The 131,752-nt window shown below is 44.5% G+C and overlaps 5 protein-coding genes and 1 pseudogene across 7 annotated transcripts; 3 read left to right on the plus strand and 3 right to left on the minus strand.

The window, feature by feature from the left end:
• The first annotated feature begins 4,047 nt into the window (after positions 1–4,047).
• Positions 4,048–36,391, plus strand: RNF10 (ring finger protein 10). Its single transcript, XM_063088232.1, has 17 exons — positions 4,048–4,296; positions 12,622–12,821; positions 18,137–18,336; positions 20,662–20,752; positions 22,044–22,228; positions 22,308–22,444; positions 24,507–24,667; positions 26,037–26,162; positions 26,434–26,710; positions 26,929–27,062; positions 28,075–28,192; positions 28,438–28,539; positions 29,580–29,735; positions 31,751–31,854; positions 34,357–34,414; positions 34,509–34,667; positions 35,360–36,391. Exons 1-17 carry the CDS (start codon positions 4,140–4,142, stop codon positions 35,434–35,436), a joined length of 2,442 nt encoding a protein of 813 aa, XP_062944302.1. The 5' UTR covers positions 4,048–4,139; the 3' UTR covers positions 35,437–36,391.
• Positions 19,581–20,556, minus strand: LOC134369501 (ATP synthase F(0) complex subunit C2, mitochondrial-like; annotated as a pseudogene).
• Positions 36,392–37,248: 857 nt separating the features above from the next.
• On the minus strand, positions 37,249–39,543 carry POP5 (POP5 homolog, ribonuclease P/MRP subunit). The gene is made up of 5 exons (XM_063088233.1): positions 39,481–39,543; positions 39,253–39,395; positions 38,021–38,170; positions 37,754–37,837; positions 37,249–37,654 (listed from the first exon to the last, which is right to left on the minus strand). Exons 1-5 carry the CDS (start codon positions 39,498–39,500, stop codon positions 37,536–37,538), a joined length of 516 nt encoding a protein of 171 aa, XP_062944303.1. The 5' UTR covers positions 39,501–39,543; the 3' UTR covers positions 37,249–37,535.
• A 2,275-nt stretch (positions 39,544–41,818) lies between these two features.
• CABP1 (calcium binding protein 1) lies at positions 41,819–96,948 on the plus strand. 2 transcript variants are annotated; one of them, XM_063086700.1, is made up of 7 exons: positions 41,819–42,159; positions 86,434–86,613; positions 90,436–90,466; positions 90,751–90,894; positions 91,920–92,029; positions 92,256–92,403; positions 96,485–96,948. In XM_063086700.1, the coding sequence occupies exons 1-7, from the start codon at positions 41,914–41,916 to the stop codon at positions 96,508–96,510; spliced, it is 885 nt and encodes a 294-aa protein (XP_062942770.1). In that variant the 5' UTR covers positions 41,819–41,913; the 3' UTR covers positions 96,511–96,948. The 2 variants fall into 2 exon arrangements, with proteins under 2 accessions (XP_062942770.1, XP_062942769.1); XM_063086699.1 differs by lacking the exons at positions 41,819–42,159; positions 86,434–86,613 and adding an exon at positions 73,595–74,245.
• Positions 96,949–105,674: 8,726 nt separating this feature from the next.
• On the minus strand, positions 105,675–106,060 carry LOC134370735 (elongin-C-like). The gene has a single exon (XM_063087735.1). It carries the CDS (start codon positions 106,011–106,013, stop codon positions 105,675–105,677), a length of 339 nt encoding a protein of 112 aa, XP_062943805.1. The 5' UTR covers positions 106,014–106,060.
• A 7,991-nt stretch (positions 106,061–114,051) lies between these two features.
• On the plus strand, positions 114,052–128,035 carry MLEC (malectin). 2 transcript variants are annotated; one of them, XM_063086497.1, is made up of 5 exons: positions 114,052–114,451; positions 120,297–120,475; positions 121,068–121,244; positions 121,363–121,420; positions 122,560–128,035. In XM_063086497.1, exons 1-5 carry the CDS (start codon positions 114,226–114,228, stop codon positions 122,787–122,789), a joined length of 870 nt encoding a protein of 289 aa, XP_062942567.1. In that variant the 5' UTR covers positions 114,052–114,225; the 3' UTR covers positions 122,790–128,035. The 2 variants fall into 2 exon arrangements, with proteins under 2 accessions (XP_062942567.1, XP_062942568.1); XM_063086498.1 differs by lacking the exons at positions 121,068–121,244; positions 121,363–121,420.
• The last annotated feature ends 3,717 nt before the right edge of the window (positions 128,036–131,752 follow it).

The raw sequence follows: 131,752 nt of genomic DNA on the forward strand, positions 1-131,752 counted from the left end.
GGAAACTGAGGCATGGTATGGTTAAAAAGGCTAAGATTCCTGACTATTCCTGCAAACTTTGGTATGCATAGGAATCATTTGGTTTGATCTTTAAAATGCAGATTCCCATTTGCAGTAGACTTCAGAGCATTTCGCTGACTCTGTTGGATGGTGTTTCCAGGGGGCGATCCTTACATTTGACTCTCAATAAACTTTACAAAATTAAATAAATAAAAATTTTTAAAAAGCAGATTCCTGGGTCCCAACTACCAGAGATTTTAAATCAGCAAATCTGGTATGTGTCCCTTGAATCTTTATTTGAACAAGCTTCTCTGGTGATTCCTGTGCAAGAGATTTGCAGACCCATTCTTAAGAAACATATGCTAGACTACTCTGAAAAATAAACATAGGAAAGACTATTCTCTGGTATGTCCACTTTATGAACCTAGGAAATTCATAAATAGGAACGAAAGCTCTGGTATCCATTTAGCAAGCCAGAACTAAACACACTTACACTTGTCTCCTGCTGACACAAAGCTATATTTCTAACTTCAACTGGCATATTATGGATGTTTTACTTCAACCCCAGATTTTCAGTCTTTTTTTATGGAAAGAGTAATGTAGACCATCTTGTGCAAAAAAGTGGATGGAGGTTGTTGAGTTTTGCTTTGATTTCTGTATTTTTCTGCTTTAATTTCCTTTTTAATTGTATGCTTCCTGTAAATATTTCACAGGGAGAAAATGCCAAGGATCCAAAACTATTTTTAAATGAAAAGTCTTTTTCTGGTTTAACATAGCCTGACAGATGGACACCTACTGCTCTCATTTGGGAAGTACTGCACTGGGATTTCTCCTTCTCTCTCTTTTATTTTTAAGAACGATAGGAGGAAGAAATGATTCATCTATATACTTAGAGATCTTGTGTCTTTGTTAAAGGAAATAAAGTTTCATCAAGGAATCTTAATATATCTTCCACATCTAGTTATATATAAGAATGGACCTCAGCTTTGGGGGCTGCTCCTTCTGGTCATCAAATTCGGTTTCCAGACCAACAATATGTAGCTGTTCTCTATTTCAATATGATTAGTGGGGGAAAAAGCTATGAAAGGTAAAGCAGGACAAGGACTGTTGGAGGCATTTTAAGGCAACTTAAAAATATGAGTTTACGGCCAGCCTGCGGCTCACTCGGTAGAGTGCGGTGCTAATAACACCAAGGCCACGGGTTCGGATCCCATATAGGGATGGCCGGTTTGCTCACTGGCTGAGCGTGGTGCTGACAACACCAAGCCAAGGGTTGAGATCCCCTTATCGGTCATCTTTAAAAAAATAAAAAAATATATGAGTTTAGTATCTAACTTCCTTTATCCCAGTTTAAACTGTTACTTCCAAGAAAGTGATCTATTTATATACACGTATTAATGTCTTGTATACCATGTGATGATTAATAAGGAGCCAAGAAGGGCCCTATTAGACATTCATTCATTCATTCATTCTTAAATGACTGCTAAAATTCCACTGATCTTTCTGTGTTCCACTCAAGTGACAGTACCTCTAGAAAGTCCTCCTTTACCCCTCTTAGCTATTTGAACTTCTCTCTTGGAGTCTCTGCTCTGGTCAGCATTTTGTAGTTAACTATATTATAGCCCTTACCATGTTCTTGCATTGTAGTTTCTTATTTGCTTAACTGTACAACTTAGGACACTATGAGTATATTAAAGGCCTCAATCTTTCTTTTTTTCCCCCCAGTCTTCAAATATTTTTTATTGGAAAGCCACGCTTTGCCTTCATTTATTTTATTTCAAATCACTGTACATGCAGTTTTTGTGAAAACACTGCCTGCATTTTCTAGTACAAAAAAATCTCTAAACATTGTTTCAGGAATGTAGAGAAATATCCAACTTAAATAGCGAAAAAGTGCACCATAATTACTGCTGCACTACAGTCATTTCTGCATTTTCCGTGTGTCTTAAATAACTATCTTGTCTGATAACACACAATATAAAGAGGAATTATGAAAAATAGACATTTACATATACTTCCAAAGTCTTATTGAGAATATCCTGTTGGCATAGGATAACCAATCATAGGTGCAGCTGCAGTAGCAGGGTATGTATATGCCTGTTGGTTCATACCATTGTGCGTATTTGGAACATTACTACCATATTTCTGAGTGCTGTCATAACCATTCTGGTAAGTCCCTGTTGGATTACCAGTCCTAAAACTGGTCTGTACACCAGCAGACACAAAATTACTTCTATAGCTCCAATTGGTGTAATTTGCAGCCCTGTAAATACCATTCTGAGTTTGTGAAAGGCCTCAGTCTTCATGTATTTGGCATTCCTTGTGCCCAGCACAGTGCCTGGACCTAACAGAATTCTAACTAAAGTTATTCTGATTGAGAAGCATTATTTGTTCATCTCTTTAACAGTGTGTATATGTCATCCTTTGAATCTCAAACTACTATGGTTGGAAGGGAATTACTTATAATTTTTCAAAGTACAGATGGATGTGATATGATTTCCAAAGTACATATGTGATTTTTAAGTCTCAGTGTTCACATCTGTAAAATGGGGAACTGCTTGTCTCACAGGTAGTTCAGAACATCACTTACTAGCTATATAATCATGGGTAAGTTATCTAAACTTTTTAAGCCCATTTTCTCATCTTCAAAATTTAGTTATTGTACCAGCCAGCCGCCAAAAAATAAAAATAAAAAAAATAAAAAATAAATTAATTAATTAAAATTTAGTTATTGTGAGGATTAAATGTGATAATCCATGTTAACAGCTGTTAAATACAATTTACAGAAGACCATTTGTTTGGACAGACCAAGCCAAAATGGAATTACTCATGCTGAAAGTAAGCCTAAACTAGAAAAGAGAGAGAGAGAGAGAACCAAACTAGCCAGTTTTAGTCAGCGTAATAAAGAAGTCCTTTACAACAAAAGTAATTTTGAAACGACGAGAGAGAGAGAGTCTGGTATAAAACCAAACTCCTGCTTAGCTCATTGGAACACTCATTCTATTTTGTGGAATGAGGTGTTGCCAAATTCTAGAATTGAAAATAAAAGCCAATTAAGATATTTATTAGCTCACTTGATTAGAGCACGGTCAAGGGTTCAGATCCCTGTACCGGCCAGCTGCCCCCGTCCCCGCAAAAATATATTTAAATGAAATTTGTTGTAATTTTGTCTTTTGACACAGCACAGTGACTGCTAATGATAAGCACTAAATGATTATTACAAGAAAATTAAATATTAACAACGGTTTATGTCAATAAATGACTTATTAATAACAAGATAAAGTATTGTATGAAGAAGTGCAGTAAAGTGATATTAAATGAAGGTATTGTCATTATTAACGCTATTATAATTATTACTAACACAAGACAGAATGAGCCACAAGTCAATTGGTATTAATACTAGAATAAGAACCAAAAATAAATCAACGAGTCCATAAAGGAATTCCACAGGTATTCCGGTGTTTGGCTGCATCATTATTAGTATACATAATTATTACATATATTATTAGTGCGCTAAGACAAAAACCTGGACTTGGTGGGAACTACAAGTCCCACTACCCATGCATCGGGGGCGGGGTAGGAGAAAGGGAGGTAATCACAGGACCCGGATGTGGGCGAAACTACATTCCCCAGAGTGCGTCACTCTCGCCCCCTCCACTATATATACTCCATCCGGGTTCTTTCAGATGCTGTTTGGCGACTCGTCGCCATTCCCGGAGCAGCTCGGCCTCGGCCTAGAGGCGAGTGTCCGTCGTTGTGTCGGAGACACCAGTCCCCGACACCAAGAGAGCCAACCCTCTCCCCTGCCCCGCGGCGGGAGAGCGTGTCCGGCCGGCCGGCGGGGCTCGCGCACTCTCCCTCGCCTCCCTGTCCCCCGTAGCCTCCGCCCCGCCAGGCCCGGCCCGGACCCCGCGCCCCGGCCTCTTCCTCTTTCTCGGTCACTGCCGCTGCTGGGCTCGACAGCCCCGCCCGTCGCTTCTCCTCCCAGTTTGAGAAGCTGAGGAAGGAAACAGGGAAAAATGTCGCCATGAAGGCCGAGAACCGCTGTCGCCGCCGACCCCCGCCGGCCCCGAACGCCATGAGCCTGGGTCCCCGCCGCGCCCGCTCCGCTCCGACCGCCGTCGCCGAGGCCCCCGTTGATGCCGCAGAGCTCCCCCAACGCCGCCGCCACCGCCTCCGACATGGACAAGAACAGCGGCTCCACCAGTTCATCCGCCTCTTCGGGCAGCAGCAAAGGGCAACAGCCGCCCCGCTGTGCGTCGGCGGGGCCAGCCGGCGAATCTAAACCTAAGAGCGGTAAGGGCTGGCCTCCGGCAGTGGGGTGGGGGGCGACTGCCCCTTCGGCTTGGGAGAGATCCTTGCTCTGTAGTCCGCTGGGTCACCCAGAGACGAACAACGCTTTCTATTATAGTTCCTACCTCCACTTTTCCGTGGCTCCCATTATTTTACGGTAAAGTTAATGAGCACTCTACTGAGTGGTTTACGCGGATCCTTGCATTAATACTCAGAACAACTCGGTGAAGTAGATGCTATTCTTATCCCCATTTTGCAGATGAGGAAACAGGTTCGGAAAGGGTAAGGTCGTCCAAGCTAGTATGTGCCTCACAGCAGGCCTCAAGACCTGGTTTGTCTGACTCATCAGTCCACGCTCCTAAAACCACTAAGTTGTTCTACCTTTTAATGTTGGATTAGCATTGGATAGTGTTCAAGTTTAAATAGGGGAGGGTGGGGCCCGAAGATTTTTCAAACTCAGATCACATGTTTAATAACCTGGCCCCAGATCTATTCCTCTGTTGAAGAGGATTTATCCTTGAATGGCTTTGTTCAGCGTGGTGTAGTGGTTAAGAGTGCAGACTCTGGATTCAATTTTTTTTTTAGATCCCACAGTTTGCTAGGCCTTTTTTTTTTTTTTTTAAAGATGACCGGTAATGGGATCTTTTTTTTTTTTTTTTTTTTTTTTTAAAAAGATGACCGGTAATGGGATCTTAACCCTTGACTTGGTGTGGTCAGCACCACGCTCACCCAGTGAGTGAACCAGCCATCCCTATATGGATCCGAACCCGTGGCCTTGGTGTTATCAGCACCACACTCTCCCGAGTGAGCCACGCCGGCCCTTGCTAGGCCTTAAATGTCTGAATTTCCTTACCTGTAAAGGTGGAGCTAATACAATTAAATCAATAAACCTAAAAAACAAATGAGCTAGAGATTTATAAGTGTACCTGACATCTGTTATGCACCAAATACACATTATGTCTGTTTTTGTGTGTTAGGCTATGTCCTTTAGCAGGGAAGATTATGCCATTTCCGAAGTCATGTCTTTCAGTATTAAATTATGACAGAAATGATGATAATAGCTACCCTTAATTGAGGGCTTATCATGCACCAAGTATTGGGCTAGACTTTCACTTCTATTATCACTACTCTATGCTCTAACCTGTCTAGCAAGGCAGAATTGTTCATATTGAAAGAAAGAATCTGAGAGGGTATGATGTTACAAATTGGCAGAGTCTGGAGCCCAGCATTCTCCATTTTACTTCAAAGCCTGTGTACTAATCTCTGCCTCTTTTGTATTTCAATTATATTAGCAGTAATAGGAAGGTGTTTTTGTTGAGAGTTGGGGTGTGTGCTAGAGAGGGAAACATTTGTAGTCCCTAAATATGGAGATCTTCTTTAAAACTTTAAGATTAAAAAACTGTAAGGCTTACTGACATGAGTTCAGAGTTTAGCTGTTTGGTATGGCAAACTTGTTTACCTAGTGTGTAAAGACTTCTGGAGATTGCTTATGGAATTCAGGTGGAGACCAGTTGTCTCATAATAAACGAATGCTTTAAGTATCTAAGCAGGGATTAGAATGGACTCTCAGGCGACGTCAGGAAGTAGTATGTAGACTAATTTTGAGGTTCTGCACTTGTGCAGCTTTATCATAGATTCCTCTAAAGATAGAGGGTAGCCATTCCTTTTGGTCAGTGTTGGAACAGGTTTAGAGTGGTCAATATTTCTCAAGGTAGTTGATAAATTACTTTTGCGCTGTGTTCCCAGATGTTCCCAGATGTTGAGGATTTGGTTTTCCAACTGCCTGAATTCTCAACTAATTTTTCTGGGGCTCCTTTTTAAGCCGCTAACAAACGTTCATGAGTCAGCTACAAAAAATGCCTAAAGTTTGTTCCCTAGCAGTAGGTGAAAGCTTGCAACAACACAGACAGAACAACAAAGAACCAAAGTATTTATGGCATTTCACTCCTGCATCCTTGACTTTGAATATGTTGATTAGTGGAACTAACTGGTTACCTGAAAGGATGATACAGAATTCTGTTGTAGTTTGACCAGAGCAAATATTTGTCACTATTAGCATTTCAAACAGACTTGTATAGAATAAATGTTAATTTCTGGGTTTATTCTGACTTCTTAAAGTGATTTTTTAAAAATGCAGTTAAATACTGTAAAATGCACCTAGAACACTTGTTCACTTTAATTGAAAACTTTGGAGTAAAGAAATGAAAACTCATGTAAAGGACCTTTTGTTAGGTTTTATGAAATACATAAGTGTGCCCTCAGGTAGCATTAGTTTTTGTTTAATGTGTTTGTTAGAAAACTTAACCATGTTTGCCCTTGCCAGTGCCTGCTTCTGGCTTCTGCTATGTATATTCCCTTAGGAAGGAAGGATGGGCTTGTAGCTAAATTCATATTTCCTCACCAAGCATAATCCACTGCTTGCATTTGGGAACAAATTAAAAGGTAGAGTAGGTAGGGCTTAAAAGATTGGGAAGCTCTAGATGTTGGGTAATTTTTTAAGTTGAACTGAATGGTAGCAGATGCTGCCTTAACATTACAGCTAAGACCTGTGCTCCTACAACAGATATTAAGGACCTCTGATACAGTGACTTTGAGATGGTTGCTCTAGCAAAAACGCAGATTCAGGTTCTGCATATTTCCATAAAAAGGTTTCTGCAGTGTTTCAAAAGCTGACTCAACACTTGATATACTTGATTTCGCTGGAAATTGTTGAAAAGATCTCTTGAATTTTAGAGTAATGAGTTGAAGGAAGAACAGGAAGAGTAAGGTGAAAAGACATAGCTTGCCTTTCTTTTGCCAAGGTAAAAAGAACGAGAGTTCTTCAATATTTAAATATTTAACTTCCTTTTTTTCCTCTCCCATTCCTACCTCATAGAAAAAAGCTGGTTTCTAGTCTCTAAACTGTGTAAGTCATAAATGGTTGTTTGTTTCCTGGCTACGTGACTGGTATATTTGAGTCTATGTTCCTGTGTCTGGCTTAATTCAGTTTGCCCTTTATTTGTACACAGGAAATAAGTAAATTTGGCTACTGGATTTTTTTTTTGGGGGGGGGGGTGGCTGGCTGGTACAGGGATCCGAACTCTTTTTTTTTTTTTTTTTCGTGACCGGCGCTCAGCCAGGGAGTGCACTGGCCATTCCTATATAGGATCCGAACCCGCGGCGGGAGCGTCGCCGCGCTCCCAGCGCAGCACTCTCCCGAGTGCGCCACGGGCTCAGCCCAGGGATCCGAACTCTTAACCTTGGTGTTATAAGGCTGTGCTCTAATCAACTGAGCTAACTGGCCAGCCCTTACAGGGATTTTCTTAATCTTTCCTGCCAGGGTGGCATATCACAGTTTCTTTGCTCTGACTAATTGCTTCAGACATTCACATAACATTCCTTTTCTTGGGTATATTCCTATAGCTGCATTCCGGCAGGGCTAAGGTGCCATTCTAAGAATGTTGAACAGTGAATATCCCATGAACATAGCCCAGAGGAGAGAGGTGGGGGAGGGGGTGGGGTAGTTACGGACAAACAGTTGACTCTGGCCAAGAACCAGGCTCTTACCCCATCCTCCTGGGCAGATGGTATTGCTTTGGGGGTTAAAGGAAGGTCAGGTATTATAAAGCAGTTATTTTGAGGTTGGTGGTATGAAGCACTGTTCTGACACTTGTGTTATTCCGGTACCAGAAGCCAGGTTAGTGGTACTGCCTTGAAGATGCCTCTAAATGGACCTGGAGGTTTTAATGGCTTTGAAAATTGAGGTGATTTGAAACCTTCAGCAAAACCACTCAGAGAAGTTAAAAGAATTTCAGGGCCTGTTGGCTGGAGTCCTTGGTTTATATGGATTTGTTGGAAGTCTAGTGGGTGCTCTTGACAGGAATGATTTGGGTTTATTGATAATAAGGCTTTCAAATCATAGCAGCTATGTGCCAGCCACTATAGTAGGCATTTTACAGACCTTTTCTCTTTTAATCTGCATGATTCTGTGAGGAAGGGACAGTATAGCGTTAGCCGTAGTCTACAGACAAGAAAACCGAGGCTTAGAGGTGTTAGAGTGATTTCTCCAAGTAAATTCTCATGAAGTCCTAGGTGGTATTTAGAAGTATACTTTGTATAATAAACTTACTTAGCAAGAAGGTAACTTACTGGCATGTGCATCGTTCCTGATATCGCCTCTCTCTTCTTTTCATTCAGTATTACTAATTCAGCTGGATTCAATTTGTTGTCAGTAGATTCTGTAGTGAGGCCATATGTTGCCTCTCTGGAAGTGCTTGTCAACCACTCTGGACGATGGGTAAGCAACTTGCTTGTGATTACAGCATGAATCAGCAGCAGAAACTTTCTGGCTGGTATTCTGATCTCAAGGCTGTGTCACTTGTCAGAACTACAGCTAGAAATGTTGATGATGGCAAATAACTTAACTGTGAAAAACTTAATGGCCTTTAATTTGGTAATGGGAAGAGACTGAGATATGCCTCCTGGTACTTGTAGTGACCTTTCCATTAGGGAAATGTGTAACAAATGAGATGTTGAATTAAGTTTTTGTCTCTTATTTGTTGACTCTAGGATCCTGAGTTCTGGATTTGAGCCATTTAACTAATCTTGTCTATTTTGGAATGTGTCTTGATAGCAGTTCTTGGCAGTTCTCAGCTCTGGCTGTGCATAAGAATCTCCCGAGGACCTTTTTTTTTTTTTTTTTTAAATAGGAATGTGTGGGGCCTTTTCATAGCCACTTTTTCTGATTCATTTAAGTCTGGATTGGGCCCTTGGGTCCTGGGTATCCATAATTTTAAAAGTCTGTGCAAGTGATTCTGGTGTGTAGTCAGAATTGAGAACCACCATTCTGAGATTTAAAATATGGAATATGTTTCTCATAGGAACTTGACATTTTTGTCTGTTTTCCAAAATCTAAAGTACATTATGCTATCAGAAAAAGGAGGATGGGGTCATGGGTTCAGATCCCCATACAAGCCAGCTACCCAAAAGAAAAAAAAAAGAGGACGAATTCTACCCCTTATTCACATATATATTCTGGCAGTTTGTCTGTGAAACACCTCAAAAATAGTGCTCTGAATTTTATCTCCAGGTCCCAGGCCTGATAGTACCTTCAATCTTGAGCTGCCTATTGCCTGGGCCTAGAGATAAGAGACACTTTCTCACTTTAAGATGTCTGATTGCATACCCTTAGTAGGTGGAAGACAAGAGAAGGGAGTTGACTTTAGCAACTAAAACATGAATCCTTGTGTAAGTACAGTTGTAATTTGTTTTAGAAATGAGCAGTTCACTGTCCATGAGAGAGCAGTTCTGTAAGCATTATGAAATTGTTTTCCTTGCCAGTGTGGTAATAAGTGAAGAAATGAAAACAGCCCTTTTGCTGAGTGCCAACGTACTTTCTTATGCTCTTGCAGTGTAGAATCTGGCTTTACCTAAATCTTTGCAAACCATGAGGTGCCTGTCTTGAAAGCAACAGTCAGGGTTGAAACCAGGGTCATCTGAAGCAGTCTTGGGTAATGAGGTTTGGGGAATATGTGTTTTCTTTATGTACCTATCCTTATAAGACTTCATTAATTCTTACTAGGTGATGAGGAATAGGGTTAGGGAAGCAAAGCAGGAAAATGTGACAGGTTATTCTTCACTGGTGAAGAGTTAGCTGGGATTCTGTGTCCCCTGAATTTTAAATTTATTTGAAATCTTATTATAAATTAATTCCATGGGTTGAGGGCGAGGCAAAATTTTATAAGATCTGAAACTTCACTTTGTAATTAACACTGGTACTATGTTTGACACTAACTGTTGCTAACTGAAGTAGTAGGTAAAATTCTAGTTTTTAAATTTTAACTTCAGATTAAACTGTGGTCACTGTGCCTAACTGGGATTTAAGGATAACTGGCAGGAGTGAACCTAGCCTGGCTGTGTCTGTCAGGTTTGGAGAGGGTGGCATATCTCTCATTCATCCCATGAGGTTGACAAGCTATGAATGTGAATGGTTGCTTTTGAAATTTGGATTCTGCTTTATTAACTCATTTTTCCTTTTCTCTTTGCTTCACCTTGAATTTATTTAGTCTGCTGTAAGATAAGCTGGTGATCTTACTTGTCTGGAAATAATTTCTTCTAAGTTTTTAAAATTACTCAGGTAATTCTCTGTACTTAAGTCAGAATCTTAAAGGGTGAGGCCTGAGCACAGGAATCCCTTAAAAACTCATTTGAGTAATTCTTATGAAGTGGTAGGATTGAGAACTACTATATGTGATAAAAGTGAACAGCTCTGTTTCCCAAAGGTAACTTTCATTGACAGCCTGGTGTTATTTCCTTTCCAAACATATTTCTTTTATATATTTTTGACATAAACAAGATTAAGCTATATTTGGGGGGGGGAATCCAATTTTGTAGTTTCTGAGGCTCATGCTGGAATCCCTTAAATTTGTAAACCATCACTACCATCCCCATAAAGTTTGAAGGGTAACCCTAATAGATTTCTTCATTAAAATCCCCCATCTTTCTTTCTAAGTTTTTGCTTTTAAAGCCATTAAATTAATATGCAGACTTGGTCAGATTTCCATATTGTAATAGGACAACATGGAGTGAGCAAAGGGACAAGCAAGATAAATGAGTCTCTTTTTCGGTCAAAGACTATTTGGGGGGACCTCTTTTTCTTCTAAGTAATAGACTTTAAGCAGTTTTAGGTTTATAGAGAAATTGAACAAAAAGTACAGATAGTTCACACTCTCGCATACTCACCTTTGTGGATCTCTTTTATTTATTTATTTTAAGCTGACAAACTTTGGCATGAGTTAAATGTGTTTGGTCAGGGTTCTGTGTTAAATTTGGGACAAAAAGAAATCCATGCGGTTCAGCTCCCCAGTAGAAAAAATGGGGCAAAGAATACAAGCAATCTCTTTACACAAAATACAAGTGGTCAGCAGACTGAACCAAGTTATTTGTTGCTAGTTATCAAAGAAATCAAAGAAATGAAGATTTGAAATGAGAAACCATTTTGACCTTTCAGTTGAGCGAAGTTTATTCAACTCAGTATTAGGAAGAGTGTGGTGAACTCTAGACATTATCTCTTATAATGTTGTTGGAATACAAATATATTGGCATAACAGTTCTAGAAAGCAACTTGAGAATGTGGAAAAGGCTTTAATGATTATACTTTATCTGCTAACTCCACTTTGAGAATTTGACATAATTAATCATACAGGCCTCTATGTGAAGAGGCTCCCAAAACTATTATATTAAACTAGAAGAAAATTAGAAGCTACCTGCGTGTAAAACAGTTGATTTGTAATATTATGTTATAAGTATATGGTGGACAACAGTATAGCCATTAATCATGCTTTTGAAGACTAGGGATGTATGAAAATGCTTATGGAGTTATAAGTAGAAAACAGTATATTTTGTATGCTTTTCATTTTATATAAGACATGTGGCAAGTGTATAAAATGAAGAATAAAAGGAAATTAAACATTATTATTATTATTTTTTTTTTAAAGATGACTGGTAAGGGGATCTCAACCCTTGGCTTGGTGTTGTCAGCACCACGCTCAGCCAGTGAGCAAACCGGCCATCTGTATATAGGATCCGAACCCGTGGCCTTGGTGTTATCAGCACCGCACTCTACCGAGTGAGCCACGGGCCGGCCTAAAAACACTATTAATAGGTTGATGTTCTGTGGATATTGGCAACTTTAAACTATCCCATATTTTCAAAATTGAGCATGTACTCTTAACATTGGAGGAAAAATAAGAAACATTTTTTAAAAAGATATAATTCAAGCTGATCTAATATGCTCTTAGAGTTCAACTTTTGTTCTGTCAATTTAGTATCTTCTTAGTTTGGCCTCTAGAATATATGTAAACATTGTTTTGCTTTTATGCTTCTTGAATATATATGCTAAGGCCTGGGCCAACACCTTGTAGTATAGAATCTGGCTATGCTATAGTAATTTAAAAGGGAATAATATCTTCTGCCCTGCCTCCAGATAAAATACTTTTCCCTAACAAAGAATGGCTGTTCCCTTTCCTGTTACTTTTCCTAGATTGACTTTGACAAGAGCAGTGGTTAAAAGCTCTGTAAAAAAGAGAGATTGTGAACTGAGAATCTGTGTGGTTTGATCTATACTCTTATTTGTCCTGAGGGAAGAACCCCTTAGTTTTCAACATTTCCCAAAAAACCCCATTTTACTGTCTATTATCTCGCTCAAAGCACTAATACTCTGGCCCAAATCCAGATTTCTTGGAGGTGGTGGAAGTCATTTACCCTTGTTTAAACCCAATATTGATGGGAGGTGGAGAGCAATTGGCCAAGTTTATGTATTAGTAATTCTTTTGTGTTTCTTGCTTTCAGATGGAAAGAACTCAAGTGGATCCAAGCGTTATAATCGCAAACGTGAACCTTCCTACCCCAAAAATGAAAATTTTAGCAACCAGTCCCGTCGCTCCAATTCACAGAAAAGCAAAACTTTTAATAAGATGCCTCCTCAAAGGGGTGGCGGCAGCAGCAGCAAACTCTTTAGCTCCTCTTTTAATGGTGGAAGACGAGATGAGGTATGTAAGTTGAGACTGTCCTTTCTAAAACTAAGAAGCATGAGATCTGATTCCCCCCCTCCCCAGTCTATCAGTAGTTGAGGAAGGGATCAAGAGGTAGGAGAATAGATAACCAAAGGAGTCTTGAGTAATTGAGTATTAACTAGGTTTGGAACTTTGCCTCCTTTCTTCCTCTGAAGGCTTGAAAATTTCCTTGGAGGAAGAAGACATTGTAATTATGGATTGTGAGAAATTATGGCAAATTTGGGGTGCCTTAATTTGTATAGTCCTTTTATTATCACTCTTGAGTTATAGGTACACTTTGGAATATTTAGGTAATAAAATGACATTAATGATTTTTGTCCTATCAAGTGGCCGGCAGAATATCAAGTGCAAAGTTATCCTTACTCTCAGATATTCCACTTTTAGAAGTTTTTTAGATATGCTTCTATAAGTGCATTAAGACTTATTTACGTCCAAGGGTGTTCACTGCCATGTTTGTAGTTGCAAAATTTAGGATATAACCTAAACACCCATCAGTAAAAGACTGGCTAAATAAATTATCCTGCCATTTGAATGTTCCATGCTATGTAACCATTATAGAAAAAGACGGATTTAATGGTTATACTCATGGAAGGATTCATTCATTCGCCAAAAATTTACTTTTCACTATGCACCAAATACCATTTAGGAGTTTGGAGTACAACACATTGAATCAAACATTGTTCTTCAGGAGCTTATATTCTAGTTTAGAGAGACAAACTAATATATAATAAGTCTGATAAGAGCTTATTGAATTAAAAGAAATGTAGACTGAGGGAGGTAGAGAGTAAAAAGGAGTACAGTTTTAGAAGACGGATAAAGAAAGCTTAAACTTTGAAGAGGTGGATTTTGAGAGAGACCTGGATGAAGCAAGGGAGCATATGGTTTGGAGAAAGAGTGTATTAGCTAGAAGGCGTAGCAGGTATGAGGGACTGGAGGTGGTAGTGTGCTTTTTATATTTGAGGTAAAGCAAGTAGGCTGCCATGGGTGGAGGAGAGATAGGAAATAAATGCAAAGACTTGGAAAGAGAGATCAGATTATGTGGGGCCTTGAAGGACTTTGGCTGTTGTTAACAGAGATGGGAAGCCATTGAAGATTTTAAGAAAGAGAAGTACAGTAGAATCTGACTTGGAGTTTTAAAGGGGAGAGTGGAAGGAAGCAGGGGGCTGGTTAGAAGGTCATAAAGATATTCTTGGTGAGGGTAGTGAGAGGTGGTCAGATTTGGATTATTATTTGAGGGTAGAGCCAGCAAGATGTTTTGACTTGTTAGGTGTGGGGTCTGAGCAAAGAAAAGAATGAGTAATATTTTTGACATGAGCCCAATTCACATTCCTTTTGCTGGAATGGGGAAGATTTCAAGAGGAGTACAGGGTTTTTGGAGGGGAGGGGAGGGGCTGGGGTTAGAGATAACTTCATTTTGGAAATGTTATATTTGCATTTAGGCGATTAACTATGAATCTGTAGTTCAAGGAGGAGACTCAGGCTAGAGAGTTGTAAGCATACAGTTGGTGTTTAAGGCTATGGAACTAATTGAGATAGATCATTAAGGAGTGAGGGTTGCAAAAAGGGACAAGGTTCAAAGACTGAGCCCTGAGTCAGGGTGCCAGGGAACCAGCAAAAGAGCCAGAGCAGGAATGGTTGGTGAGGGAAGAAGAGAACTGAAAGCAAATTGGAGAAAGTGATCAGTTTTGTCAAGTGCTGCTGACAGGCTGAGTAAGAATAGGACTGAAAATTAACCATTAGATTTGAAAATACGATGGTAAGTCACTGGTCTTGAGTTGCTTTGATAGAGTGGTGAGAGCAAAAACCTGGGCGACATAGATTCAAGAGAGAATAGGAGGTTTGGGTGGAAGAAACAGTATGTATAGATGGTGCTTTCTAGTGGCTTTCTCTAAAGGGGAGCAGAGAGGTAAGGCAATAGCTTGAGGAGAATGTCAGGTGAAGAGGGATTTTAAGATTAGGGAAATGTGTCTCTCCTAATGGGATGGGTCTGGTGACAGAAAAAGTGATGCCAGGGAAAGGGAGAGAATTGCTGAATAGTGTCCTTGAGTTCTTGAGATCTAGTGCAGAAGTGGAGGAGTTGGCTTAGATAGGAGTTTTGCCAGTTCATCCATAGTAACAAGAGGAAGACTTGGTAAGATATTGGAGTTTTTTTCTTTATCGCTTTTTCTTTATCGTGGAGTTTTTTCTGATTGTCCTTATTTTCTCAGTGAAATATATAAGCTGAGCTGAGAGAAGAAGTTTGGAAGCTTGAGGAACAAAGGAGTTGTCTGGGAGAGTGAAGGAGTGAAAGGACTGTAGAAGCATAATGGGATTGTAGTATGACAGTCATAAGGGTCATAAAGTATGAAGGTCTACTTCAGTGAGACTGGTTGGGTGTGGTTGTGTTCTTCAACCATGTTTAACTGCTCTGGGGCTGGTGTGGAATAGACAAAAGGTTTTTCCAGGTGACTGTAGCAGACAGAAGGGGACAATGGATCACAGGATCCAAGCCAAATAAGGAAAGGAAATTTGGGGGATGTTGGATTACTGGTTTGGAGATCCTAGTGGGGGTAAAGAATTGTTGGCATCAGGACTAAACCTGGGAAAAGAGTCAATTCCTGGTTGGACAGGAGGATGTTCAGAATTAAGATGGTGGGAAGAGGTGCGGTGGTTAACCAGCATGGTCTAGACCATAGAGCAGTGCTGCGTAATAGAAAAGCAGGCCACATCACATTGTTTTATTATTTTGTTGGTGGCTGGCTGGTATAGGGATCAAACTCTGGACTTTAGTGTTATCAGTACCACACACTAACCAACTGAGCTAACTGGCCCACATATGTAATTTAAAGTTTTCTTGTTCCCATGTTAAAAAGTAAAAAAGAAACAAGCAAAATTAATTTTAACATATTTAACACAATATATATAAAATATAATTTTACCATGTGGCACAGGCCACATTTCAAGTGCTCAGTGGCCACATGTAGCTAGTGGTTGCTGTATTGGACAGCACAGCTCTAGAAGGTACACCCATAGGAGTGGGTGGCTGAGATAGAGTGGGGGACAAGCTAATTGGAAGAGGAGAGGTCAAGGGACTGAGAGGTCAGCCTGTGGGAAGGATAATCAGGAATTATGGGAGGTGTCGTAGAGAGTGGCAGTGGGCCAGCTAGGACAACAAGATGAAGATAGAAGGCCGAGAATGTGGGGGATTCTGTTGACTGAGCACAAACTCTTAGATCTAAGTTTAAAGAACTGGGGTTGGAAGACTATCTTGATTGGGGGAGATCAGAGCCATACAGAGATGAGAGTCTAGGAAATGAGAGATAAGGGATGGCCTGGAAGTCTTGGGCTTCTTGTGACTTACATAAATAGAATGTGGGGTTATCTGCAAGATAAAAGGAAGTTATCTAACTGTATGGTATGCCACTGGTATTTATTTTTAAAGTTCGTATACCATGATTCTATATGCATAGAATATCTCAGAGGGTATATGCATTGCCTCTGGAATAGGAGGTACATTTTACTATATCCCTTTTTGTATTCTTTAGATTCTTCACTTTGTGTATTAGTCCGTTTATGTTGCTTACAACAAAAAACTTGGAACTGGGTAATTTATAAAGAAAATGGAATTTATTGCTTACAGTTTCTGAGGCTGGGAAGTCCAAAGTCCATCTGGTGGTGGTGACAGTGACTCGGGTCTCACATTGCAAGAGGGTGGAAGCAGAGAGAGAGAGAGACCCAGACAGACAGACTGAGATTGACTGACTCTCTTCTTCTTTTAAAGCTCTCAGAACCACATCCCTGACCACCATTTTTGATACTGCACGGTCCTACAATCCAATTACCTCTTCAAGGCTCCACCTTTCAATTATCATAATAGGATTTCCCACCCTCTTATCAGTCACAGTGGGGGCTAAGTTTCTAATAGATAAAACTTGGGGAATACAATTCAAACTTCAGGGAGTTTTGGGGGAACAATTCAATCGCTACATCATGTGAGGATACTTCAGAAAGCTTGTGGAAAAATATAATTTAAAGATAATGAGTCTTGCCATGAACTTTTGGAAGTACCTTTGTATGTGCAACTGCTGCTTACTAAAAATCTCTAAATTTTTTTTTTTTTTTTTTTTTTCAAAAGATGACCGGTAAGGGGATCTTAACCCTTGACTTGGTGTTGTCGGCACCACGCTCAGCCAGTGAGCGAACCGGCCATCCGTATATGGGATCCGAACCCGGGGCCTTGGCGCTATCAGCACCGCACTCTACCGAGTGAGCCACGGGCCGGCCCCAAAATCTCTAAATTTGACTAAACAATAAAGGCCTTAAATTTGCATTTCGTTTGACCCAATAATTTTTCCTATATTTGCAAAAGAAATAATTATAGGTGCCTACATATTTGTACACAAAGATCTATCCCAAAATGTGTTTATCACAACATTATTTTGTTACAGTGGAAAAGCTATGAATAATCTGTTCCATACAATAGAGCATTAAAATATGGTACACCCATGTGATGTAATGATATGTAGCCATTTAAAGTGACTGTATACTAATATTTAGTGACATGGCAAAGTGTTTATAACATTAATAGAGAAAGTGGGGTTGGGAAATGCCGCTAGCTGACTTATAGCACGTATGTGTACCGCTTAAATTTGGGAATGTTAAGAGGACTGAAATATACCCTGATGTGATTTCTTCCATCTTTGTGTGCAGTGGTATTTCTCATATGGTTTCTTGCCACTTTCTAAACTGTTTCTGAATCTGCTGACTGGATTTATTTCTGGACACAGAGCTAGTCTGCCTACATGTTCTAATTCTGTCTGCTTTAACAACAAATAGCAGTGTGTCTTAGACAGGAGGTCTCTGGCAGGATCCAGAAGTCTATGGCAGTTAGCAGCTACCTGCAAGCCACCTCTGGAGTGTGGCTCCACAGACTCACTTTGCCAGAAACAAACGAAAGAACAGGTAACTAACAAGAGCAAAGGTGTAGGAGCCCTGTGGGACTGTCAAAAGGTTAATCCAATCAATAAATCTGTGCTTCAAGATAGCTAGAAGAGTTCATGCTGGGTTTTGTCATTTGATGGTTAATTGCCACTAAACATTTTACGTAGTGGTATGTTAAAGGATCTTTTTCCCCTCTTTACTGTCATCCAGGTCTTGGGTAGACTTTTGCATTACCATCTTCTAGGAAGATTGTTTGCTTTAGGCCTGTGTTTTATTAATATTTTAAACTGTGTAAAAGGAGAGGTTGTGCTGGTGTGTGTTTCTGCTGTAAATCAGTAGGTGTCATCCTGATTCTCTCTTATTTTCTCTAGGTAGCAGAGGCTCAACGGGCAGAGTTTAGCCCTGCCCAATTCTCTGGTCCTAAGAAGATCAACCTGAACCACTTGTTGAATTTTACTTTTGAACCCCGTGGCCAGGCGGGTCACTTTGAAGGCAGTGGACATGGTAGCTGGGGAAAAAGGAACAAGTGGGGGCATAAGCCTTTTAATAAGGAACTCTTTTTACAGGCCAAGTAAGTACTACTGCTCCTAAGAGGAAAGTGAAATTGAGTCTGTCTGGGTAGTTGTGGTGCCGTGAGGAGGCTTCCTTGAAACTACCATGGGATAGAGGTAGAAAGGGAATTGATCTGGTTCTTTTTCTCTTTTCCTTCTCTTCTCTTTCCTCAGCACTAAAGGCTATCACATCTCTAATCTTTCTTTCACCCACTTTCCAAGTGGATGTTCTTGGTACTTTAAAGAGTATACAGTCATCATCCCTTGGTATCCACAGGGGATTGTTTTCAGGACCGTTGCAGACACCAAAATCCACAGATGCTCAAATCCCTCATATAAAATAACAGTGCATTTAGCCCTCTATATCCATGGGTTCCGTATTTGTGGATTCGACCAACTGCAGATGGAAGATATTCAGGGGAAGAAAATCACGTTTCTATGGAGCATTTACAGACTTTTTTTTTTCTTGTTATTTCCTAAAAAAAAAAAAAAAAAAAAAAACAGTATAACAGCTGTTTACATAGCTTTTACGTTGTACTAGGTATTTTAAGTAATTTAGAGATTAAAGTATACATGAAGATATGCGTAGATTATATGCAAAATACTGGACTACTTTATTTTGTTTTCATCCCCCCCCTCCACCTACCAGTACTGGACTATTTTATATCAGGGACTTGAGCATCCATGAATTTTAGTACTCAAGGGAGGTCCTGGAACCAATTCCCCAAGTGGATACCAAGGGACAACTGTATTTGCATATGACCTACGCACATCCTCCTGTATACTTTAATCTCTAAATTACTTGTAATACCTAATGCAGTGTAAATGCTATTTAAATAGTTGTTATACTTGTTTAATTTGTATTTTTAGTATTTTTTTTTTGAATATTTCTCATCTATAGTTGGTTGAATCCATGGATGTGCCAACTTCAATGCTTAAATAAATGTCTTTAGTATTGATGATGTAGAAAGTGTTTAGAATTGGACCCAGATTTAAATCTTGTTTTGGCCTTTGACCTTGGATAATTTACTTAACCACTTTGATTTTTTTTTTTTCCTTAACCACTTTGAGATTCACCTCCGCTATAAAAAAGAAATTTCTTTTTCTTTTTTTTTTTTTTTTTTTTTTTTTTCTTGTTAATACAGTACTTTTCTTCCCTCTGTCGAGCCGTGAGCCAACACTTTTCCCATGGGGAGGTATAAAAGGAACATACAGGGCAGACAAGATACGGGAGAAAGAACTATGGGAAGTGTAGACAGCTCCTTTACATGGTGAAAAGGATGAGAAAGGCCACTATTAGCCAAAAGAGTTTCATTGCTTCCAAAAGGACAAAGCCCAGAATGGTGTAGAAAAAGAGCTGTTGCTTCAGAGAATGTTTCCTGACATAACCAATGATGAGACTCCCAAGCATAGTCCCAATTCTAGCTCCAGAGCCAGCCACCCCAACTGTGGCAGCCCCATCGAACTTGGCTGTTGCGTTGATGTCCCTTGAAATGGCACTGGTTTGGAGCTATGACTAGGGACAGGTGAAGTCAGGGGACAAGGGACTGCCAAGCTGCTGAAGCTCTCATCTGTCAGTGTCTTGGTCGTTTCAGCACCACTGTAGACAGTGGGTCAGCTCAGCAGTGGAGACAAACTTGGAGCAGGCATGCACTTTCAGGGGGTGAGTGGCTTTGGCAGGAGAGCTGTTCCCAGTGCAGAGAATACAGAAGAATTTTTTTTTTTTTTTTGGCAGCCAGCCAGTTCAGTGATCTGAACCGTTGACCTTGGTGTTACAAGGCGGTGCTGTAACCACCTGAACTAATTGGCCAGCCAGAAATTGAATGACAATTTGAAGTGCTTGGCATACATTTGTTCAAGTACTGATTCCCTTTTGTTTCCTTTTGTTTGGCATTTGTCATAATGTAAGATTTGACCTTGGATCTAGACTGAAGTAACCATTTTGTACTTTATATAAACTGGTCTGTAAATGATCAACAACATCTTTTCTGCTGTCATGAAGACTTGCCATTTTCTGAGATTCTGAGGGGTGAGGGAGGAAATCTGGCCTACTGTGGTTGATGGAGCCACTGTTTGGGTTCGTTTTAGTTCAAGGGAGGCTTATAGGGAACTTGACTGAGCCTGGAAGCAGAAGAAACAGTTCATGGATTTAGACTTCTACCCACGGAGTCCTTGGATTCCTTCTAAAGCCAGGGCTCAGAACTGAGGCTGAAGTCCTGGTACAGTGTTTCACAAACCATGGCTAGTGGCTTGCATTTGATCTGTGTGAAGAGATGATGACTGCTGAGGGCTTGTTGGTGGATTCTGATAGTCTGTCTTTTACCTGTCTTCCTCCCCGTTTCTAGCTGCCAATTTGTGGTGTCTGAAGACCAAGACTACACAGCTCATTTTGCTGATCCTGATACCTTAGTCAATTGGGACTTTGTGGAACAAGTGGTGAGTAAATGGCTCAGCCAAACCTATAAGCCGTTAGTAGGAGAGAGAACTAAAGAAATGGGTCAGAGTTATAAACCTTATTTTAAGATCTTTTTATGAAAATTATGTTTACTGCTGATGCGCTTTTCTGCCTGGCCTTATTGTAGACATTTCCCAAAGGTCAGTCCCTGGTGTCTCCTGGAGTTCATTTTGTGACTAATTGGCATTGGTCTGCAGGGATGGGATGTAGAAAGCTCTGATCTGAAGGTATATAAGAGGTTCTATCTACCAGCTCCTCACCTGTGAAGTAGTAGCTAGGGGCTCTGAGGGACTCTGCTTACCCATCTCATCTGGGGCGGGCTCATTACATGTACCTTGCTTCATTGCCAATCATTTATAGTGATCAGTATCAAATTAGGCCTCAGCCTTGTGGCAGGTGAATGAGCTACACAGCTGTACCTTCTGTCGAAGCTATAGCTGCATTTGTTTTCTACTGAAGTTATGAATTCTAGGTATCCCTTTGCTGATCTTAATAGGGTGTCTGATACAGAATACTTTAAAAATGACAGGCACTTTTCTTTTTGACGAACAGGGGTTTTTGACCCCAAAGCTTGGGTTCCCATTACTGTGAAAATTCATAAAAGCATCTGAGAATGACATAGAAGGCTTATAAAACTTAATTTTATGTACATTGGTTAAAAAAACATAGGGAGCTGACCAGTTGGCTGAGTTGGTTAGAGCGCAGCCTTATAACACCAAAGTTACGGGTTCAGATCCATATACCAGCCAGTTGCCAAAAAAAAAAAAAAAAAAAAATTCATGGAAGGGCTGTCTAGTTAGCTTAGTTGGTTAGAGCATGGCCTTTGTAATACCAAGGTCAGGGGTTCAGCTCCCAGTGCTGGCCAGCTGCCCCCCCACGTCCCCCCAAAAACATAAAGCAAAAGTCTCATTAACTCCTGTGTTGGAAATTACTGCGAGATTACTTCTAGACCCTTTTTATGCCTTTATGTATGCTTACATGTTAAATCTTTTTTGTAAAGAGGATCATATAGTGATTCTCATTCCTTTAATGTAGAAACGCCCGAAATACCTGTTATATATTTGTTTTCTTATGTTAAATCATTATTATGGTTTTCTTAATGATTTGCTTAAAATGCTATGTCATATGGATACTTGCATTGTTAAACGATTTTATGAAAATGTGTTGAGTAGAGAGGTACAGGGATGGGGATGGGAGAGGAGAAGCTTTAACTTTGACAATCTCTAGGTCAATACTGAAAGCAGTAAAACTTGTGGTGGCATTTTGTTTCAGCGCATTTGTAGCCATGAAGTGCCATCTTGCCCTATATGCCTCTATCCACCTACTGCAGCCAAGATAACCCGTTGTGGACACATCTTCTGCTGGGCATGCATCCTGCACTATCTTTCACTGAGTGAGAAAACCTGGAGTAAATGTCCCATCTGTTACAGTTCTGTGCATAAGAAGGATCTCAAGAGGTGAGATTGAGACAATTTCTAGATTAGACCCCAGTGTGCTAACTCCTTGCTCTGCTACATCTAAACGTCCATGTTACAGTGTTGTTGCCACAGAGTCACATCAGTATGTTGTTGGGGATACCATTACTATGCAGCTGATGAAGAGGGAGAAAGGGGTGTTGGTGGCCTTGCCCAAATCCAAATGGATGAATGTAAACCATCCCATTCAGCTAGGAGGTGAGTTCTGTTAATTTTGGTGACATATAATTCTGGGTGTACCCTATAAGGCTATTGAATATATCTTTTTAGTGTCAGAAATTTAGCCTTTGGGCAAACCACTTCTAGCATGTCCAGATAAGTCATAGGATTCCAGTAGGTTAGCGTGGAGTTTGCAGAGAGTGGTTTAACTCTTGGTTTCATGTTTGGTTCAATTATTTATATGTAGATGCAGATAATATCTTTATAAATCCTCAGGTATGAGTGGATTTTTGAACCAGGCTGAAACCATAGATGCTATAAAAGAAGAGATTGATAAATTTGATTTTATAAGAAAGAAACTTATGTCTGGGCTGGCCCGTGGCTCACTCGGGAGAGTGCGGTGCTGATAACACCAAGGCCCCGGGTTCGGATCCCATATACGGATGGCCGGTTCGCTCACTGGCTGAGCGTGGTGCTCACAACACCAAGTCAAGGGTTAAGATCCCCTTACCGGTCATCTTTAAAAAAAAAAAAAAAAAAGAAAAACTTATGTCTGACAAAATTCCTTAAAGTTGACAGGTGGTAAACCACGGGAAGATTTACACATTTAAAACTAAAGATTAATGTCCAGAACATTTAGATGTTCTATAAATTGGATTAACTACCTAGTGGAAGAATGGGCTAATAAGCACATGACAAAACATTTCCTAGTAAAGGAAATCAGAATAACCTCCAAATATCTACAGAGATTTAACTTGGCTGAGAGTTATGCAAATACAAATCAAAATGCCCATCAAATTGGCACTCCGCCTTACAAAAGACATTGGGAACACTGAGTTTTGGCAGGAGTTGAGCAAATGAGTACCCTTGTTCTTGGTGGGAGTGTAAATCGATACAGCCTTTTGGGAGGGTATTTTGGCGGTATTTAAAATATGAACAGCCTTTATATTTAAATATAAAAACATAATTTCTACTTAAATATAAAAAATTTCTACCGAGGCACATGAATAAGGATTTTTTGTTACAATATGTAAGGAGTGAGAAATTGTCAATAACCTAAATGTCATACAAGGCAAGGGACTTAGTTATTACAGTACATCATACTGTAGAACACTATACAGAAAGTAAGAATGGAGTAGATGTATCTGTGTTAACGTTTTGAAAGATTAAAACACACTGAATGGAAAAAAAGCTGCAGAACAAGATGTGCAGTTCATCATTTATGGAAAAACCTTTATTTCTTTATGAACTTGGGCATATAAATGTATAGAAAAAGGTTTGAAGGATATGTATTCAAATTTGTAAATGGTCTGATTCTGATGTTTTTTACAAATTGAATTTCTACATTCCAATTTTTTGAAATTTCTTCTTTTACTCTACATTATATAATTGGGTATCAATTTAATTATAAAGACTACTGTGGAAAAAAAACCCCAATTTGTAAATGGTTCTCTCTGAGCAGGGACAAGAATGGGAGGATGGGAAAACATATAGGGCATTTCAGGGGAGGTCTCAAGATAACGTTTTCAACTTTTTTTGTTTTGTTTTGAACTTTTTAAAAAGTACAGAAAATATGGGGGAGGGAAGGAAAGGAAATAAACCATTGATAATCCTTTTACACAAAAGTGCTCCAAAATGTTAACTGTAGATTTTTTTTCTATCCATGTGTGAGATTGGGATTAGATTTGCTAGACTGGCATCTGCTTTGTTCATGGTACATAGGTATTTCTCCATGTCACTAATTGCCCCTTTCTTAGAAAACCGTTTAGTGTCCACAAAATTCTCTTTAATGAATATACCACCATGTAGTTAAACATTTCTTTATTGTTGGACTTAATGTTTGGTTTAAGCTTTTCTGATGTTACATACTGTAGTTAAACACTGTGACTAAATTTTTGACTGCATCTCTGATTTTCTTAGATTTCTTGTATTATTGGGTCAGAGTTATAAACCTTATTTTAAGATTTTTTTTTAATGAAAATTATGCTAAATTACCCCATCTTCACTCTGGACAAAAGGCTGTGTATGAAGGTTTCTATTTAGCCACACCATCACAGGCTTTGAGTATTACATTTTTGTGATCTTGCTGGCTTTCTCGTAGATGAACAGCACAGCCAGTACTCCAAGTTGCTGCTGGCCTCTAAGGAGCAGGTGCTGCACCGGGTAGTTCTGGAAGAGAAAGTAGCACTAGAGCAGCAACTGGCAGAGGAAAAGCACACTCCCGAGTCCTGCTTTATTGAGGCAGCTATCCAGGAGCTCAAGGTGAGAGGATGCATTGGAAACTTAAAACCAGAGATGCTAAACCTGTGTCAGGGTGAGTAGATGGATGGATGGAGGTGATAAGTTAATTCAAATTCACATTTAAGATGATAGCAGGGAATGGCTAAAAAAGCCAATTTGCTCTGGGCTTTGATAGTGGGAGGGAAGGGCTGACCTAGAGACTTTTAAAGCTCTTTCTAGAGCTGAAAGGATCAAGTCAAAATGATTTTATAACTAATTGTGACAGTGGAGTTTCTTAGGCTAGTTATGTCCTTAGTTAAGCAAGTTAGGATTTTTTTTATCTGGAATAATTTTTTTTTGGGTGGCTGGCCAATACAAGGATGAAACCCTGGACCTTGGTGTTATCAACACCACACTCTTACCAACCTAGCTAACTGGCCAGCCCTACTGGAACAATTCTTAGATTTGTTTTTAGAGGTGTTTTATTTGAGAGATATTGTGGAGAAAGTATTATGGCCTACCCAGCAGGCCTTAGCAGTATCTTCTGAAGATTTTGGAACAGCAAGAATTACCCAAAGATAGAATTCCCTAGGTCATGTGTCCTCCACAACAGGGATTCTTAAACTTTAAGCAGCAGAATCACTGGTTGTTGGGCTCTACCCTCAGAGATTGATTCAGTAGGCTCAGTAATATGCATTGTAACAAGTGCTAGGGTGATTCTGATGCTGCTCATCCCTACCATCCTTTGAGAACCACTGCTCTAGATTAGAACAATAAAAGCCTTCATTAATTGAGTGATTAGCATGTGACAAGCCCAGTGTTGTACTTACATTTATTTCACTTAAGCTTCGTATACTGGTGTGGTAGATACAGCTATCCCCTTTCAAGAGTAAGGAAGTAGAATCATGGGTTAGGTAAGTTGCTTAGGAACACATAACTAATAAGAGGTGAAACTGATATTTGAATTCCTATCTCACTCCGAAGTCCTCCTTTGGCAGAGTCTTGCATATTTAATTTTTATCTTCTTTCTGTATTGCAGCAGGATATCAAATGCCGTTTCAGGTAAAAGGCTACATACAATTAGAGCAATTCAGGTTGAGGTGTGGGGTTAGTCAACCCCTGCCTCCTATCGTACTTTGGGCTTCTCTCTGAGCATAGTTTGTGAAAACTAGACTAGTTTTATGTTCTTGGATTTCTGTTCAGGAACCTTTTGCTGTCATTCCGGTACAAGATGCTTTTTGCTTTGTGTTTCCCTCGAAGATTGAGGATTTTATGTACCTAGCTAAACTAAACCCTTCCTGTTCAGTCTTGTGTTTTAACTTTTGTTCATCTTGAAAGAGGCCATTCTAACCCCTTGCCCTTCTGTGTTTCTGGAAACAACTTTCTCTGGTCTTCTCTCTGATGTCCTTAGATTCGGGAAGAGGCTCTGTCAGGATTGGCTGAAAGCAGAGGAGAGGTCACTGGTGTCGTGGCTGCTCTGGAACAACTGGTGCTGATGGCTCCCTTGGCAAAGGAGTCCGTTTTTCAACCCACGGAGGTTAGTGTGTCCCTATTACAGACGAAATAGCTGCCATTTCTCAAATGCTGCTATTGAGCTGGTAGGCACTGTTGTGAGATCCCAACTTTTTTGGGCAAAGAGGGGTCTGTTATTTCCTGTGTACTTATTTGTTCTTTCCCCAGGGGTGTTGAATCAGTGAACAGGACAGCTAAGAAACATCTAGGGAGCTTGTTCTTATGCCTACTTTTGCCACATTACTTCTTGAAAGCAGATCATATATTTTCTGTTGACCTAGAGTTTGTTCCAGCAGGGCATGCTAGAGTATCTGTCTGCTTTTGATGAAGAAACCATGGAAGTTTGTTCTCTGGATGCTCCTTCCCATCCTCTTGCTCTCCCTCTGGTAGAGGAAGAGGAAGCTGTGTTGGGACTGGAGCCTGAGGGGTCATCAGAGGTCTGTGATGACTCGGAGTTAGCAGATGACAATCTTGGGGAGGGGACCATTTGTATTGACTCCAACCAGCAGGAACCCATCACAAGGCCAGGCTTCACACATCTGAACAGCTCTCCTTGTTACTACTTTTACCAAGGTGAGGGTCCCTGGGGAGGATGGCCAGGTTGCCACAGAGATGTTTCAGAGAGATGACTTGCTACTCTCTAAGCAGAGGGTGGTGTCTCCATTAGATACTGGGAACTTGCATGGCTTGTGCTTTTGGTGTGGGGAAGGAGAGGTAGGCCTAGCTATGAGGGGGACCCCCATCTTGAGGGCTGGCCAAGACACTGGTGTGATAGAGCCCCTTGATTTTAGCGGAGGATGGGCAGCACATGTTCCTGCACCCTGTGAATGTACGCTGCCTCGTGCGGGAGTATGGCAGCCTGGAGCAGAGCCCGGAGAAGATCTCAGCAACTGTGGTGGAGATCTCTGGGTATTCCATGTCTGAGGTAAGGTCCCTTCTCTAGAAGTAGAGGGTCAGAAACCTGCACTAACCTAATCTCTCTGAGGTAGGCCTCATCAGCCTAAGTTCACAAACCTTTAAGGCCTTTAGTTTTTGTATTTTTGAGTTTATTTTGGTGATGGTGCTGTGAATTTTTTAAAAAGTTAGATGGTGCTCTCCTACTGTACCAGGATTCTGTGAAGTCAGTTACCACTGCTCTCTGCTTCTCTGGTTCATTTATTGTAGTTTGGGGATATAGATTCCAGATGGAGTTTTTGTGTCTCTTATTGCTTGGGAGAAGTGTTTAAAAAAAAAAAAAAAAAAAAAGTCCTTGGAGGTTTTTAGCTAGGTTATATAGGTTTGAAGTGCATTTTTTTTCTTGAAGTGCATTTTTAGCTTAGCAGATACCTGTGAATTATTGTTTGGTAATTTATATATGTGAATTTTTGCTCTCTGGGAATTATCCCTGTATTGATCACAAATTTATTATAAGCCTCAAAATTAGAGACTCTTGGAGTACTGTAAACTTTCTGTCAAACATATGCAGAAAAAGAATAGAAAGGAAAATTTAAATAGATGGACTTCATTTTTTACTGTTTCAGGTCAAGCTCCATTCATTAGGAAAATCTGTATCTAACTAATGATAACTAGTTACCGTTAATTTTGTCAGTGGTTCCCAGGGGTTTTTAGGCCAACAAATACGCCTTTATCTTCTCTGTTCTCTCCCCTCAATTGTGGACCTTAGAAAATCAGAAATAGTTGATTAACTTTAGATTATTTTTTACCAGGCTCAGTTCACTCATTTGCAGCACAAACCAAAAAACTGGATTTGGTTGCCTTCTTATAGGTTAATTGACAGTTTCTATTTGGCTTTTCAAAGTGGTGATAATTTGAGCACTACTCTTTTGAGCCCCAGTGCTATCTCTGAGTAAATAGTGTTACTGTATTGGATATCCGGGTTTAGACTGTCTGCTGTTAGGCCTGGTCTTAGTTGAATATTGGTTCTTTCTCCAATGTAGGATGTTCGACAGCGTCATAGATATCTCTCTCACTTGCCACTCACCTGTGAGTTCAGTATCTGTGAACTGGCTCTGCAGCCTCCTGTGGTCTCTAAGGAAACCCTAGAGATGTTCTCAGGTGAGAATGCCCCTGCTGTGCTTCTCTTCATAGTGTGGATCAGGGATCCTACTGGCTAGAAACCCAGTGTGGGAGGAAACTTCAGGCGTTGTATCATGCGTCTTAGTATCTCCTGAAACACTGTGTGTTCATCTAGTCCAGCTGGGCCTATTGGTGTGGGCTTAGCTACTTAACTAAGTCAGCAGGGAGGAGTTAATGGCCGTGTCGTCCTGGGTCTGCCTTCTCACAACCTGACCAATATGTAGATGACATTGAGAAGAGGAAGAGACAGCGCCAGAAGAAGGCTCGGGAGGAACGCCGCCGAGAGCGCAGGATTGAGATGGAGGAGAATAAGAAACAGGGCAAGTGTAAGTTCAAGAACTCTTCATTTTTGCCTAGTACTGCTATGCGTTATTGTATAGAGGCTCCTTGCCCTGGTCTAGGAGTCAGACTGCTTAGGTTCACGTCTCAGCTTTGTCACTTGTTTTCTTTAGCTCTTTAATGTGAATCATAAGAGTACCTCCTTCATAGGCTTGTTTGAATTAATACAGTTCAAAGTGCATAACACCCAGTAATGATCAAGATGAAGTTCATCCTTGGCATGGTGGGGTGACAAAAACCTGTTCCAGGGAGGAGAATTGGAGTTCTGCCGAGAAAGCTGGGGACACTTGTTCCCCTTGCCTTCTGAATCATTGACCTCACCTCTAATTCTCTTTTTTTAGAGTGGGGGGCCCACTGGCCAGCATGGGGGACCTAACCCTTGAACTCAGTGTTACAAGAGGGTGCTCTAACCAATTGAGCTAACCAGCCAGCCCCTCTAATTCTCTATTAAAGGGCACAGTGCTATACAGCGAGTTTGCTTTTTGATCTGGTTCTCCAACATAAGCTTCATTGAGTCTAGGGGATTAGTGTGACATGAGGGCCCTAAGTATCCACTGGAAAATAAGGCATTGAGTCTTTTGGCTAGGGAAAGGACTTCGCTATTTTGACTCCGTATGGTATAGAAATGTCATAAATTTTATTTCTCTAACTGGAGTAAGTATATACCTGGAATCCCAGCACTTATGTAGCTATTTGGCACATGTCCTAAACTTTGAGAAAACTGATGTTCCAAGGGATAGGATTTTTTTGTTTTAACTTTTATTATTAGAAATATTCAGACAAGTAGAATGGTATAATTAGCCCTCATGTTTACCATCCAGCTTCAGTTATGAATAGTTAGAACAAGGCTAACTACAGTGAAAAACAAAGATATATTATAGAATGACAATTGTTATCAATTTGGGTTTTAAAGCTTTATTTTGCATCTTCCAGGCCCTTGGGGGTATGCATATTGGCATCCTTAGCTGTTGGAAAAAGTTTGAGGGATTCTGTAAATTGGCCTAACAGTATTGTCTTTCCTTTGCAGACCCAGAAGTCCACATTCCCCTAGAGAATCTACAGCAGTTTCCTGCCTTCAATACCTATACCTGCTCCTCCAATTCTGCTTCGGTTCCTACCAGCACTGAGGGCCATGGGGCCCTTTCCCTTTTGCCTCTTAGCAGAAGTCCAGGTTCACATGCAGGTAAATAGAGTAGGGATTTAATGAATTCAGCTATTGGCTACACCTTAAGCAAAGCTCTGATGTCTCAGTTTGTAACCCTGACTTGCTTGACGTGGTGTGATCTTTAGGCAGGTAACCTTACTTTGGGTAGTCCTGAGGTATATCAGATTCTCGCCATTTGATTAACCTTTCTCAGTGGCTGTACTGACTGCTTATATACCCTGCCAGCTTCTAAAAACCTCAAGGAAGCTCATTAGGCAGGGTAGTTAATCCTAGATTGTTCTCTGTGACCCAGCTGTTTTGTTTCTAGCTTTTTTTTTTTTTTTTTTTTAAAAAGATGACCAGTAAAGGGGATCTTAACCCTTGACTTGGTGTTGTCAGCACCACGCTCAGCCAGTGAGCGAACCGGCCATCCGTATATGGGATCCGAACCCGGGGCCTTGGTGTTATCAGCACCGCACTCTCCCGAGTGAGCCACAGGCCGGCCCTTGTTTCTAGCTTTTATGTTTGAGATACTCGACTGTATGCCTGAGCATCTTTGTGCGCGTCTCTTTATTGTAGCATTGTTTGTGATAGTAAAAAGCCAATCAAACAAACCCAAAAGCATACAAAGCCAACCAGTAGGGAAATAGCTATATTATAGCAATTATACTATGAAATACTTCACACTTGTCGAAGAAGGAAATAGTGCTCTTCATGGACTAATGGAAAGATAAAAGGAAGTTGTAGAACAAGAATAAACATATCATTTTGGGGTTAAACAAAAACAACCACCATAAAACAAAGCATTTTGTCATGGGCTTATACATTTAAATGGATAGAAAAGTATTGGGACAGGTTTGTTCCAAACTGGTAATACTGTTCACTCTAGGAAGTAAGATGAGAATTGAGAGGTTGTTCAAAGGCCTTTAGATTTTTTTTTTCATACTTATAAAGAGAAAATGTATTAAAGTGTTATAAAATCAAACACTTAAGGAGTTATTGACTAATTTCAGAGAGCTATCTTTTCTTCATCTGTCTGGCAGATAGTTTTTGATACTTAAGACTTTTTTCTCTGTCAGGCATTTTTAACAAAATGTTCAAGATCAGAATATTTAAAACTCTTGGTGATCAAAGATCTATTACTTCGCAGATTAGGAACCTGAAGCTAAGGCAGGGACTTAGTGGCAGGAACAGGGACTAGAACCTGGTTCTCTAGGACTGCATGACCATGATGATCTGGTTAACTGTTAAAAGAGAACTGCTGTATGAAGGAATATGGCAGATCACTGGATGCATAATTTGTGGTATAAAGATTGTTTTCACATACTAGCTTTTCTGAAAGTATGGGCTTTTAATGTATTTAGGCAAGTGCAGTTGGATGCTTCTAGAAATAATAAACAGTCCTGGATGACTATGGAAGGGTCTGCTACTGGGAGAGAGAATAGGCCTTGTGCCCAGCAGTGATCAGGGTAGTGGATAAACTGATCTGTGGGAAATGTTCAACTCTAGGTAAGAGTGGATAGAGAAGAGTATTACCTAGAGAGTATCAGGGAAAAGTTTGCATCTTCATGCTGGATCTTGTTGATGTTTGTCTCAGATTCTAACTGAATACTCCCAAGTCATAGACTTCTACTGGTTGGAACTTAAAGGCTGACCTGATTCAATTTTATCTCTTTCTTGGAGCTTTTCTATCCATATAAAACCAGTCCATGACAGAATGCTTAGGCCTTGAGAGCCAGCCTTTGTGGAAAGTTTAGCATTTTATAAGAAAAGGGTTTTTCTTACTGTGGGAATAGATTCCACCATGACTCCTAGTGTTGTAATAACCATGAAGCTTTTTATCTCCCTATATTATCACTGATGTGAGTAATAGATGATGTTCATGGCTTTATAAGAACACAGCAGAGTTGAAGGTTGGATCAAGATTTGCTTTTTGGGGATGGGGTGGGGGGTGGTAATTATCCAGACCTAATTCAGGGTTCCTCTCCCTTGTCAGGAGGACAGTAGCTCTTTGGAACATGACTCATATAATCAGGTCTCTGGTTTCCTTTCAGACTTTCTGCTGACCCCTCTGTCACCCACTGCTACCAGTCAGGGCAGTCCCTCCTTCTGCGTTGGGAGTTTGGAAGAAGATTCTCCCTTCCCTTCCTTTGCCCAGGTAAACCCTTTGCTTGTGAAGCAACCCAAGGGGGCTTAACATGAACTCTTCTGCTTGTTCTTATGGGAACCTCATCCAGCGATTGTTGCCTTTCATTCTCATACAGCTGGACAACTGAGTCATCTGATGGGTGTGAGGAGAATTTACTGCCAATCAGAGCTTGAGGCAGTAGGGAGTTGGCAAGAGCAGATGATATGGACATCCCTCAATTGGAAGAGGAGAGAATTATAGGCTCATGTTGCACTGACTGTCATAATTATGGGAGGCTTTCTTAAGAGGGAAGCTCATAGATTTAGTCTCAGATTACTATAGACTTACCCAGGAAAAAAGGCCAAGAATAGCTGAGGGAGAATCAGAGTTTTAATTATTTAAAAAATCATTAGGTGTTGTGTACTGGGCACTGTTCTAGGGGCTGGGATATTTTGGTCCTTTTTAACTGGTCCCTGGTTCTAGGACATCTGATTCAGGTGGTATTTATATGTTACCTGGACTAAACCATTCCTCTTCACTTTGGGAAGGGAAGGATTGTCTTGGTTATCCTGTAACTAGCCAAAACAGTTTCCTTAGGGAACGAGGTTGGGGGGAAGCACTAGGTTCGTGAGACTTGATGTCAAATCAGTTTATTAATCTTGAAAACAACAATCACTCAGCATTCCTGCATTCAGATAACTGAGAAATATGGTGGACAAGTGCCCCTGTGAGAAGTCAGTATTCACTTCTTTGGAACTAATTTGGAATCATAACCTTAACAGTTCTTGAAGCAGTTGATATGGATGTTTCTCACATAAAATGGCAGTTTGTGTTGAGAAATAAGCAGGAATTGAACTTTGGTTAGGAGGGTCCTGAGTCAAGGAGGGTGAAATAATTTGAGGACAACCCTGAAAATTAACTGCCAGACTTCAGAGGTGATAAGTAAGTGCCTCCCAGGGATTACAGCAAATGCTTAAGTTTTTTTAAACTAGGTTTTATTGCCATTGCTTTTTTCCTTTCAGCTTTATTTTGAAAAACCTTAAATTTAGAGTTGGAAAAATAACGTTATAAACCATTCACCTAGATTCACCAATTACGACCGTTTTGCTGTTTGCTTTTTTTTTTTCCCTGTGTTGAAAATAAGTTGCAGACTTCATGAATGACACTTCATCACTGAATGCTTAGAAGATACATGCCAAAGAAAATGATATTCTCCTATATAATCATAATTATTATCACATCCAAGAAATTCAACTGCTGTAATATCTAATATAATATGTATATCTGTTTTCCCATTTGTCTCAGATTCCTTTATTGTTTTCAATTCAGGGTCCAATCAGAGATTACTCATTGCATTAGTTGTCAAGTCTCTTTAGTCTCCTTTGATCCATAACAGTTCCTGTGGCCTCTCTCTCTCTCTCTCTCTTTTTTTTCCTTTCCGTGGCATGAATATTTTTGAAGCATCCAGGCCAGTTGTTTTATAGAATGTCTTACAGCTTGGATTTGTCTGATTGTTTCCTCATGAGTGGATTCAGGGTAAACATTTTTGGTAAGAATAAAACATGATACATATTTTAATTACATTTTTAAGCATAAGATGATGAAGATGTCATACTATGAGAATATTAGGACCCAAACTCTTACGGACCAAGGGAGAAGATCACCAGAGTGATACAAGATGCAGAAAGTTATTCATTGAAATCAACATCTGCCAGCCCAACTCATCTTCAATAATATGTGTCCTTCACCTTGGGATACATCCTTTAGGACAAGGCATTCCTGCTTGAATCCCTTGGGACTTGCCTTGATATTTTTCTAGTAATAAAATTCACCCTGCTTTGAGTTATATGGCATATTTGGCAGATGGAACTTGTAGTGGCCCTCACTAATTACATAGCTGGCCTTGGCCAAGTGAGATGGAAAAAATTTCTCAGGGGCAGGAGGATTATTCTGATTTTACTATACTTGTAGGAATTTTACTGATTTATGGCTGGATCTAAAAGTTAATGATTATAGAACTATTGGAAAAGCAAAGATTAAAAGGTAGTGGGGGCTGTTGGAGCAATTTCAGGATAAAGTTTAATTAGTTTTCATGGCCTTAAGTAACTGAAGTTTGATTGCCACATAGTTTGTTGTAAGATTGGAAGGCACTACATACTGCTTGTTCCAACAAGTTGATATTTTTAGGGGTCCCAAGAAGGGCAGGAAAATTTATCAGAAAAAGTCAGGACTCCCACCTTGAGAGCCTGAATAAGAATCTCTCATGCCTTCTGTGCAGTGTTCTTTACCTATTTCCTAAGAACAAAATAGCTTGTGGTTTACCACCTTGTGGTTTCACTGCCATTTGCACTGGTCAGGATATAGAGGATATGGCTGAAATAGTGTGTTAAAGAGATAAGTACCTGGAAAATCTTTTCAAAGGTGATAGTTTGTTCTGTGCCCTCCTAACCAGTTTAATGTCTAGGTAGGAGTCTGGAAAAGAAGTTAGACCGGTTACTTAAATTCTTTTCTCTCCTTTTCCCACTCTGGCAGATGCTGAGGGTTGGAAAAGCAAAAGCAGATGTTTGGCCCAAAACTGCTCCAAAGAAAGGTGAGGATGGCCTGCTGGTGAAGGGGGAGTTTGGCCCCTTTCAGTAGAAAGCTCTAGAATTACTTCTGTAATTATAACACTGGTGTTTTTTTAGACGAGAACAGCTTAGTTCCTCCTGCCCCTGTGGACAGCGATGGGGAGAGTGATAACTCAGACCGTGTTCCTGTGCCCAGTTTCCAAAATTCCTTCAGCCAAGCTATTGAAGCAGCTTTCATGAAACTGGACACACCTGCTATTTCAGATCCCCTCTCTGGTAAGAGCAGAAAACTGGAGTGCTGAGCCACAGGGTTGTCAAACATACTACACCTGTATGCCATTCTCGCCTGGATCCCCAGCAGCAGGTATCACTAATTGGTTAGGCACTTTTCCCTCTGAGCTTCTACGCCTCAGTCTTCAACACATTCTGGTGTCAACTAATGCTCCATTTGGTATGTCAGGTAGGACCTATTTGCCAACCCAGATTAGTTCTTGAAGCCTGGCGTGAAATTCTGAAGAACTGTCTTTTTTCTCCTTCTAAGACAGAGTGGAGAGTTGATCTTGCCTACACTTTAGAATCTTGAATTGGTAAAGAGTGGCTCTTAGGTAGAACGTCATGCCCAAAGCCCACCCCCGTTCTGTGGTTTTCATGATTAGATAACAACACATTTATCACGTTTATGGTATGTGCTTTATGTGCATGCCTAGCATTGTGTTAATTTTATTTTCCTAATAATCATTGAGTATAACTGTCATGTTACAGATGGGGAAACTGAGGTCTAGGGATGTAAAGTGACTTGCCCAAAGACAAACACATAGTGTATATTAGGACTGGTATTTGAGTCCAAGCAGTCTGGTTCCAGAGCCTGCACTCTTAGCTCCCACTCTGTGACTCTCAGTAATGAAAATTGGCCAGGGGACAAAGGGGTGGCATTCTAAGCTAAGCAAGCTTTCTGTGTTTTCCTTTAGAAGAGAAAGGAGGAAAGAAAAGAAAAAAACAGAAACAGAAGCTCCTCTTCAGTACTTCAGTCGTCCACACTAAGTGATACTACTGGCCCAGGCTACCTTCTCCATCTGTTTTTTTTCCCCCCTGTGCTTTTGTTTTGCTGCTGTAATTTTTAAGTATTTGAGTTTGAACAGATTAGCTCTGGGCGGGGGGAGGGGGTTTCCACAGTGTGAGGGGGAACCAAGAAAAATTTTAAATACAGTGTATTCTCCAGCTTCCCGTCTTTACACCAAAATAAAGTATTGACACTCAACGAGAAATTTCTTCCTGCCAAGGCTTAGTTTATTGCTAGGTTAGTCTTTCTGACTTATGTGTAATTAGTTTTTCTCCACCCAAAATAAGTTCAAGTCCCTTCAGCATCCCTTGGAATCATCCAAATCAGAGTGGCACAGCACTGCTCTGCTATGCCATCATGTGTCAAGGCTTTAGGGTTTCAGCACATCTATCAGTCTGTCTTTTAAAAATAGTTGAATCTTTCCTACCTGTTGAGTTCTCCTTGTTAAAGAAATAGAGGGATGGCAATAAAATGGATTTAGGACACCCAGATTGAATTGCAGTTTTTTGTTTTTTTTTTTCCTGACAAATGGCCAGGCTGTGGTGCCAGACCTGGGTTGGCAGCATTTAATAGGGTAGCTTGTCCTTGGCACTTGCACATGTGAAGGGAGGGTTTTGCCTCTTGAACAGAGTTTTGTTTGGTAAGGAAAGTTGTAACTCACTAAGGAAGCCCTGGGACATGCCACCCTTTAGATCAAGCTTGTTTTAAGTGACAGTGGGCCTGAGTTGTATGAACAGAGGAGTCTGGCACACCTGGAGGAGAGCAAGGCAGTTTGAAAGCAGTAGGGTTGCCCACTGCCTCTGTCTTGTCTAGAGTTTTCTTAGGCCTTGGTTTGAACTGAATTTGAGTGATGTGAATTCTTTTGCTGCTTAATAAAGTGATCTCTAGGTGTAATAGAATGTGAAGGCAAATAGTTGCAATAAATCACCTGCACAAGTAATGTGAGCTTTTTGATTTTTTTAAATTTTATTACAGGTCAGCTACACATGTTATTCCTTACAGCTACTATGAGCTTGAGCAATTCTGCTGTCATGGACTAATTTCTTTTCTGGTGTCAGGCCTAAAAGATTGTTGAGCTGGGCTTAGCTTTAGCCTACCATTTTAAAAAATCTTGGGCCAGGAATTCTCCTGAGTGAATGAGCATGTTCTAGCCCTGAGATAAGAGAGCACATTGAAGCAAAAATCACATATCTTTGTTAAATGTGTAAAGGACTTTTAGAGACATCTATTTTATTATGGAGACAACACATCCTTAGGAATGTCATTGGTAGGTAGCAGACCAAACCTGATCACAAGTCTCTTGCCCCTCCTAATTCCTGTGAGTGTGGCAGTTCACCTTCAGGTGGAAGGCAATGGAGAAGAGTGGAACTGCAGAAAACTGCTTGAAGTTGGTAGCTGCTGCGTGGCCGTGTAACAGTGAGATCAGGTGAGGCCATTCCCCTGTGTACCTCTCAAGTGCAAAAGCTGCATTTTTTTGGTCAAGTCACCTGATTAAGTACTGGAAGGAGTCTGGTATTTGTAGGGCCCTGTAGATCAGTAATGAGACTGGGTGTAGATCTGTACTAAGTTTAGTTGCTATGTCTCACTGATATTTCTACTGCAAATGATTTGGTTTGCTTAGGGTCCATCCTGGGGTTGGGGGTACAAAACCTCAAGTGGAAGGCTAAAGATTCAAAATTCATCTAGTACCACATAGGGAGCCAGTTTTCCCACCAAGGCCAGGGGTAGAGGAGGGAAAGAGACTTGGCCTAGCATGAACTCCATAAGCTTTTTAAAAAAATTTAATATGCTAAATGCTAAAGAAGATAAATATATTTATTAAACCTATTCTCATCCAAGCAATTAGATACAAAGATGTCTATAACTACAGAGCATTCACAACCTGTAGAGCCACTTCAACAGGGAACACCAGGTAAAGGTGATTTCGGTTTGTTTTAAGTCAGTCCTCCATTTCAAGTTGGTAATTTGTTGGTGGTCATCCAGTTTGGAGAACTGTAGAAGATCCTCCTGCCTCTCAGAATGTCCTGTTCCAAGTGGGCCTGAGGCTTGGGCACACTGCAGCCTGCTGTGTGGTACGCAGAAGTTCACTCCATTGCTTCAGCAGCCTCCTCACCACCGCTATCTGAAAGCTCCTCCTCCTCACCTGATTCCTCCTCTAGTAAGCCGCTTCTCATTACAGACTTCTGGATAGCTTCTCGCTCTCCTGGAGAAAGGCAGAGCAGGGATGAAGACGTCTTTGGGAATGATCTCTTACTCAGCTGAAAGTCAGTCGCTGAGTGGGCACTAGGCTAGTATTGCTTACCTTCATCAGTGCAGTTCTGCAACAAGATCAACAGCTGTCTCCTGTTGTACTGAATCAGGAACTTCTGACATGTTCTAATTGTACCTGGCACATGAAATAGTTTCTGTAGTCAACAGCTTGTGAAAGGCCTCTACCTTACAGGCTTTTAGAGCTAGGCGAAAATACTTTGTTCTCAGCAGGACAGCAGGAAGACCCACTCACCAGTCAAGACTGAGTTCTGAACCTGTCACCTACTGAAAAATCAGCCAGATCACATGCCACCCCTACCTCCCACATGTAATGTGTTGAAAAAACAAGGGTAACGGTGTCCTTTGATCTCCAAGTATGTGATGAAGGGAAGAGCTGACCACACAAGCTGGTAGAATTCTTTTCGGCATCGAAGTAGCACTATTCCGGTATAGGCATTGAGGTATCGAACTAGAGCAGGAAAAACAAAAAATCACTTTGGAAAACTCTGGATTCACAGAAGCATGTTAAGAACCTTAGGGTAATAGAGAGCCTACTATGTATCAGAGACTGTTCCAGGCAAGTGACACTTGGATGCATCAGTGAGTAAAAACAAAGATTGCTCAAGGAAAAAAAACTAGTACAGACCTTCATTTATGGAAGGGAGATAACCACTTTAGAATTGGTGAATGAATTTAGAATTTAAAATGTTTTTCTAATTCACTGACAAGTTAATTCAATAAATGGGGGTGCGGGAGGATCCATCTTTACTTAGAAAAAACCCTTTCCTAAAAAACAGGTTGTTTTACTGCAGTTAGGCTCTAGTAGGTTCTTGTAGCAGCCAGCTGAGTCTCACCTGATGTAGGGGAGTTATGCCTATATGCACTTAATTCTCCAGGATTCAGTTTTGAGGTAGGTTCAGATTTTAAAAGAGGTAACTAATTTAAATAGTATGGCAGGAGGAAGAAGGGCCCCTCCTTGCTTCAGTTCATCCTGCATTTATATTTACACAATCATGTGTTCTGTGCTTTACCGACTCCATTAAGGGCTTTTCAGGGAGGTAATTCTGACATGCTCCATGTGATGTCAATGTAATCAGTCAAATAATAGCTTTTAGTAGGAACTATGCACTGTTTCCCTCGTTTAAATCTCTATGCTATTAAGTTCCATCACAACCCCCAACATACGTCAGACTGGTACAAAGAGGATTCTTGGTCTAAGTCCCACTGCACTTGGGCCCCTGCTCTTAGCTCTCCCTTTAATTTCAGAGAGCGTGATGCTGGTAACACCAAGGTCGAAGGTTCGGATCCCCTTACCAAGCAGCCGCAAAACAAAACAAAACCCAACAACCAAAAAACATGTTGGTCTAAATCGGATTCGTCCGGACCTCCTGCTCGGGTTCCTTGACGCCTAAAGAGGCAGATACCCTACAAAGGGTGGTGCACAGGCGTGGCCTCTCCATCAATCGCTCGTGCCCCTTCTTTTTCCCTCCTCCGGCGTCTGCCACCTTTTAAATCCCGCCGTCTGCCCGACTTCCCGCCGCGCTCTCGCACCTGCAAAACCGATCGAGCAGGCGGCCGCGCCGAAAGTCCCGTGCACCCGGGCGATCGTGTCCCGTACGAGGCCGCTCAGCACTCGGTCCTCCAGACTCAGGCGGCAGCGCGGGTCGTCAGACACCAGTTCGCAGAGCAGGTACCTGAGGCAAGCGAGAGGGAAGTGAGCGCGAGCCGGGGCCGCGAAGACTAGGCAGAGAACTGGGGGGTCTGGAAGGGGCTGCTTACCTATGCTTGAACCGCACCATGGCTGCCTTTGCGCCAGCAGGCCTGACACGCAAACCGGATGTCGATCCCGCCCTCAGCCAATAGGAAGTTTGCTTTGTCAGCCTTCCGCTACTCAGGAGAAGGAGGCAGGATAGGAGGGTGGAGCTAGAAGGTTGAGAGGTCGAGCCCTTTGTCAGTTTACTTCAAGCCCCACCTCCCTCTGCGTTTGTAAGGGCGCATGCGTCCGGTGAGATCCACTCTGACTTTAGTTGTTTGCTGGCTGTATGTGGCAATTGAGCGTCGTGACTGTGATGGGAGTCAGTACTGTGTAGGATGCAGTTGTTGCATTTGGGGCCCTCAGGACCTTGCAATACAGTTTGTATGCACTTATATTCTCTCCCCAAGATGGACGGTGGCACTTTTGAGGGCAAGACTCTGCACTCAGCCCAAGGATTGACACACGGGAAATCGGACCCTTCCAGGTTAGAGCTCCGTTTAATTCTTCCACAGCCAAATATGCTATTATTGTTTGGTCCTTTCAATTATGGAGACGGACGTATTGTCTCTTTTGTTTGCAAAAACAATCCGTGTTCATTGTATTTTTTATTTTTTACAGAAAAGTACAAAGAAGAAATAAAAATAAATTATAATCCCAGCACCGAGAGAGTAATTTAATCATATAGTGTGTTTTCTTCCGTCATTCATCCCCTGTGCCAGCGGTTCTCAAAGTGTGATACAGGGACCGCCGAGAAGTCCCGGGCTCACTTAGTAAGTTCCTGAAGTCAAAATTACTTGCATAGTAATACTAAGATGTTATTTGCCTTTTTCACTCTCTGAGTGGACAGTGAAGTTTTTCAGAGGCTACATGACGTGGTGACATCATTGTTCTGACGGCTAATGGAATTGTGCTTTGCGTTTTCTACATTTCTCAATTTTAATGTCCATGGCATATATCAATAGCACTTTGGGATCCTCAATTTAAGAGTGTAAAGGGATTCTGAGACAAAACAGTCTGAGAACTGTGCCTTATGTTAAATTATGTTTTTAAGAATAGAGGATCGTACTGTTTAGTATCCTATTTTTTCCTCTTCACTTGAATATCTTTTTTTAAAAAAAAAATATTGAAGTATAACATACATAAAGTGTATATTCTCAAGTGTACAACTCAATGAATTTTTATGTATGTATAGACTTGTGGAACCACTGCCCAGATTAGGTATAGAAAGCATTTCCAGTACCCTTGAGCCCTCTTCCCAGTCAAAACCCTTACCGAAAGTAGCCCCTATTCTGACTGTATCACGTAGATTAGTTTTGCCTGTTCTTGAACATTTTATAAATTTTTTAAAGCATGCTTTCTTTTGTGTCTGGCTTCTTTAACTCAACATAATTGTAAGTTTCATTCTTGTCAACTATTCTGCAACAATATTATTTTTCAGCTGTGCAGTGTTGCATACTTTGGATGTACCACTGTTGAGTTCGTCAATATCGCCTTGATGGATGTTTAAATTATTTCCAGATTTTCTGGTTATACCCAATGTTTTGATGCCTTGTAGCCAGTATCCCTATTTGTAGAATTGCCATGGCCTTGGCCATGTTAGGTCCACGAAGGGAGGCAGCTTTCTCAACCGATCGTTTGCAAGATCTGGAATGAATTCGCAATATTCCCATCTCCCATTCTTCGTCACCTTAAAGGAGGGATGCTGAGGAAGGGAGGGGAAGAAGGGTAGCAGGGTGCGCAGTGGCCCTGCTGAAGGACCAACTGCTCCTTCTCGTCCAAGAACCTTATTATCCAGAAAGTGTCGCTTGAGTCCTCCTTTGGCCAGCAGGGGGAGGCAGAGGCCCGCAGTGCGCGGGGAGAGCAAGACCCGGCCTTAGAGCGCGCCACCCCTCCTAAAAATTTTTCCAACGCTCACTAGCCGCCATCTCACTTAATCTTGACGTCGCGCCCACTTTATAGATGCAGTTGGGGCTCGGACCAGGCTTACGTATCCAGGATTAGAATTCGAACCCAAAGCCACTCGACTCCAGAGTCTTTGCTCCGGTCTGCACGGCTGATGTCTTCCTGTGCTTGGTTTCCTGTTCACTTAGTGTAATAAGACGGAGAGACGACCGACGTAGGTTTGAATTCCGCCTCCGTCGCTTACCAGCCATCTTCATCTTTGCAATAGGATAATAATGGTTATTATTCCTATTATTAGGAATTATTGGGATATGAATTTTAAGCGAGTCAAAATGCGGGCATAGTGAGTGCGCAGTAAACACTGTTTTGAATGATTTACGCCTCCCCTTCTCCGACCGGTCCGGCTCCCTCCTGCCCCCTCGAGGGTGCAGACTCCCGGCGGTAGCCAGGCGGGCCCGGCGGCCGGGGCGGGCGGCGTCGGCGGCGCAGCCTCCTCCCGCGGTAATTAGCCCGCGCCGGCTCGGCTCCGCCAGCTACTAATTACACGTCTCTTAATGAGGCCGGCGGCTGTTTGCAATCACCGGGGTCCCCGCCGCGCGGCGCGGGAGGCCCCGAGGGAATCCGCCCGCGGAGGCGTGGAGGGACGGCGGCCTCCTCCGGAGCCCGAGATCCGCTGGCCGGCGGCGTGGGGGCGGGGGCAGATCTCATCGTCTATCTCCTGCTCGGTGCTCTCCCTGGCCGCGCCACAGAGCCATTATCATCCCTGCCTTACACGCGAGAGGGGACACAGGCTCAGAGAGGTGAGTCTCCCAGGCACGAAATGATCGCGCTGGGATAGAATCTAATCCCGGTCTGACCCCGAGCCTGTGTCCTCAACCGATTCCGGTGCCGCCTGGATCAATGGGGTAGTCGCTGTTGTTATTGCTGGTCTTTCTTTCCGGGGCTTCTCAGAGGAGATCCTAGACCGGAACAGATGAGCAGATAATGGAGGGAGGGGGTGGGGGCTGGGGCTCGAGAAAACTCCCTAGGGTTCCTCCCCTCTTTCCCGTCTGAGTGTTCCCCACTCTCTATTGCCCCTTTGGGTTTTGGGGGGTTTTTTGGCGGTTGTCCTGTACGGGGATGGGAACCCTTCACCTTGGTGTTACAACACCGCACTCTAACCAACTGACTAACAGGCCAGCCCCTGCCCTTTTGGATCATAGCTCCTGCGAGGCCTTTCCAACTTACTGGGAAACATAACTCACACAACCCATCTCACAAACGAAACAGGGAAATGAGGAGGTGGTTGGGACACCTGCTGAAATGCTCCCGTTAGAAGTGGGGGGTGAGAGACTACAAGTGTGTATCTTGCTCCCAGGGCCTTCGGGGTGGGATCCAGAGTAGCTGCCTTTCTTCTTCATCCTTATCTCCTGGGACTACCATTTGTTAGACTCTCACTATGTGCCAGGAACTGCACTGAACACTCTGTTTGACTTCATTAAATCACAACAACCCCGTAAGAGTAGGTCTCATTATTCTCTGCGGCTCAGGGAGGGAAATGACTTGCTCAAGGTCACACAGTAATTTGGGCCAACTTCTGTCTTACCCCAAAACCTTTGCTCTTAACCCCTTACTCTCTACTTCCTATTCTGGAATGTCTGGGACCTAGAAGGATGTTCAAGGAAGGAGAACCCAACTGGGGTGCCCTTCTGAGGTGCCTTTGGCATCCAGGGAGTCCCCATTAGAGCCTGGATGCTGCCATGTAGATGGTGGCAAAGGAAAATTTTATCTGCTTCAGCATTTTGTTAAGCAGCCGCTGCTAATTAGGGGCTCCTGCTCCTCTAATCCTATCAACCAATTCCCTGTAAAACCTTTATGGGGACAATCGAGATAAAATTAAACCCTCCATCTGCTTGGCCAGCGGCCTGGCAAGCTGCTGCATCCTCCAGGTTGCTGGGGCAGATGCAACCCTCTCTGGACCTCAGAGGCAGAACACCACATCTCGCTTCTCCTTTGTCCTTACCACCATCTCTCTTCCTGTCCCTGCCTACTGTGACAATTTGCTCATCCAAAAATTAATTGAAATTACAAGGGCACTACTGTTCGACCTAGCAATTTTTCTGCCAGGAGTTTATCCCACAGAAATTCTTGCTCTTGTGCCAAATGACAGGTGAACAAGAATGTGTCTTGTAGCATCTCAACAGCAAAAGGCTATCTCATTGTCTCTGAGAAAGCATCCATTGTGTGTGTATATTTATTGGACAACTATATGCCAGATGATGTTCTAAACCCTTTGCATAGATTGACTCATTTAATCCTCACAACTACCCTATAAAGTAAGCACTGAATTTTATTAACCCTATTTTACAGATGAGGAAACTGAGGTTCAGGGAGAACAAGTCACTTACCCAAGCTTCACATTGTTAGTACACAGCAAGGCCAGGATTTGGATCAGGCAGTCTGTGTTCTTAACCACTATCCTATATAGCTTCTGTCTTTATATTCATGGAAAATTTCCAAAAGGTGACACATGAAGCTGTTGATGATGGTTATCTCTGAGAGGAATTAAAGGTGTGAAGTAGGAGGAGGGACTCATTTTTTACTGTATCCTCTTTTGTACTATTTTATTTTACCATGTTGTTATAAACTATTTGTGTCCCTCCAAAATTCATATGTTGAAATCCTAACCCCGAAGATGATGGCATTAGGAAGTGGGGTCTTTGGAAGGTGATTAGGTCATGAAGGTGGAGCCCTCATGAATGGGATTAGTGCCCTTATAGAAGGAATCCCAGAGAGCTGTCCTGCCCTTTACTGCCGTGTGAGGACACAGAAGAAGGCTGTCTATGAACCAGGAAGCGGGCCCTTGTCAGACACTGAATCTGCTGGCACCTTGATCATGAACTTCACAGCATCCAGAACTGTGAGCAATAAATGTTTGTTGTTTAAGCCACTTAGTCTGTGGTATTTTTGTTATAGCAGCCTGAACATATGAACAGATGTGTATGTATTAGTTTCATAATTCAAAGAAGTTACTGAGCCCCAGTCCCCAGAGTACATTATTACTAATCCTTACCTCAACTATAGAAGTGGGTACTATCATTATGCACATTTTACAGGTGAGAGAGCTGAGTTCATCGAGGTGGTCTGGCAGGGCTGAGAATGGCAAAGGGGGACTGACTCTTCAAACCAGTGCTCATTCTTCTAATTCATATTAGCCCCGTGGGCTTGGAGGTTTTAGAGGGTAGAAAAATGGTTAAAAGCATGGACTCTGAGGGCCGGCCCGTGGCTCACTTGGGAGAGTGTGGTGCTGATAACGCCAAGGCTGTGGGTTCGGATCCCTATATAGGGATGGCTGGTTTGCTTACTTGGGAAAGCGTGGTGCTGACAACACCAAGTCAAGGGTTAAGATCCTCTTACCAATCATCTTTAAAAAAAAAAAAAAAAAAAAGCATGGACTCTGGAACCAGCTTGCCTGGGCTCAAATCCTAACTCAGTCACTCACAAGCTGTGTGACCTTGGGCAAGTCACTTCCCCTCTCAACCTCATTTTAATCCTCTGTAAGGATTAAATGATTGACCTCCATTTCCAGTGCTTACAACAGAGCCTGTCTCATTGTGAGTACTCAAGAAATATTAGGTATTTTTATATTATTGTTCTGAGCACTGTCTTCCCCATTTTCAAGCTCAAGGCAGTTCCTTCTCCCAGCAGGCGGGTCCAACTATGGCTGCTCCAGCCCTCTCTTCAAAGAGTGAGGCACAGCCACCCTGGGCTTCAGTCTCCAGCAGAAGTTCCTTGGAATCAGTTCTCCTGGGTTATCTCAGTGTGGTGGCTGTGATTACAGCTGGTCATATCACCAGAGCCAGCAGAAGAGGCAGAGCCACAGGGCTAGTGTGGCCCAGATCCAGAGCAAGGCTGCAACACGCAGCCTCCCAGTTCGGGATGTTCCCAGCGCCTTCCTACCGCTCACACTTGGAGGGAGAAGGACCTCAAAATAGCTGTTGCTTCCCCAGCACGGCGCTAGGCCAGGGACAGGAATAGACATCTGGGGGTGGCCGCCTCAGGGGCCCTGGAATGGCAGGAGAAGTAATAGGCAGAGACCAGAACCCCCCAGTGTGGGGGGGATAGGGAAGCTGTCTATGTACATTGACCCACCTGTGACAGTCCAGCCCATGGAAAATGTTGCCCCAGCTGGGGCTGGCCAGTCACCAGCACTGGCTAGACACCAGCCAAAACCAAGTGTCCTTCAGCACTGGCTCCTACAATCCTCCCTTGGCAGGTGGGAAAACTGAGGCCCAGAGAAGTTCATGTGCTTGAGGTCACCCAGCTGGTTAGAAGCCGAATTGACAGGAAAAGTGCAAGCCTTGGGGCCCTTGAGAGGCAGTATAGGATGGTGGCTAAAGGGGTAAAGGACTGAAACTGCCTGGCTTAAATCCAACTGCATGCTGCTGGGCCTCAATTTTATAACCTATAAAATGGGCCCAACAGTACCCACTTCAGTGGTTATAAAGATTGAATTGTGTGCTATTGTGATTGTTATTGTTTTCTCATCAGATTCCTCATTCATTCATTCCTAAGGCATTGGCTGAGCACCTCCTGTGTGCCAGGAGGATCACTGTAGCTCACAGGGTGAGAGGAAGAGACCTAATTAATATTTTAGGGATACTGCCATGTGCCAGCAACTATGCTAAGTGTTTTTTACACAAATTATTTCATTTATTCCTCATGACAACCTATTTTACAGATGAAGGGCATGAGGATCAGAGAAGTGAAGTCACTCCTTGAGGGACACATAGCCGGTAGGTAGCAGAGCCAGGATTTGAAACCTGGTCTGCCTGTCTGCATAGCCCATGCAAGTAACCGCTGCTTGACAATCTTTACTGGAGACACTCTTTATTCGGGGAGATGAACAAGTCATTCAGTTGTTACAGTCCAGGGTTTGGGTAGAAGGTGTTAGGAACATGGAGTGGGGCTCTACTCCTCCAGCCTTGATGTTTACCACCCAGCCCCTAGCTGTCCCTCCCTGATCTCTGCTCCAGGCCTCTCCAAGTGGCCAGGGCCTTTTTGGGAGGAGGGAGGCTAGGGAAAGTCCACAACCCAGTCTCTCTCAGGCACCAGTCCCGTGTGAGATGTGAAGTGGTCCCTAGCCTGCATTATAGAATTCCCACGTATTTTCCTGGGTTTCCCTGAGTACCTACTGTGGGCCAGGCCTGCACTGGGCTCTGAGAACACAAAGAAGACTTTATTCCTGCCTTAAAGTTGCTCACAGTGTGGTGAAAGAGACAGGTTGCCACCAAGACAAGAGCAATACAGAGACAGTTGCTGTGATGGGGGTAAAAATGAGGGAAGGGTGCCCAGAGGAGGTGCCTAACTGAGTCTGGGAGATCAGGGAGGGCTTACTGGAGCTGGTGGCATCAGAGCTGAGGCCCACAGGAGAAAAAGAGTTAGCCAGGAGAAGAGAGAGGTAGTAAGAAAGAGTGTTCTAGGTTGAGGGAACAGCTTCTGCTAACGAGAGGACATGCTGAATTCCAGGAACTGTGAGTAGTAGAGGGTAGAGGTGTAGGTGAGGGCGATGGGGCTGTGGAGACGGGCAGGGACAGGTCATACAGGGCCATTCTGCCCACACTGAAGGGCCTGGATACTATCTGGAGGACTGATCTCATTCTTGACATCGGGGGCTAGAAGGTTCCTTTCAGCTGCAGGAGAGGATGGACCTTGGGAGCCTGGACTGGAGGTAGTGGACCTGGTGAGGAAGCTACTGCTTGGAGAGACAAGAGAGGCTTAGACTATGTAGTGGTGATAGAGAGAAATGGATGGCTCTGTGAAGTTTTCAGAGGTAGAATTGGTTACTTATTGTTGCATAATAAACCACCCCAAAACTTTGTGGCTTAAAAGCAACAATTTATTATTTGTCATGATTCTGTGGAGTGAGTGGGCAGTTCTGCATTGTGTGGTATCAGCTGGGGGCACTGGGATGGGTGGTAGGTCTAAAATGGCCTGACCCACGTAGCTGGCTGGGCACTCAGTTGGGGATTTTGGCTGGCAGGCCTCAGTTTACCTCCATGTGGCCTCTCCATGGGGCTTGGGTTCTCAAAGCATAGCAAACTGGCTTCTAAGTAGAGGAGCTGCCCTGCCTCTTAAGGCCTGGCTTCAGAAGCCCCAGAACATCACTTCTGCTGCATCCTAATGTTCAAAGCTAGGCCCAAGACCAGCCAGATTCAAGGGGAGGGGAAATACACTCGAGCTCTTTTATGATTATTATATGTACATATACATACAATTTACTAGCATTTAGTGCATTCACAATATTGTGCAACCACCACCTCTTCCTAGTTTCAAAACTTTTTTATCATGCCATACCCATTAAGTAGTCCCTCCCCATCCCCCCTTCCCCCAGGTCCTGACAACTATGAATTTACCTGTTCTGCACATTTCATATAAAAGGAGTCATACAATATGTGACCTTTTGTGTCTGGCTTCTGTCACTTAGCATACTCATAATGTTGTCAAGCTTCATCCAAGTTGCAGTGCTTATTAGCACTTCATTCCTTCTTATGGCTGAATAATATTTTGTTGTTTGCATACACTACATTTTGTTTATCCATTCATCTGTTGATGGACACTTGGGTTGTTTTCACTTTTTGGCTGTTGTGAATAGTGCTGCTGTGAACATTGATGAACAGGTGTCTGTTCAAGTCCCTGTTTTTGATTCTTTTAGGAATGGAATTGCTGTGTCATATGGTAACTCTGTGTTCAACTTTTTGAGGAACTGCCAAACTGTTTTCCACAGGCGCTGCACTGTTTTACATTACCACCAGCAATATGAGTGCAAAGGACTATATTTGTGTCCCAAAATTCATATGTTGAAATTCTAACCCCCAACGTGATATTAGGAGGTAGGGATTTTGGAAGATAATTAGGTCATGAGGGTGGTGTCCTCATAATTAATGTCCTTATAAAAGGGCTGCCCAGAGAGCTCTCTTGCCTTCTCTTTTCCACATGAGGATACAAGAAGAAGCAGGCAGTCTGAAACCCAGAAGAGGGCTTTCACCAGACCCCAACCATGCTGGCACCCTCACCATGTACTTTCAGCCTCCAGAACTGTTAGCAATAAATTTCTGTTGTTTATAAGCTACCCAATCTGTGATACTTTGTTATAGCAGCCCTGACTGACTAAGACAATGAAAGTTTCTATTGTTCCACGTCCTTGCTTGTTATCTACCACCTCCCTTTATTTTTTTTTTTTAAGTTAAGGCCATCCTACTGGGTAATGTCTTATTATGGTTTTGATTTGCAGTTACTTCATGACCAATGATGTTGGACATCTTTTCGTGTGCTTTTTGGCCATTTCTATATCTTCTTTGGAAAAATGTCTATTCAATTACTTTGCCCATTTATTAGTTGGGTTGTTTATCTTTTTGTTGTTGAGTTATAAGAATTCTTTATATGTTCTGGTCACTAAACCGTTATACGATATGCAAATATTTCCTTCCATTCTACTGGTTGTCTTTTCACTTTCTTGATAATGTCCATTGATGCATAATTTTTTTTTACTTTTCATGAAGTCATGTATCTATTTTTTCTTTTGTTGCTCATGCTTTTGGCGTTAAATCTAAGAATCTATTCCCAAATCTGAGATCTTGAAGATTGAATCCTATGTTTTCTTCTTCTTATTTTATAATGTTAGCTCTTACATTTAGGTTGTTGATCCATTCTGAGTTAATTTTTATGTGTGGAGTGAGGTAGGGGTCCAACTTCATTCTTCTGCATGTGGTTAAGCTCTACCCCTTGATGGAAGGTCAGCATGCCCGATAGGGAGGGGAGGAGCTTTGGGGGATCATCTTTGGAGACACTCCACTACAGGAGGTCTTGGTAACAAGTAATAAGTTGGCTGTGAGCGGTTGGGGAAAAGAAGAGTGGGGAGGAAGCAGGCAGGGTGACATCCACATTTGTGGATTGAGTCCCTGGGCAGTTAGGGAAGCCTGGGGGAGGAACAAGACTGAGGTGAAGAGAAGAACTCATTCATGGACATGTTGAGTTTGAACTCCCTTAGGCATCCAGGCACTGAAAGCACTGGGAATCAAATAAATGATAAATGAAATATGGAAGGGTACTAGGGCTTACTCAACAAATATGTCTTCACATTAACACCAGCTAACATTCATGTGGCATTAACCATGGCCAGGCTCTTGGCACTTTTTAAAAAAATCAAGGGCTGGCTGCTGGTTAGCTCAGTTGATTGGAGTGCAACCTTATAACACCAAGGTCACTGTGGGTTCAGATCCCTGTACTGGCCAGTCGCCAAAAAAAAAAAAAAATCTACAGTGTACATACAGTAAAATGTACAAATCTAAACTGTACGATTCTTCGAATTTTATACACCACCTCCCAGGTAAAGATATAGAACATTTCTAGCCTTCAGAAAGCTCCCTCTTAGGCATGTTTGATTTAATTTTCACAGTGACTCTATCATTATCATCCCCATTTTCAGATGATAAAACTGAGAGAGAGGTGAAGCAACTTTCTCAAGACCACTATCAAAAGACCAAATCACAACAAATTTATTTTAGAGATCTTAACTGGTTTTTATTTGCAGTTTGAGAATTCTATAAAATAGAATGAGTGAGTGTTCTGATGAGCTGAGCACGGGAGTTTGGTTTTATAGACAGAAAAGGGATGAGGAATGCAGAAACAGAACTATGTACACTAGTCTTTTCAAAGATACTGTTCTTGTAAAGGTTAAACCAGAAGGGACTTTCTTAACACGCCAGCTAAATCTGGCCTGTTTGGGGATTTGGCTATTCTCTCTCTCTCTCTCTCTCTCTCTCTCTCTCTCTCCCGATTTCTTGGAAGGTCAGATAAATATCTCAGTTTCAGCTTGATGGCATGGAACTTCAGCATCAGTAACTTCATTTTGGTTTGGTCTGTTGGGCCTACTGCAGGAGCTCAGTCCAAACCAATGGCCTCCTATAAATTCTATTTAACACCACACAGGTAGCATCTGGATTCTAATTCAAGTCTGCATGACCAGGAACACAGAGCCCTTGCCAGCCCCCTGAGACTTTTCCCTAAGGACAGCCTCTGGACTTTCAAATCCTCTGAGACCAGGGTGGGAGCCCCTCAACCCCTCACTGGGCCGGGACTGGACTCAGGCCTGGACTCAGGGCAGGAGCTCAGCAGTACAGCCTCGGCTGGAGGGCAGGAGGCCCTTGTCTGTGGGGTACACAGGGCCAGGGAAGATGTGGATTTAGGGTGAGGAGTAAGGAATGAAAGAGCCCTTCTGTGTCTCCATCAGTCACAGAGGAGACTGCCTGGGACAGGGAATGGCAGAGGACAGAGGACTGGAGACCCAGCTGGTCCATTTCCCAGCAATAGGCCCCAGAGGAAGATCAGCTTTGCCTGGGCCTAATCGGCCTGAAGTGGGGGGTGGGAAGGGGGAGAGGATGGGAGCCATGCTCGTCAGAACTGCTTTAGGCCTCGCTTCCTGAGCATCCATCCCTAGGGCCAGCAGGGAGGATTGGGAGCAGCCTCTGAGTCTCCTTCAGGAGGGGGATGGGACTCCTCCTCACCCCCATGTGTCTGCCCTGCATATCCCTTCAACCTCTTCTGTCCTCTGCTGTGGCTAAAACTGGCCTCCTTGCTCTTCTTCCACCTTGTCAAGCCCTTACCCACCTCAGGGCCTTTGAACTCAATGTTCCCTCCATCTGGGACCTTTCTGCCTCCTGGACTTCCCATGCTGGTGTCTTATTATGTGTCTCAGCTCAAATGTCACCTCTTTAGAGGGCTCTTCTCTGGATAGATTGCCCTATTTAATGTTCTCCCCATCAGCCAGCACAATGGAACCAGATGGCCTGGGTTTGAACCTCAGCTCTGCTGCCTGCTAGCTGTGTGACATTGGGCAAGTTACTTAACCTCTCTGTGCCACAGTTTCCTCAGCTGTAAAATGGGGGTGATGATAATAGTACCTACCACATAGGGTTGTGGTAAAGATTAAATTATTTAACATCTGTTAGTAATGACTGGTCCATAGTAGATACTTCATAAATCTTTGCTTTTATGTGCATAGCACTTATCCCTTTATGAAACAGTTCTGATTATTGATTTGTTTACTTTGTTTTTCCATTTCCCCCAGTTGGAACATAAGCCTCATGAAGACAATGATTTTTTCTACTCTGTTCACTGCTATATCTCCAGGACCTCAAACAGTACCTGGCACACACTAATAAACACTGGCTGAATAACTGAATGGATGAATAAACCAGCCTGCTAGATTATTCTGCTCACAGCTCCCCAAACATGCCATGCGTGCTCTCATCTCCTGGTTTTTACTTTTCTGTTCCCTCTGCCTGGAGCCATTTCCCAGAGAAAGGGTGTAGAACAGTGAAGGAAATACCTCCTTGCAGCTGCCCTGGTCTCTCCCTTATCCTCTTCCCATTGCTGTTTGCACTGGACACCCACAAGAGAATTAGTGAGCAGGAATCTAGACTCTCCAGAACTAGAGCCACGTGTTAACACCCCTTGTTCTGCAGCTGGGGAAACTAGGTCCAAAGAGGGGAAAGATCTAGGCCAAGGTCCTACAGTGAGTTAAAGGTAATGCTCTCCCCACTGTACCCCACATGTCCCAGCTGGAGGTTGTTTCCAATGTTCATGCTGGATTTGCCTCCCTGTGTGAAGCCTGGAGAGACGTCGTGGGTGAGGGGCTGTGCTCTGTCTATGGGCTATTCCCTCTTCCCTGCTTGAGGCAGCCCAGACTAGTGAATAGACATGCTTCTCACTTACACTCACCTGAGTTAGAATCCTGACACTTCCACTTATTAACTATGTGGCCTTGGGCTCTCCGAGCCTCCGTTTACTACCCTGGAAGATGAGGAGACAGAAATCTAACCCTCTCACCCCAGGGTTGCTGGACAGATTAATAATCAAAATTCTCATGCATTGAGCACTTATTCTCAACTACTCTATGGAGCAGGTATGTTTTATCCCCATTTTCCTGATAAGAAAACTGAGGCTCAGAGTAGGGAAGTGACTTTTCCACAGTCACACAGCCAGTTAGAAATAAAGCTGGGATTCAAATCCATGCAGGCTGACTTCAGAGCTCACACGCTCAGCCACATGCTACAGCACAGGGCATACAATAGGCACTCAGTAGATGTTAGCTACTGGTAACCCTCTGACTGAGGCCCTAGGAAGACATCGCTTTCAAATTGGCACCATTTTCCAGGACAACAGCCCTTCGCAGCAAACGTCTTTCCTTTATTTTCCTCCCCTCCAATCCGTGCTTGGAGATACAAAGCATCTCAGCTGCCTCTGTCTGAGGGATTTTCGGATTATTCCCACCTTGATTAGTTCCAGTTTCTCCTGCAGAAGTAGGTGTTATTTGGGGGCCTTGCTGGCTCCCTCTGGCTGCCTATGACCCCCCACCACCGTCCGCAGCCAAATGCAAACACCTCTCCCTTCACCTGCATGGTTCATTAGCTGCATTCCAGCAGCTTTCTGCCCCCTGCAGCTCCCAGCTCCAACTCCAGCCCTGCGACACCTGCTCCTCTGTCCCCCTCTCTCCTACCCTCCAGCCACTCCTGTCTTCCCACTGTTTTGTAGGGGTGGAGGTTGTCAACTGTGTCCTAATTCTTGGCCCCCAACTTTGCCTTGGAGCAATGACCCTCCAATTCAGGATTTTCCCAGACTTGAGCAAAACCTCATACACCACTTGGATGCAAATATTTTTGGCCTGTGTTCCCACTCCCTGTTCCTGTGGGAACCCAGTCCCCAATGTCATTCAGCCTGAGGAGGGAGTGGTTAATAATTCCCCAGGATAAATTTTCTGTTATATATATTTTACCACAATTAGAAAAAAATTCCCAAGGGGACACAGGACGCCTCCTCTACTTTGCCACTATGTTATGTCACAGTGCATGGGGCTGACGTCACAAGGATGGGGCGTGGGTTCTGCTGTTCGCTGTCTGTTCTCTCTCTGCTCCTGGCTCTGCCTTCCAGCTCTGCACTCTGCCAGGGCCGCCCGCAGGCCTTGCTTGCTTTTCAAAAATAACTCTTGAATCTCTCGCTGAGGTTGGGGGCTGCTTCCTGGGTGTCCTGGGCTGTGTACTAATCCTCCAATACAGGACTTCCTGAAGCTTATACTCTGGGTTGGGCTGGGAAGCTGCTCATTAATGTCTGGCTGAAATAGTTCAGGTGGTGACTCACTGTTCCATCTGAAGGAGGCAGGGCAGGAGGGTCTTCCCTGTTGACCACCAAGCCATTAATTTATTCAGTCACTCGGACAGTCAGCAAGCATCTATTTGTGCCTATTGCCTGCACAGCACACCTCTGGGCGACCTCTGTTGGTTTCCCATATGCTTCTGAGTTATCTCCCTGTTCTTCTTTAAGTTTCTAGTTTCTTCTCTAAAATTGGGGTTCTTAAATTATAGTGGCCAGTCAGTCCCAGAAGGAAGCAGATGGCATGCTCAAAGTGGGTATAAATAAAAGGACTATTTAGGTGCGGGCAGGGTATAGGGAACACAAAAGATAGTGTAAGATGTTACCTCCCTAGGCCTGGTGGACTGAGGGAAGGGAACAGTTACTACTGCCCAGAAAAAGTTGTGTGGAGAGAGCCACCTTAAGAGAAGCTGTGACCTTCTGTGGAGGGACACAGCCAGCCCAAGGTGCCCTGCAGGAGGGTACAGAGGAACAAATACCTTGACCCACTCTACCTTCTCCTTCCATCTCCTTCTGCAGGCTCCCCTTTGGTCAAACCTGATTAGAAGCCAAAGGATATGAGAGACTGTTAAGTCTGAACAGGTCAGTCTCCGTGGGCACAGAGCAGGGTGGAAAATGTTAGAGAGTGGGTCTAGATGGGTAAATGGAGGATATCCAACTTATTACCTACTAGCGGTGATAGTAAATTACATGGTAAATGCTCAGTAATGTTAGCTATTAGTAGTAGTAGTGCTGGTATTCATTATTTACTGCTGTGCAACAAATTGCCCCAACACTTGATGGCTTTAAGCAATAATATTTACTACCTTACACAGTTTCTGTGGGTCAGGAATTGGGAGCAGCTTAGCTGGGTGGTTATGGCTCGTGAGGTTGCAGTCAACATGTTGGCCAGTCATCTAAAGGCTTGATTGGGACTGAAGGATCCAGTTGGCTTATTCACATGGCTGGCAAGCCAGTGCTGGCTTCTGGCAGGAGGCCTCAGTTCTCTGCCATCCAGAACTCTCCACAGGGCTGCTTGAGAGTCCTCATGACATGGTGGCTGGCTTCCTACAGAAAGAGTGATCTAAGACCAGAAGCTTTGATGGCCTCGTCTCAAAAACCACAGATCATCATTTCCAAAATATCCTTTCGGTTACACAGGTCAGCCCTATTCAGTGAGAAGGGGGCTACCCAGGGGCATGAATAGCAGGAGGCAGGAATCACTGGAGGTCTTTTTAAAGGCCGTTCTCAATAAAGCAGTTCATTTTAAACTTTCAAAAACCCTGGGGGGTTATCTAAAAACACAAAAACAAAAACAAAAAACAAAACCCTACGAGAAAAGTATTTATTATTTTTATTCTCAGTTTTCAGATGAGGAAATAGAGACCCAGGAAAGAGAAATAACTTGCCCAAGATTACACAGCTAATAAGAAGCAGAGCCAAGAACTGGACTCAGGTGAAATTTTGTTGTTTTAATCAATTTTATTGGGGTATAATTTACATACAATAAAAAAATCCAATGGAGATATAGAATATTTTCATCCCCCAAATTTTCTTTCATACCTCCTTGCAGTCCATCCTCCTGGCTCTGTTCCAGACAAGCACCAATCTGCTTTCTGTCACTATAGATTGTTTAGTCTGTTCTAGAACTTCATATAAATGAAACCAGACAGTTCTCTTTTGTGACTGGCTTCTTTTGCTGGACAGAAATGTTTATGAGGCTCACTTACATTGTTACATATATCGATAATTCTTTTTTATTGCTGAGTAGTATTCCACTGTATAGATATAGCACACGTCATTTATCCAATTCTCCTGTTGAGTGACATCTGGGTTGTCTCCAGTTTGGGGCTTATGAATAAAGCTGCTATCAAATTCAGGTATATAAATCTTTTGCATAAGCATACATTTTCATTTATCTTAGGTAAATAGCTAGGAATAGAATTACAAGATGATAGGGTAAGTGTATATTTAACTTTATAAGAAACTGTAAAACTCTTCCAATGTAATTGGGCCACTTTTTACATTCCTACCAGCAGTATATGAGAGCTCCAGTTGCTCCACGTCCTTGCCAACACTTTGTATCATCAGCCTTGTTAGTTCTAGTCTGTGAATTAGTGGTGTCTTACTGTGGTTTTAATTTATACTTTCCTGCTAACTAAAGATACTGACCATCTTTTCATATGCTATTGGCCATCCGTATGTCTTCTTTTGTGAAGTATTTGTTCAAGCATTTTGCCTATTTTTTTATGGGGTTATTTGTCTTCTCATTATTTAGCTGTAAGAGTTCTTTATATATTCTGAATATCAGTCCTTTGTCATATATGTGTACACACACACATATACACATATATACATATATACACACACACATATAATGAATATTTTTCTCTCAATTTGTGGCTTACCGTTTCATTTTTTAAAATAGTGTCTTTTGAAGAACAGAAGTTTAAAATTTTGATGAAATCCACTATTGTTTTTATTATTTGTGCTTTTTTGTGTCCTAAGAAATCTTTGCCTACTCCTGGGCCACAAACATTTTCTCTTATGTTTTCTTCTAGAAGATATAGGCTTATTTATTATTATTATTATTAATTTATTTTATTTATTGAATCAAAACCTATTATACATATTTTGGGGATTGAACATTGAGATATGTTGATTGATATAGGCTTATTTTTTACATTTAGGTCTCTGATCCATTTTGAGTTAATTTTTGTGTATGGTGTGAGGTATGGTTCATGTTTCATTTTTTTCTTCCATACAGATATGTTTCAATGCCAGCTTCCTTTCCTGATTGAATTATATTGGCACCTTTGTCAAAAATCAATTGATTGTATGTATGTGAATCTATTTTTGGACTCTGTTCTGTTTTACTGATCTCTATGTCTATCGTTATGCTAATACTACACTGTCTTAATTACTGCAGATTTATGGTAATTCTAGAAATCAGGTAGCCTAAGTGCTCCAACTTTGTTCTGTTTTTCAAAATTGTTTTGGCTATTCTAGTTTGTTTGCATTTCCATATACAATTTAGAATCTATTCGATCATTTCTTTCTTTTTTTTTTTTTTTTGGTGGCTGGCCAGTATGAGGATCTGAACCCTTGACCTTGGTGTTATAACACCACATTCTAACCAACTGTATTAGTCTGTTTCTGTTGCTTATAACAAAATACTAAAACTGGGTGATTTACAAAGAAAATTAAATTTATTGCTTACAGTTTTGGAGGCTGGGAAGTCCACAGTGCAGGGAACACATCTGGTGAGGGTCTTGATGGTGGTGACAGAGATGATTGTGAAAATGGCAGAGCAGAGAGAGCAGAGCAATAGCTTCTCATGCACTCTCCTTATAACACCCTCAGAACCACACTCATGACCACCATTTATTAATCCACCCACTATGGCACGGTCCTACAATCTAATCACCTCTTCAAGACCCCCCCACCTTTCAATTACCATAATAGGATTTCCCACCCTCAACAGTTACAGTGGGGATTAAGCCTTAGTGAGGTTGAGGGGGGGCACATGCAGTCTACAACACCAACCAAACTAACCAGCCAGCCTATCTGATAATTTCTACCAAAAAAAAAAAGCCTGCTGGGATTTTGGTCATATTCTCTTAAACATATAGATTAATATGGGGAGAATTGACATTTTATACATAAACCTAGCATATCTCTCCATTTATTTATTTCTTCTTTAATTTCTCCCAGCAAGGTTTTGTAGTTTTTAGTGTGCAAATCTTGCACATTTTGTTAAATGTATCTCTAAGCATTTTATTTTTTTGATGCTATTGTAAATGTTTTTGTATATTTAAGTTCCCAATTATTCATTTCTACTATATAGAAATACAATATATTTTTAATATATCGACCTTGTATCTTTTGACTTTGCTAAATGAAATTATTAGTTCTAATAGTTTTGTTGTATTATAAATTCTTTAGGATTTTCTACATGCATAATCATGTCATCTGCAAATGAAGACAATTTAACTGCCTTTTCCCACTTTTTTCTTGCCTTATTTTCCTGGCTAAGACCTTCAGTGCAATGTTATATAGAAGTGGTGATAGCAAATATTCTTGCCTTGTTCCCAATCTTAGGGAGAAAAGTATTTAAGTGTTTAGGCTTTAAGCATTAAATATATCAGCTGTAGGTATTTTGAAACTGCCTTTAACAGGTTGAGGAAGTTCCCTTCTATTCCTACACTGTTGGAGTTTACTTGTTTTTAAGTCATGAATACGTGTTAATTTTATCAAATGTTTCTTTACAACAATTGACATGACCATGAAGTGAACCCAGATATATTCTTTTTTAAAAAAAATTGAGGTGAGATTCACATGACATACAATTAACCATTTAAAAGTGAACAATTCAGCAGCATTGCACAACCACTACCTCTATCTAGTTTTTTTTTTTTTTTCTTTTCTTTTTTTTTTTTTAAAAAAGATGACCGGTAAGGGGATCTTAACCCTTGACTTGGTGTTGTCAGCAGCACGCTCACCCAGTGAGCAAACCGGCCATCCCTATATGGGATCCAAACCCGTGGCCTTGGTGTTATCAGCACCGCACTCTCCCGAGTGAGCCACAGGCCAGCCCCCACCTCTATCTAGTTTAAAAACATCTTTACCACTCCAAAAGGAAACCCTGCACCCATTAAACAGTCACTCCTCATTTCCCTCTCCTCCCAGCTCCTGGTATTGTCTCTGCATTCTGCATCGCTGCATTCTGTCTCTATGGATTTGCCTATTCTGGACACCTCATTAAATAGAATCATACAATATATGACCTTTTGTGTCTGGCAGCTTTCACTTAGCATGTTTTTGAGGTTCATCTATGTTGCAGCATGTGTCAGTACTTCATTCCTTTTCATGGCTGAATACTATTCTATCACTGTATGGGTACACCACAATTTGTTTACCCAGATACATTCCTAACCATTATTGTATGCTTTCTCCCTATGTGCCAGGTGCTGTGTTTAGCTCTACAGATACTGTGAAGAACAAAGGAAAACTGGTTTTGCCCAGATGGAGCTTAAGTCTCTCTAGAACTTAGTACTTTCTGTGGCAATTATGTATGTCCATCTCTGATCACATGGGGGTCCTGTGAGAGCCTGCTCATTCATCTTCATAGCCCCAGTTTCTAGCCCAGTGTTGTTAGCTGAATAGATGAGTTTTAATCTGGGAAGGCTTCATGGAGGAAGCAGCTTTTCAGTGGAGCCTTGACGTAAGAGGAGTTGAGCAGCTTCCTTCAGCCCACAGTGACTAATAACAACCGCCACTATTTATCAAGCATACCTGAGTCAGGCACTCTAATGAGCATGGTAACCTCCCCAAGACATCCAGATAGTGAAGGGCAGAGGAGAGCTTGGATTTGAACCCAGACCCACATCCCTAATGACTGCTGTATACTTCCCCTCCAAGCCTGGTTTTAGATTAGGGCTTGGGTCTTTCTACTCTGTATTCTATTGCTCCCATTTCTTTTCTTCTGGGGACATCTGGATGGGACTAGAGAGTGACAGAATTATGATCAATGTGGCAAAGCCTGTACTTAGGACACCCCAATGTCTTGGAAAGGACTCTACCTGCTGCTCTTCCAGGTCTTTTCACGCTTCGTTGAGACTTGGGCCTCCGTGGTACAGCACCTTCTGCCCTTTGAAGCCCCCTAGACTTCCCCAGCCCCTTCTCCCCCTCCTCCTTCCTTAGCCCCTCTAACTCATAGGGCCGTGCCGGAATCTGTGGGGAAAGGAGCAGGATTTCAGCTAAATATAAACCAGGCTGTTCCAGTTTCCAAATAGAACAAAGGAGCAGGGTGTTAAGTTGATTTTTATAAATAAAGAGAGAGGGAGTGAGAGAATATTTTTTCGAGATGTTTAATAAAATAGCCTTGTGAGAGGCAGGAAAATCACTGGGCTGTGGTGGGAGGTTTTGGAGGAGGAAGGGGAGGGGGAAGAGAGAGATTGAGAGATGCTTCCTCCTTTCCTCTGTGATCCAAGTCCTTTTCCTAGGACCAGGGAGAGATGGTGGTGCGGAGAGGGCAGAGGAGGGGCATGAGGGTCTCTGGGAGAACAAGGAGGACAGGGAAGCCTTGTAATCATAACAGTTACTGCATATTGAGCGCCCACTGCATGCCAAGTTCTGTGCAAGATTTCTGCATCGTCTTACCAAATGCAGTTGGGATTCTCACCACTTGGCACTCTCTGATCTAGTCCCTGCCTACCTCTCTGACCTCATCTCCTCCCTCTCTGCCCCTGCCTCTCTCTACTCCCACCACACGGGCTCCACACACCAAAACTCATTCCTTTCCGAAGGGCTGTGTACCCCTAGGTTTCACAGCCGACACCTTATCATTCAGGTCTCAGAATGGATACAGGAATGAAGCTCAGAGAGGTGAAGTGACTTGCCCAAGGTCACATAGCTAGGAAATGACAGAGCCAGGAGGGAGCCCAAGTTTGTCTGACTCCAAATGCATGCCCTTTCTTCTATTTTATGAGGCTTCCAGTGTGGTGGAGGAGGGGATTGAAGGGGATTGCTCTAGAACCAGGGGGATGACCAGGCACAACCCTGGAATATCAAAGGGGGAGGCAGTCAGTGAGGCCAAATTGTTACCATCACTTCATCCTTAAACAACATGTGTAATGTATAAAAATAGTAAACAGACAGTTCTCCATTTTGGGCGCCATTACATAGTGAGAGTTTTATTCGATGCCACCCAAAGGAGAGTTAGTCTAGGCTTTGTGGGAGGTTCAAAGGCCTTCCCACCTTAGTAGCCAGAACGGATGGCCAGAGGAAGCAGAGATGTCATGCACTCCCTTTACCTGTGGCTTGCCCCCGTCCCCCTTTCTTTATTCTTTTACTTCAGCACATAGTGGTGAGTCAGTTGTGGGGTGAGTGAGGATGAGTTGGCTGCACATGCCCCCAGGGCCCCGGGGGAAGTGGCTATGCTTTTCTGCTGACATCAGCTGCTGCCTTACCAAGTGCAGTATGACCTTGGACAAGTGACACAGCTCCCTCCAAGTCTCTGTTTCTTCCTGCGGAAGATGGAGATGGCAAAATGTGCTTGGCTATGAAGATTAGAAATATGGTATTATATGTCAGGAACTCCTACTTCAAGCACATGGTAGATGCTCAGTTGAATAGATGAAAACTGTTATCTTCTTACTTATGATCACCTCTCTCTGGATTATAATCTAATTGAGCACAGGGACTGTCACTCCATTAACTGAGCAGCTACTATATGCCAAGCTCTGGGCTACACACTTTATGTGGGTTGAATCCTTATAATAATTCTTTGAAGTAGGTTCTAGTATTATTATCATTCCCACTTTATGGATGAGGAAAATGGGGCTCCCAAGGGCAAAGTGACTGGCCCAAGGGTTAAGTGACTTGCCCGACCAAGCTCACACAGCCAAGAAGTAGCAGAGCTGAGCCTGAAATCCAGGTAGGCTCACTGTAGATCCTGTGCTTTTAAATATTATACGATCCTGCCTGTCAGAACTAATGAGCTGGTGGACTTTCTGGTGTTCTGGGAGGTAGAACCTGGGATAGGGGGGAGTGATAGGGTCAGAGAGGGCCATGGTGAAAAGCAGAGGCCTGGCTTTGGTTAAGAGGTCAAAGAAGAGCCCGGGGGGGGGGGCGGAGAGTGATGCTGCAGTTTGGGGGGCTGTGGCTCTGCGCCTCTGACTCATTCGGACGGAGCAGCTTGATTCTCTGCCGCAGGAGATGCTATTTATAACCTGAAGGTTCTAGCAGCCTCCTGAGCACAGAGCCCAGCAGATACCTGAGGCTCTTCTCCCTGGGCTGCAGGATGAGGAGAAGAAGGCAGTGGGGGGTGGGATAGGCTGGGTGGGGGCCAAGGGCAAGGCAATGGCTGAGCCTCTTTCTCCTTGCTCTGAACTCTCCCCCATGGGTCACTCTGGGGGTGTTTAGCTTGTCAGCAGCGGAGTGCCTAACACCTAAGAGGCCTGAATGAATGAATGAATGAATGGATGGAAGTAGCTGCAGGCTTTTTATTTGGTCAGATCATGTCACTTCTCTGCCCCAAGCTCTCCAATGGTTCTGCATCTCATTTGGAGTAAAAGCCAAAGCCCTTACAGTGGCCTACAAGGCTAGTACATGATCTGGCTCCTGCTCCTCTGACCTCCTGTCCTCCCCCTTGCTCACTTCTGTGGCCCCTTTGCTGCTCCTGGAAACACACGTGGTACATTCCTGCCTGTTGCCTCTGCTCTGTTTCCTCCTTCTAGGATGCTCTTCCCCCAGATACTGGCATGTCTTCTTCTCTCACCTCCTTCATGTTTTTGCTTAAATGCCAACGTCTCAGTGAGGCCTTTCCTGACCATTCTACTTAAGATCGCACCCACTCAATACACTCCTATTCCCTTTCCCTGTTCCATAGCACTTACCATCACCTAGCATACTACATATATTACTAATTTATCTTTTTATTGTCTGTCTCCTTCTACTAGAATACCAGCTCCCAGAGGACAGGAATTTTTGTCTGTTTTGACACTGCTGTATTCCTAGGGCCTATAACAGTGCCTGACACATGGCTGGCAATCAATTTAATATTTGTTAGCTTCAAGAATTCACTGGGATTTTGACAAACTTTCTGTGTGACCTTGGGCAGCTAACTTCACTTCTCTGGGCCTTGGTCTGTTGGACTTGGTGGCTTTCCAGTTTGGACAGTCTAGAGTTCTGTTCCTTCATCCAGTTCCTGAGATTTTTTTCCCCCCAGAATATCCTCTAAAAGGAGAGCCGGCTGAGGCCTGACTTGATATTTTTCTCCCAGACTAGACTTCTCTGTGCAAAGCACTCAAGCCTCTAAACAGGCATGCGCCAGCACTCTTATATCTTTGAGGACTTTGAGCAGATGCATTTGTGTGAGTGAGCCTCTACATGTGTTTGGGAATTTGGCCGAGATGACACATTCCAGCAACATGTCAGCACAGGTCCCAGTTCTGTCTTCCTGCTTTTTTTTTTTTGTTTTCAGTGGAGCAAAAAGTAGAAATATTCAAGGGCACAGATGACCCTTCTCTAATTTACTGATGGAAACACCCACTGCTCTGGAGGTGCAAGGGAAGAACCTGTTGGCTGTGAATCCCCATACCTGTCACAGGCTGTTTCTATTTCCTCAGGAGCCAGCTGTGAGAAACCCACAGCAGAGCTGCCCACCTTCCAGTGAGGAAAGACTACAGGAGAACTGTAGGATTCAATGGGGATCCCAGGCCCATTTTTAGAACTCATCTGTACTTAATGATTTTTAGATCTCATCTGTACTTACCCAGGTTTCTAGGACAATCCCTGGCAGGGCTTTGGAGTTTATGCCCATACACTATGTCATTTAATTATATAATCTCTTCTGTTTTGGCACACCCTGGACCTAGCATAGTACCTGGCATCTAGTAGGCAGCACTACATTTTTGTTGGAAGAGTTAGTTTTCATTAAGAGATGGGAGGCAGGCAATATTGTATTCATTTTATAGATGATGAAACTGAGTCTCAGTGGTAATATGACTTGCCCAAAGTCACAAAGCTGGCACATGAACCCAGGCAGGCAGCCGGCTCCAGGTTACTACGGAAGGAGAGAGAGAGAACTCCCTCCTGGTGGCAACTTCCCTTTGGGAAACAAATTTTACTTTTGAGGAATGAAGGAGGGCCTCAGAGAGCTTGGGTATCTGGGAGCCACAAAAACTCGGGTTCAAAAACCAGTACTGTCATTACCTGTGCCTTTGGACAAGCTCTAAAGACCACAGTGGCCTCAGTTTCCCTATCTGTAAAATGGAAACTCTAATCTCTACTACACAAAACTTTTTTTTTTTAAAGATGACCGGTAAGGGGATCTTACCCCTTGGCTTGGTGTTGTCAGCACCACGCTCAGCCAGTGAGCTAACTGGCCATCCCTATATAGGATCTGAACCCATGGCCTTGGTGTTATCAGCACCACACTCTCCTGAGTGAGCCACGGGCCGGCCCCCAAAACTTTTTGTAGTATTCTGTGAGAATAATGAGGTTCAATGCCTGCCACTGGATGGTGGCAATCCCACCCTGATCTCTGAGGTGATGCCCCAAACCCCTCTTCCAGTATTGTACCTCCTCACACCCTCAGGCCGGCCAGGTTGAAATGCGCAGCCACAACATCCAGGTGGAGGTGGGGTGATCCCACTGAATAATCATCCTGCGCACGCGCAGCTGCTGCAACTAACTTGGCAAGTCCACAGGTGGGAGGCCTGGGGAATGTTCCGCCCTGGTTGGGAGCCTTGGAACTGTTATCTTCCTATTTGAGCTGGCACTCTGGGTCCTAGAATGCATGGGTGTGCATTTAAGGGGGAGAGAGAAACCTCAAAGGAGGGTTCTTTTGACTCTTCCATGTTTGAGGGAGGCTTTGCTGGGCCTCTGGGACCAAAGGAAACTGGACCAGGAAGATGGTAGAAATGGCCACCTTCAGGCAGAGCAGCCCTTCCTGGTTCCCTCAGTCAGTCAGGCAACAAATGAGATTTCAGCCCTTCACTGGTGTTTGACCCTAAGGATACAGTGACATGGGCCCAGCTGGGGAGACAGACATTCCCTGGGAAGTGTAAACTGAGTGGAAACCGGAGAGATGAGCCTGAGTTAGTCTGGAGAAGAGTGGAGAGGAAGAGGTTGCATAAAGACCAGGAACAGCGAGGCAAAGGCCTTCCAGTAGGGAGAAGCCTGGATGGTTGCGGGTATGTGGCCGTTTGAAGGATTTTGGACTTAATCCTAAAAGCAGTGGGAAGCCACTGAAGTGGGAATAGTTTAATCTTTATAATGCTGCACTGAATAATATTTTTGCTTTGCTTTCTCATTCAAAAAGAGGATTTTGAGTTCCACACCTGCCATACTATTTTTTTTGGTTGTTGTTTTTTATTTTTAGAAGTAGAAAATAAGAGAATGATGGAATATGTGTTTATTTTCAGGGTTAAATGTGCTAACAGATGCAAATCGCTTAGCATTCTATATTTGGTCTATAAATGGCAATTCCCTATCTTTCCTCTAAATTCCGTTCCATGATTTCTGCTATTCCAGAATCATCGAAGGAGATCGATCTTCCCTACAGACTAAAGATAAATTTCATTTGGACCACACTGGAGGGATGAAAAATCTCATTGGTTCAAAAGATCAAAGGGTGATCATTTTACAAACTTATTACTCAAATAGTAAGCTCCCCGTGATCATACAACATATTATTTGATTTATTGAAATGTGATTTGCATTCACCTTTTTAGGAGCACATTTATTGTATAAAGGAAGACCAAGGTTCACAAAGTCAGGGCCCATGCCTATGTTGTTCCTCACTACCTTGCTGGCCACATGGTAGACTCAAATATTTGTTGGATTGATTTAAATACTGCAATATGTTTTCTGCTAAATCTCAAGTCAGGGGGCATCAGTTCTGGAGTTCTCTCTTTATAGTTGTTAACATGAATTTCGATGGCATGAAAAATCTTGTTCTCTGAATTATATTTAGCTCATACAAACTCTACTGCACAATTATGTTGTACAGAGGAATTAGGTTTTATCTTTAAATTGTTATTATAGTCTTGGGAAAAGATGAACATTGAGAATAACTACATAAAGTAGTAGTATATCGTATTATTAATTTTGCTACCTTTTTCTTAACATGGTGTAGGGCCTAGAACAGACGTGTGGTCGGTATATCAGGCAGAGTCTGTATAAGAAACAGATGGCACACTCAAATTAGATAATTAGAGGAGAATTTAACAAAGGGACCATTTACAAGGTTTGAGCAGGGTGTAGAGAAACCATAAGGGCTTGTGCAGTGCCTAGGGGGCTAGTAATAGCTGGGGCCTTTATGCATTCCTAGATCTGAAGGTCAAGGGGAGGGAAAAATTATAGAACGCACAAAGAGAGTTGTGTGGAGAGGGCTGCCCTGAGAAGGAGGGCTGACCTTTTATCAAAAGACACAATCAACTTAAGGCAATCTGGCAGGGAGGGAACTGGGGGAATAAATATTTCAACCTCATGCCCCTCCTGCCTTCCAGTCTCCTTCTGCTGCCTCTCCTTGTCTGTACCCAACTGGAAGCTAGAGGGCAAAGGAGCGAGCTGATGTTGTCCATATAGGTCAACACCCCAGGGCAAAGAGCAGCACTGAGAAGGGTGAAAGTGGATCTGGAGAGGCAAATGGACATTATCTGGTATAGTATGCTTCTTCATTTGCATGTTAAATTAAGATTTGATATTTAAATCTTGGTATCTTAATGAGGCAGTGAAACCTTTAGGAATGATACTACGGCAGCAGGTTTGAGGTTCTGATTCCTTCCTTCTTCATATCCACTGCATATACTATAAAAAGTATTGTGCTGTGCATTTGAGAGAAGTCCAGCAATGGTAAAGGAATTCCAGAAATGCAATGCATTCTCCTTCCTGATGCGTATATTCTTAAGAACTCATCCCTACTCCATCAAAGCACTTGTTTAAGTCTCTGAATAGTAAATATGACCCCACAGATTTCAAAATTAGATGCCACTTCCCCAGAAGTAAGAGAGTTCAGGCAAAGAACACAGACCTGAGAGGGCTGGCTGATTAGCTCAGCTGGCTAGAGTGCAGCTTTGTAACTCCAAGGCCACAGGTTTGGATCCCCAGGCCAGCCACCAAGGAAAAAAAAAAGAAAGCACACAGGTTCTGAATCTGTGTCTGGCAATTATGTTCTTTGTCATGTTGGTACCCTTTCGGTAGTAGCTGAGTAGTCATTTTCCAGGCAAGGGGACTAGAACAGGATTTGTCATGGCAACTCTGGAAATTGCACTTGCTCTCATGAATGGAGTGATTGTGGTCTCACATTTTCTGAATCCATGAAATCATTACTCTCTTTAATGAGGTCCTCTTGGAAGGGGAGGGAACAGGTCTCCTTCAGTGACATGACTTTGACAAGCAAATCAATTCGTTCCATTTGTTTCCTCTTTGAAAACAGAAATCCTCGAATGTTACATAATCTAATCTTCATGCCTCGCTGGTTTGTTCTGTCCTCCTGAGGAATTGGCAGATGGTGCCAATGCAGAGACCCGTGCACACGCCTCGCAAGCCTCATGGTAACAGGAGAGTTGCTCACGGTGTCTTTGCTGTGGGGTCCCTCACTGGCATTTGTTTCCCTGGATCGGTTTGCTCTTTAGCATTCCGCAGGCACCACTGGCTTCTTGCCTTCAGCTCTCATCCCAAGATTAATTGAAGATGCCGAAAGCATATAAAAAGAGAACAGAAAGTGAAGTTGAAAGGGCAGAGAATTTGCTGGATATTTTCTAAAATCCCTCCTCCATTAAAAGCTTGAGTGTCTTTAGAGATTTCAGCTCCAGAGCTTTGACTTTCTCATTCAGCCTGGTCCCTATGCACATCCTTGTTGCTGGGTTACATACAGGAACAGGGCTGGCTGTGTCAGAGCCGGGAGAGTTAGAGATCTGCTTGATAAGGTTTCTGAATTTCTCTCTCTAACAGCGAGTCACATACCTGCTGAAATGATTGTTCCTCAGGGCAGTTACCTGGAATCTACCTTTAGGTCAGTGATATCACCCTTGCTAAGGGAAAATTATCTCAGAACTCTGTAAGGTGAGGAGCCTCCCAGCAAGGCCCTGTCATACAGAACCACGATAGAATGTCCTTGCAAAGGCATTGCCTATATATCCCACCTAAAAACCCAGAGGAAGCAGAAACTCTTGAACTTCCTGTGGTGGGTATAGTTCTATCAATACCTAGGACTGGAAATCAGCTGACATGCTCCAGTATTGCCTTCCAGTTGTTAAAATATTGAAATACTTCCTTTTTTTTTCCCTTTGGCTTCTGGCCTGTACAGGGATTTGAACCCTTGACCTTGCACTCTTTGGTAAATAGTTTTATCTTTGAGCTCCCACGTGTCTCCCATCCCTCTGCTCATAATTAAGTCTGTTAAGAGGGTCTTATCTCAGGTAATTTCATGAGTAGCTACCTTTCATGCAGCGGCATGAGTTTCCTTTGCTGAACCCACTTTGTTTCCAACTTTGCATTACCAGTAGGTCTGCTTGGTGCAGGGCCAGGCACAGCTCCAAGTGCCACAGATGTAACCGCCCTGCTCACAGACTGCACTGTTGGCTGACTCTGATTTTGGATGGAACCTCCAGGCAATTAAGACACAGAACCCTTCTGCCTGTGGCAAAAACATGCCCGATCCTTAAAGGTCACATGTACCTTTATGCTTGCTGGTCACACAGGATCCAGGTTGTATATACATATAACAGAAATGACCTGTCTGAGGCTGGCCAGTTAGTTCAGGTGATTAGAGCATGGTGCTGTTAATACCAAGGTCCAGGGTTCAATCCCTGTATCGGCCAACTGCAAAAAAAAAAAAAAAAAAAAAAACCTGTAGAATCTTCTTTTAATTTCACCCCTTCCGCCACTGAGTCCAAGCATAGGGGACTAATTTTTATAAAAACAGTAACATTTTGCTGCTTTTGTTATTCATTCACTAAATATTAGGTGAGAATCTACTGTGCTATTATGTGTCAGTCACTGTGCTAAGTGCTGGACATCCAGTAGTGAATAAAACAGACCTTGTCTCTACTTTCATGGAACATACAGTCCAGTGCGGGAGATAGATAATAAAGGAGGCTGCTGTGGCTGGAGTGTCGTTAGGTCATCTGAACATGGGTTGCATTTCATCTAATGGAAACTGCATAGATGCAGTGGGTGACTTCTGGTGTGTTGCATACTTACTGAACGTATCTACATTGCTAACGTAGTGGAGTGCGTGGCATCAGTATTAAGGGAGTAAAGCATAAGGAGTGATTACTTCTTGTATCCAGTCAAGATCTCAGAGAGGTTGAGAACTATTTTAGATTAGGGAAAGAAAGGAAGGAATGAGAAATGATAGTGATAATATGTTCTAATAATTGGAGATTAGATGTTCTGTTTTTAAAAGATGGTCATAACTTCTGACCAATCTGTCATCTGTAGGGAATAGAATTTCCCTCATCTATGCTGCTTCACTTCTTTGCCCTTGTAACCAAGTGAGTTCAGCCACCCCTATTTTGAAAATCATAATTCATGTCCCTAAGACAGTCCAGCAGACCATTCTACTTGTCAGTATTAATTATTTTTGCTCTATCTGTCCTCCTTGCTTGATTTTTCTTTTTATTGAGTTATAATTTATACACAGTGACATGTACAGTCTCAAATGTACAGTTCAGTTTTGACCCATTCATATATTCTTTTAACCCACACTCCTTTTCATTTTATTTTAAAAATCTTGGAATCCTCTTAAGTGATGAACATTTAGGTCCAAAGGCAGATTTTTGGAAAGGAATCCTCTATTTAGTCCACTGACTGTGCCCCCACTCCATTCTCATCCAATCCTTTCTTGAGTTCCCAATCTCCACAGAGGACTTAAAAACCATAAGAACATTTTGTAATCCCAGCTTTCTAAAACCTAACAGAGAGATTTTGTCATCTGAAAACAAGGGGAGATTAAGTGCAGAATTTGATTCTGACAACAGCAGAGAGGAACAAGCTAGACGAGAAACATCACAGAGAATTAATTCAAGCACCACTGTGTAAACGCTCCACAGCCCTTTTCAAGACTCTAAGCATGACATACAGTCTTGGTCAGGAAAGAACGGTTTTTAAAGGAGTTTGCTACAGGAACATGGCGTTATCAATCTGAGAGATGTTAAATGAGAGATCCATGTACATTTTAGGAATTTTGCCCTTCACTCTGCCTTACACCTTTTTTTTTTTTTTTTTTTTTTTTCTTAAAGATGACCGGTAAGGGGATCTTAACCCTTGACTTGGGGTTGTCAGCACCACATTCACCCAGTGAGCTAACCAGCCATCCCTATATGGGATCCAAACCCATGGCCTTGGTGTTATCAGCACCACACTCTCCCAAGTGAGCCACGGGCCGGCCCCTGCCTTACTCCTTCTGAATGGATTTTCTTGGAAATGAGATATAAAGACAGCTAAATGTACTGTTCTCTCTAAATGATGCAGTGGTCCCAGACCCACCTTTTCTATTTAGCTGCCGTTATATGCTGAGATGTTTTTCCAGTGCTCCAAAACAGCTCTTCTTTTGAATAATTTTCACTAACAGTTATATAGTCAAATGATATAACAACATGTAATTATTTAATAATTACAATTTGTGTAACACTTAAAGGCAAGTGAGACACTTCATGTGAAAGTGCTTTTAAAGCTATAAAGGTATGTATAATCCAAAAGGATTATTTTAAAATAATTTCTATATGGCAGGATACTTTGTAGCAAGTACATTTCCATTCTATCTCACAATCAGTGAGGCAAGCCATTCTGATTTTCTTTTTTTTTTAAGTTTTTAATTTTTAAATTTTTATTGATATTATTCTCATTTTCCACATCCAAGACTTTCCATGTCTTAATGATGGTATGACGATAGTTCAAAAAGTTCACAGAAAAATAGAATTAAAGGATAATATAAATCTTTCCACAAACTTTTTGAAATATTTCTGTATTTCTGAAATATTTCCTGAATCAGACCTAGCCCCTATATTTAGTCCTCATTACCTCCCTACAATACTTCAAATCCATGAAGAGAGGCATTATATTCGCTTATGTACTGCTCTATTCCCAGCACCTAGTACATGGTGAGCACTCAATAATTTTTTGTTAAATGAGTGAAACTAATTGGTTTTGCCTTCACTTTCCTTCCAGTCCACCCCACAATGCATCGGCATTATCTTCAGAAACAGTTCTGTTTGCATCTTATACAAACTCAAAACCTTCAAGGATTCCCCAGTGCCTATAGAACAAAGTACAAACTCCTGAATGTCACATTTAAGATCCTTCATGGTCCAGTTCCAAACCACCTTTCTATGCCCATCTCCATGCCCTTATTCTCTCTCCTCCCTCAACTGCCAAACGAGTCCCAAACACACTATACAGGTTCACATTCCCATGCCTGTACTTAAGCTATTCTCTCTGCCCGGAATGACCTTCCTTTTACCCTCCTTATGCATCTGGAGGGATTTCACTTACTCTTCAAAAAGTACCTCAAATATCACCTCCTCCAGTGCTTTCCCTAACTCCTCTAAAGGTTTATATTTGGTTGCTCCCATACAACACAGCTTGTAATTCCCTTATTGCCTATTTCTCATTATATTATAGTTGGTTTTCTCCTCTATTTTTGCAAGTTCCTTGAGAGCAGGAACTGAATCTTCCCATTCTTTAATAAACATCTCCTGAATCTAACCACTCCCTACCACCTCCATCAATTCTCATTCTAGTCCCAGCCACTATCACCTCTCACCTGTACCATGGAAGAGCACCTGACTGGCTCCATATTTCCATACTTGCCATCCCACAGTTGACATGCTGTAGAGCAGCCAATTATGCTTTAATAATGTCAATAATCATATGCCTCTCCTCTACTACAAACCTAGTGGCTTCCTTCACACTTAGAAGAAACCCAAAGCCCTTGATTATTTGGCCCGGCCTTCCTCTCCAATTTCATCTTAACCACTTTCCCCCTTGCTCACTCCACTCCCCCACCCCCTTTTCTCTTTGCTTCTCCTTGAGCTTACCAACCTGATCCCTCCTCAGGACTTTTAAACTGTCTCCCCTCTGCAAGGAAAGCTCTTTTCCCAGATATATACATGACTTGCTCCTTTACTTCATTTCATTTCTGCTCAACTGTTTCCTCTCTAATCACTATCTAAAATAGCACCCTCTTGGCACCAGTTATCAAAAGATAAAAAAAAATTGGCATCCTCCAATAAGCCCTACTCTCTTACCTATTTTATTGCTCTTTATGACACTAAATACCACCAGTTTGCCACCATTCATTTTCCATGCATTTATGTATTTGTTTATTTGTTCTTGAGGATAGAGACTTTGTTTTGTTTGCCAGCATGTCCCCATTACCTAGAACAGTGCCTGACAAATAACAGGCACACAAGTATTTCTTGAACAGATGGATCAATCTTAGTATTCTGGGTGCCTAACGCAGTGCCTCATTGTATAAATATTTGTTAAATAAATGACCAAATTAATAAATTTTACAAATGAAGTGGACTCCTGGCATACATCTGGGATATGAGTGCAGGTGTGCTACATGAACATAATTTTGATTTATTTACTTTGATAATCATAGGGGATGTAACCCAGTTCTTCACTTTTTCAGAAACTAGTTGCTGACAGAGGTCTTACCCAAGAATATTTAAGGAATTTCAGAAAAGTAATCAAGCATGGCACAACAGGGATTTAGAATACCCATCAGCCCATTGCCTCTCATCAGCTCCTGAGGGATTCTAGGGATTCTGATAAGGTACTTTATCTCCTGTGATTTATATTGAACATACATTCATTTTTAATCCTGCCAGATACTGATTATTCTTTTTTTTTTTTTTTTCTTTTCTTTTCTTTTTTTAAAGATGACCGGTAAGGGGATATTAACCCTTGACTTAGTGTTGTCAGCACCATGCTCACCCAGTGAGCTAACCGGCCATCCCTATATGGGATCCGAACCCGTGGCCTTGGTGTTATCAGCACCACACTCTCCCGAGTGAGCCAAGGGCTGGCCCCAGATACTGATTATTCTGAGGGCAGGAACAGGTGAAACATTGATTGACCCCAAACTCTGAGAGGGTGAACCCTTTATGCCCTGCACATCTGAGTGGACATTGCAGTGAGGCTTCAGAGCTTCTGCACCTCTGCCTACCTCGGTATTTGTGCTTTAGGAACCTGAGTGGCTTCAATATGGCAATTTGGTCCCTTACAGTGGGTGAGCTGGGGAGAAATTCACCACACTTTCCTTGTTCACTCTGTACTCTGGACAGTTGCTTTCCCTGCCCATCCTGTTTTTCTTAATTCCTTGAATATGGGTAAGTAAAGGAAGCAGACATTGCAGAGAACACTTGGCATGAATAAAGTGTAATGTTGACAACCTGTCCATATATCTTTCTAATGAGGCTAAGCAGTGACCAGACTGTGGATGGCCCTGGGGCCAGAGGCCAGAACAGGGATAGCCTGGGACACCGCTCCCCACCCCCCACCCCCAGCTCTAATCTCAAGCATCTCATTACCAAACAAGAGTGGTAGAGGGGGCCTCATGAGGTACAGAGCGCAGGGAACTGGCTTAACTGCATGTGTGCCCTGCCAAAGCATTGGGCTATAGGCCTTTAATATGCATGGTGTCATCCGCTGTTACCAAGGAGTTAGTTATGATTATCATTTGCATTTTACAGAAGAGGAAATCAAGGCTCAGAGAGGTTGATGACACTTGACCAAGTTAGCCAGATGGTAAGTGGCAGATCTGGGATTCAAGATTCAAACCCGGCCTGTGTGACTCCTTGGCTGCCTACCAGTAGCTTGAATTTCTCTAGCATCTAGAAGGGCATGAAGGTGAGGGAGAGACAAGAGCTGGAGGAGCAGCAAATGGGTCCTACCTGAGACTTGATCATCGCTAGGTGCTGCCCAGTCCACGTAATTCAGATGCCACTTTTTTTCTATTCTGAGAACTGAAATTCTGTAGCTGTTTAACCCGGGTCATCCTAGTCCAGCTGCGTGGTATTGGGAGTGGATGAAACGTCCCATAGAGTGCAGCCTTTCCTTCCAGCAGTGCCCTTGCACGCCATTCTGGCTCCTGCGTTGGTACATGGTGATGCCATAGAGTGCCTTCATGCTCCTTGGGTCTCTAGTTCTTCCTGCACTTCTTTTGTCCTCATTGTGAAAGTTCTACCCCTTAGGGAGTGCACCCTGCCTGCATTTCTGAAGGTTCGGGAGGTCCAAGGCACTATAGGATAAGGCGTGATAAGGGATGCTGCTGGTTCTAGCAGGGTATCAGCCTCTTTGGGGCCCATTGCCAAGACCCTTCCCTAGCGCTCCGGGCTCCGCGCCGCAGCGCCCCCTTGGCCGCCAGGGGCCGCCCCGAAGCGGGGCTCACCGTGGGCGGGGCGGGAAAAGGGGCGGGGCGCGGCGGTACCTGGGCCGCCCCGGAGCAGGGGGTGGGCTCTCGGGGGACAGCCGGCTGCCCCCCCACAGATCTGCACCACCAGCCGCCGGGAGCTCGGGCTCCGGGCGTAGAGGCTGCGCTGTCACATGGGCGGCGGCGACGGGGCCGCATTTAAGCGGCCGGGGGACGGCGCCCGCCTCCAGCGCGTCCTCGGGGTTGGCTCCCGCCGGGCGCCCGGCTCCCTGCCCGCCGGGGGCCCCGCGCCGGGCCGCACCGCGCCGCCCCCGCCGGGCCATGCGAGCGCGGGCCCGGCCGCGATGAGCTCGCACATCGCCAAAAGCGAGTCCAAGACGTCGCTTCTGAAGGCGGCGGCGGCGGCGAGCAGGGGCAGCCGGGCTCCTCGGCACGGCCCTGCCCGGGACCCGGGGTTGCCCGGCCGCCGACTGCCCGGCGCCTTCCCGGGCACGCCGCCGTCGTCCGGGGACCCCAGTTCGCGGAGGCCCCTGTGCCGGCCGGCGCCGCGAGAGGAGGGCGCGCGGGAGAGCCGGCGTGGGCTCCCCCAGGCGCACTGCAGGCCCCGGGAGGCGCTGCCGGCCGCGGCGTGCCGACCTTTGCCGCCGTCGCCGCTGCCGCCGGCCCGCGGGCGGGATGGGGAGGAACGGGGGCTGTCTCCCGCGGTCGGCCTCCGGGGCTCGCTGCGAGCCCCCGGCCGCGGGGACTCCGCTCCAGCCGCCGCGTCCGAGGCGGACTCGTTCCTCCACCGGCTGCACCCCATGCTCAGCTCCGCCTTCGGCCAGGTAAGGGCCGCGCCTCCCGCCCGCGCTCCTGGGAAAGGCGCTCGGGACCCTGCCGCGGCCGCGCGTCCACGGCCCTCTTCCCGCTGGCCGTGGCCCCCCACGGGTCACGCCTCGGCTCTCACCCTGTCCTGCCCCGGCCCAGCGCCCCTGGCGGCACTCCTCCTCCCCCGCGCCTGATTCAGCACCCTGTGCGCTGTCCACGCTCCGGGCCTCTTCTGGGCGAGGCACCGCCGCCAAGCCTGCCTCACGCCTGCCGGAATCGGACAGTCCTGGAAGAGAGAGACCTGCACAGCCCCCCTGGAGATTTGCAAGGGTCAAAGCAGGTGGCGCCAACCCACTCCTCTGGCCTCTTGACTAGTACCGCTAAGGAGCGACCCAAGAGAGCAAAGGGTTTGGAGTCTGGGGGGTCAAGAGAGGGGATGAGGGGCCCTTGCCATTGCCTAGGCTGTCCCCAAAGGCCTGGGGAAAGTTAGGAGACTAAAAAATAGGAAAGAGAGGAGGTGTCTGGTAGGCACGGAGGGGCTGTACAGAGCTGTGTCTATAACCCGAACTTTTGAGTATTTTAAGTAGATTGTCACTACCGGGATGCCATTAGAATGGCAGCTGGGCAGTTGCTGGGTTGTTGGACGTGGAATAACACCCAGAGAACCCTAGCCTGAGTTGGTGAGCATTCTAGGGCCAGAAAGGCCACTAAGAGGTCACCAGTAGTTCCTTTTGTTTACCTCAGGCCTTTCCCTCAAGGGTCCCAGGCAGCTGGGCACCTGCCCTTTAACAACAGCTCTGTAGTCACAATGTAGGTCTACAGTTGGGGCTGTGCTGCTGGCGAGAGAGGCTCAGGAGAAAGGAACCTATGAACTCCTGAGCAAAAGCCAGGATTTTCTCTAGCTCTGGGTCTGTAACCAAGTCAAACTCTGGCATAGCATTGAGACAGTTCTGCAGCAGCCAAGGAGGGGTTTAATGCAAAGGTATGATCAGAGTGTTTGCATGATGTGAGGGGGAAGGGGGGGTGAGAGTTTTTGTGCTAGGATCTAGCGTAAAGAAGCCGTTTCAGGCTCCTGGCTTGCCACGTTGGATCAGAATTCCAAGGAGGCCGTGTGTATTTTGCTTCAGATCTGCACGTTTCTTTTCAAAATACTACTCCACAGCGGCTGATGCCAGCGGAGGTCTGACATGAAGGCAGCTGCACATGGATTCGGGTTGCATGGGGCTGCTGTGGTGGGTGGTAGGGCAGCAGTGTGTGGCTTTGTTCCTGCAGGGAGCCTTTGTTAGCTGAGTGAGCTGGAAACAGTTCTCCGGAGTAGAGATTTGGATGCAGAGCTGTGAGAGTTAGTGAGGTGTCATGTGGAGGAAGAAGTTCACTGCAGTCGCTTGTTTTTTAGTGAGGAGGTGTGGGCTGTAAGGGCAGGAGTGGTCTGTGGGTTGGGGCTGTGTTGTTGAATGGGTGACACCAATTCATTCATTTATCAAATATTTATTGAATACCTACTTTACCCAGATATTTGCTGGACACTAGGGAGACAGCAGTGAACAAGATAGCCAGGGTTCTTACAATCTAGCAGTTTGGAAGGGTAGGTCACTGGCTCAAAATCCTACACTTTCTGGTCATTCAGTTTGCTGGTGGTCTGACTCAGCTCCTGTAAAAAGAGCCCTTTCTTTTCAGTCTTGCAAAATTTGCCTGCATGGGCCCTTTCTGAGCTCAGAGCATTTCAGCTACATGCTTTTGTTCCTCCTCCTAATTTCTCCGTCATTAAATGAAGAATATTCTCCTGCCCAATGTTCTGAAATATCACCAGGGTCACCTGAGTCAGGAGGAGATAAAAGATCCCATCAAATATTTACTACTTCCTTCTGGAAGCTCTTGCTTCTTGGAGCTGCAGGCTTTTCTTTCTTTAAAGCCCAGCACATTCAGTTTGGGCTTCCTGCTGACTCCTCTAAGGCACTGGCTTGAACAACAGCAACAAGCCCAGGCTAGGACTTTCGTGTCAGAGCCTCCAGTCTCCTGTGATAGAGGGAAATTAGTTTTCCTTCCCTTCTCTCTTCATTGAGGTTTCTGTCCTCAGAGACAGGTTTGGGACCAAGAGAAGAGAAATGGGGTTCTGAATATAGAAACTTGAAAGTATCTGAAGATAGGTTCTGCTTAAGGCAAAATATAGCCCTGGGGAAGTATATTTTCCATGTTTCTCAAGTTCTCCCTTTTTTTTTTTTTTTTTTTTTTTTTTGCCTTAATTGCTTAACCTCATTAAGCCTCTTTCTTTACCTGCAAAATGGGGATAATCACAGTGCCTCAACAGGTGTTTGGGAGATTAAATGAGATATGGAGATACGTATAGAGCTTGGCCCAGTGCATGGCACAGAGCAAAGGCTCTATCAGTGTTAGTTATTATTGTTGTTGTTGTTATTATTATCGATTAGCCACCAAGGGCTTCTTTCCATTTGATATAGTCAGGGAGAGCCAGAGTTCAAAGTGAAACTGAAGGTACCAAGATAGTCTCCTACATTGGGGGAGATAGGAATTAAGATTTTTCCAGTGACCTCATAGAGAATCATTATTGCCTGCATGGAGGTACTGTGGCTTTGAGACTAAGGCATGGGATGATGGCTTGGGAGGTAGCAGAATTGCAGGTTCTTTTTTTTTTTTTTTTTTTTTTTGTGGCTGGCTGGTGTGGGGATCTGAACCCATTACCTTGGGTCTATAAGGCTGTGCTCTAACCAACTGAACTAACCAGCCAGCTTATGAGTTGCAGGTTCTAATCCCAGCTGTGTTGCTTTCTATATCTGTGACCTTGGGCATGTTATTTTCTCCCTCTGGTCTCGGTTTCTTCATCCAGAAGTGAGATTGACAAAAACTACCTTGCAGAGTTATTACAAGGATTACACAAGATTAAGTATATCAAGTTGGTTAGAATGTGGTGTTATAACACCAAGGTCAAGGGTTCAGATCCTCATACCAGCCAGCTGCAAACAAAACAAAACAAAACAAAACAAAAAGGATATCAAATGCCTGGCTCATGGTAGTTGCTGGGTAAAGGGCAGCCTTCATTAATATTGCTGTTATTAATAGAGTAATTAAATGAGGACCTGGGTAAGGTATTTTGAAAGCTGCTTCTGAGCCAAGTGAGGAAGGCTACTAAAGGAAGGAACTGAATATCAAAGGACCTTCCCAAGTTCCCTTTTTGTGGCCAGCTAAGAACATACCACCCAGCTGCCTAGAGAGAAGATGTGGTATCAGAAACTAACTCAGAATAAGTACGACCTGGGGATTTGGGTCTTGAGAGATTATTTTAAGAAACAGGCTTTCTGCTCCTTACCTAAGTTTAAGAAGAAACACCCCTGGTAGAGGAGGCAGATGCGAATAAAACCCACAGCTCTGTCTCATCCCTTCCCCCTTTCCAGCTATAGAGACAGCTCTTCTGATTTGGATAGGCTAGCTTAGTTCCCATACTGCTTTGCACATAGCAGGATCGCAGTATTTAATGAGTGAATGAATAAATGAATGGTATCGCCAGGCTCTGAACTTCAGAGGTTTCTTGGTTCCTGTGGTTTAGATGGGGAGAAAGGCCAGGATGGTTTGGATCCTAAAAGATTCAATGCACTAGGCCTATGTCCCTAAGATAAAGGCTGTGTATATTCCTCACTACTGCCCTGGCCAAGTCTCTGCCTACTTCTCTCTGAGAGGGCTTGGAGCCCCTATTGCCTTTCCTCTGAGGCCTGGGGAGGGTGAAAGAGAAGGTCAGTATGTGGTTAACATCATAGGTGATAGGAGTGGCTGGGAGTCAGTTTGGCGAGAGTCCTCCAGGATGTCTTGCGTTTGCCTCCAGTTGTTTTGGGGAAGCAAGTAGGGTACTTGAGACCTCAGTCTAGAGACGACTAAACAGTGGACAAAGTATCTTCTTATCTTCACAGCAACCTTGAAGGTTAGCATTATCACCCCCCAACTTTAGAGATGAAGAAGGCTCAAGGGAGATTACTTGTCCAATGGTCACATAATAAGTAAATGGCAGGAATGCAAAAAGGATTGTGGTCTGCCTGTCTGCAAACATACCTGCTTGTGCTGGTTTAGTGGGAAGTCACATCCTTGTGTTCCCTATTTGTCAGAAGCATCCACAAAGCACTTCTCATGTTATGACCTAGCTTCTCCCGAGTGTCTTAGCACTGGGCTTTCATCCAAGTTCAAATGCTGGTGATAGAACTGATAAGGGCCAAAGGCCAGCCTTCCTCCTAATCAGGAATAATCAGCAACGGGTTTATCCTTCTCATCCCTCTGATCGTATTATTCCATTCCATTCCAGAACTCAAAGTGTGGCTTCAGGGACTGCTGCCACAGTGGATAGGGATGCGGGGGTGGGGGAAAATGTGACGTGCTTCTCTCCTTAGAGGAAGCCCCACTGTTCAGCCTTTTTTTTACTGCCTGCTGAAGGTCAAGCCATCTGCCCCACCTGCCCAGCTCAAGTTAGCTTAAGTAAGTTCTGAAGTACTAGGTCTGAATCCCTGGATTCCTTGCTGCCCTTAAGTCTCAAGTCATTGTCAGTCCCCACTTGCACCCCAAAGGAGGATGGGATTTCTTCAAAGGGCATGGCTTTTCCATAGGGGCCTGTTTTTGCTGTCTCCTGTTTCCAAGGACAGAAACATCCTAAGGTCGACAAGCAGGTGCTCTGCCTAGGGTTGGCCTGCAGGGGGCAGGAGCCACCAGAGTAGATGCCACACCTGGCCCTTTAAGACCAATGCTGGGCAGGGGAAGGGGGCAGTGTGCCAAGTCCGTTGCATGTATTATCTCATTACTCCTCTCAAGAGCCCTATGGGAGGTGCTATTAGAATCCCCATTTTATAAATGAAAAAACTGAAGCTCAGAAAGATCAACACGTCCTCAATGTCACACAGTTACTAAGCAGCAGGCAAGATTTGAACCGACGTCAGTTTGAATCTCCATTCCAAGCTCCTAACCTCTACATCAGTAGTACTCAGAACTGCTGCAGGTAGAATTGCCTGGGGAGTACTGAAGAAAACCGATGTCCAGAGCCCACCTAAACCTAATCAGAATTTCTGGGGAAGCTCCCCAGTGATTCTCATGTATAGCCATCATTGAGAACCTCTGCTTTATGCTGTGCTGCCTTTAAATGTATCTAGCCATTCAGATGATATGAATTGGGTTTGTACTTGGAGCCTAACCCATGCTCCCTTCTGGGGTCCCCAATGAGCCCTATCTTTTCAAAAGAGTCTGCAGACGGTCCGTTTTCTAGATTTTTGTTGACAAGTCTTCCTGATCTCCCAAGACCAAGTCACATTCCCCTCTCTCACCTTCTCAGAGTTCTTGTATTTCCCCTTCACAGCATTTATCTGAAATGTAACTAAGTAATTGTGTTTCTAGCTCTTTCATACCTCTTGCCCGGCCGCTAGAATATAAGGTCCCCGTGTTTATCTAGTTTTCCACAGCATTCCCAGAGCCAAGCACAGTACCTGGCACATAAACATTGGACAAATGATACTTCTTTTTTCCGTTTTAGTAATTACTTATCAAGTACCTATTATGTACCACACTTTCCCACGTATGTTTTATAAGCAAGATCGGGGAAGCCCCATTTTCCAATGGAGGAAACTGAAGCTGAAGACGAGTGGGTGGTCACCCAGTCAGAAGCTGGAAGTGCCAGGACTCAACCCCAGGCCTCCCCACCCTTCCCATTCATTGGAGTCCATTGACCCTGACCCCCTCCGCGCAGTGCTTCCTTTATGCCCTGTTTCCGTGAGACGTGTCTTTGAAGAAGGCATTTATGTTGGCTGCTTGCTCTTCCCGTTCCAGTTCCCTGGCGTCTTCAACCGCTTTCCTGCCCTTTAGGCATCAAAACCACCCTCCTCCAGGCTCCTCCCTCTGTCCTCAGGGGGTCGCCCCTCCTCCATCTCCCCCTCCAGAGGTTTGGCCCAAATAAGGCTGCTGAGTAACTCCGCTGATTAAACCATTCCGTGGTCGTCAGCAGCAGCAGCACCACAGTCATCAAGAGCTATCCTGGGACCTCCTTCCAGCTCCCTAAGAGCCAGCCTGTGGCACCTCTGGGCAGCGCACCCACCTGTCTCCCTCAGTGGGGGTTCTGACTGACCACCCAAATCTGGACAAAAGTCCCTGGGAAAGGAGGCATTCTGGGCTGAAAACTCTTTGAGCTATGTGTGTAAGAGCTGGTTGCACCAGGGGCCTCCCAGTCTGTCTCTGGTGCCCCCTGCTGGAAAAGCTGGGTGCGGGGAGACAGGGACACTTCCTCTCTTGGGGTATCTATGGTTCAGGCTGTAGGTCTCAATTGGTATATCTGAGACTTGAGATGAGTTCCTATCAAAGCCGGAACCCAGAAGGACGAGATAGAGCTAGTCACCTAAAAGGTTCCAGCTGTGGGACCTTGAAGACCTCTTTGTAAAGGGCTGCGCCTCTGTTCTGTGCCCCAAGGAAGCCAGTGTAACATCCTCGCTCAGGATGAGGCAGAGGACGAGAGGTCGAAGACCTTGCTAATGCCCTGTGTGCCAGTGCTGCCTCCATCATGCCCCCCTCAGGGCCATCTCTTGGTTTCCCTTGGGTCGGAGTGATCTCAGCTGTTAGCCAGCTGTGCTTTCAACCCCGGAGCCTCATCCCATTTCAATGACACGACAAGGCAAGTGTGAAAAATGGAGCGTGATGGAGATGTCACAAGATCTCCCAGGTCCTCAACTGGAGCCGCCTGCTCTCGATCCAACTGGAATTGCCACGGGGCAATGAGGATGCTCATCAGACTTACTGCTCTTCAGAAGGGGCAAACATCTCCCTAGGTGCTTGTGTCTGTGTACATGCATGCGTGTGTGTGTGTGTGTGTGTGTGTGTGTGTGTGTGCGCGCGCGTGCACACACACACAAGGTTGGGAGCTGTGAGGTACCCTGGCTTTGGGGGCCCAAACTAGCCTGCTTCCCCTTGTGGGTCTGCTGGCCTAATTCCCAGCTGCAGCTGCCATTCTGGGCCCCTCTCCATGAGGCAATCTCCCTGCAGATTTGGCAGCATGAAAAGGAGGGGCTGAGGGAAGGGGAAAGAACCAGAGAGAGAGGACTCAGCTCTAATCTGATGTAGATGATCCGGCAGCCTTCTCCAGCCTTGGCTGCCCTCTGCCATCAGCTATCTGGGTGATTTTCTCTGTGCCCACACACTCCCCATCTGCCTTCATCTTCTTAAGAAAGTGCCCAGAAAGTTAAACCCACATACACAAATACACACACAATCCACCAAAAGAAAAAAAAAAATCAGAGAGCAGGAGCAGGCAGACGAGTAAGAGAGCACGCGCGCAAGAGAGAGAGGCTCAGATCAGTCCTGGAGGAAGCGCAACACAGACAGAGAGAGGCTGGGGTTGGCAGTGGCCAGGACTAAGTTCTCTGGGCCCCCAAGGAGTCTCCTTCATGGACCCGTGGATCCCAAGAGGGGCTGCCTCAGCTTAGGATGGGCAACTGTGTCAAGTCTCCACTGAGAACTCTCTCGAGGAAGGTATGTTTCTGGAGTTCCCAAGACCTGGGACTGGGGATTGGGGTGTCTTGCCTCAGAGGGTGGGTACTGAGGAGGTGGGTATCTGAAGCTTGCTACCCTTCCCATGGGTACTGTCCAGAGCTGCTCTCCTGTTCCTACCTCCAGATATCCTCCTATCACAGTTTTCTATGTCCTAAGCTCTGAGCTGAAGTCGGGATTTAGAGCTGCATGTTGGGAGGAGGGTGTGTGTTTGGGAATTTGTACAAGATTTAGGAAAGAAATCATGTAGCTTTGGGGCTTCTGTGTTGTAATATAAAAAGTGTGGATCCTTAGGATATCAGTGGACAGACACCCTGGAAACTGCCAGGATCAGAAGACCCTTCAAGACTAGGGGCTGGCTTATTCATCTCCTTTGAGGGTCTGTGACCTTTTCTGGTGGTCGCTAAACCTTCAAAATTATGGGTTTTGAAGTAGAGCCCATTGTTACTGAAAGGAACTAACCAGGGTATCTGCTTCCACACCCGATAATTCTTGAGCTGGGTCAGAGAATGTCAAGTAGAACCAGGCTGGTTCACACCCCAGGATTGTTTCCATTAATAGGATGCCAGGAGATATGCTGAGCATAAGTGTATATAAGTTACTTTCTATTGTGGATTTATTGCTTATACATTAGGATAATATTCTTTTGTGAGATTTCTTTTTGGAAAGCAAATAATGACCTCTAAAGCACTTTTTATGTAAGTCTGGGCTTGCATCTCTAGGGTTTTGCTTCAGGTGGGCCCTGCCTGTATTTGTAGCCCTCTTCAGGCCATAGAAGAGACTCGTAGATATTATCTAAATGAAGAAGGAATGATAGGGATGTTTTCCTTCAGTTCTTCTATTTTCCAGACAAGGAACTTGATGGCCACTCAGAGGGGTTAAGTGATTTACCTAAGGCCTCAGGTTAGCTAATGGTGCCTCTACCCCCCAACTTCATCCTACCTCTGGTCAGTTTGACAGCCTCTCAGTTTAGGACAATTCAGGCTTTTCTGCTTGTCGTCTCCCTCATTTAGCTAAGCTGCTCACATCAAATTCTTTTTAATCTTTGCTGTTCCTTGGATCCTTCTAGGGCCGATTGTTTCTTCTGTACACCCCTCCCCTCCATAATCTGTCATCTTCTTAAGGGAGTCTTCTGCATCAGAAGTGGCCTCATGCTGTTTCAGAGAAGCAGAAACTGATCTGAATTAATGTAGAGGAACACAGGGCCAAAGTCCTTGTAATGAGTTCTGTTCAGAGCTTGAAGAGATGAACTTGAGAACAAAAATTATCCTTCTGTCCCACCCACCCACCTTCCCTTACACAGCAGAGTTCTTAAGAGTCAGACTACTCAGTTCTCCTCTTTTCAGCCACGTGACCTTGGGCAAATTATTTAACCTCTCTTTTCCTCAGTTCCCTTGTCCATCAATTGGGGATACTAATATCTACCTCCTAAGGTGATTGTGAGAATTAAATGAAGTAAGAATTAAATGAATGATTCAGCACAGTGCCTGGCATATAGTACTCAACAAATGTTAGTGTTATTGTCATCATAATTTTCCATTCTGGGTTTTAGGGAAGAGAGATGGAGGAGAAAAGGAAAATAGGAGAGGTTTTGAGTTCACAGGATAAGGTAAAGTATCGTGAAACTTATTGCATCCAATTTCGTGTTTTTAAAAGAATAGTAATAATTGCTTTGTTCCTGAATATCTTCAACATATCTAGCATCTGTTATCTCATTTGTTCTTTTCCACTAAGTAGTTCTCTTGGCTCTTTTGTAGAGAAAGGAGCTGGACTCAGACATAAGAGCCTACCTAAGGCCACACGGTTGACAGGAAGCAGAGCTGGGATTTAAACCCTGGTCTGTGTGAAATCAGAGCTGGTATTTTATTTTTATTTATGTTTCCCTTATGAGAGGCTGCCTCTCTCTTTCTCCTGCTGTCAGAAATGTTATTCATAGATTCCTGAATCTGACCTTAGAGTCTAGTCCGAATTCCCACCCCATGAAGCAGTCCCCTCTCCCACCTCATCAAGGGCTCACTCATTCAACTTCTTTAATACCGTCAGTGAGACAAGGCTTTGACTTGCTTACTCTTGGCCAGCTTGTGTTGTTAGAAAGCTGTTAGGCCATGAGGCATGCTGGCCCCTCCTGTTGCCACGCCACACTTAGGAGATGTCCCCTTTGTGCCAGGAGACATTGTCAGCCTGTGGGCCACTGCCCACTTGGCTTCCTGAATGATAACTGGAGAACTGGTAATGGTGAGAGGCAGCCTGCTCCAGGCCCTGTGCTGGACAGGACCAGGCTGTCAGGTGCCATTACTGGCCAGAGAGGAACTGCAGCCTCCTGGGTAACTTGGTGCCAGGCAGCATTATGATCAAGAGGTGCACTGGAAATTCCCCAGCCACCACTGATTTATTCTTCGTGGGAACAAATCCCTCTCCATCCTCATTTCTTTTCTGACTAGCAGATGTTTCCCCAGTTCCTCTGGAGCCAAAAGTAAAATGCCTTCTGGCACCTAGCATCTCTTAAGTTGCATTGTCCTCACCACCACCAGTACCATCATCATCATTGTGTCATCATCATCATCACTGTTGTTGTCGTCATCATTTTTTTATCACTATGGCAACTCCATTTATTCGGCTCTTACCATGCTCTAGGCACAATGCAAACACTTTCTGTGTGATAGCTCATTTATTTCTCATAAGAATCCTGTGAGTGGACATGATTATCCCTGTTGTACAGAAAAGGAAACTGGAGCACAGAGAGGTGAAGTGACCTGTCCAAGGTCACACAGCAAGCAAGTGGCAAAGGAAAAATTTGTCCAAAGCCAGCGTACTAAACTGCCACTCAGAATTCTGCATCACCTAATGCCTCTCCTTCCTGGGTTGTGCTCACTCTGAACCAAGTGCACAAGATTTAGTCAGAAACTAAAAGGCTGATTCTCTACATCTCCTGAGACTGTCTCCTGGGGTTAAGACACTGTCTACCTCAAGGCTTTCTTTGATCCACCCTCATTTGGGAGGGTCTCTCTTGTTCTGCCCTACCTTTAGCCTAGGTCCCAGAAGTCTGAGTGAGTGCAGCTGAGGCTCTGAGTCTTACTTCTTTGGGACATCAAACCAGAATGGGCCTTTGGTCTGCCTGACATCCCTCAAGTTCTGAGATTACCTAAAACTGATCCTTGCTGTACTCACTGAACTTGAGCCTTGGGCTGACTTTCTTCGCTTTGGGTCTGAGTTGCTGCTTCCCCTTTGAGGAACCAGAATACTGCCTCTCCCTCTCTAGAGGCTTAAGAAGTTGGGTGTCTCTGTTGTAGCCCCAAAGTGTGGGGCTTTTGGGAGAAGAAGTACAAGAGGACAAGGTGGCAAGGGGTGAGGGGGTGGGTGGTTTTGTTTCTCGGCCTGGGAGAACAGGCTGCCCCTAGGTGTTGGAATCTTCTCCTAGGCATGGCCTTCTTTGAGCTGGAGGAATCCAGCTGGAAGTGGAGTGAAGCAGGGCTGGAAGGGGAGGGAAGAGTACGCAGCTCTGGGATTCTTGGACAAAGTCAGCCCTCAGGCTTTCATTTACCCTATCTCTCCTTGGGAAGGAAGGTTCTACTCCAAATCCCCACACTGAGAGGAGGCATCCAGGCTCAGGGCTGAAGGCAGAGTGCTGTGACCTGGACTCTGGAGAGGCACTGGGCATCCTGGGGAGGCTGGGATAGAGCCGAATATTGTGTCTGGATGCTGCTGTTGTCCTAAGGGGACGGTCTGTGGGCAGTGCTAACTTTTTATAGCTGCATGGGAACCTTCAGAAAGGAGGATGGGTTGGCCAGGGCCTGGGAGTGGAGCTATATTTGGTAAGCTGAGAAGGCCGCTGCCTCAGCCTCTAGAGCTCTGGCAGGCTGGGCCAGGCAGGGAGCCAGGGAAGGCGGGAGAGAGGAAAAGAACCTCTGGATGTCAGTGTCTAGTCTTGAGGTCGCAAACTAGGCGAAATTCGATGCACAGATGTTTCTTGTTTAGCCTACTCAGTGCTTTAAATCAGGAGATCTGGCAACACTGGGCTGGAGTTAAGTAGCACTGTCCTTTCAGAGGGGGCACACACTCTCGATTTTGCCCCAGTCCCCACTTCTTACACCTGCCCACTTCATTTATGTCAGCGATGGTGCCTTATTTGCAACCTCCTGTCTGCAGATCAGCTGAGCCTCGTCTCCGTGTTGCCAGCTCCGATTGCCCTCACAGCCTTCCAGTGCACATCCAGCTGGGGTAGGGGCAGAGTCAGTTTGGGAGCTGGAAAAAATGACTTAGCCCGGGTATTGAACTGGGACATTTGGAGCATTTAAGGAGAGAATGTTGTTCTATTAGGCTCTGAGTGAACACTTCCCATTAGTTAGAACAGAAGCCTCCCTCTGTCTGCTCTCTTCTGCATGCACATGGGTGTTGTGATTCTATGCATATGAATGTGTCAGTATGTGTGTGCATGTGTATGCATGTGCCATGCAGTGGGTATCACACCTAGCTCTCCCTGGAACATCTGTTTCAGTCAAGGATTGGAGACTCCATCTGTTGGACCAATTTGATGCCTGCCCTGTGCATCCTGAAGGCTCTCTGAACCCTACCACTTGCGTCTCAAGGGTCTTCTCTTGAGGAGAGCCTCTTCTGGGGCCAAGAGGGCCCAGTTGGACAGGAAGGTGATGCCCTGCCTCTCTTTTGTATTTGCTGGTGCTGGCTGAAGATGCGCCAGGAGGAGAAGAGCAGCTACATGGTGGTGCAGATGAGTGACGAGGGGCTGGCGGCCGGCGCCGAGCTCCCTGGACCACTCCTGATGCTGGCCCAGAACTGCGCTGTCATGCACAACCTGCTGGGCCCTGCCTGCATTTTCCTGCGCAAGGGCTTTGCTGAGAACAGGCAGCCTGTACGTAAGTTGGCCCAGGGGAGCACACTGAGCTTGGCTTCACCTGGCATGAGGAGGTGTTGGGAAAAAGAGGGATCCTGTACATAACAGTCCCTGTCCCCCAGTGAATACACCTCAAAGCCCCAACTTGTGAATCTGATCCCCAAAGTTTCTCACTCGTGGCTGCAAAGTGATGGTGAGTCCATATCTACCAACAAGAAATAATAATGGCAAATAAAGTTTTTTGAGCACTTACTATGTGCCCGGTGCTGTTCTAAATGTGTTGGTGGATTGCCTCATTTAAGCCTCAGAGAAACTAGAAGACAGGTACTTTTATTGTCCCCATTTTACAGATGAGGAAACTGAGTTGGACAGGTAACATGCTTAAGGTAACAGCTAGCCAGAGGTAGAGGTGGCATTTAAACTCAGGTAGTCTGGGCTGGCCCGTGGCTCACTTGGGAGAGTGCGGTGCTGAGAACACCAAGGCCATGGGTTCAGATCCCATATAGGAATGGCTGGTTAGCTCATTGGGTGAGCATGGTACTGACAACACCAAGTTAAGGGTTAAGATCCCCTTACTGGTCATCTTTAAAAAATAAATTAATTAAAAATAATAAATAAATAAACTCAGGTAGTCTGACTCAGGAGCCTCCTTTGCTCTTTTTTTTTTAAAGATGACCTGTAAGGGGATCTTAACCCTTGACTTGGTTTTATCAGCACCACACTCTCCCAAGTGAGCCATGGGCTGGCCCTCCTTTGCTCTTAACAATTTTGTATACACGGAACTATTTGGTAGAACTTTCTATGACGATGGAGATATTATAAAATCTGTGCTGTCCAAGGCTGGCTGGTTAGCTCAGTTGGTTACAGAGAGGTGTTATAACACCAAGGTCAAGTGTTCGGATCCCTATACTGGCCAGCCACTAAAAAAACCACAAAGTAATAAAATCTGTGCTGTCCAATACAGTAGCCAGCTACATGTGGCTATTGACCACTTGAAATGTGGCTAGTGCAATTAAGAAACTGAATTATTAATTTTTCTTCATTCTAATTCAAATTTACATGTGGCTTGTGGCTACTGTATTAGATAGCCTCCTACATGTATCTGAATTGTCACGGGGATGAGGGTAATAATGATGTTACAAACATTTATAGTGTGAAAAAGAAAAACCTTAGACAAGTTAAACTGAACAGAGTTTAACTGAGCAAAGAAGGATTTGGGGATCGGGTAGCTCTCAGAACCAGAACAGGTTGTAAGAACTCTGGCCTGCAAGGAGGTCAGGCAGCATTTATGGACAGAAATATGGAAGTGAGGCACAGAGACAGCTTAATTGGTTACAGCTCGGAAATTTGCCTGATTTGAATCAGTTGGCCACCCGCAATTGACTTAAACTCAGCCACTGAAATTGACTGAGACTCAGTTATGTGCTACAAGAGTGTACTCCTAAGTTAGGCTTTCAGTTAGTTTACATATGAAGTCAGGTTACAGTTTGTCACATCCTCAGGACCAAATTTTGCTTGTTTAACAGTAGGTTCCATTTATTGAACGCCACATGCTAAACACTTTACATAGCTTGTCTCACAGAATGCTCACAAAGGCCTTGTGAGGTGTGTACCTGTATTGACACATTTTATACATAAGGAAACTATGGCTTAGAGAGCAGAAGTGACCTGCGCAAGGTCCCATAACTAGGAAGTAGCAGATCTGGGCTTTGTACACAGGTCTGTCTGACAGTAGGGCCAACCACATAAATTGGGGAGAAAGAAGTGTGCATGCACTCCGTTCCCAACTGACCGCCTGAGCTGTGCTGCACAGTTTCCCTGCTACATCAGTGGGTATCCCTGGCTTCACCCCCAGAGCACAGTGCACATACACCCACTGCTCCACATGGGGGAGTGTAATCCAAGGACCAGCCACTAGGGCTCAGCAGACCAGGTCCTGCCGCAGGCACACTGTGAAGGGGGACCTGGCTTGGCTGATCCCTGGGTTCTGGGTTTCCAAAAGTGTGGAAGGGGCTGCAGTGGGGTCTGAGGCACCCATTCCTCCCCAGTCCTGCAGGACTGGGCTCTGGAGAAGTGGCAGGCCACTTGAAGCCTGATGGGTGGAAAAGGGCTTGTGAGGGCCAAGCCCGTGGCGCACTCAGGAGAGTGCGGCACTGGGAGCGCAGCAACGCTCCCGCCGCGGGTTCGGATCCTATATAGGAATGGCTGGTGCACTCACTGGCTGAGTACCGGTCATGAAAAAAAAAAAAAGAAAAGAAAAGGGCTTGTGATATCTAAGTAGCTGGTCCTAGTGGGTATACTCTGCACGTATGTGTACATGCGTATACCCCGCTTACTCACTCACTTTCAGTTACTTGTGGTATAACACATTGCAAAAAATGTCCTTTTTGGTCACACCAGAACATCTAGGAACATGTGGGTATGGCCAGGAATAGGAGTGGACATACCCTTGCACCATGCACCATGACAAGCTTTTTAAGTGAAAGTCCACGCAGACATCTCCCAGAAACATGCATCCCTTCAGGTGATTCCTACACTTAGCTAGAAATGCCGCCTTGATGACCTGTGAGCTTGTAGCCTATTCATTCCAAGCTCACACACACTGTCAACACTGTCCTGCCACAGATAGCCACCTGTGAGCTCTGGGTCCTATGCACCTGGTTGTCCCAAGGAACTGCTGTTCCTTTCCTTTCTAGATGATATCCAGATTTTCCGGTGCCAGTGTCTCTTGCCCTGGGGCCAGTGTGGAGGGCGTGGGCAGCCACTGTCTCTACCCACCCTGGCCCTGTTGGCTGGAACAGCCTGTGTGCACAGCTGAGATGCCTCACACTCACTGTGGCATGCCTGCGTGTCTGTGTTCAGGATAGGTGTGAGCCTCCTCAGGGCGGGCACACCTGCCTCATGTTCTTCTGACCAAAGGCAGAGAGCTGTAGCACTTGGGCAGATGGGCCCTGTGGACCAGTTTTGGACCAGTTTACAAACCAGGCCCAGCTGAGCAGCTGTATCCATTTTGTGCCAGTCTATCTGCCTTCTGGGCAGGCCTGGGGCCACTGGCACCTCACCAACCTGAGCCTGGCCCATGCTGCCTCTGGGTCTGCTCTCTGGAGACTTCTCTGCCATCTGTTCTGATGCCCAGACTCAGGGTTTCCTTGACTCCCCAAGGAGACCTGGACACTGCTTGAGGCTGGAGTCATGTGCTTTGGACCTTGGTAGTGGCCAGAGACACTGGCAGCCACCAGGGTCCTATGCTGTGTCCTGTGACAGAGCAAGGTGTAGGGATGGGAGTCAACTGTGCCCAGGAAGCAGGGCACAGCCCCAGTTCTGCCTCCACCTCTCCTGGCTCCTCCTCTTCTGCTTCCTCCCTCTCGAGCTGCCTGCCTATTTCCAGTTTTCTTGCCCCTCCAGCCCCTCTTCGCCCATTGCCTTGTAGTCCTCTGCTCCCCTGCTCTTCCTCCTTTCACTGGGTGGCACGCTCTTCTCTCTTTTGTGACCTCCCCTGACCCTGTTTTATTTACAGGTTTTTGCCTCCAGACCAACTCTGTTCCCCAACCCATACCTGTGGCTGGAATAAATGGAAGGGGGCACAGAGGTTCTGTGCCCAGGCTGGGTGGGACTGCTGCATCCTTGGGCATCTCCTGTCGAGGGCCCAAGAGCTTCCATGTCTACAGGAGAAGTGGGGCTGCACTTTTTCCCCTCAAGGACGTGATACAGACACACCTCTGCTGTGTCACTATAACTTCCCACCCAGTGCCTGCTGCTACTTGGATGGCCCCCAGATTGGGCACTTTGTGACTTCTAGGTCCCTTGTCACTGTTAATGGGACGTGTTCTTTTGTTTCAGGACAGATCACTGCGACCAGAGGAGATTGAAGGTAAAACTGTCAGCTTAAGGGAAGGAGGTGCTCAGTGCTCCTAGAAGGTGCAGGGAGGGAGGCTCGTGGGATGAGAGGCCTCCTGGGAACAGGGTCTGGCACAGAGCAGGGCGTCTCTGTGAGCCAGCCATTAGAGGAATGAGCAGGGAGCAACAGAAATGCCCCAGGGTCCTGGGAAGCTCCTGGATCCCTCTCTCCAAACTTGTGGGTCTTGGGCTGCCTGTGCCCCCAGAGGTTCTGCGGGTTCTACCCGCTTCCACATCAGCCTTTGTTTGTTTCCCTAGAGCTCCGAGAGGCCTTCAGAGAATTTGACAAGGACAAGGACGGCTACATCAACTGCCGGGACCTGGGCAACTGCATGCGCACCATGGGCTACATGCCCACCGAGATGGAGCTCATTGAGCTGTCCCAGCAGATCAACATGAACCGTGAGTCCCTCCACTAGGTGCCTCCTGCCCTCTGGTCCTTGCCCTTGCAGTCCTCTGCAGCCAGACAGGCCTAGGACACAGGCCTGTGTCCACCTCTTCCCAGCTCTGTGACCTGGGGCAAACTACTCACCCTCTCTGAGCCTCAGTTTCCTCACTTGTAAAATGAGGGTGGTAATAGGGGGAGTACAGCATGGGAAATAAATTAGGGAATATATGTAAAATAGCCCAATACCTGGCTCATAGTAAGAATTGAACAGAGACGTGCTGTTATTATTGTGTTTCTCTCTGTCTTAGTTTGGGTTCTCCCCTAAGCAAGCCTGAGACAAGGATGTGAGAGCAAGTGGTTTATCTGGCAGGTGAAGGAAAGCATTGGTAGAGAATAGGGAAGTGAGACAGGGGAGGAGCCCACACAAGGTAGACTCTCAAGCCAGCTACCACTGTGGGTGACTATAGTCTTTCATGCTGGGGAACTCAAGGAGTTGGTATAGAATGCCCACCTCAAAGTTATCCCCCAGCCCCACCTCTCCTGCTGGGTATTTATCCACCAACTCCTGTCAGTCACTGAAAGCTGTTGTGAGCAGGTGTGTGAGTGCCAGTTCAGCTCTTCTGCTTGCTGCAAGAGCCACTTGTGAGTTGAGCTTTTATTTGCACAGCAAGGGGGAAGGCTGGGGAGGTGTGGGCCAGGTACCCATACCTTCTGTTTCTCTGCCTTTCTGTGTGTGTGTCTCTGTCTATCTCTGAAATTCTTTGTCTGTCTCTGTGACCCAATGTTTCTTTCTCCCATCCATATCTACTTCAAACCACTTCCTGTCCTCTTCTCTTAGTCAACACCTGGCCACTCCCCTGAGCCATTCTTTGACAAGTCACCTGTCTATGGTCACCTCTCTGTCCTCATTTGCCCTTTGGTTTTACCCTGGACCTGGTGATGAGCAGATCAAGGAGGGGTTGACAGTTCCATTGGTTGCCTAGTTGGAAATGGGGAATGGGTGAATCAAAGGTGACCTAGCCCTTTCCTCTTTCTCCAGTGGGTGGCCATGTGGATTTTGATGACTTCGTGGAGCTAATGGGGCCTAAACTCCTGGCGGAGACAGCAGATATGATTGGAGTCAAGGAACTGCGAGACGCTTTCCGAGAGGTGAGTAATGGGCAGTGATGGGCGGGGTGGGTAGGCTGTTAGAATCCCAATCCCAGGATGGCTGCCCGAAGCCTGAGCCCTGAGTCCCAGACCAGGAGAGAGAGCTTGGACAGAGAAGGGTCCCTGGGGAAGGGGGACAATGACTCTGGAGAAGGAGCTCAACCTTGGGACCTGCTGCTACTAGCCTCTGTGTTGTAGCTCTCTCCTTCCTTCCTGTACTCTCTAGTTTGACACAAATGGTGATGGGGAGATAAGCACCAGTGAGTTGAGAGAAGCCATGAGGAAGCTCCTGGGTCATCAGGTGGGACATCGAGACATAGAGGAAATTATCCGAGATGTGGACCTCAATGGGGATGGACGAGTGGACTTTGAAGGTAGGTGGGGCTTGAAAGTGGGAGAGAAGCAAGCCAGCAGTGGCCATCCGTGGAGGCCTTCAACTGTGTGTCCTTCATGTAACCATCAATCCACCCTAACTTTCCATCCCCTACCCTTCCATCCTCCCATCCCTCTATCCATGCATCCCTGTAATGCACCCCCCATCTCTACACCCATCTAACTATCCATGCATCTCTCCATCTATCCACCTATCCATCCATCTGTCCATCTTTCCATATCTGTCTCTCTATCTTTTCATCTGTTCATCTCTTTGTCTGTCCAGATGCCTATTTATCCATTCATTCAGCTCTAAATCATTCATACAACCATGTATCCATGCACTTATCTATCAGTTCATGCATCAATTCATCCTTCTATACATTCATTTACCCATGTATTCATCTAAGTATTCGTTTACTCGTGCACATCTCTCCATCCATTCACACTTCTATGCCTCCATTCATATATCTCTATCCATCTGCCTGTACTTCTACCCATATTTCCATTGATCTATCCATCTGTCTGTTCAGTCATTTCCCCATCTGTATTAGTCCATTTCTGTTGCTTATAACAAAATACACAGAACTGGATATTTTATAAAGGAAACAAAATTTATTTGCTTACAGTTTCTGAGACTGGGAAGTCCAAAATCCATCTGATAGTGGTGACAGTGACCCAGGGGTCTCACATTGCAAGATGGTGGAAGCAGAGAGAGCAGAGAGAGAGAAAGACAGACTCTCCTCTTCTTTTTTTTTTTTTTTTTTAAAAGATGACCGGTAAGGGGATCTTAACCCTTGACTTGGTGTTGTCAGCACCACACTCAGCCAGTGAGCGAACCGGCCATCCGTATATGGGATCCGAACCCGGGGCCTTGGTGTTATCAGCACCGCACTCTACCGAGTGAGCCACGGGCCGGCCCTCTCCTCTTCTTTTAATGCCCTCAGAATCACACCCCTCACCACCATTTTTAATCCATTCACTACTGCATGGTCCTACAATCCAATCACCTCTTCAAGGCTCCACCTTTCAATTACCCTAATATGATTTCCCACCCTCTTAGCAGTCACAGTGGGGACCAAGTTTCTTTCTTTTTTTTTTTTTAAAGATGACCGGTAAGGGGATCTTAACCCTTGACTTCGTGTGGTCAGCATCACACTCTCCCAAGTGAGCTAACCAGCCATCCCTATATAGGGATCCGGACTCGTGGCCTTGGTGTTGTCAGCACCGCACTCTCCTGAGTGAGCCACGGGCCGGCCCTGGAGACCAAGTTTCTAATACATAAAACTTGGGGGACACAATTCAAGCTTCAGTGAGTTTTGGGGGAACACAATTCAATCCACTACACCATCTACTCATCCATTCATCCATCCCTGTGTCCATCTGCCCCCGTCCATCTCTATCCATCTGTCTGTCCAACCCCTCATGCATCCATCCACAATAGGTATCTTCTAATTTTAGTATATGTGCTGCCGAAGCGAGCACCACAATAGGTATCTTCTGAAGACACCACATTCCTCAACCCAACACTCAGGCCCCCTAAGACCATCTGAGCTCGGCTTGCCTTTCCAGCCACAGATCCTACCATACCTTCACTCACACTCCACCAAAATATTTGTGATCCATGAACCTGCTGGACTGTCTTTTGAATTTGCTGTTCTTTTTCTTTTTTTTTTTAATTTTATTTTGTCGATATACATTGTGGCTGATTATTGTTCCCCATCACCAAAACCACCCTCCCTCCCCCGAATTTGCTGTTCTTTTTGCCAAGATGCCTTTTATTCTTTTCTTCACTTGAGCTAAATTCTGTTGATCCTTCATGGCCCAGCGGTGGGATTACTTCCTCCAGTACTTCTTCCCTGGTTCCTGAGACTGAGCTTCCCTTTTTCTGGGCTTTCACAGCACTTCGAGCTCACCCCATTCTTTACCCTGTCCCCTAACTGCTGGTTATAGTTGTTTTCCCACTTGACTCTGAACTTTGAGAGAAGAGGAAACCTGTTTTTGTTTTTTTAATCTCTGCATTTCCTATATAACTAAGTACCTGGCACATAGCTAATGTTCAGTAAGAGGTTTTTTTTAAGGAATCAATAATAATCATAATAGTTATCATTTATTGTATACTTATTATGTACCAATCATTGTGCTAAGTAGCTTTACGTATATTATCTCATTTAATTCTCACAATGACTCTATGGATGGCACTATTATTACCTCAGTTTACAGATGAGGAAATTGAGGCTCTGAGAAATAATATAAATTGCTCAAGATTGCCTAACTATTAAGAGGCAGAGCTGGGTACAAACCCAGGCCTGGAATTGTAACTACTATGTAATCCTGTGCATGACACTATTATGTTATGGGATACAGGGGAAAAGAAATAAAATATTGGCTCTGCACTCCAGGAACTTGCATTCTGAGCAGAAAGACAAGATAAACATGTGCCAGACTGTGAGTGTATACAGAACACAAATGTTTGCAGCTTTTCTCTGGGGAGTAGTTGGTCTTCAAGGGAGAAGAGTGTGAATAGATGGAGAGAAGGCTTTGCCACCACCAGATCTGAAAATCTCAGTTTGACCTGTGTCCAGGTAGTACTCACTACAGATGACAGCCCTTCCCCGAAAGTCCAGTATGCCCCATTCATTCTACCAAGATGTATTGTACACCTGCTATGTGCTGAGACCTGATCCCTGCCTTGAGGAGCCCAAGACCAGCAAGGTGGCCAGTTAGCTCCGTTGGTTATAACACCAAGGACAGGGGTTCATATCCCCCTACTGGCTAGCTGCCACCCCCCACCAAAACCCTAAACAAAACAGAAAACAAACAAAAGATTAGCAAGGAAAACAGAGAAACAGTGTAGTCCCTGCTGGTTGGGGTAAGTACAGAGGACTATGGAGTATAAAGGAGGCATCTGTGCCAAGCTGGGGGCAGGGATTAGGGAAGACTTCTTGGAGGAGGTTATAAATAAGCAGAGTCCTGGAAGATAAGTAGGAGGCACCAGTTGAAAAAGAAGGGACAGGTATTTACCCAAATGAGTTGAAAACTTATGTCCACACAGAAACCTGGACACAGATGTTTATAGCAGCTTTATGCAAAATTGTCAAAACTTGGAAACAACCAAGGTGTCCTTCAATAGCTGAATGGATACATCAACTGTGGTACATCCAGACAATGGAATATTATTCAGGGATAAAAAGAAATGAGCTGTCAAGCCATAAAGAGACATGGAGGAAACTTAAATGCATATTACTAAGTAAAAGAAGCCAACCTGTAAGGCTACATACTGTGTCATTCCAACTATATGACATTCTGGAAAAGGTGAAACTATCGAGGTAGTAAAATGATCAATGGCTGCCAGGGGTTGGGGGGAGGGAGGTATGAACAAGCAGAGCACAGAGGATTTTTAGGACAGTGAAACTATTTCTTATGATATGGTAATAGTGGATACTTGTCTCAATCCATAGAATGTATAACACCAAGAGTAAACCCTAATGTAAACTATGGACTTTGGGTGATAGTGATGTGTCAGTGTAGATTTATTGACTATAACAAATGTACTGCTTTGGTCGGGGATGTTCATGGAGGGGGCTGTGTCTGTGTGGGGGCTATAGGAGAAATCTTTGTACTTTCCACTCAGTTTTGCTGTGAACCTAAAACTGCTCTAAAAAATAAAGTCTACAAAAAAAAAAAAGGGAAGAGGGACAGGTTGAGGTTGCAGGAAAGCCAAGAGGTGAGAGGGAAAGAGAGCCAGCTGCACCTGAGGTACTAAAAATGGGGTCTGTGTAGTTGTAGCACAGAGATTGGGGTTGAATGTGAGAGATGTGGTGGAGATGGGTGGGGCCCTGAGGCCATGCGTCAGGACATTGGACATTATCTGTGGGGAGCCATAGGTTTAAGCAGGGATCAGATATGCTGATTAGAAAGTTCTTGCTAGCTGCTGCATACAAGATGGATCAGAGGGGACAGAATGGATGTGGGGGACCAGCACAGAGTTGGGCAGTGGCAATGTGGAGGGGAGCATGGAGTCAGCAGCCTGGGCTGGGTCCTGATACCACTTTCTCCCCATTTGCTCCTGTAACCTCCCAGAGTTTGTCCGGATGATGTCCCGCTGAGGCGGTGAAGACCCCTCCAGGACTGCCAAGCTCCCACAGACAGGGAGAAGAGGAGCCAGAGCTCGCCTCACCTTGCCGTAGCCGCCGAGAGCCCAGGATGTACTGGCGGATGGGGCCTGCTTGCACCCAGGGAGGTGCCTGCCCTGGACCCCCCACCCTTCCGCACTGTGAAAGACTCACAACTCCTGCAACTGGAAAAGGGGGCGCCCGCCAACAAGGAGGCCACAGTGCCAAGATGGCAGAGGTCATGCCAGGCACCAAGTGCCATGTACCCAGTCGCTGCTGGCTGGGTGGGCCAGGGAGCCCGCCAGCAGACCCTACACAGCATGTCCGCCCCGGGGCACAGACTCTCGCCACCCTCCTTACCTCTGTGCCCATCCCAGCTCGCCTCAGCCCTATTATCTCAGAACCAATAAAAACATTTCCAAGAGAAAGACAGCCATGGAGGGCTTTGCTTCTTTGCCTGGTTAGGTGACACAGATTTCCTGAGCATCAACTGCACACCCAAAACTGATAGAACATTCCTGCATTCAACATGCATTTATTGAGTACCTACTGTATACCCAGTGACTTCCACTCTCATTCCATACGCCAGAATCTGGTACCTCTAACTGAAAGGGAGACTGAGGAATGTAGTTATAACTGGATATGCAGCTGCCCCAACAAAATCAGGTTCTGTAAGAAGAGGATGGCTATTGAGTAAGCTTCTAGCAAGATCTGCACCACTTTCTGTCTTCCTGGAGCTTTTATACTGGGCAGGGAGACAGACATGACATAAACACATCCATGTATGATTGCAAATTGTGTGATACTTCTATTAAGAAGAAATATAGGTATCTTCGGCAGGGTATAATAAGGACACCTGCCCTACTCGGGAGGTCAGGGAAGGCTCTCCATAGGAGGTGATAACAAGGGTTTTGCCCTGGAAGAAATCCCAGTGTGTGTGAAGAGACAGATGTAGAAATAGCTGCCATCCTCTCTGTTGAGTGGAAAGCAGATATATAGTGGATAGGCCCTGGATTTGCCTGCTGTGTGACTTTGGGCCAGTCCTATCTCTCTCTAAATTTCTGTTTTCTCACATGTAATACAGGGATAGTAAAGGATGAGGTCAGTTGGGCCGGCCCGTGGCTCACTCGGGAGAGTGCGGTGCTGATAACACCAAGGCCCCGGGTTCGGATCCCATATACGGATGGCCGGTTCGCTCACTGGCTGAGCGTGGTGCTGACAACACCAAGTCAAGGGTTAAGATCCCCTTACCGGTCATCTTTAAAAAAAAAAAAAAAAAAAAAAAAAAGGATGAGGTCAGTGCTCAGTAAGTGCTCTCAGGGCATTGCATTGCACGCTTCTAGGGGCTGCTGTTCAGACTACAGTGGAATTGTGCAATGTGGCAATATTGAATGGATCCGTTGTAATCATTATAATTAATTTCTATAAGTGGAGTGCGGAAGGAGCCCAAAGGAGAAGTTTGTGGGTAGAAGTTGCCCATACTTTTGGAGCATACTTGGGCAGATGTACAGGGTGGCGAGTGCACTCCAGGTCATTGGATCTCAAACTTTAACCTGTGTAAGAATCACCTGGAGGATCTGTGAAGCCACAGATAAGAGCCCTGCCCCAGTATTCTGATTCTGTGTTTGGGGTGGGTTCCATAAATTTGCATCTCTAACGAGTTCCCGCAGGATGCTGATGCTGCCAGTCCACGGACCACAGTCTGAATACACTGCTGTGAATCCCAGACATGTGTGCTTCTAGGCAGCTGGAAGAAGCTATGGGACTAAACACTGGAGATGGGAGGTGGGTGGAGCTCCCTCTGCATCTTGTGCTGCAGCAGAGGGAGGATCCTTGTTCTCAGACCTAGCAGGGAATGTAAGATGTGAGCCCAGCCAGAGGCCTGGATAGTCCCCATGTTCCTGAGGTCAATGGGGCTGGGAGTTCCAAAATCACTCTAATAACCCAATTCTGAAATTAAGCCCTTGGCTCTGTGCCTTGCTAGTCAGGCCTGCAGCCCTCCTGCCCCATACCAGCTTAGATCTACCCAGAGACTACAAGTCTATACTGTTTCAGAAATGCAATGGCCTTGGAGGGCAATTTGCAGAAAGAGGGCTTCTGTGACATCTCTGTCAGCTGGCACAGTGAGCCCCTCAGAACACCGCAGGGAGAGGGTGGAGTTAGGGGTAAACTAGAACACCTCTGTCCCAGTATGTGGCTTCCTAAAATCATAGACATGGTGTCACCTCTTGCAGAGTGACAGAGACACAAAAGATTACTCAGAGCCTACGTATTCAGAGCACTGAGAAGCCCGAAGGGGGTGCACCCAGGGAAAACTCCTTCAAGAGAGCCCAGGCACAGCCCGGAGTCAGGTTTTGCTTCAGTTTTTATTGTACAGGCAAGAAAGTTACAGAAGAAACACAGGTGGTTAATCAATCATAGTGAAAACGTAAACAAACTGGCTACATGACAATCATCATTAAAGCAGGTGTAACTTAAAGTAGTTCAAGCAATTTACCATCAAAAGGAGTCATAAAACTAAGCTATGTGACATACAAAAAGAAACAATGAAATAATCACCATAGCAGCACTTAGCTCCCTAAGAAACTTAAAGAAATAGCAGAGGGTAAGATGTGGAACGTCCCCCAACCACTAACTAGCAGAATAGCCTTGAAGATTTTAGCTCACATACTTTTCCATCATTTAGGTTTAGCTGTGCTTCAATTCTCTTATCTACATCAAAGGCTTTAGTCCTGTTGAAAGTTTCCTGGTCTTTCCTAATCTTAGCATTTCTACATGTATTCCTAAAGAGTTGGGCTTTGGCTTGAACTAAGGACTTTGGTCCTTCTATGCTATAGGCTTTGGCCCTGTGAAATACATGTGTTTTATTTCTATCTCATTAATGTTAATATCCTCCACAACATAGCAGCTGTGATAAAGGGGCTTGAGAATATAGCCAGGCCACTGCTCAGAGAACCTTAATGCTTAGGGCAAGAAGAGGCCCCTGGGGCTGGGCTTCTGCCCCCCCCCCCCCCCCATGCTGAAATCAGAACTCCTTCCTTTTAACTTGTCTTATATTTTGGGGCTCCTGGAAAGATTCTTTGAAGAAAAGGTTCTGCAGCTTTTCAAGAACCGAGACACACTTTCCTAGGCAGGAATTCTTTCTGCGATCTGCACCACTACTTAAATACCACCCCTGGCGGGGAGCTCCATGTATCTCATCTTAGAAGATCTCTCATAGTCTGAAAGTTCTTAAATTGAGCCCAGATTTGCTTCCTTGTGACTATAAAGTCCAATTCGCTTATTCATTCATGCATGCATCCGACTGGTATTTACTGAGCTCCTACTATGTGCCAGGCCCTGTGCCAGGGTCCCTGTTCTCAAGGAGCTCAGACTCTTGTAGGGGAAAAAGGTAAGAAAACAGACAAGTGTAGTGTAGTGGCATAAGTGCTAGTTACTAGTAGCATTTACTAAGTTAGGCCAGGAGTTGTGAGAGTACATAAAAGGGACCTTATCTTTAAAGATTACTTTTAGGTGTCAACTTGATTAGATTAAGGAATGCGTTGAAACCTGATAAAGCTATCTTTTTAGGTGTGTGCATGAGGGCGTTTCCAGAAGAGATTATCTTGACAACCTGAGTGGACTGGGTGGGAAATATCCACCATCACTATGGGTGGGAACCATCCAATCCACTAGGGGCCCGAGGAGAACAAAAAATGGAGAAAAAAGGCAAATCTCTATCTACTAGAGCTGGGAAATATTCTTCTCTCCTGTCTGTGTACATCAGAGTTTGAGACTCTTCAACTTTTGGGTTCCAGGACTCACATCAATGACACCATCAGCTTCCCTGGTTTTGAGGCCTTCGGACTTGGACTGAACCATGCTACCAGCATTTATTTTGTAGACAGACTGTCATGGGACTTCTCTTCACAATCGCGTGAGCTAATTCCCCTAATAAATCCCCTCTCATATATTTATAACATATCCTATTGATTCTGTCTCTCTGAAGAACCCTGATTCATACACTGTCCAATCTGTCAAGGTGGGGGTGGGGAGGAAGGGACAGATTTGCTAGCACCTGAAGATCAGCAGTGCTTAGTTAGAAGAGGTGGCGGGGGAGTGTTTCTGGTCTAGGGAAAAGCACATGCAAAGGCCCAAAAGTAAGGAAGAGCATGGCCCCTTTGGGAAACTAAGCAGATTTCTGTCTGTCTGGTGTACTGGCCTGGTGGGAGGAACAGAGAGAGGTAACGCTCAACAGAGAGGCAGGGCCCAATCCCACTGCAGACCTTGGAGTGTGGAGAGGCTCAGATGGGAACTCTGAGGAGCTGCCTTGTTATGTTAGCCAGCCCATGGCAGCAGAAACCCTGGTGCCTATGAAGGGTTCACCTTCAGGGACAAATCTGTCTGGAGAGTAAAAGAAAACCCAGGCAGCTGAGGGTAGCCGGGAGACATATTCATAGCAGTGTGGTTAAGAACATGGGCTCTGATCATAAAACGGAAAACTAGGCATTAGATGTCCCTGATAGAAGAACACAACACCACCTGAGGTCTTGCCAAAAGGACTGAATCTGAGTCTGATCATGCCTCGAGATCCAGTGGGCAATTTGCAGGAAATCCAGGAGCAGATGCACGTGTTGAGCTGTACCATGAATATGCAATCAGCAAAATCCAGACTGGGAAATTCTACAGGTCAAATGGCTTGGGATCTTCAACAGATCAATTACAAGAAAAAGAAAAGGGTGGAGGAAGAACTTGTAAATTAAAAGAGACTTAAAAAGCATCAAGTTAAATAAAAATGGGCCTAAGTGATAGTGTCTAGGAATGTGCACTTGGGTGAAAAAAAAAACACAAAAAACACAGGGAATTATGACTATAAAAATCAGGATAGGGCCGGCCCGTGGCTCACTCAGGAGAGTGCGGTGCTGATAACACCAAGGCCCCGGGTTCGGATCCCATATAGGGATGGCAGGTTCGCTCACTGGCTGAACGTGGTGCTGACAACACCAAGTCAAGGGTTAAGATCCCCTTACCGATCCTGTTTTAAAAAAAAAAAGAAAAAAAAAATCAGGATAGCAGTTGCTTTTAGAGAGAAGGAGGGAGAGGGTTGTGATTGGGGGGGAGGTGCAGAGGGGGTTTTTTGGGGTGTTTGCAAAGTTCTATTTCATCAGGATGTTGATTTGAAGGGTGTTTGCCTTCTAATAATTCACCAAGTTGTACATTTGTTCTGTGTGGTTTTCTATTCATCTTATTTTACAATAAAAAGGCTAAAAAAAACAAGTGTGGATTTAAGAGCCAGCTATTTAGGTTCAAATTCCAGCTCTGTCACTTATAAGCTGTGTCATCTTGGGTCAATTATAAGACCTTTTGCATCTCAGTTTCCTTATTTGTAAAATGGAGATGAAGTTATAAGGTTGTTCTAAAGATTAAACAAGTGGGTATACATGATACCAATGCAGTAAGCACTATAAAATTTTTTGCTATTATTATTGTTGTTGTTTGTTTGGAAAAACAAAACACAAACTATTTGTTTTTCTTCTACTTTTACTCAACAACAATCATCAACACAGAAGACTGACTTCTATAACCAAATGTATGGAAATTTCTACTCACTGGCAAGCAAGCCAGCAATTCTTCAACCGATACCAGCTGGGTATCCTCCAATTTAACTCTGAAACTATCTACCTGAAGATAGCGTCAGATCCCACAGGCTGAGGGCTCAGTCCCCAAAACTGCCCCCTCTTTCAGATGTCAGTTGTAAGCCCAGGCCTTTGGAAATTCTGTCTGACCAGCTATAAATTGGGGTTCCCATGACCCCCTCCTTGGGTTTGATTAATTTACTAAAGCAGCTTACAGAACTCAGGAAAACACTTATGTTTACTGGTTTATTATAAAGGATATTACAAAGGATACAGATGAGGCAATGCATAGGGCAAGGTATGGGGAAGGGGCAGAGAGCTTCCATGTCCTACCTGGGTGTGCTGCCCTCCAGGAAGCTCCACGTGTTCAGCTATCTGGAAGCTCCCTGAACCCTGTGTTCTTGGGTTTTTATGGAAGATTCATTATGTAGGCCTGACTGAATCATGAACAAGCATGTAGAAATGTGATTGGACAAAAAGGGTGTGATCTAACACTAACAGTTTGGGTGGGGAAACCCACAAGGTCTGTCTGTTCAGGTTCTTCTTGGCCTGTCTGTGCAGCATTCCTTTCTCCAGATATGGGACAGGGTCTCTCCTGAAGTGGGGGTCTTATTTCCTATAATCAGACAAGGTAGGTCAGAGAATTTCCTGCCTCAGGGAGAAAAAGGAGCAGGTGAAAGGAGGGCAGGAGAAGATCAGAGAGTAGCATGAGCCAGGAACCGTGGATGAAAACCAATACATAAGTATCATGATGTCACATTATTATTTCCCGGTTGCCCACCACTCTCCCCCAATTGTCCTCATGCCTCAGTGATTTCTTCTCAAAGAAAGGAGAAGGGAAAGTCAGGCAAGGTATTCTTTAATGGTGTGGGGGAACCTCTCAGTGACAGTGACAAGATAATCACAGCTTAAGTCTGGGATCTGGCTCTGTGACTAAGGAGTGGCTATCCACAGCATGGTCCTGCAAGGTGGCTCTGATTCTGTTATTGTGCCTGTGGCTCAGGTTGCAGGGCTGGAATATCTCTTTACCCCCTTGGAGGTATCTGCCACCCGTCCTCCTCTCCAGCTGATGCCTGTCTTTGCTAGAGAGAGTACAAATGGTCCAAGTTCATGACTGAGGCATGGGCTTTGTTGTTAACAAGGACATGAGTTTTGACCCCAGCTCTGCCACTTAAGGGAGTTAACACTTAAGGGATGTGTGTGTATAGGATATATGTGTTAAGGGAGTCCCTCTTACTCTTTGATCCTCATTATCTATTATTCATAATTGCACCCACCTAGTGGAGTGTTTGTGATGATATAACCTGTGTATAATGCTTAGTGGAGGGCATGGCTCAGGGGCTTCACACATGCCATTCCCTCTGCCTGGAATGCTTTTCCTTGCACTTTTTGTATAAGCTGGATCCTTTTCATTTCTTGAGCCTGGGCTTACATCTCTCCTTCTTGGCTTGCCTATTGAAGGAAGGAAGTCACTACCACAGCTCATTTATATTCTTCAGAGCATATATGAAATTTATGGCCTGACGTATTTATTATATTATATTAAATTATAATACAGTTTTATCTGCTTATTGTTTGATGTCCCCTGCCCTTCACTAGAACGTAAGCTCCACGTTGGTGGAGACCATTTCTATCTTTTTCACTGCAGTAGTTCCAGTGTTTAGTAGGCACTCAGCAATCATTTATTGAATAAATGAACAAAATCCATGAATATGTAAATATCGCGAAGGCCCACAGCAGGTGTTGACGTGATGTGATTTCTGCCCAGTGCTCTGAATGTCAAAGTGAAGAAATTCAATGAAGCGCAGGTAAACAGGGGGAGTAACTATGACTCTCTTAAGGTAGCCAAATGCCTTGTCATCTAATTAGTGATGCGCATGAATGCATGAACGAGACTCCCACTGTCCCTACCTACTTTCCAGCAAAACCACAGCCAAGGGAACGGGCTTGGTGGAATCAGCAGGGAAAGAAGACCCTGTTGAACTTGACTGTAGTCTGGCATGGTGAAGAGACATATGAGGTATAGAGTAAGTGGGAGGCCCCTGGCTCCCTTCCCCATTTACCAGTAGTCTTATTTTTTGACTGACCTAGTGAGGTGGGAGTGGGGGTGGAGATGAGTCCTGAGGGGCTCTCGTGAGAAGAAGTGAAGAAAATTTGCAAGAAGAAATTGATGCCTTGGAATCCAGAGTGGAATCCATTCAGCGGGTGTTCGCAGATTTGAAAGTTCAGTTACATGCAGAATCTGGGAGCAACATAAACCTTGAAGTTCATGAAAGTTAAACATTTTATAATACTTTTAATATTTGTTTAATAAACTTGAATATTGTTTAACCAACCAAACAAAATATATAAATAAATATATTTATTCGGTTCTCTATCATCTGTCTTCCTTGACTGGCTTGTGAGAGTACAAGGGCAGGAATTTTGTCTGGCTTGTTCTCTACTGTCTCCTGAACCCTTGCACTAGCTGGGTGCATACTTACTTCTCAGTAAATACTGGTCACATGGATGTGAGGCTGGGGGTGGGGAGGGTGACAATCATTTGTGACCACTGTCCTCAGATGCAAGAGGAGCTCCAGGCCCCATCCGTGATGGCTCTCCAGGCCTCAGGTCTTCCTTTGCTCCAATGCAGGGTCTTTTTACTTATTTCCTTGCACTGCAGGGGCCTCAAAGTTGCAGACAGGGCCATGGAATGGGAAAAAAGACAAAGGATTGGGAGACTCAGATTCTAGTCTTTGATCAATCATTTACAGTCATTGGGACATTGAACCAAATGCAGGTGCCTCTGTAAGACCCGTGCACTAAGCACAAATCCCACACGTCAGGGGTGGCTCACTTCACAAAGACCACAAGACGAGAGACACTGCAATCAGGCAAGAGGTATTTTATTTTCCAGCTAGCTGGGGCGCTTTGCCTTTCGGTAAAGCGGCCTAGAGCTCTTTGATATTAGAGTTTTTATACACTTCCCTTGGACAGAGGCTTTCATGACAGGGTCAGCTGTTAATTAGCTGAAGCGCCTTAAGATTTATGGTCTGGCTCAACAGGCTAGCACCCCGATAAGGGACAGGCACATTTTTTCAATCTTCCCTGGGCTCTGCCAGGTGTCCTGAGGATAAGAGGGCTGGTTAGTTCTTGGGACCGGCTCTGGCTGCCTTGACCTCTGCTTGACCTCTTAAAGGCTGCTTCACTTAAAATACCTTTAGATATGTTTCCCCGTTTTTAGTAAGTGCTTACAGGAACAATTTGTGCAGGTTAAAGTTATACTTTTATATTATAATTTGTGCAGGTTAAAGTTATACAGGCAAATAGTGTAGGTTAAAGTTACGCTTTTCTATTACACCTCAGTTTCCTCATCTGTTCAAAGAGAGATAATAATCTAAACAATTACAACAAAAACGACAATAATGTATCTGCTGAGCAGGGTTTTAGTGATCAGATCAGGTAATAGACATGAAAGCCTAATGTGGGTTGAAAAGTCCCATGCACATTTGTGTTGTCACTATTACAAGTAGCTATAATTTTTTTTATTATGATTTATTTTATTTAATAATCTATGAAGTTTGCAGCCATCAGCAGTTCCAGTACAATTTCAGGTGCAATTGGAAATTCAGGAATCTCAGTGGAGCTGTTAATGTAGCGAAACTTGTAGGTAAAATACATGCATACTTTTGATAGCACATGTGAAGGGATCTCTCTAAAATTAATCTCATTGGTTTTGTTCTCAGCAAACTGGCCTGGACCACTCAACATGGCTTTTATCGTTCCTAATGTTAGTCCATGTTCTCTTTTCATGATAAATTCATGACCATCAGAAGATATCAATTTGACATACGTGGCATCAGGGGCTTCATGGCCACCACAGGTTTTCTCCTCTCCATCCATTATGTTCTTATGAAATTCTACTTTGCTTCCACAGGAACTTTAGTAGTTTCCTGGTGAGGCGGGGATGCAGAGCCTGTTGTCCACTTCCATCTGGAGGAAATGCGTATGCCCCCTTCCCTTCAATTTTTTTTGTTTTGTTTTGTTTTGTTTTGTTGCCAGCTGGCTGTTTCAGGGCTTAAACCCTGGACCTTGGTGTTATCAGCACCATGCTCTAACCAACTAAACTAACCAGCCAGCCCAATAGCTACAAATTCTTTCTTTTTAATTGTATGTATTTAAGGTATACAACATGGTGTTTTGATACCAAAGCTAAAAATTCTTAAAACAGCCACTGAGTGCCAAATCCTAGGGTGAAACCAGAATTCTGCAGAGGGACTACTGAGTGTCTCTCAACATCTATTCTCCCTGTCTTCCTTAGTAATAACCCCCTTGATTTCTGTGACATTTAGAATCAGTAGTACATTTTCAGCCTCCCTTGCAGCTAGGTGTGTGCCCATGTTCTAGCCAATGCAATAGAAGCAAGTGTGTGTAACTTCTAGGAAATGTCCTCCTTAAAGGGAGGAACCTGGCTTTCTTTGCCTTCCGTCCTACTTCTTGCTGGCTGGAATGTGGCTTTGGTGCCTGGAGCTTTAGCAGCTATCTTGGACCGTGAGGAAGAAGTCAGTGTTGAGGACGGTGGAACAACGAAAGGAAGGAGCCTAGATTCCTGACACCTTCCAGAAGCCAACCTAAAAGCTCCAGAGTGCTTTGTTACAAGAGAGAAAGAAAAGACTTCTGTGTCATTTAAGCTGTTGTTACTTTGAATCTTTCCAGCACTTGCAACCAAACTTAAATATAACTAAATTATTCTCCAAAAAGGAGGCATTCACGCAGGCTAGATGAATTTTATTTTTAATCAGAAAACATTTGTATAACACTTACCAGCTATGTGTCAGGCATTCCATTAAACCCTTTGCAAATATTAACTTGTTAATTCTCATAATACCTCTATGAGATAGAAACCACTATTATCCCCTTCATATAAGTAAGTCTTGGAAACTCCATGTTCCTGCCTCTGTTCACTCTTTCATTCAACAACCATACACTGAGCACCTACTATATGCCAGTTTCTCTGCTGGATGTTAGGGATATAGGGACAAAAAGGACAGATTTGCCCCTTGGTGTCATACAGCTTACTGTCTAAGCTATGCCATCTAATATGGTAGCCACAAACCTAGACCCATGTGGCTATTTAAGTTTAATGTAATTAAAATTAAATGAAAATTTAGTTCCCCAGACATACCAACCACACTTTATGACTTCAATAGCCACATGTGGCCAGAGGCTTTGTACTGGATGGTGCAGGTATAATACATTTCCATCATGGCAGAAGTTCTGATCTAGAGGAACAGCTGACAAGTAAACTGGCCACTTACATATATTCCAGTGTGCAAGTATTGGCTGTAATATTCCTTCTTGCTGCTTCTCTAATTTTCCCAGCTTTAGTGAAGAGACTGGAAAGAATAAAGCAGTTGTTTTATTTATTTATGTGTCATTGCTGGGTATATATTAAGTCCTTTTTATTCATCATCTCCCTCCATCTTTACAAGCACCTCACTTTGCAGGTGAGGAAATTCAGTTTCAGAGAGGGGAAGTGACTCACCAGGCTTACATTTACAGTAGATAATAAAGACTGTCCTGGTGTGTCTGACTCCAACAAATTGTGTCCTTAACACAATAAAAAGAGTCAGGGAGATGATAATAAAAACAGCTAACATATATAGAATGCTTACAATGCTGTATAAGTGCTCTCCCAAAGTTTATCTTTTTTTTTTTCATGGCGGCTAGCTGGTATAAGATCTGAACCCTGACCAGGGCATTACAACATCAAAGTTTGTCTTATATTATCCTCATCCCAACCCTAAGAGGCTAAAGGTTAGCATCATTCGCAGGTGAGAAAAACGAAGTGCAAAAGGGAAGTGACTTACCCAAGGCCACCCAGATGGGAAGGTGTTTGCTTTTTCTGTTCTTGTCCTCAGCCATGCTAGGCCTGGCTGGCTTCTTCCCTGTGACTCATATCCTCCTGGGGGAAGTAAAGACATGCCAAGTTGCTTTTCTCTCGTGAAGTTGGAGACCCAGCCAGGTTTCTCAGTTCATGTTGCCCACTGGGGGCAAGGACCAGGAGATACCACGGGCTGGCTTTCTGCCTCTCTGGGTGGCTCTGATCCCCCTGTGGTCTAATCCCAGAGGCCCAAGGCAAGGAAACTTGATTTTGGGACCAGACCACCCACCTCAGAGTCCAAGGGCTGGCAGGGCTGGCCAAGCAGAAGGCAGGGCTGGCTCCCACCCCTTCTCTGATTTACCTTTTGAACTTGTATTGTGAGCTTATCTTTAAGGGGGGAAAATATCCCATAAACTTAAAATAGGCAAGAATTAATTAATAGCATGTTTTGTTCTTCTGATCCTTATCTGTACAGGAAGACACACCCCTTTTCAGTTTTGTGGGTCAAGGTGAAATTGCCTCTGGGGGCTCACAAACAGCTGCTCCATCTTCCATTTTTGAACTCTGGCTCCCTTTAGCTTTTCCCTTCCATGGGTGGAAGGGTTTTTTTCAAAGTCCTTAGCCTGGGCACTTCACCAAGGCCTTTTCTGTTTATCAGATTGCCAGTACTGAATGTTATAATTATTTCTTCATACGTGATTATTAGCTACTGTGCATTGAGGACCTTCTATTGGCCAGGTACTCTGTTAAAGGCTCCTAACAGCCCTATGTGGTGGGTCTTCTGGTTATATCCATTTTGCAGATGAGGACAGAGTCCCAGACAGGAGAAATGAGTTTCCAAAGCCCACACAGCTCTAAGAAGTGGAGCTTGGCTTTGAGTCCGTGTCTCTATGCCTCCAAACAGCCATGACTATTATTTATTTAGTACTTAGCTATACACTCAATGATCCCACAATGCTAGTTTTTAAAAACACATCCATCTTATTTTCTTGTTTAAAAGATATCTTTTCATCTCCCACAATCCTACAAGAATGATGTACAATTATTCTTTCCATTTCACAGATGAGGAAACTGAAGCTCAGAGAGGTGAACTCATTTACCCAAAGTCACACAGTGATAAGTGGTGCAGCTGTGATTTGCATCAAACTGTGTCTGAAAGGTAGCCAGGCTCAGAGAAAAGTAGTAGATGAAAAGCGAAAAAACTGGATTTTGGCTTCTCATTGTGTGGTTTTGGGCAAATCATTTAACTGTTCTGAGCTTTAGCTTTTCATCTGCAAAATGGGGACACTACCTACTTTTCTAACTTCTTCAGGTGGTTATGAAAATCAATAGTGGGAACGATTGGTTATTGAGAATCTGCTCTGTCAGGACCTGAGTTTACATGCCTTATCTCAGTTTTAGATGGAATCATGGTCAATTTTATCTTTTTCTTTTTTTTTTTTTTTGGTGGATGGCTAGTGTGGGGATCTGAACATTTGACCTTGGTATTATAATATTGCACTCTAACCAAGTGAATTGGCCAGCCCAAATTTTATCTTTTAAAAATTCTCCTCCATTTGTCTGCATTTTCTACAAAAAAGTGTCTTTCTTTTATAAACAGAAAAAAATAATTGATGTCCATTTAAAAACTATCTCATTTAGTCCTTACAAAATGTGAAGTGGACCATCTCATTTGCATTTCAGGAGAGACAAGACTCAGAGAAAGGGTGTGACAAGGCTGGGAGGCCATTGAGAAAGGAACTGAACCTACTCCTGTTTGACCCCAAAATTGCAGTTTCGGTCACTTCATGAAGGGCAAGTCCTCCATCCTGGCAGGAAGGATTTGAAGAAATTTTTGCATAAAACCAGCCTGAATTGTAGGAGTGGCAATGCAGCCACTCAATGTCCTTGGGTTCTCAGACGGGGATGACCTTCCTCAGCAGGCAGGAGAAATGAGAGGCTGGAGCCCAAAGTGTATAGAGAAATGGCCTGGGCCCAAGGTCACCTGGGGCCTGACACCCTTCTCAGCTTTCCCAGGGCTCAGACTCCCTGCCATCTGGATAGCCAGTCCTGAGAGTAGGCCTGGGGCTATTTGGGGACCCCTCTAGGTCAGCACTTTTGGATATAATCCTGTTCCTGGGCCAGGACCTCTAGTCTGACTTGGCAGCTGGGACCCTAACCCTTTTGTTTTCCGCCCCCACCCCCATCCCAGGCCTGGGTCTTGCTCCTGATACCCCCTCAGAAGAAATTTGACTCTTCCATCCCAGTCATGCCTTGTGCCTAGGAGACTGCCCCTGAGCCAGACTCTCTCAGATAAGATCCCGGTTCTGTAGGCAGCAATTTCTGCTTGCAGGAGTAGTGCCTGCCCTATGAAAATTGCTGGCCCCTATCCCTCTGGGCTTCACTTTCTTTTGTTATAAAATGGGTATAGTGAGTTATGTAGCTTTCATATGGTGTGAGAATCTCATAAGAAAAGAGAAGGGCTTGGTGAACTGAGGGGCACAACAATTCTGTCAGGAAATCCCCTGTTAAATGGCACCACAAATTACACTAGCCCTTGGCAACTGAGTACAATCTACAGAAGAAATTGTCACCCTCAAAGGGCACAGGGTCCTTCAGAAGAAAGGAGTTTTAAGAGGCTAACTCAGTGATTTTGTCAAGAGCTTTGGGGACATTTCTAAAAGCATACATCTAGCAACCTTTTATATATAATACAAGGTGAGTGTACAAGTTGCAGAAAGCAAGAACTCAGGAGACCTTTTTTTTCTTTCTTTTCTTATTTTTATTTTTGTTGAAACATAAAAGCATGACATCCAATCAGGAGATCTTTTCATTCCAGGATAGCAAATAGTTGAGTGCTTGGCTTGTGCCAGGCACTATTCTGTCAAAAATAAAATCAGATCAAGCTAAAATTTTGAGTTTATTGTGCATACAAAAGAACAGTCCATGAACCGGGAGACTGCAAATCGAGATTGGCAAGAAATCACAATTTACAGCAGTTATAGCACAGTTTATAAAGCATAAAGGAGGAAGTATTTTGACCTTTTTCATGATTGTCTGTCATATATTCTTTCTAAGGCGAACAGAGCAGTTTCAACTAATTTGTCTGTAGCTGATTGGTTTAATTCCATTGAATCATACTAATAAAGACAAAAAAATATATGTTTGTGTGTTTTAGAGTTAGCATTTTGGGGAAATCAGGATGGCTTATGTTTTGGTTTTGTGGCTATGGCTAGTTGGTCTTGGGGTATCTATTTTTTTTGTACAATAAAGTTTAATCACAGTTATAAAAATACGGCGTTGGGTTTGCACTGTTAATACATGCACGATCCAGCCCAACAGGAAGGGTCCACCCCCTACCATCCTGGTCTGGCTGAGCCACAGCCTCCAGACACCAGGGTGGGAGGGTGACCCATAGGGTCTGGCAGGAACAGAAGACAAAGCAGGATTTCAGGCACAGAGTCTCCAGGGCTGGGGGAGAAGGCCCTCCCCAGAGGAGAACATGGCCACTGTCCTGAGAGACCCCTAAACTGAGGAAGGGTGCACACGGGACACAAAGGGAAGTCTCTTGGGGTATCTAAACGTGGTTTTCATTTTTTAAAATTTATTTATATATATAGTTATTTAACAACTCTAATGACTTTATTATGTGCATTGACACCTTCTCCTCTTCTTCCTCTGGTTGTATTGCCTTCTTTAATCCTCACATCTAACCTTTGAAATAGGAACTATTATCACTTCTATCACACAACCGAGGAAACTGAAACTTAGAGAAGTTTATCCCTTGCCAAAGGCCACACGGGGGCTAGATGGTGGAGACAGTCATGAAACCCAGTCAGCCTGCCTCAGATCCCATGCTCAGCTTGCCTTCAGCATCTCTGAATTTTATTTTACTTTTTATTTTTTCTCTCTTTTTCTTTCTTTTCTTTTCTTCTTCAGAATTTATGTTTTATTGCAGAGACAGCCTAATCCAGCAGCCGAATCTCCTCCAAAAGGGGATATAAGGGTGGTCCTACCAGGAGTGGAATCTGAAGAGCCCAGCAGGGGGCTAGCCAGGTACTTTGTTCATTTCCTGGGGTGAGCAACGATCTGGGGGACTGAGAGAAGGCTTAAGGTCAGCCTTTTGAGGCCTCCCCAAAGGTTTAATCTATTTTTGTGATTGTTTCTCTTGGACTAGTCTGCCTTGAGGATAAAATAAACATAAGCTCCTGGAGGCCGAAGGCACGAACATAGGCTCTTCAGGCTGACTACCTGAGACGGGGGAAGCCTCACCATCTCTATTTTTTTTTGTTTTGGAAGCAGCCCATAAGGGGATCCGAACCTTTAACCTTGGTGTTATCAGCAGTAGCCTCTCCCAAGTTAGTTAACCAGCAAGCCCTCTCATCACCTCTTTGTGCCTGTTTCCTATTTGTATCATGCCCCTGCCCTGAGAGCTATACAAGCCTCTGCGTTGTCAGTTTCCTCCAAAGATGACAATTCTCAGAGAAAGGAGAGTGGAATTAGAGCCCCAGTGTGAGGCCCCAGACATGCGTCAGGAAGGGAAACATGTCTACAGGAGGAAGCAAGGCCACATACCTGCAAAATAGGGGGAAAAAAGTGAGACTAGGAAGGAACACCTCCAAAAGTTACCCCTGTGAGGTCTGACCTTGGGAACCGGGGAAGGAATTCTAGTGCATTTAATTCTTCCACTGATATTCTCCATTTTGGCACCCTGTTTTGCTCTTTTATAGCATGTATCACTGCTTTAACTACTATAAATAATTAATTGGGTCATGGGTTGTTCAAAGTCTATGATTCTCATGCAGAGCCCCAGGTGTGTTTCTGTTCACTGTAGCACAAAGCTCATTGTTTACAATGTAGGAGGTAGGGTTGTCAGATAAAATGCAAGAAGTCCAGTTATGTTTGAATTTTAGAGAAAAAATGAATTATTTCTTAGTATAAGTATGTCCCATTTGTTCATCTGAAATTCAAATTTAACTGGGCTTCCCATATTTTATCTGCTAAATCTGACAACCCTAGTAGTAGAGGCTCCGTGTTTGTGGAACAAAGGGATAAACGGTTGTTTTTTTTTTTTGCCTTGATTCTGCCCTAAACATTGGTGCGACCATTTGGCAACACTCAGACTCAATGGGCCTCAGTTTCCCCATCCCCCAAATGGGATTTTGGGCAGCGACCGAAGCGCAGCGTCACCAACGTGATAGTGCTGGGTGACCTGCCAAAGAGCAGGGAGAGAGCTCAGGTCGTGCCTATGACAGATAGCCCAGACTCCCAGACTGGGTACCGCCGGCGGCTATCCTCGCCTGGGCCGAGGAAGCCCCGGCCCCGCCCCTCGCCCCTCCCTCGCCCCGCCCCTCCCTCGCCCCTCCACTGTAGAGGCCCGCCAGAGGCTGTCGCCATGGAGACGCGGGCAGCCTGGAGCCCCTCCCTCAGAAGGCCACGAGTTTCCGCTGCGTTGGAGCTTTCTGATTGGACGGGCGGTTTGGACGCTACCACCCGCTCCGAGATCAGTAAAGGGTGAGGGCGGGGCCTTATCCTCGTGGGACTCGTGCCCTGGAGACTTGTGCATGTGGCCTCACTGGGAAAGGATGGTTTCTCCTCCTCACGCGGGGAAAAGGACTGAGTCTGTTCGGTCGGGAGAGTGTTCATTGCTTTTTCTACTAGAGCTTATGCTCGTGTCTGTCTCAGAGAAAGGAAGAGAGGGCGGGAAAGTCAGCAACGCCCCCTCCAGAACCTATTCGGAGATCTAGAGTACCGGAAGTGCTGAGGATGTGTCAGTGCGCCCTATCCTAAACCTTCCCCCACAAGCCACCTTTCCCATTCAGCTGCTGGATGCCGGGGCCCGCCTCGGCGATGCACCCGCCACTTCCGCATAGAACCGCCGCTTCAACCGAACTCCCTCCCTCTGCGCGCGCTCCATCTCGTACCCTATGGTTGGGCCGGCGCCTGGGAGTGACCACGCCCTTTCCCGCGCCTGGCAGCCAATAGGCGGGCGGTTCCCGACGGGGCGATGGGTAGTTAATGAAGGCCGGGCGCTTATTGGCTGCAGGGCCGAAGCCGGGGGTTGGGCGGCGGGGTAGGTTGTTCCTGAGGTGGGAGGTGGCACCCGTGGCTGAGGAGAAGGAGGCCTGAGAACGATATGTACCCGGTGGCTGAGGCAGAGCGGCCCGTGGCGCTGTTTTTCTGATTCCGGGACGGCCTGGCAGCCGGCCGAGAACGAGGGTCGGTGGGGGCTGGCCCCGCGTGGTGGCCGCCATGCTGGGGGCCCGGGCGGTTGAGGGAGCCGCTGTGGCGCTCTTGCGACTGCTGCTGCTGCTGCTGCCGCCGGCGCTCCGGGGGCCAGGGCTCGGCGCTGCCGGCGCGGCGGGGGCCGGGCTGCCAGAAAGCGTCATTTGGGCCGTCAACGCGGGTGGCGAGGCGCATGTGGACGTTCATGGGATCCATTTCCGCAAGGACCCTTTGGAAGGCCGGGTGGGCCGAGGTGAGAGCCTCTCAGCAGAGCCGCGGGATCCAGGGCCTGCAGTGCTGGGTGCAGTCGGCCAAGGGCTGCGGGCCCCGAGCCCTGAGCCCTTGCCTCGACCCTTTGGCTACTTCTCTGAAGCGAAGTTTCTCTGCAGTTTTCTCAGGGGCCGGCTCAGACCGGGTCAGACAGACCTCAGGGCCTTACACTGGCTCTAAGCTATCAAAAGCCATCGAGGCAGAGTTGATGAGAAGTTCTATTTGGACCTCGCATACTGCAGTTACTCAATCCCTCACCCCCACTCAAGCTGGAAGAGTAAAGACGAGGGCGACCTCTTGCCATCTCGAGGCCTCACAGGTTGTAGATCATCGGTGCCCCTGCTCTCCTATCGAGACAGTTCCTGGTAGATTTTTGCCGACCCAGAAATCGGCCGCTTTCTTTGCCCCTTCTGCAGGAGCGGGGCTTGATTCTTAGCCAGAATAGAAAGGAATCTTCGAAGAGAATGGGCCGGGAAAGTTTGATTGTAGCCTCCTCCCCCGCCCTCCTTTGGAGCGAGGAATATGTGTACTTAAAAGTAGAAGCTGCAGGCCGCTCCCGGGGGGTGGCTATATTGAAGCCATCCTGCACATGAGGCTGGTAGCTATTTGTCAATTGAGTCAACCAGTGTAAGATCTGAGTATTCTATCAGTGTGTACAGCTTACCCCCGGTGGACCTGGGAAGTATGATTCCAGCTCACGGAGAACATGATTGTGACTTAACTGGTTGAGCAACAGTAGTTTTTACAGTGCTGCTCATTTCCCAAAGTTAGTGTGTGTTAAGTATTGCCAAGGGAGCTGGTTAAAAATGCAGTTTCCTGGTCTCCATTCCAGACTGAATAGATTAAGCTTTTTCCCTAGTACCCAGGTTTTTGCACCAGGGGTTCCTGATGTAGGTTGTCCCGAGACCACTCTTTGGGAAAATCTGCTCTAGACTCTGTTTCTTTTGTAAGTAGGATTGGAAAACAGGTTTAAGGAGGAAGTTCCTTGCTTCATATGTTGGAAAGAGATTTATGTTGTATGCTGTATGCTGGGTTCAGAGGCTGCCAAATTGGCCATATGCCACCTCCAGACAACTGGGAGACAGACTTTCTCTCTCTCTTTTCCACAATGCCCAGATTTGGCTCTTGCCTTTACTAAGGGTTTAACTTAGTTCCTCCAAGTTAACTGCAGCATCCTGGAGTTTGTTATATTAGGGAGTTTATTGTTTTCATGCATGTGAAGGTCTTGGGAACACAAGGCTGTTAACTGAAGTTCTATGTTTGTCTTGGAATTTGTTTAGCCCTGGCATGTAGGTTACAGTAGCCAGAGTTAAAGCTGAGTCAGGGTCTTTAGCAGCCATAACAGCAGCCAAAGCCAGACTTTATAGAAGGAGATCATTACTTTCTCCATCCTGGACCCTTCCTCTTTCTCATGAATGTGGACAGTGAGGAAGGAGCCCTTGAGGAAACTAGTGACAGTTTGTGGACTTTGCTTCTTGAGATAGCTGTGGTAAGGGTAGTGTGCAGATGGTTCCTTTCACTTAGCAGATACCAGGCTTTGCATTGGTTATGTTGTCTTCATACGTCCATTGTGCAGAGGATAAAGCTGACTGAGACCACATAGTACTGCCCTTATTCAGAAATTTGGGTTTTAATTTGCTGGTGCAGGTGGGGTTTTTTGTTTTTGTTTTTTTGTCCTGGTCAGCAGTCAGCCAGGCTCTCTATCCTTGGGTTATTGGCTCATTGTTGCAGTTCCTTGGGAGGAGTCCTGTTTCAGACTCTGGCATTTGGGGCGTTGTATGTGAAGGTTCCCTGCTCTGCTCTGTCTGCCAGTCTGACAATCTGGGTATGAATTGTAGCATGTATTGGGGGTGTGTGTGTGAGCTGTACCTTGGACCAGCTTGTCACAACATGGCATTACCAGGTTCCTGAGAGTACCATTTTGCTGGCATTAGGTCTGGGAGGTACTTTCAGGAGGTAGCTCTTTAGTTTCTTTATGTGCTGAGTCAGCCCCACCAAGGGAAGTGCAGCTATTCACTCTGCCTTTTTTTCTCAGGCCTTGTTTGGATACGGGTGTGCCAGGTATTTGGAGACCCTTGCTTCATGCAGCTATTTACACTAATTGCAGTAGGAGCTGTATGCCTTCTTTTCCCACCTGCCTGTGATGTTTCCAGCCCACTGAGGGAAGTTCGTTTTATGTTGAATGAATTCAGGTATTTGTTGCCAAGTTAGTCCAGATAAGGCTTTGGCCTGCTTTTGAACTTGCTGTTTCTGTATGGTTTCTTTGTAGTTCAGTGTTCTTGTAACTGTGAGTGGCCCAGGGATCTAGTGGCTTAGGCTTTCAAAGGCACTTCATAATGCTTATTAAATTTCATTTCTGCCTGTGTGCTTCAACAGATGGAAATACCACTACAGAAAGTGGTTCAGAAGCTCTCACCTTGGGGTTCTGGCATGCCCCACATTCCAGATTCTTAACTTGGTCATTCTGGGTTCATCTTGTCTCTGACTAGGAAAAGACCCAGATATTTGGCTTGAGGGCACAGAATTTGGCTTGGCTTTAGGGGAAGGACACCTGCTAAAGTTCTATGACCTAGAGGAATTTGTTTTACCTTTCTAAGCCTTGTTATCGATCACTCTTTGTTGGGTGGGGAGACTGGCTGGTACGAGGATCCGAACCTGTGACCTTGGTGTTATAAGGCTGCACTCTAACCAGCTGAGTTAATCAAGCCCCCTTGTTACCGTTCTCAATAAAACTTCTCTTGCTTTAGAAATCTAACACCACTGAAAACTTTCCTGTCCAGAGTAGGTTAAAGTGTCTCTATCTTTTTCTTTGCTTGATGACCTTTTACATGGAATTAAAAATAGGGCAGAACATGGCTCCAGAGGGGGAAAAAGCTGGCTGGGGACCTGAGCCTATCAGATTACTAATTCTGTAGTCCTAAGGAAGACCCTTTCCTCGGCTTCCTTTCTTTCAGCTCGCGAAGGATTTGGCCTTTGGGAGATAAGAGCTTGAAAGATGAAATGAAAGAGAGTCAATGCTGCCTCTGATTTGCTTAAGGCCATGGGATTTGTTTAGAAGGCTCTCCTTGTACTGTCACCTAACAGTTAGTCTTCATCTATAGGTTCCTGAAGTAGGGAAATTCACAGATAGGGAATTTAGGTTACTGAATCCCTGTGTTCCCTGCCTCAGTCCATTCAGAATAATTTTTTAGGAACTGGCCTTACTTGATAAAGAATTGATTCAGAAGATAATCTAGTGGTTAGGATGCCTAAAGTTGGGGTGGTGAGCAATGTCGGAGCTCCAAGGAGAGCTTCATGCTGGTGGTCTCACCTAAAACATGTTCCTTCTCATTCTGGCTTTCCCATTCTAGTGGGTCCCAGCTGCAGTTTTCCAGTTAGCTTTATCATTTCCTTTTCCTTTTGGTCCATTCCCCAAATGCCCCAGAGTGGAGGCATTTATTTAGTGCTTATTGTGTGCACATCCTTGCTAAGTATACCTGTATGTCTGTCTCTCTCCCTGTGAGGCACTGTATAAAGCTCTTTACAGATGATTTTATCCTCACAACACTGTGGGGTATGTGATATCCCCGTTTTATAGATAAGAAAACAATTTGTTCAGCCTCATTTAGTAGGTGGCAGAGTAAGAATTCAAATCTAGGCCCGTCTTAACTCTAAAACCTGGGCTAAATTTTCTAGTGAGCTTGGCTGCTCAATTGTCTAGAACTAAGAAGCAGCAGACACAATGTAGGTCCTTTGGCCCCCTTCCTTTTTGGTTAACTGTCTGAGCTGTATTGTGCAAACTTCAGCCGTATGCTGACTGTACACTTCATTGTACTTTAGAGAAATCTGTTTAGCTGTGAATGCATAAAGGCTAAGGAGGGAAGAAAAATCCTTTTTGCTGCTGTCTCTTGGGACTTGGGCAAATTCAACTTTGCATGTGGCAGATCTCTTGAGAGAGCCACTTGGGCTTTACAGGGAAAATATTTAAAGGTAATTCCAAGGCTGTTAAGTAACTTTTGTTCACATGGCTGAGTTTTCTTAGCTGTGGGACTGAGACTGCCACAGATTATATTACTGTCAGTTTCTCACTTTTTCCACTTGGTGAGAAAAAAAGATTGCCCACACATGCACAAAATTTCTGCCTATCTATAAATCAAATCTAGCTAATATTCCAAATCTGTAAGGATCACGGTCCTTATGGAAGAAGGAAATTCTTAGAGCTCGGTTGGAAGAGAAATAGCAGTTTATAGGTTTGTATCTCACAGTGATGGTTTTTTGAGCCTGGGAAAGAGGTGGGGTGTGTTAGCAGTACATCTTTGTAGTGCTACTCAGCTACCCTTTGATTTCTTGAGGAGAAATAGGAAGAAAAAAGTCTTAAGACAAAAGTGCAATGAGTTTCCTGTTCCATTGTCTCATCAGTCCATCTGATCTTATGGCTAATGTCGCCTACAGGAACTGTTAACAGTAATGTTTATTTTTTTGAGGGCTTGACCTCAGCCAGTGGGTCTTTTAGTTAATTATTTACATTTTGCCACGTCCTCTCCCTTGAAGTTTTGGAGATTCAGAAGATAAAGCTCAGGGGACTGCTCTTGGCAATTTCCCAAAGGATTCGGTGCCAAATGTCTCAGGATCACCATGTGAGAATGGAAAGCTGTCTCAAAATCTTAATTTTATGCTGGAGGAGAGATTACACTACTGCTACATCTGTAGATTTGAAAGTAGATTTATGGAACACTGAAAAGCCTTCTTGTGTTTATAGGATAAAGAAGCATAACTATTCATCTCTCTGGGGCTAGAATGTGATATCTTATATTCGAGGAAAGACCCCAGTTTAGTTTGTTGTGTGGGATAAAAAACACATATATACAACTTGTCTCCTACCAAGGTTGGTAGAGGGCTGGGGGCAGTAGAAGTTTTCAACTCTTCTGATACTGACTCAAGGCGAGTAACTTTACTTTTACACTGCCTTATTATTCCTTGTCAGTTTGTGAAAGGTAACTCCCCTAGGATTTTGGCCTTTTAAGCCAGAGGTGCCAGTAGGACCTTGGCAGATTGTCTTTCCCTGCAGTATGGCTCTAGCCTTGTGGAGAGAATGGCATGGCTTCACCGCTTTGCAGGCGCCCCACCCACCCCACCCCCCGCCATTGCCATTTGTTCATTCAGTAGACCAGGTAGAGTTGTGAGTCTGTGGGAAGTGGGCTTAAAGGAAATTAGACAGCATCAGAGCCCTCTTTTTATGAGCCTGTTTCTCTTGACCAGCCTTGGAACTTTTTGAATAAAAATGATTTAAAAAAGAAACAACAAAGCAAGAATCTTTATTTGTAATAAATACAAAGAAGAGTGACCGTTCTAACCCAATATTTTGTTTATTTTCAACTCTGAGCTTTTCTGAATGAGAAAAGAACATTATTTGAACTTAATCATCTTATATATAGTTCCTGGCCATTGCCCTTGTTTTAGGAGGTTTCTCTAAAGCTCTCCCTCTCAGGGAACCAGGCAGCTGCAGCATGACATTTTCTTCTAATAATGAATTGGACTTGTTTTCTTCCCATCATTCTCCATATAGTCACGGAAAAGACATTTTAATGTGCTTTCAAAAAGTTCTGCTATGAGGGTTATAGGGGCTGTTGGGATGATTAGTGTTTAGTTTCTTTCATTCTACTCTTCCTTGGTAATGGCTATCTGATTCCTGCCTTTGTGTGAGCTCTGTCTGGAACCAGGTAGCCAGAGGTGGTGGTCCCTTCCACTGAGAGGGTTATTAGCATTGCCCTGGAAATGCCTGTGGCACTTCTGGGGTTTCTGCGCTTCTTTTGTGTCTTGCCTCTGATATTCTTTCTCTTTTGTCCCAGCCTCAGACTATGGCATGAAACTGCCAATCCTGCGTTCCAACCCTGAGGACCAGATCCTGTATCAAACGGAGCGGTACAATGAGGAGACCTTTGGCTACGAAGTGCCCATCAAGGAGGAGGGGGACTACGTGCTGGTGTTGAAATTTGCTGAGGTCTACTTTGCACAGTCCCAGCAGAAGGTGAGGCTTCGTCGGACTCCTGCTTGACCAGTGGGACATTGTTACCCTTGGACATTCCTCTGCTATGGGGCCAGAGAATGTTAGAGCCTCCCCAGAAGGGAGGAACAGATGAGGTTTGAGGAAAAGCTGGAGTCCTTCTGCCCGCTAGGGAAGCTATGTCTTATTGCCCATGAGGCTGTACTTGCCTTGGGGGTTGGTGACAGAAAGCAATGCCAGAATCCTGATTCTTGGCAACTAACTGATCCTGTAAAGGCTGTCCTGGTTACCTCCCCTTTCTTGGCTTTCAGCACCTTCTTGTTTTTAGCCTTATTCTTTTCCTCTGCCCCTTCCTATGAATTTCCTTCTTTCCATGCTGAGCTTTTTGTTTGTGTTCTTTGTTCCTTGAGTCCAGTATGAAACCACCTTGGCTTTGAAGGAACAGGGCTTTGATTTAGCCCAGGTAGGAGACTCTAGCCACCATGGACTATATCCAGACCCAGTCTTTTAAAAATTATTTTTGAACTTGAAGTCCAGGCAGGTGCATGATATTTAACTGCTTGACGGGGTATAAAATTGATGGTTTTGATGTTGTCTCCTTTTCTAATCTTGGAAGGTATTTGATGTACGATTGAATGGCCATGTCGTGGTGAAGGACTTGGATATCTTCGATCGTGTTGGGCACAGCACAGCTCACGATGAAATCATCCCTATGAGCATCAGGAAGGGGAAGCTGAGTGTCCAGGGGGAGGTGTCCACTTTCACAGGGAAACTCTACATTGAGTTTGTCAAGGTAACACCCCTATTTAGCTGTGCCCCTGTTCTGCCTCACAGCTAAGGAAGGGCTCAGAAGAGTGAATGCAGGGGAAGATGCTGCTGTTTGTAGTTGACCACTGTTTCCCATTTCTTAGGGATACTATGACAATCCCAAAGTCTGTGCACTCTACATCATGGCTGGGACTGTGGATGGTAAGTTGTATTTTTGACCTGCTTTTTGGCTTGGGCTGAGGGATGTGGTTGAGAGAACCCTTGGGAGATAATATAGCTGATCACTATTTTGGAAACACTTAAAGCCAAGTTGTGGGGAATTCAGAGTCAGACAGATGAGGCTGAAGAGTAACATGGTGCTAGCTATAAGCCTCTGAATAAGGTCTGTGTTCATATCTCGCTGCTGCTGTTTAATCAGCTATTTGGTCTTGGACAATTCCTTTAACTTCTCTTTAAATTGGGATTATTAATGGTACTTATTTGTGTGTCCTGACTCCTGTAGTCATTTTTAATTACCTAAAAGTTGTCCTTATCCTGTTTCTTTGTTTGACCTCTATTTCTTAGGACAAAAAGACAAAAGGAGTCCTTATTCTAGCATTTCTGGACTACACTGGAAGAAAAGTTCACTTATTAATGTTTCCTTGTCCTTGGGATCCAGCCTTAGAGTGTATCTCTTTCTCAGGGTTTAGATTATTCTGGCTGGCAACTTCTCAGGCTGATTTTTGCAGAGGAAGCTTGAGTCTTAGTGAATTTTCTCCCCCCATCCCACCTTTGTGCCTTTTCCCAACTCATCTTGAATGCCCTGAAGATCTCATCCTATTGTCTTGATGTCCCCCAAATGCTGATATTATTGTATCTAGGAGGATATCTTACCACCAAACAGATCTGTGCTCAAGTCCGTAAAGAGGAGGCAGGACAGAAGGATAATGTTTGCTAAGGACCCAGAACTCTGTGGATGCTCTTCAATTGCTGTGTGAATCAAATGGGAAGGTGGGCTTGTGAGAGGGAGTAGGAGAGATTTGAAAAGGTTAAGGTTTGGGTGTTGGGTTATTATCGCTGTCCAATCTGGTCCTCTTGAGGCTCTGAAGAGAAGTACAACAGGAATCAGAGATAGTGAACTGCTCTGTGGGCAGGGCTTGTACTACTTATTAAATCAAGAGATTAGTTTTTGTAGCAGTCTGCTGTTCTGTAGACCAGAGGCTAATTCTGCTGCTTCTGTTCCTTCCTGTGGACTCTGGTTAGGTCACAGGAGTTTCTTTATTGTGGTTCATTTGCTGCTCGTAAGGGTCTCACTTAAGTGCTGTGGGTTTACTTAATATGTGTTTTCTTTCTTGTGTTAGATGTGCCAAAGCTGCAGCCTCATCCAGGATTGGAGAAGAAAGAAGAAGAAGAAGAAGAAGAAGAATATGATGAAGGGTCTAATCTCAAGAGACAGACCAACAAGAACCGGGTGCAGTCAGGCCCCCGTACACCCAACCCCTATGCCTCAGACAACAGCAGCCTCATGTTTCCCATCCTGGTGGCCTTTGGAGTCTTCATTCCAACCCTCTTCTGTCTCTGCCGGTTGTGAGAACAAATGACCCTCCTGAATGGGGTGAAAGGGTATGGGAAAGAAACCAAACATGTTGGTTTTGGTTTCTGTTTTTTTCACAATGATTAACAACAACAAGAACAAAAAGGCAAAAAAAAAAAAAAAAAACCCACAAAAATTAAAGGAGATTAAAAGAGGCAGAGTGAGTAGAGAGCAGCCCTCATCCACCACCTGGTCCCAGACCTGCTTCAGTACTAGTCCTCTCTTTGTGGCTGGCCCCCAGCCGTCTCTTTCCTCTCTAAGGTACTTAGGGTAAACTGGATCCTTCCTGTTCAAGGATCCTCATTTGTATATCTAGTGGAAAGAACTCTGAACTCAGAGCAGTCACAGTTCCTTTTTTAGGTTAGAAATTAACAGCAGGGAAATGTCATCTTATTGCCTGAGAAGACCAGCACTGGGAGTTGGGTATATTCTGAAGTTAGGTCCAGATAAGTTTTCAGATGTCCTGGGATTGAGTGTGTGTGTGTGTGTGATGGTGTATAATTTGTATGGTAAAGACAAAAAGAAAAAAGAAGGGGGATTTTTAAAAAGTTAAGTAAATGCTTCCTTACTTGGAAGCCTTTCTGGATTAATCCAATTTTGGTTTCACCTTAAGTGTTTGAGCTTTATCATTGCTTATCTCCCTGACGTGCCAGTTAGAGGACTGTCTGGTATCCAAGACAATTAGTTTATATCAGGTCCTCAGATTGCCTCTGACTTGCTACCACAACAAATCATTTGATTTCAGTGCCTGTTGGGGACTTGATTTCTTCTCAATTTTTTTCTTAATCTGACTCATTTGAAATCTCTTCTCCCTCTCAACCATCCACTAAGTTATTGCCAAGAAGGGAAGAGACATGGGGATTTTAAGTTCTCTCTGCTTGAATGTCTTACCCTCTACCACCTCACCTTGTTGGTATCTCCCTCCCTGGATCTTTGAGCCAGCAGCCAGGAGGACCTGACCCAGCAGTTCTTTACTGGACCCTTTGTAGGGTCGTGCTGCCAGGGGACAGGGATGTTTTCCAGCCTGCAGCAACAGAACACTTGACCTTAAAAGTCTCTTCTGGTCTTTGGATTAGAAAAGGCTTATGTTAGCATAACTTAAGAGCAACCTCAGAGACTTGAGCCCTACTAAGTGACTGACCACTGTTTAGAGTGTCTGATGTTCATGTATTCCCATGTCCTTCTGTATCAGAGTTCAGCCAGTTTTGATTGATGCCTAGAGCTGTCCCAAGGAACTAGACTGGCTATATAGGCCCAGTGGCACTTCTCATTGATTTTAGTATGCCCCTCTGTCCTTTAATTTTCCTGTCTAAGTAGTAGTCAGTTTCTTGGTGTGATGGGGCTGAAAGATTTCATGTCAGCCATAGTCCTGGCAGCTCTGAAGCTAATCTTAGCATATAAATGTCTGTCTTGAATTCCTTGGAAAAATTTGTGCAGGAAATTAAGCTCCCCTGTTCCCCTCCTTTCTGGTCACTGTCATCCATTTCCCAGTTAAGGCAACAATGAGAAGAGGACCCAGTCAAGCTAAAGGAATTTTGTGGATGGCAGGCAGGATTAGCTTCAGCTTGGGCCGGAGCAGAATAGAGTCTCAGGGCAGGCCCATCTTTCTAGAATGTGTTTAATTTTATGTTTGCCTTATTTTTTAAGAACTCCATATATTTGAACTGCTCTTTGTGTGACAAAGTGAGTAGCTCTTGGGCTCCTGTCCTGGGTTTTGGCTGTTAATGATTACTCCAGGGCAGCATTTGGTCATTTGAGAATTGTAGCCCTTTATTTTTGCTGTGACTTGGGCCTCAGTACTAGAGTATTGAGTCAGGCAGCTGGATGGCTGTGGCCTGAGGCTGCAATCAGAGGAGCAGTTCCTGGAGTGCTTCTCGAAGCTCCCCTGCTTCTAAAGGATGAGGTACTGTAGCCTTGGTCTTGGGGACTAACTGCCTGGAGCAGTGGACATGCTGACTAATTGGGCTTCTGACAGTGGTTTTGGTTCCTGTCCCATCACAACTTCCTAAAGCTATGGGCCACTGCCAGTGGTTTAGACAAGATGCCCTCATTTTGCCTTGTTTGTTAGTTTGCCTGGGTCTCTCTGAGGAAGGAGGGGTCCCGCTTCCTCACTTTAACGCATCCCTTCAGTGACTCAGAGTCTCAGAAGGAAACCCTGACTCCTGGGGCCATTTCCTAATGGTACTGTAAGCCAAGCAGCTTTGCCTCTGCCTCTGTTTCCAAGCCCACCCCTTTCCCCTGAGCTCAGGGATAAGGATGGGCGCTTTCCTCTCTGGTTGTGTTTGAAAGGAAGGAACATCTTTCTATAGCTAACAAAAACTAAAGGGGAAGTGAGGAAACAGGAAGAAGTATGGTGGGGGCTGGGGTAGACTCCCCTGGAGCCAAGCCCACCCAGCTAACAGGAGCTGCCTATGGCTGGCTACAGCCGGCTCACGATGCTGAACTTGAAAGCTTTTTTGTTTTTTGTTTTTGTTTTTGTTTTTTGGCTCTTCCAAGATGATATAGGTACATGAAGTTTAGGTTAAGGGGGTGGGATGGGGTGCTCTTTATTTTTATTTTTGTATTGTGTGTGTCAAGAATTACTCATTCATCTTTTGCTTTTGCACTGTCTGGTCCCCATCTGTATTTTGAGCTAGTGCTAGGACTGAGAGGCTGCACTATAGGGAGTCTGACTGGGTTGGGAGGTGATGAGTGATACCAGTTAGGGCGTGAGGGAGGAGAGGCCTGGGCTCTTCTACTGGATCTTCACTCTGTCCCAGGTTTTAGATCCCACATTACCCTAGCTGGCCAAAGACAAGAGCAGACAACCAGGGTGAAACTCCTTTTTCCAGAAGTGTGGCTTCAGTTCAGTTTTTGGGAGGACCATGCAAAGACGTCTGCTGGAGATAGGCTGAGAGACTGGAATCTAGTTCTGACTTGGGTCAGGGGCCAGCCAATCTCTAATCGGACTTTTCTGGGTCTTACTCATGCTGACTGAAACATCATGTGAAGAAACTGTCTGTGGGATCCATGTCTCCTAAACTAGCTCCATTTTTCTGAAAAATCTGAAAAAAGAAGCTACTCAGTGGATACCTTGAGTTCTGGTAATTTGAAAGATAGTTTTCTTTGAGTGTCAGTGGTGTTAGTCTCCCAGGAGAACTAGCCCTGACCTGTAGGGCCACCCGTTGGTTTGAGAGTGTGATCATGTTCTCTTGCTACCACTGCCAGAGAAAAACTGGGATCACATTAGAGGTCACTTAGGCTTTGATGAAATGGGGTAAAGTTTAAGTTTACCTCCTCTATTGGTGCCTGGGAATTGTTTGGTCCACTTTTAGAATTGCGGTTTGACTTCTTTATCTTTTTTGGAGAAGCTTCTGTTTTAAGGAATTTCTCTTCCTTCTTAACCTGCCTCTAGCCTTTCCTGGGAAGGCCTGGCCATGGCTTTTAGAATCTCAGCCAAGAACTTCAAAAAAACAGCAGCAGTAATTTTCTTTTTCTAGTGTTTAAACATCCCTTTCCCTAGAAATTGGCTCATCTTGGGAAGCCCAGGGAAAGAATCAGCAGGTCTACCCTCTCTGGGCTTTGGCGAAGGACCCACCCCGGTCAGCACAGTGCCTTTTCTTCTCCTGCTCTGAGCCAGGGTGGGTGCTGCCTCTAGATTCAGGTCTGGGCAGGGGTCCTACATTTCCTGCCATGGGGCTGCTTCCCCATCCCTTCCTCTCCCTCCCCTTTGCTGGCCAACTCTGACATAATTCAGTTGTCTTCTTGCCTTGAGGAACCTTAATGTCATCTAGTGGCAACGTGATATTGTCCTCCATGCCTCTCCAAAAGGACCTAGGAGAGCAGGTGAGCTTTTCAAAGTGAGAGAGACTAATAGATGATCCTGGTTTTTTTGTTTGTTTGTTTGTTTTGTTTTTTAAAAGGTAGGGATGCTTTGGTACTCCTTCTGCTGTGCCCCTGAGGAAGGAGAATGGGGCAAGGCAAAGTCTCCAAAGCAGAACTAGAAACACCCAGGACCTATTCAGAAATCTCAGAAGTCTGCTTCTCTTCTGTGGAAAGATATAATTAGGGATCAAAGAGCTCTAAGAAAATTGCAAAGAAGCCTTAATGTTCAAGCTACAGAGAGATCAGAGCAGTTTTTCCCTTTTATTCTAAGCTAGGACTCTGTGTTTAGACCTCTCCTGGGATAAGCGGGCTAGATTGGCACCAGTGGGTCAGCTGCCCAGTAAGTGACGGTTTCTTCTTTGCACATGTGTGGCTTGCTGCCGATCTGGTTTGTCCTTCCCCAGCTGCCTTTTGTCTACCCTGCTTTGGGTGGCCAAATCATCTTGATAAGAGCAGATGATTTGGAGACTCGCTGGACTGGCAGGAAAAGAGCAGGATGGATCTCTTGGGGTGGGTTACCCCCAGGAATATAAAAACAAGGAGCCAGGATTGTGCTGGCAGGCAGGGAAACAGTAGTGCCTGTTCGAGTTGGCAGAGAGGGCCTTGGCACCTCTCATATCCAGGCAGTCTTGTGAGATGGGGGCACATGGCACCGGGAAAAGCAGAACTCCATTCTCACCTCTATTTTGAGCTTCAGTGCTTTATTTCAGTATGAGGAAAAACAACAACGAACTGAAGTGCATTTTCCGTCCTTTCAAAGGACAACTATCGGGAAAGGAGAGCTGAGTTGCCAGGTGGGAGGGGAGAGTTGGCAGGGAGAGACGTTATGGCAAAACCAGGAAAGAGACATTCTTGACTTCTCTCTTCCCTGGTGTGTCATGATCCAGGGAATGAAAAGAAATTTGACCCTGGATTAATTCCCTCCTTGGACTTAAGGAATGTTTCCTTTTCCTTCCACGATGTTCTCCCAGGCTAGGACCAGCTGCCCATTCTGAGTACATGGCAGCCTCTTCAACCATTATTGGCTTAACCTGGTTTGTCAGGAAACCAACCCTGCCCCTCCAACTTGGGCCTGGCTGCTCTATTCTGTACCAAGTACTGAAGGAAAAATGTCAAGTTCTTAGTAGCCATTGTAGCTCCTTACTCTGATTTCCCATCCTCTCCCTACGGAGACCAAACCAGCTCTTTGTAGCTACAACACACGTTTACAGCAGCACAGTGAGATGTAATTGAGGGGCTCTGAACCTGGCTGGCCAGGGAAGCAGTAGGGGTGAATAGAACTGTCTTTCCTTCTGGGCTGTCTCCATCTGTCCCTACCCCTTCCACACCCCACCCCACTCCCACCAAAAAGTAAAAAATCAGGATGTTTTTCACTGTCCATTGCTTTGTGTTTTAATAAACAATTTGCAGTGACACTCTGTTTTGGGATTGAATTTGATCTTGATTGCAAAGAAGTGATGTGATGGGTGGGAAAAGGAAAACCCAGGGATTCACTTGGCTGCAAAAGGTTCTCCTGTGATGAGATGGGAGCTGCTGTCCATTTAGCTGTGTGTCTCTTGCTTTCCTCTCAATGGGATGTTTGGTTAAAGGAATAATACCCTGTAAAACGCTGCCTGGCCATTTCAACCAGCAGCATATCCAAGGAAAAATAGTTACAGGTTGAGCTTCCCTAATCCGAAAATCCAAATTCTGAAATGCTCCAAAATTTGAAACTTTTTGAGTGCTGACATGATGTTCAAAAGGAATGCTCGGGTTTTGGGTTTTGGATTTTTGGATTAGGGATGCTCCACCAGTACCTATTTTGAAAATATTCCAAAATCCAAAAAAATCTGAAGTCCAAAACACTTCTGGTCTCAAGCATTTTGAATAAGTAATACTCAACCTGTATTTTGTTTTGTTTCCACTTTCAATCCAGGCCCTGACTGTCCCACTCCCAAGGCACACCAGGCCTGAAGCTGTCTCTCCCCTCACTATTCCCTTAGTCTCCGTGATAACCTATGGACAACCTAAAACATAGGATATTTTTCTCTGCTTTCTCCTTTTCTGGTGTGTTGTCAGTGTTGAGTGTACACTGGGAAGGGCGGAATGCAGGAAGGATTTTTTCCTGTAATTTATCAGCTATGTTGTACAGCAGAGAAACATGAAACTTAAAAAATTTCAGTAATTTACCCCAGGCTGGTCAGTAAATGGTCAAGCCAGGATTCAAATTAAGTCTGTCTGCCATCAAAGCCCCTGCTCTTTCTAAGGCTGTAAAAATAATTATAGCTGTCCTTTACTGAGTTCTTAAAGTGGGCTGGCCAAGTACTTTACAGATGTCATCTCTGTTTAATCTTCAACAAACGAGTTGGTATTACCCTTTAAGAAGGTGAAGTGACTTGCCCACGACCACACAGCCAGCAAAGGCAGAGCTGAGATTTTAAACCAGGACTCTTGCTCTTAATAATCATTACTTTCTACTGTCTTCCATTTCCCCATGATGCTGCATGACACGGCACCAGAGCCTACCTGCTATGTTTTTCTCCAAGCAGGAATGGAGGCCGTTGGTTCAGGTGTGGGGGGGAAGGGTAGGTTGGCTTACCTCCCTCGGCTATCCCTTGAAAGACAGAATTCAGTGCTCAGCTCCAAGAATGAAGCCAGTGTTGATGGAGTCTGTTCTCAGGGTCCAAGCAGGCCACAGAGCCTCTTTCTTAGGTTGAGCCCACCCATAATGAATTCTTTACTAAATTAGACTTAGCTGTTACTATTTCAAGTAGCTTTGCACAAGCTGCCAAATGGAGAAGAGACCTGAAGAAGCCCTGCTCTAAGGAGTTGCAGGGAGGGAAACTGTCTGACAGAAGATCTTGGCCGAGTGCTGGGGTTGGGTTGGACCACTCCGTGGGTCCAGATCTTAATCTTGCTAAGGAAATCAGGCTCCCAGTTGGCTGGAGCCCTGGAGCCGGTGTGTCAGACCTTTCTCCATACTTGGTATCCCTCCCCACATCCCCCATAGAGGAAGAGAGATGAATTTTTCCAACACTTACTGGAAAGCTTGTTGCTGTAGCAGTGGTGAGGGTCAAGGCAGAGAGGGTGGAGCATGGAGGTCCTAGAGGAGGCTTGCTTCTGCTCTCTAGCAACCTGAGGTGGTAGGCACCTCGCTCCAGCACTCTGGGCCAAGAGTCTTAATTTTGTTTGTTCATAACCGCTTATATTGGTAAAAGGTCCCCCCACTTGCTTTTTGGCTTGGGCCTTGTGCTAGGATTTGCTCTCCTGGCTTTCCTTACTGCTTCCACTTGAATTCATCTGCTGCTTCCTCAAGGCCTGGTCCCCAGCTCTTTCAGCTCTAACTTGAGTGTCCTTTTTAATCACTGCACTGCCCCAGCCAGCTCTGTGGCTTTTTCCTGCCCAGTGTGCCTGTACTCAGCACAGGGGTCCTGGAGAGAGGCCACTTAGGTATATTGCCATAGAGACCATTCATGGGACACTCTCCCTGGCACCAGCATAGTGCTTCTTGTTGCTGTTTTGTATCTCCTCTTCACAGGCCGGCCCTGTAGTCTATTCCTTTTAACCATACTTCACAGGTAGTGACCAGAGAGAGTATAGGCCCTGATTTTCTCATACGGCAGTATTTATTTTTTTAAAAACAGAAGTTGATCGAGTTTGAGGTTGCTTTTAAATTTTAAGAGAAGATAAGGCTACGTTGGCATAGAGTCTGCCTTACAGATACAGCAGGCCATGATCATATGTTTGTGGTAAAACAGTACAGAAGTAGCTCTAAATACTGTCAAAAGTAAACATATTCCCTTTAGCCCCTTCCAATACTCTCCTCCCCAGAGGTAATCAAGGTTAACATTTTAATGTATATCCAGATCTCTTTACAATTACAAATACACATCTATATATTCATACACCTTTTATTTTAAACAAATGGGATTCTTTGCCTTGCCCCCCCATATATCTTTGAGATCTTTCCATACTAGTATATATAGATGGATCTCATTCTTTTTTTTTTTTTTTTTTTTAAAGATGACCGGTAAGGGGATCTTAACCCTTGACTTGGTGTTGTCAGCACCAGGCTCTCCCAAGTGAGCTAACCGGCCGTCCCTATATAGGATCCGAACCCGTGGCCTTGGTGTTATCAGCACCACACTCTCCCAAGTGAGCCACGGGCCGGCCCTTCATTCTTTTAACAGCTGTGTAATATGAATGGATACAGCCGTAATTTATTTTAATTTCTCAATGTTACAAATGGTCCTGCAGTAAACAGCTTTGTGCATACATGCAGGCTAAATTCCTGGATGTGAATTTGCAGGTAAAGGGGTTAATACATTTGTCATCATCCCTAGAAAAAAACTCCCAGGGTTCAGGTAACTGTAATCCTGGTGCTCTGAGAACAAAGGTTAAGTGAGCAACTGTGGGAAATGGCTGCATGCTAAACCACCCTCTCGACAATTCATAATCAAGTAGCATATTAAGTTCTGGAAAAATTTCAGTAGCTACTCAACCGTTGAGCGGGTTAAAAGAGTTGTTTGCAAAAGGAAAGATGTTAATTCTTTGTACACATTTATTAAAATCTCTATAAGCTGTTTGGTGAGTGCCACCAGATGCTAATTTTTCAAAGACAGTATGGCATTTAGGTAGAAACTTGGCCACATACTGTTCCACCCAGGTGGGGTCAGGTTTGGACTTTATCTGGGAACCAGGAGAGGCCTGCCAGCCCCTCCCAAGCCCCTCACATCAAGTGAGGGGGACCCAGCAAGGCCTGGCATAAATCAGGTCTTGAGATTATGTGGGGAGGGATAGAACTTCACTGTGGCCTATGTCTGGCTGAGAGGTGACATCAGACCTAGCAGACACCCTTTGCAACAGTCAGGGCCAAGTCTTCAACATGTATGTCCAGAATGTCTAGAGAAGGTGCCCGTTGGGGTGTAAGAGGACAGCCTTTTCCTCACCCACCTCCTTCATTAGTGAAACTATGGTTAACTTCCAAGGTGCAGTGCAGATGTCACCTCAGTGTAACCTCTCCCCAATTCCCCAGACCCTCACAGCTCTGCCAGAATAAGCCACTCCCGTGTACTCTTGTCACACCTTTGCTGCACCTCTTTAGCAGTCAGCAGAGT

The sequence above is a fragment of the Cynocephalus volans genome, chromosome 2, assembly GCF_027409185.1.
Source record: "Cynocephalus volans isolate mCynVol1 chromosome 2, mCynVol1.pri, whole genome shotgun sequence".
NCBI lineage: Eukaryota > Metazoa > Chordata > Mammalia > Dermoptera > Cynocephalidae > Cynocephalus > Cynocephalus volans.

What these genes read in the sequence shown, in the direction of transcription:
- MLEC (XM_063086497.1), top strand. Translation starts at nt 114,226, where the DNA reads ATGCTGGGGGCCCGGGCGGTTGAGGGAGCCGCTGTGGCGCTCTTGCGA. An exon ending in TTGCACAGTCCCAGCAGAAG is followed by an intron (nt 120,476 to 121,067) that starts GTGAGGCTTCGT and finishes TAATCTTGGAAG; the next exon opens with GTATTTGATGTACGATTGAA. An exon ending in CATGGCTGGGACTGTGGATG is followed by an intron (nt 121,421 to 122,559) that starts GTAAGTTGTATT and finishes TTCTTGTGTTAG; the next exon opens with ATGTGCCAAAGCTGCAGCCT.
- LOC134370735 (XM_063087735.1), bottom strand. Translation starts at nt 106,013, where the DNA reads ATGGATGGAGAGGAGAAAACCTGTGGTGGCCATGAAGCCCCTGATGCC.
- POP5 (XM_063088233.1), bottom strand. Translation starts at nt 39,500, where the DNA reads ATGGTGCGGTTCAAGCATAG. An exon ending in ATGGTGCGGTTCAAGCATAG is followed by an intron (nt 39,396 to 39,480) that starts GTAAGCAGCCCC and finishes CGCTTGCCTCAG; the next exon opens with GTACCTGCTCTGCGAACTGG. An exon ending in GCAGAACTGCACTGATGAAG is followed by an intron (nt 37,655 to 37,753) that starts GTAAGCAATACT and finishes GCCTTTCTCCAG; the next exon opens with GAGAGCGAGAAGCTATCCAG.
- RNF10 (XM_063088232.1), top strand. Translation starts at nt 4,140, where the DNA reads ATGCCGCAGAGCTCCCCCAACGCCGCCGCCACCGCCTCCGACATGGAC. An exon ending in ATGGTGGAAGACGAGATGAG is followed by an intron (nt 12,822 to 18,136) that starts GTATGTAAGTTG and finishes TATTTTCTCTAG; the next exon opens with GTAGCAGAGGCTCAACGGGC. An exon ending in CAGCTATCCAGGAGCTCAAG is followed by an intron (nt 24,668 to 26,036) that starts GTGAGAGGATGC and finishes TGATGTCCTTAG; the next exon opens with ATTCGGGAAGAGGCTCTGTC.
- CABP1 (XM_063086699.1), top strand. Translation starts at nt 73,595, where the DNA reads ATGGGCGGCGGCGACGGGGCCGCATTTAAGCGGCCGGGGGACGGCGCC. An exon ending in TCAGCTCCGCCTTCGGCCAG is followed by an intron (nt 74,246 to 90,435) that starts GTAAGGGCCGCG and finishes CTTTTGTTTCAG; the next exon opens with GACAGATCACTGCGACCAGA. An exon ending in GCGACCAGAGGAGATTGAAG is followed by an intron (nt 90,467 to 90,750) that starts GTAAAACTGTCA and finishes TTGTTTCCCTAG; the next exon opens with AGCTCCGAGAGGCCTTCAGA.